We start from the raw sequence: 120389 nt of genomic DNA, 5'->3' as shown, positions 1-120389 counted from the left end.
CGTATCATTTGGAATGTCTGGAAATGCTGTATTATTTTAATAAACTGCAAGGTGCGCTTTCAAAGTTTATTGTGTATACAGGAGTATTGAACATACTTATACTTTGCTGTGTAATATATTGTATACAACTTTAAAGAGCTCTGCTGTGGAGTATCCTGAATAATGATTCATAATTGAATGTTTGCGTCAAACCGCATAAACAAAATGTATGTCATAAACCCTCCTCCATCCAACAGCCAATTAATAAAGTTGTCACGTAAACAAACGTGCCAATTTATGACTGTTTCAGCACACCGACGTGTTGAGCGTATGTCAAGAACATTTAAAGACATTTTTGCTGATAGTTCAAACCAGCATCATCACGAAGTTGCCAGGATTGTGCTGCTTGAATCATAATATTGGTCGTGAAAGTTCTTTAGGTAAAGTCACGTAGGTGAAAGTAATAAAATAAAGAATGAAAACAACTAAAATAAATCACGACGTTTCGGGCGCAACACAAGCGTCCATCAGGTGGGGACTACCACAGCGAAAACAATCGCTGAAGTATGCTAAAGACATGGTTGTAACAAGGGATTATATAGCTGAGTGGGCGGGGTGGGGGCCAGGGTGAGTGTGGGGGCGGGGAGAGCGGCAAGGATGTTCCTAGAGTTCGAACTAAAACTGCTAATACGTTGGGGGGGTGGGGGGGGGCGGTTGGGCCGGCGAAACACTGCACGTCAAATTTCCTATTGATGGTAGTGTGCAAGGCTGGGAGTAAAAGACTGGAGATGTGGGTATGAATATAAACTATAAGGCAGCTAAGGTGCAACTTGGTTAATAACATCCTTCCAATGATTGCTCAATTTGAATCCATCTTCTCGGTTGAAGTTATGTCTGTTTCTATATCTGGATGGCTTCATGGACAAATCTTTGGTGGTATCCAGACGGCTTGCAGAGTACTTTGGTATCAGAGAAAACAATATCATGAGAGCCCACCGCGTTGTAGCAGTGGTCAGCTACGACAGAAGAGTTCATCCTACCGTGTTTCAAATCTGACTTGTGCTCGCGAATGCGTTCAGATACATGTCGTTTCGTTTCCCCAATGTAACAATTGCTTTCACACTCACATCTGCTACATGGATTTTGTTTAAAGCTAGCCTATCACTAATCTCAGAGAGAATAAGATTGCTCCGATTTGAACTCGATAATTTAGACAAGATTTTCTTACAATTACATTTAATGTTAACACAAAAGATGTCGCTTTCCGATTGGGACCGTGTTGACAACATGACAGTCTCCTCTGCTATAGTAGTAGGTTTTTACCCTTTTAAACTGGTACAAAACTGACACCTTTATTCAAGGCATCATGTTTGCAATAACCACAACACAAGTAGTCAAAAAAGCAAACAAAAAGAAGCAACTCTGATAATGATAATGATATGTACTGTCCTTGAAGTTGATTGGTCCACACCCGAGACGGCTTTCTTTAGAGCCTAGTCCCCATTGGTGTTGGACCAGATGACACCAGAAGGCGTACAACCCAAAGACAGTGCAATATCAAGAGTATTGAGAGCTCAGGGTAAGCATTTACACTATGATATCTCTTTTACCAGTGGCAAAATATAGTAGTAGGTTTTTACCCTTTTAAACTGGTACAAAACTGAAACCTTTATTCAAGGCATCATGTTTGCAATAACCACAACACAAGTAGTCAAAAAAGCAAACAAAAAGAAGCAACTCTGATAATGATAATGATATGCACTGTCCTTGAAGTTGATTGGTCCACACCCGAGACGGCTTTCTTTAGAGCCTAGTCCCCATTGGTGTTGGACCAGATGACACCAGAAGGCGTACAACCCAAAGACAGTACAATATCAGAGTATTGAGAGCTCGGGGTAAGCATTTACACTATGAGATCTCTTTTACCAGTGGCAAAATATAGTAGGGTAAAAACCTACTACTATGAGATCTCTTTTACCAGTGGCAAAATATAGTAGTAGGGTAAAAACCTACTACTATATTTTGCCACTGGTAAAAAGAGATCTCATAGTGTAAATGCTTACCCCGAGCTCTCAATACTCTGATATTGCACAAATATAGTAGTAAGGTAAAAACCTACTACTATATTTTGCCACTGGTAAAATAGATCTCATAGTGTAAATGCTTACCCCGAGCTCTCAATACTCTGATATTGCACTGTCTTTGGGTGGTACGCCTTCTGGTGTCATCTGGTCCAACACCAATGGGGACTAGGCTCTAAAGAAAGCCGTCTCGGGTGTGGACCAATCAACTTCAAGGACAGTGCATATCATTATCATTATCAGAGTTGCTTCTTCTTGTTTACTTTTTTGACTACTTGTGTTGTGGTTATTGCAAACATGATGCCTTGAATAAAGGTGTCAGTTTTGTACCAGTTTAAATGGGTAAAAACCTACTACTATATTTTTCCACTGGTAAAAGAGATCTCATAGTGTAAATGCTCTCCTCTGCTAATTCATTGTCAACCAAATGTAAAGCTAACTTGATCGCCAAATTCAACCTCCTGTCAAAGAAGAAGCCAGACTCACATTAAAAAGTTAGATGTCAACAAGATTGTTATCAATCAGATTAACATCCCAATTTCTGACAATCTAAAATCGGTACTAGCTAAAGGGCTGAATTTCGCAGTTACCCCTAAACATATCCCAGTGGAGGTTATAATCTCCCAGGTCGATGTAGCCCTCAAAGGCTTAGGACACATACAAACAGACGTTGCTAGAGCTGAAATTGCCACTATCCTCAAAAATGCTAAGAAACCCATTACCAACATCAGCAAAAACAAGTGCTCTGAACTCGCAAATTTGAAAAAGAGGGATGACATAGTCATCATCTCGGCCGACAAGGGCAATGCCACTCTCATTGATAAAACCACATACAACAACAAAATCCAGGACCTACTCAATGATGGCAGCTACTCCAAGATCAATAGAGATCCTACTAACAGCCTAACTACAAAAACCAACATGATCATTACCAGTTCGACTTCTCTAATCGAACCAGTCAAACGGTTCTCCCTAAAACCTTCGGCTGCTCGACCACCCAGATTCTATGGTATTTCCAAGATCCATAAAGAAGGTACCCCACTGTGGCCCATCGTGTCCACGATCAACTCACCTACCTACAAACTAGCCTGTTTTCTGTCGGATACTTTGCTTCCCTTTACTGGTGTAATGCGAGCAAGGATTGAGGGGGGGCGGAGTCTGGGTCACGTGGGGAGAGGGAGGAGTTAGGGTCACGTGGGAGAGAGGATTTAGGGGGAGAACCGGAAGGGGAAGGGGGAGTTGAGACGGAGTGAAACAGGAGGAGGCCACGCTGGGCAGTACGAGGAGAGTGGCGCGGTCGCCACGCGGTGGGAGACGTCGACACCGTCAGCCATCGGTGTCAGACGCAGAGAGCTAGCGGGCTGTGGGAGGCTAGCTGTATACGGGGCAGCAGTGAAGCTAGAGAGCGGAGCAGCGGTGTGGCTGCAAGGCGGAGCAGCAGGGAGACTGCATATCGGAGCAGCAGGGAGACTGCATATCGGAGCAGCTGGGAGACTGCATATCGGAGCAGCGGAGTGGCTGTGGAGAGATCGTCGGGAGAGACGCGGGCCTGAGCGAGGACGCCGTGGTAACGAGATTCTACGAACCCAATAAAGGACAACGGAGATTGACATATGAGAGAGAGTCCTTTATTACATTGGTGTCAGAAGTGAAACGGCATGTCAAAACAGCTCAGAAGGAAGAACGACCCTGCACCATCTTCAGCAGCATCTTCTGACGACGACCTCCCTCCAGCGGTGGCGCTACCGACGATGGAGGAGGAAAGCGACGCTGGGACGAGCAGGGGTCCGGGCGTGCAGGATGTGGCCGCCTCGGTGGGCCCATCCGCGTGACTGTACGCTGAGGACGGATGGCGACAGATGGCGGCCCAACTGGAGGCGCTGAAGACGGTGTTGGCGCAGTTGTGCGACCTTGTGACGCCGGCGACGACTTCGGGGAGGCCTGGCGGGGAACAGCGGGCCGGGGCCTTGCCGTCGCCATCAGCCCTCTCGACCACGCGGCACGAAGACGCCATCTTGGGCGTGGCCGAGGAGGAACGGCGGGAAGCCGCCATCTTGCGCCCTCCGCCGCGGGAAGCCGCCATCTTGCACACGTTGCGGAGTGACGCCATCTTGTCGCTGCAGCGTGAGTCACCATCGGCGGAGGAAGGCGGAGCAAGGACCCGCAGCAGTCATTTAACAAAGGTCAAAGAATTCTCCATCGGCGGCGATTGGAGCGCATTCACCTGCCGTTTTCAAGTGGCCGTACGCTCCGCCAAATGGACGGACGCAGAGGCCCTGGAAGTCCTACCAACACTTCTCGATGACGAGTCCGTCCGGTTTTTCCGCTCCATCAAGGCCGACAAGAAGAGGACGCTGCAGGGTGTCTTCGAGGAAATGGTGGATGCGTACGAGCCTCCGGACGATGCCCATCGTAGATTTGTTCAGCGGCAACGGGCGCCTGAAGAATCGCCGGTGGCTTTCAGAGGCGCCGTTCTGGAACTGGCGATGGCAGCATACCCCGAGACGGAGCCAGATTTGTTGGAGCCCCTTGTGTTGGGCAAGATGCTGGAATTGTCTAGAGACCTGGGGATCCCCATGCCGGTGTGCAGCCATGATAAGTTGACGTCCCGTGCTGCGGCTAAGTGCTTGGACGCTCAATTTAATCTCCGATGCTGGAAACAGATGTCAGCTTGGACGGGGGGCCCCATCGTTGAAGGCGGTGCTACGGGGTGGGATCCTAAGAAGGCGGTCTACGTTCCTGACGACAAGGGTCCGCAGGAGTTGACGGCCACCTCCGCCCAGTGGCTTGCTCGGGGGGGAACGGGGCCGAGGTCCGGCCCGCCGGCGCGGGAGCGTCGGGACAGAGGGGGTGCCGCGCGCCGAAACAACGTGGAATGTTTCCGCTGCGGCCGTAAGGGCCACTTCGCCAGGGACTGTTGGGCTCGCATCCCCGGGCCGCCCCAGCAGGAGGCCTCGACCACGGACGTCACGCGAAAAGACCAGCCGGGACAGGCAAGTCGGTGCGCATCAGACACCCGGCAAGGCCTGTCACCTCATGCATCACCATCGCCGCGCGGTCCGTGTGTCGTTAACAACGAGGTGCCGCCGATTGACCCGTGTCGCTCGCTGACGCAATGGTGGCGATTGGCACGGAGGGTCGTCCACGGTACCGGGTTCTATTCAGGGGGTCGAGGTGTGTATTTTGGTGGACTCCGGTGCGTCCGCGACCATTATTTGGGATGTCATTTTCCATCTTTTGGGCATTCCGCCAGGGAGAGTGCGAGCGGTTTATGATTCATGCATAGCGGCGAACGGGGGAAGTATGGGCATTGTGGGCCAGGTGGACGCCAACATATCGATTGGGGGGGTGTCGGCTTCAGGGACCGTTTTGATCTCTAGGTCCATCGCGGTACCCTGTTTGTTGGGGACTGATTTCCTGGCAAAAATGCCCATTCAAATAAGGGTTGATCAAAATTGCATTGAATTACCGGGGGGGCAGAAAATTTCGTTCTTACCATCGCCATGGGGCCGGTCTGCCCCTGTTTGCCAGGTACAGGCGCTGTCCGAGGTATCTGTTGACATTCCACCTGGTTCGCAGATGCTTATCCCATTGAGATATTGGAAGCCGCCCGTTATAGCCGTCCACGGCTATAACGGGCGGCTCGACGCTGGTTGGGGCACAAACGATTGTCCAGCCGGGCCAGCCCCCGTTCTTACAGGTGCTGAATGGGAGTACGGAGAATGTCAGTGTCCCAGCCAGAACGGTTTTGGCTCACGCCACGACCGCGTTCACGGCCCATGACAACCGGGCCCGCCAGGACATGGTAGGGGGGGTTTCGGGGCCTACGGGGCAGGATGATCGTTGGGTTGCTGAGTTATGCGGGGAGAATTCATCCCTGACCGGAGAACAACGGTCCGCGCTTCACGCGCTGTTGCTAAGTTATTCTGACGTGTTCAGCTCGGATGATTTTGACTTGGGACGCACCTCCTTGCTTTCCCACCACATTGATACGGGGGATGCCGCTCCGATTCGGTTGAACTCGCATCGGTTGAGCCCGCGAACTATTGGCTATTGTCTATTTTCTCTGCCAATATCGGCCGTATCTATACGCCGTTCGTTTATTGTGCGCACGGACCATGCGGCTCTGCAGTATGCCTTGAGGGTTGACCAACCATCTGGCAAACTTGCACGATGGTTGGAGACCCTGCAGGAATTTTCCTTCGACATTCAATATCGGAAGGGGTCGCGTCACGCGAATGCGGACGCGCTCTCCAGATTACCACAGGGGTCCCCTTGCGCTTGCGCGTCAGGTACGAATAGGTGTATGCCGGTTAAGCTACCCCCTCGGCCTGTCGTGTCAGCTGTCGAGGTGCCTGGGGCTCCGGTGTGCCCCGGACCGGCCGATGGGGTTCTGAGCCTGCCGCGCTCGGTATGGATTCGCGAACAATTGCTTGACGACTCATTGGGGGCTTTACGGAGTCGGGCTGCGAAGGGAGCGGGGGGATTGCTGTCCGGTGGGACGCCGGGGGCCGCTCTCCGGGATGGGTTGCTCATGTGGAGGGAGGGGTTGCATGACCGCTGGTGTCTGGTTGTACCGTCGTCGTTACGGTACGAATTGATTCGGACTCTGCACTGCAACACTTTATTACATCTCGGGGTGCAAAATACTTTGTTAACATTGCAGCGAGACTACTTCTGGCACGGCATGACGACGGATGTCGTCGGACACATTCGGGCGTGTCCCGAGTGTGCCCGGCGGAAGCCGCCTAAAAACCCTTATGTGCCGCCGGTGCAGTCTATACAGGTGTCTCGAATCAACGAGTTGGTGGCGCTGGATATTGTGGGACCTTTCCCGCCATCCGCTAGGGGTAATACATTTTTGCTGGTCGGGGTGGAATATCTTTCCCGTTGGCCGATGGCTTGGCCCTTACCCGACCAGTCGGCGGCGTCTATCACGGACGCCTTCCTGTTTGGATATGTGCTGGACAAAGGGGCGCCGGAGAGGCTACTCACGGATCAGGGGCGAAATTTTTCTTCTAAATTGTTGGCGGAAGTGTGCGCTGCTCTGGGAACCAAGAAAGTTCGTACATCTCCTTACCACCCGCAGACGGATGGCATGGTGGAACGGCTTAATCGGATGCTGTCGGCCATGCTATGTCACACGGTTGACGAGAAACAAGCTGATTGGGACTTGCATATACCTGGCGTACTCTCCGCGTATCGGATGACGTCTCATGCGTCCACAGGGTATTCTTCATTTTTTCTAATGTACGGCCGCGAGAATGTGCCACCGGTGGAAGTACAGCTGGGTACAGGGGCGAAGGGTCCTGTTAAACCTCTCCCCGAGTACATTCAGGACACTGTTCGACGCGTCGCCGAGGCACGGGAGGGGGCCCGATTGGCTACTGCCAAGACTCAGGCGCGAAACGAGCGTTGCGCCCGGCGCTCGACCGGTACATGCCCCTGGCGAGTGGGGGACATGGCATGGCTGCACTGCCCGCAGGTGCGGCCGGGGACCTCCCCTAAGCTTCACAAACCATGGCAGGGGCCGGTTAAGCTTATTGAAGTCCCTAACTCGCAGTCCGGGTGGGTTCGGTTCGGATCGCGGCGCTGGTACGTCCATACGTCTAGGTTGAAGCCCTACGTGGCCCCGCGGACGGATGCGTCATCCCCTGATGTTGCCTTGCCGGTGTCTGTTGCACCCGACGCACCTCTGCCCTTGCCTGTTAACTCTGCAAGCGCGCCTGTCGTGCCTTCTACAGACGAACCAGCCGTGACGCAGGCGGATGTGGCGAATCCTGCTCTGGGTGGGCCTACCATGGCGACGGGGCCACTTGACCCCGCTGCCCCTCCAACCCCACCACAGACACGGTTGCCAGAGACCCCGGACTTGGGTCTCTCTGGGGAACGGGACCTTGGCGTTGACGGGCCTCCAACAGCGGCGGGCGGTTCTACTCCCGTCGATCTTAAAACCCCGTCGCGTTCTCGGTCTGTGGGGGGACCGCTGCCCGTTCGTGACGGGCCGGCGACCCGCACGCGTTCCAAATCCCTTTCCTTTCGTTGATTGTTCTTGTTGTTCTTGTTATCGTTGTTATATTCTCCGTTGTCCAGTGATGCCAGATGGTTAAAATGTTGCTCACATTATTTTATTATATTTATTGCAGCCGGGTTTTCATCGGGGGGGGGGGGGGGGGTCGTGTAATGCGAGCAAGGATTGAGGGGGGGCGGAGTCTGGGTCATGTGGGGAGAGGGAGGAGTTAGGGTCACGTGGGAGAGAGGATTTAGGGGGAGAACCGGAAGGGGAAGGGGGAGTTGAGACCGAGTGAAACAGGAGGAGGCCACGCTGGGCAGTACGGAGAGAGTGGCGCGGTCGCCACGCGGTGGGAGACGTCGACACCGTCAGCCATCGGTGTCAGACGCAGAGAGCTAGCGGGCTGTGGGAGGCTAGCTGTATATGGGGCAGCAGTGAAGCTAGAGAGCGGAGCAGCAGTGTGGCTGCAAGGCGGAGCAGCAGGGAGACTGCATATCGGAGCAGCATGGAGACTGCATATCGGAGCAGCAGGGAGACTGCATATCGGAGCAGCGGAGTGGCTGTGGAGAGATCGTCGGGAGAGACGCGGGCCTGAGCGAGGACGCCGTGGTAACGACATTCTACGGACCCAATAAAGGACAACGGAGATCGACATATGAGAGAGAGTCCTTTATTACACTGGCAAGACCACTTCAGCAGTACTTAATTCAACTCACTTGGTCTCTCTAATCCAGGACATTTCACTGTCCCCTGATGATGTCATCGTCAGCTTTGATGTGGTTTCTCTATTCACCAAGGTTCCTGTGCCTTACACCATAACAATAATTGAAGACTTAGTCCAACATGGACTGAACCCTGATGTCCCTGCGCTGGTTAGGCACTGCCTTACCAACACGTACTTCACCTGGAATGGTACTTTCTACAAACAAAATGAGGGTACCCCCATGGGTTCCCCCTTGTCACCAGTGATAGCCAATGTTTTCATGGAGAAATTTTAAACAGACGCCATCCAGACATCTACCCTGCGTCCTTCCCTGTGGAATAGATATGTGGATGATACTTTCGTCATTTGGCCACATGGCCTACCAGCATTGAACCAACTTCTCGACCACATTAACTCCATACACCCATCCATAAAATTCACCATGGAAGTGGAGAAGGATGGCAAGCTACCATTATTGGATGTTCTGTTTGAGAGGAGGCCCAATGGCTCTTTGGGACATTCTGTCTACAGGAAGTCCCACACAGATTCCTATCTGAAACCTGATTCCCACCACCATCCGGCACAATAATTCCCTCATCAAAACATTACACCATAGGGCCCACTGCATTTCTGACCAACACCACCTGGCAAGTGAATTAGAAGATGTACACCGGACCCTTAATGGGTATTCGGACCGTACTCTCCACAAAGCTGTTTTTCCAACCATGGAGAAACAACCCCTTGAGACTTCGATCAAAATCATCATGTTACCATACATAGCAGGCGTTGCCAAAAATATTTCCAAAATCCTAAACAAACACAAGATCTAGGTCCGATTCAGTACAGTACACAAAAGCCGTGATCAGATCCCATCCGTAAAGGATGTCATTCCTGACTTGCAGTACCCTGGAGTCTACAAACTGAGTTGCATTTGTGGTGATTGTTACATTGGGGAAACGAAACGACATGTATCTGACCGCATTCGTGAGCACAAGTCAGATTTGAAACACGGTAGGATGAACTCTTCTGCCGTAGCTGACCACTGCTACAACGCGGTGGGCTCTCATGATATTGTTTTCTCCGATACCAAAGTGCTCTCCAAGCGGTCTGGATACCACCAAAGATTTGTCCATGAAGCCATCCAGATATACAAACATAGACATAACTTCAACCGAGAAGATGGATTCAAATTGAGCAATCATTGGAAGGATGTTATTAATCAAGTTACACCTTAGCTGCCTTATAGTTTATATTTATACCCACATCTCCTGTCTTTTACTCCCAGCCTTGCACACTACCATCAATAGGAAATTGTACGTGCAGTGTTTTGATCGTGCAGATTTGCCGCCCCAACCCTCTCCCCCCCCACCCAACGTACTAGCACAGCTTTAGTTAGAACTCTCGGAACATCCTTGCCGCTCTCCCCGCCCCCACACTCACCCTGGCTCCCCCCCCCCCCGCCCACTCAGCTATATAATCCCTTGTTACAGCCATCTCTTTGGCATACTTCAGCGATTGTTTTCGCTGTGGTGGTCCCCACCTAATGAAGGACGCTTGTGTTGCGCCCGAAACGTCGTGATTTATTTTTGTTTTCATTTTATATTTTATTTTATTATTTTCACCTACGTGACTTTACCGAAAGAACCAAAGAGTATAGATCATTGCAGTCACGAAAACTTCTAATCAAGAATTGGTTGTGAAAGCCCACGTATTCAATCCTGAATAATGTATTACCTGGCTAATCGATCAATATGTAAAATATTTTATCTGTAGATATGGTAAGGCAAGGGGTAAAGGCTTCCCTACCACGTGTTAGTCACGTGGGTGTGAGCAAGGTTCAAGCTTGTTCAGTGTCGGCTGGTGAATGTGGGGAAACGAGCGTGACAGCTTCAGATATGACTCGTCACCGATGTTAGCCATGGCCGGAAATCAGGCTCGGCTGGTCGGGTTCTTATTGCGGTGAAATAACTGCTTCCCGTATATTGTAATGTGTTTAGCAATATCCAGTACAGTACAAGATGACCGGTTGATAGATACGTCACCAAAATAGAGTGAAAAGTTTCACTTAACAGCCTCAAGAAATCCCCCACCAGTTCCTATACACTTGTTAAAATTGATAAGACTCTTAAGACATGGAAGGTTATTATATTTTTTCCTTTTAAGACAATGTGTTTATTATGAATGTGAGTTTTTATTAAATTGTGTTTATTGCATAAACGCCAACGCAGCATCACCAATAATTGATCTTTGATATGGAGCAATCACTTTCACAATCAGTGGGGGTTATCTGTACATGTGTAATGAGCGACTTCCAGACACGACGTGTAGAGGGCTTATTTATTTCTAACACATGCAGGCACGACAATCACTGACCGACATATATATACATAGGGCTACGCATAGCTGATCCATCCACACAGCCCCATCGTTGGCGTCTAACCACATAGCTGGCTGACGAATATAGCGACGACGACGATGGGAGCCGTACAGCGGATTGGCCATGAAGAAGAGATGACGGCGAAGACAGGACCCGGACCCCACGACAGCCCCAAACCTCTGGTCCTGTCACCCTTATATACTCCTTGGCGTGGCCAGGCCCTGCCTCCGGCCACGCCCCCTTCTAGAACCTTCGAGCAGGTTCCCAGAGCTTCGCGACTGACCCTGTTTTTAAGCTTTAGCCCAGTTACGTTCCCCTTATGGATGATTATTTTGTAAAGCACTCGTACTCGTGATTACCCCTCCTGGTCAACAGATGGCACCCTGTCATTACATATGGATCATCCTGTGCTATACAATCACTTGCACATGATTTATTAATGATCATGATTCGTACTTTTACCAGAAGGAACCATCGCCCTCTTAACACATCTTCAAACGCTTTCGACGTGCATGTTTCTCCTCTCTGTGATGTCTTAGGATTTGTAACTGGGGATATCCCATATGTCGTGTTTCCTATGAAAGCCATGGCATGTACCCAGAGAAACCCCACGCACACAAGGATAACGTTTCCGAGTGCTTCAGAGAGAGAGAGAAATAGCAACAAACGTGTAATGACTGACGACGAAATTAGAGCCACTTTTTATTTGGACACAGCCACAATAAAGGACCCTAGGCTTAGAGCTTGTCTTCCAGCTTGTAACTTCCTCCGAACGTCCCCACTCCTCGTGCTCTCCTCTTTTATATTCCTCAGCCCCCTTTCTCGAACCTTCTTGTCCTTGTTTTTTCTTTAGCCAATCCCTGTCCTCCTCTAGCGGATTCTACGCGATCTAACCCATAAAAAACCTCTTGGATACTATCTGTTTTCCGATTTCTCGTTCAAACCTTATTCCTCCAATCCCTTTAATAGTCTGCCTCCCGACCAATCACCGTCGAGGCCTCTTTCTGCCAATCGGAGACCTTTGTTTATTTTCAAATAGCCGTTCGCCTGCGTATTGGCTTGGGGTTATTTTTCGGTCATTACACATGTATAGCTTACGAAAACGAGGGTCACGTTTATTATGAGTTTGTTATGAAGTTGTAAACATCTGCTTGCTTAACAGGTAGGCTTTCGCGACCAATATCCATAACAGAGGTTTGTAATTACTGGCGAAACGTCGTACTCGGTTTGTAAATGTTGTGGATTGGCTCTCCAACACATCGGTGTGCTGTATGAGTCACGAATTGGCACGTTCTGTTTACGTGACAACCCTTACTAGTTGGCTGTGTCGGGTGGTGGCGGGTTTTAACGACATATTTATGCGATCTAACCCAAAAACCTCTATTATGTATCTGTTTGCTTGTCTTGCCACATTTTCAGATTACCATACTTTCCAACACATTAACGTTACCTTAAGTTGTATTTTACGTGCTGTGAAAAGGGCCATTGCCTGTTTTTTAATGTTTCGGCAGTGTTATTGACAAACACCATGGAGTTTGTATTTATACCTGCCAACTTGTTACAGCATGGCATAACCGTGTAGACTAGTCTGAATTTTGAAAAATGTGGCTCTGTAAGAGTTAACGCATTGTTGAGTTAAAGTTAGCATGTACTTTTTTATATATAGAAAGCATTTGAGATTGCTAAATCCATTCCTCCTGTCTGCCAAGCTGTAACTGTCAAGCTTATCCTTTCAAAGTCAGAAAAACAAAATGGGCACCATAAAAAACAGAACTCATATTTTTACTGGCTAATTTTCACTAAACCTAATATATAGCAATACAGTGCACACTTAATTCTACGTAATTTGAGGTTGCAGAACCGAATTAATTGTCAATGCTCAGGCATATTTATTGGTTTGTGCATCCGAAGTGCTGCAACATTCAAAATGGCTGCAGAAATAGAGCGAGCGTCACCGTTCTCAGCATGTGTTTCTTGTGTTCTGTGTGTTAGTGGTAGCCGCTAATTCATCAACGGGCCGTTTCCAATGTTCCTCCAGGTGTCATCATACATCACCCCTAGCCCAGGCCTCTTTGCCAGGGCATGTCCGCATTGTGTGCGAGCCGTGAGCAGTACCAGGTCGAGCGTCGGGATCCCCTTGAATTAGGAAAGTAAGTTCTATAAAAAAAAGTATGGAAAGCCCTCAGATATGCTTGTAGTTTTTTTTCTCCATAATGTTGAAAACACTGTCACCATTCTTCAAATCATGTAAGCTGTATGAATCTCAAAGCAAAGACCCACTGCAAAAAATAAAAATTCATTTTCTCCCAACAAACCAGGAAGGAAAAACTGTTAAATGGCAGTAAACAAGAGTTTTTGACATTTAAAAAGCTACACATTCCAGGGCAAAACTTAAGAGATCCACAGAGCAGAATTCCAATTGAACGTATTCATACAATCTCCCCCATAGATAAATGGCAACAAGTTGCAATGCATAAGTCCTCGAATGCAGGTTTCACAAGCAAAACATCAAGGCTACAAACAATAACTCAAAGATACCTCAAGCGTGGTGAGCTCAAGAGATAAAGATGCCGGTAAAAGCAGACCTCTGCACTTTCAAGTCGTATGGATGCTGTCAACTGGGATTGCCATGCCACAACTGCATTAGGCAGTCTTTCATCTTTCACTACATTTAAAACGAGTAAGCAGATTTTCGAGGCCTCTAAATATAACCAAGTTGTCAGTATACGCTTCGCAGGTGAGGACAAATATACCAAGGAGAGCTCAGCACAAACATGGAAATCAAAGTATCAGCAGTTATGGTAATTGTACTTCAGCTTTCAGAGGTGTGGAAGACCTGCCAAATTAAATATAAATACCTCCTTTAACATCAACAGGAGATCAACCTTTAAAGAAAAACGTCAGCCATGTATAAGTAATATAGGGGTGGTCCTTGACTTACACAATTTGTGGGATCCATTCGTAAGTCGAACGGTTCGTAAGTCGGGAACATAGTAATCTATATTTAAATGCCCACACACAAACACTCCCAGCGCGAAGCTCCCTCAGCTGTAGAAGATAGTGCCGTTGTTCAATTTGCAAGTGAGAGTTCGCGTTTTAAGTCAATGTAAAAACATATCTTTCATGGAAGCTGTGGGAGGATCAAAACCCTCACTGATGGCCGTGTATCAACGCCCTGAAGAAGGATTTCTGGAGATGGTGCACTTAACTTTGAGACTGGGATCTGACATCCGGGCACAGCCTGTGTACAAAGAGTTTATCAAAGAAAATGAAACGATATTCTGCGTTCCTGACTGCCGGTTTAGGTTCCTCTGACTGATGTTTGGTGGCCACAACCTTTTGTAAGCAGAACGAACAGAAGATGCAAAGGTGCAAGAGAATTAATGAAACACTCAAGCGAGAATACACAGGACTTCGTGTACAATGTTAGTGGTCGCAAGCTCTGGAGCCCTTGCTTCGTTATTTTTTTTAGAATATTCGGACTCTTGGAGGCATGGGTTAAAAAGAAAAACGCGTGGGTCTAGAACAGCAGAACAGCTGATGGCTGGCACTTTTGTGCCATGAGGAATGAGAACACACAAGCTTAGCCTACAGGGCTTGTGGGGAATTGTTATCCCACAGCCGCTCTTGTACGTTGAGAACGCGAACAACTACAACATGAGATCCTGCGGCGGAGTCGTGTACGGATGGAACTCATAACTTCCAACGGGTACCACACGAGGTGTGGGTGCGCACTGCAAGTGTGGGAAGGCCCCGTGCACTGCACAGCAGCTTAGAAATGCAGAGGCACCAGTGACATTGAGAATAATGATAAGGTGTTGCTTGAAATTGTGCAATTCTATCACTGTCTTGTTACCTCCAGTTTACATGTGCACCAAGACCATTTTTTGTCCATATATGGTTAAGAATATTTAGCTCCAATGCAGTTCTTTTATTTAAGAAAACTAGTATATTTTTCTCTTCGTGCAAAACGCTGTTAACATGTGTTTCGTCATGTAGGTTAAATAGTTTTAGGAGAAAGTGTTGCCATTTTTGGTAACGCTTTGTAGCTAACTTTTAACTCTCCATAACACTGACTGAACTTATATGTGTTACATTTTTCTGGACAAGGGTGTGCAACAAAAATAATGTTTTTGTTTTTAGAAGACTTATCGGATTAATGGACGTCACAGTAATTCTGCTACAGGTCAAAGCTCTATACCAAAGTAATTATATATCGTATAATACATAGCCTTTAAATGTATTTTCATAAATAATGTTTTTGTAACAAAACGATAGTTGAAAGTTATGCAATAGAGAAGATGCCAAAACTATACTTTTAACCATATTTCAAGATTCAACGATTAAATAATGTCCTTAAATAAGAGTATTTATTACATTGCAGCACTATGTTGTGGCATTGTAGTTCATTCAGCTTAGAAAAAAATAAAAGTTCTAGTTGAGACTCTATTTAACTGCATCTTCATTGAGGCTTAATCATCAAATTTATAATAAAATATCTCTGAACAAATCACATGGCATCATCGTCTAGGAAGCAATGGTGATGCCCCTTTTTGGTGTCCGTTTTATTTGGGCGAAGTTTGAAGGTCAAACCTCTGCCCTGGGATGTTTCATAGACGCGAGAAACAGATTCAGCAGAGAGAAGAGAAAAATAAATACTCGAAAAAGCGATGACTAAAATCCATGCGCGAAGCCTGACATCAAATTAAACTTGTCGAGTGTAAATTTTGATTTAAAGCTTTTGTGACTGCAGGGATTCATATTCTTGGTTCTTTCGGTAAAGTCACGTAGAAGGGAAATAATAAAATAATACAAATATGATGATGATTGCTTGTATTGCAGTCGAAACGTCGTGAGCATTTTTATTGGTTTATATTTGTATTATTTTATTATTTTTCTTCTACGTGACTTTACCGAAAGAACCAAAAATATTCGAGTGTATTTACTCATTTAATTGCCTTCCTTTTGAGAGTACTTTTAGCTTCGTAAATTAATATTTGGATTATTTCCCTATACTAGCCAGGCATCATCGTCGTCCGTTCAGTGAGCGCGCTCCCTTGAGGATTGCAGCCGCAGCGGAGCCACGTTGGCAGGTGCGTTCAGCTACGCTCAGATGTGTTCAGTCAGGTACTGAACAATGACGAACACACCCTGGCGCCTCCACAGGTCAGTACAGGTGTCGCGGGGAGACATTCCGGGGCCAAAGCAGCCCGCGTCACGATACCTCCCACACTTCTATTGACATCGCTGCCAAGCCTATATCCCTAGCCCGGATAGGCAGCGTATCCAGCCAGCAATCTCGCACGCACACACATGCACTCCACACCCAACACCATCGCACACATCCCAGTCGTGCCGAGCCCACGCACACACACGCGCGTGCGCGCACACTCAGATTATTTCGCTCGCTGGCCGCGTCGTTCACTTTGGTGGGGCCCCAACGTGGCCGCGCCACCGCGTGGGTGACACCCAGCACGGAGCATGAGAGACAGCTGAGAGAGAGAGAGACACACACACAGGGACAGACACCAAGCCACCAAGGATGGGAGTTCACGAGGCCGAGCTCTTGCTACTGCTGATTTTCACCTTCCCAGGTGAGTTGCGAGCAGGGCTTTGACTTCAGCGACCCCCCCGGAAAATGTTTTCCGCACACGGCGCACACTTCTCACGACGACTCTGTGGCTTCAATAGACGCGCGACACCGATTCTCGACTGTAGCCTTACCAGCGAGCCGCGAGTACATTTTCAGCGAGAAGTTAAGTTCTGTTTGTGAGTATTTGTGGTGGTGGTGGTCAGGATCAAGTTACAGCCAAAGGGGGTTCATTCCATCAGCCCCCCACCCCAACTCTAACTTCCTTGCCTGTGTTCATTCTCCGCTGTCTACCTGTGGCCCATGTTGAATCTCGATGATGTTCACGAGAGGAGGATGAGAAGGAGGAGGTTGTTATCGCAGTGAGGATCAGGTCCTGTGGCAGGGAGGTTTGGGGCTTGACCACACTTCAACACGGTGCGGGTTTGGTTAAATAGTTCTCGGCCTTCACCAACCCACATTGTCAGCTGCGGATGTGAGTGTCAAACGAAGTAGCCCTGCAGCAACACCGATGACAGCCCTGTTTGTGCATGGTCCCTCCGCTATGCAGGCTGCCACCTGCTTAGCTTCTGATATCGCGGGAGCATTCAGGGTGATTTTGTAATAGGCAGTGGTGGTTATGGGATGTAGGCATGTTGAACTTGTTTCGCAATTGTCGGCTTACACTACTGGGGGGTGGGGGGGAGCAAGCGCCCATAATTACGAGTGGTGTAAGGATTTGTCGATTGATTCATCACACGTGTAAGGATCCACGTTTTCGAATCGTACTGCATGCAATGGTTCCACGAGTCTCTTGCAAGTCACCAGTGGCTTCGACTTTCTTTTTAATCGATTCTAGGAGTAAAGCATGACTATGAATCTCGATAATTCGTAGAATTGGTGGTGGGGCGATGGAAATTGCGAAACTCCACAAACTCTCTCTCTATTTATAAATCTAGTAATAATGATTCATTTTGCAAAAGCAGATTTTGGGGGGTGGAGGGGGCTGTTTCAATTGTGCAACTGCTTTGGGAACCGACAGATGGAAGGAAGCGATGGCGAGCCGATGTGTCATCAACATTATCATACACGATGACCCCTAACGCGTCTCCAAATGCGTCAGACACTAGCTGTCTGACGCGAGCGATATGTAAGGGACACAACTGCTATTCATGACGGGGACACACTCCCACCCCTTCTCCATGTAATGAATTAACATGGATGATTAACCGTACCCGCAGCACCTGTGTTTCCACGTCTCGCTGAAGAGCACGAGTGTAAATGTTTCACGTACAGTGGGGTCTGATTCACAATGGCCAATGTTGCATTTTTCTCCAATGTTTGGAGAATAAGTGACGATGCTCTCCCGTTACCGACATTGGCGAGGCCATCTCAGTAGGCGGACGTTGCCGTTTGTGTCCGCATTGTCAAGATGTGAATCTGCCCCAGGCTGAAATGTTAAAAAGGTAAAGGTGCAGCACTGCAATTGCCGGCTTACACCAATGCTGGCGGAAGGGCCTCCGCTAGAGGGTGCTCTTGAGATCCCCTCTCCTGGGATATTTTGGCCTAGGCTTGCACGCTGGCCAGAAGTCTTGGTCATCACGGCAGCGACCCTTAGTATGCAACGTAGAGATAGTTTACTGAGTTGAGCACAATCAAACGTATAAAGCTGCTAACCATGCGACCGTCAGGGACTCATGGTCCAAATTCCGCAATATCAAATCTGAGTGATTTAACTCGACCTGGATTGATCACTGTTGGGGGCCAACTGATGACCTTTGCCTTTGTGTCATCATATCTCAATCCCATGTCAAATGAGTCTGCTGCCAGATGTGGCACAATGGTGTCGTGTGATTGGCATGGGCCCACTTCGTAGACTGGCACCTTGGCCCTGTCTGGCGTGTGAACCCCAGCGCAGTTTCACTGCCTACACACTTTATAGCTACGACACTCGGTGTAGTCGACTGTTGATCGCATGCTGTTTTGAGAATCACTCCCTTCGCTTGCGTTTATTAATGCACAAGTGCATTTGGGTCCCTTCGTGATTCACAACCTTTTCCAACAAAGCGAAAATTAAGTACTCTTTGCAATATTCTAACTGCAAAGGAAGCGTTCTGGCAGTAAAACATTACCAACGTTAATGTAATAGTGTACTTGCGTGACCTTTATTTGAAATTTGCATAATGGGAATATACAAATACTTTCACTTCCTTGTCACGAAATCTCTTGAGCAACGCTTAGGTTTCTAACCTAACCTTGTGCTAATATACATCGGCAGCAGGACAATCGACTCACTTGAATTAGTGCCGCACTTAATCTATCAGTCAACTCCAAAATCGATTTGTAAGTCTGCCGATAATTGACGATGTTTTATGAGCAGCATGAATTCCTGGAGTTAACTGCCAATTAAATGTGTGGTACAGTATATTGACATGGCCTCACCCACACAAATACAGATATGCACATCTATATGTGTGTAAAATAATTATTTTCACAATGTCCGTTAACTCTGACCTCAGCAGAAATGTATACAGCTGGCTGATAATTTGCAGAGGGCTCTAATTTGGGCAGTACATTTTTATTAAATGCCTTTTATGTGAAAGTTACATTGGTTAATTAAAAATCATAACAGCTTTTTTACACTGGCGCTTACAGGGAAGGTAACACATTGCAGAAATATTTGTGTACTGTGTACGTATGTGTTATATGAACAATTACAAGGTGTATTCAACATTAAAGTCTGCCATGTGTCCCACCAGGCTGGGCATGGCAATATTACATATCCAGCCTTGCATATATTCCGCACACAGAGCCCAGGGAAGGCCACAGGCGCAATAGAGCCGAAGTAGTTGGCAAAAGGGCACATGTAAACCGGTTTCATCTTCATTGGGACTCGCGTCTATGTGCCTGTAAAAGATTTACTGTGCTTGTAAAACCTGTGCCCACTGAAGGCGAGCCTGTGTTCAGCAAGCGGCCGCCCAGCGGTTTACCGAGTTCGATTCCAGCTCCCCGCCACCACCAACACCAGTGACGATTATGCGAACCAGTCCTTCCCCCCCCCCTAGGTTGACTCAGCCCTCAAATGAGTACCTGGTGTAGTGTGTAGTTAACATCGCCACTCGGGAAACAAAAGTGGCCGGGCGTGGTTGCTGGCAACCCACCCTTTCGTGTCAGTGCCGAATTAAGCTAGTGTGGGGCCTGTAGCATATGCTATAAAAGGGCCCTAAAACACACATAAATATTAAAACACAAACTTTTTACTTGCATAGTAAAGTAATTGGTTATTTTTTTAGTTGCTATAAGCCAGATAATACGACAAATCGCTAACCTTAAACACCCAGTCGTTCACAAAAGTTGAAGGCAGTATAGTACTATAGTAATAGAGCAAGTGCAGAATCACTGAATCGGAATTGATAGCTTGAAAGCGTTTAGCGCGGGGCCCTTCAATGTGCGGGGCCCGTAGCTACTACATATGTAGCTACTGCATATGTAGCTACTACATGTGTAGTAGCTACTTGTGCTACTGGGATAAATCCGGCACTGAGTCGTGTGCCGTACCGGTCTTCATAGGTGCTCCTCGCTAACAGCACTTGCCCCAAAGTTCACTCTCCGCATAGCAGCAAATCACTTGTTACGGTGATGACCTACACAACAGCTCTCAACTGGTCATCAGAGAAGATCTGGGGTTTGGTGCCCAGACAGGAGAGTGTGTGTGTGTGAGAGAGTTTCACGAGTACAGTAATAGGTGAATGAAGAACCCACACTAATTTTACATTTCAGCTGTGGGTGAACAAAAAGCGTACAGTAGACCTAACCCGACATTAAACGCAACACGTACGCATATATAGCGTACGTGTAGGAGCACGCTGCACTGTCATTCAAAATAGAAACCCAACATAACGTGAATACGTTGCATGGCACCGTGCCCGCGGGCAAGCGAGCCCAGTGGGGTGGGTGAGCCCCGAGAGAAGTATGGCGAAGTTTGCCGGCTGGCATGATTACAGCCCACGCAGGAGGCTGGCTCGCTGCCGAGGCTGCGTGTCTTCGTGCTTGTGCTCAGGCGTTACATCCCCGTCGGTTGACACGAAAGCACAGCGCCGTAACCTCCCCCCCCACCCCCTTTCCATTCAACCTCGCGTAGTGCAAAAGTGGGTTGGGCAACAATAGCATTTGTACCCCGCCCGCCCCCAAACAACTTAGTCAACACAAATTGTATCGTGGTAATTCTCCGGTAGTGGGTGCGACTGTGGGTCATCCAGAGCTGACCGTAACAACTTATACCGACGAAGCAATGCCCCGAGCCGCAAATAATAAAATATAAAAAACACGCTTTAATGAAATGTACTGTCCGAGCTGCCCATCCCCCTGCCCCCAACGCCCCTCCCCTCCTTCCACATCCCCCGCCCCTCGGCATGGCTCCCCAAAGCTTGTCGTGACGTACAGCCAACGTCAGTTGAGCGTGGACAATTATACCCGTAAAAAATATTGTTTAAAAATATACATTTTAAATTTTTATTGATAGAATATAGTATTGTCATCAGTATGACATACCTATACCAAGTTTGCAGTCGATACGACATTGGGAAGACGGTTGAAATTGAGTTACAAGATTTGAGTTAAATAAAAAAAGCGTGTAAAATGTTTAAAAATATATATATATTTTAATTTTAATGGTATAATATAGTCGTGCCATCAGTATGACATAAGTATAACAAGTTTTTCAGTCGATAGCACTTTGGGAAGTGGGTAAAAATTAAGTCACAACATTTTTTTTGAGGATACGACAACAGACGGAGTGAGTTAAATAAAAGCGTGTAATTATAAAAAGGGGGGCAATCGCAGCGGCGATGCACTACTTCCCGACGCGGGTTTGCCTGCCGCCTTGAACGCCGTGAACGTGGAAATTGTGATCATCCCTTTGCCTCTTGCATCGGCCGTACGAAAGGGGTGTTGCGTGAACAGCGCTTGCCGCGTTACTTTTAGAATCCCCAATTATAGTCTGCGGACAATGCAATGCACTGCACACTGTAGATTGTTTGAATGTTACGGTGAGGTTGTGGGTATGGAACCGCTGTGTACTGTATCCTGGAATAGCTGCCGCCCTGCACATCATTCGTTATTGTTTGGAGTCGGATCGCGGGAGTCAAAAGTTGTGTCGTGTACCCCCCCTCCTCCACCCGACAGACCCAACTTTCTAAAGTGGTAACGTGAACAAACGCGCCAATGTAATGCTGCTTCAGCACCACCGGTGTGTTGGAGAGCAATCCACAACATTTTACAATTGGGTGGAAATTGGTTACGAATCATAATGTTGGTCGTGAAAGCCCACGTGTTAAATTTAGCTGCTGCTTGTTTGCATAATGAGCTTATTCCAGGGATATTAAAAACCGCCGTGCTCAGAGTCTGCAGGACTTGTATCGGTTCACTTTCGCAAATCAACCAATGAGCGTACTGTGTTCACTTTACAGGTTTGATTTTTGCCAGTCAGAGCTAATTCCCGCCTCAAACCAATCCGATATGGAAGCTCAACTGCTGTTTACAGCGCTGGCAAACTGTGGTGGAAATTCCACCTTTCCAAAGTAAAAAAAACAATTCATCCTTGAATCAAATCACTACTGCAAAATTGTTCACAATTCGTCTAATCCCGTAGGGGGTGGCAGGCAGTGAGTTAATCAGTTCTTGCCTAATTTGTAGGTGATGCAGACGATAGCATGTATACTGGGTATGACTTTATCAATGATTTGCTTATCTTGTCTTAAGTAATACTTTATAACCCTTTGTTAATCAGCTGCTGGATGAAGCATTTTCTATGCAGTGTTAGTCATATCGCTCGTCGCTGATATTAGCCAAGGCCGGGATTCGAACTCAGTTCGAGAAGTTCACAGCGTAGTGTGCTTACCTCTGCACCGCCACTTCTGCCTTGTACTATAACAGTGATTTCACTACTTCCAAATGTAGCGTACAAAGTATGAAAATAAAATGTAAGTAATCTACTCTGGGCAGTTTTTAAATCGGATTTTTATATTGTTCAGTAGGCGTTTTTTATCTCTCGAACTATTATCAAGCGCTGTTAAAGCCAAGTGCATGGCCTTTTATGAATCCGCGAAACATCGCAAAATAATAATCTCTTGTGATGGGCATGCGCGGGTCACGTTGATCATTTATTCAGAACGCGACTGTATAAATATGGAGCCATCTGGTTGGGATGGGGCCATCATGTTCACGTCCAAAATATGGAAATAAATCATGCTCTTAGTTATTTTCTTCATAAATGTCCAATCTTTACTACATCCTGGCCCATGTTAAGAGTGATAAAATTCGCACAGTTCTTTGTCCAACCATTGCTTGAATGAAGGCCTTCCCACACCGTGTCAGTCATGAGGTTTGTTGGATCCGTACTTGGCCACGCTGGTCAGTTGTGGGGACCAGTTCGGATATCGCTCGCCAGTGATGTTAGCCGTGGCCAGAAACTCAGGTCACTGGGTATATAGTGTGGTGTGCTTATCACTGCACCACCGCTCCTTACCACCACCAACCTTTTAAATTATGGAGGCGTGAACGCTTGCTCATCCTCCATAAATCAGATTGACTTCGTCATTCTGCATCACATCGTATGCTGAACCTACACGTCGAGGTCACCATTGTGATTTGTAAGATTGTTTTGGTTTCCTCTCATTCCATAGGGATTCTCATGAAAGGATGAAAGGTAATATCTTTTGCATGATTTTTTTTTATAATACTTAACCTTGTATTTTCACTTGGGGCGGAGTGGAGGCACTGTAGTCATTAGTTCATTGGGATATGAACTCAGCGACCTGATTTATATTCCCGGCAGGGGCGGTTTCTTCATTAGGGCGATTGGGCGACGCACCACCAATGTCATTCAACCACAGAGTCACGCTAGCCATCACTGTGCCTCTGGATATAGTCCAATCAGCGTCATGTCACGTTCTGTGGAGTACCGCCTATTTTTGGGCGATTTCACTCCGGCTGAGAATCGCCCCGAGTGGCCCCATAGACTTACATTCAAAGATGTTTTTTTTCGAACGGGGGGCGCTGCAATGCATTCTCTATGGCTTCCGGGAGGGCTCGCACTAACGTGCTTACGTCATCATACGTAAGCACGTTTCATCCAACAATATAATTTGTCGCCACCTAGTGGAATCTTTAATAAAAGAAACTTGAGTGGATTGTATTAATAGTGAGTATAGAAACAAACAAGATGTATTGTAAGAGTCACTTTATTTTTAATTAATATTAAAGAAGTGAAGTTGGCTTTACATGCTTAAGCTGTTAATTTATCCATTGCATGGGTGGACCTTATCCTTATCAATCATCCAGACATTTGCCCCCCCTGAGAGATTTTGCAGGAGTCGCCATTGATTCCCGGCAACGGTTAACATCAGTGGTGAGTGGCATCTGAACTGGTCATGACCCTCCCCCTCCCCCTGGTTAATTGAATTTAAGGTCATTGACAAATGCATTTCGTCAGATTCCAAAAAGTCAACATAAACGTTATTAAATTGTATGCGTGATCTTGAGATTATATTTGTTTAAGAGTTGCCTCCGCACTATAATTTTCAAAGTGATTGCTATGGGTATAAAACCATAAAAGCAAATGTCATTGTAGTCTCTGAAATTAAATAACGATTGAAGATTTTATGAGTTGATGTCACTCTGTAACTTTTGCTTTAAAGACGTTTGTTGTGGCACGAGAATAGATGTTCTGTTTCAAAGCATTTAAGTGAACCGAGTCTCCCTTGAACCAAGTGGAAAATTCCACGTATGGCGTTCATGCAAATTGTTTGCCGGTCTTAGTGTTATAGCGCAGAGCATGAGGAACTAAACAATAAGCAGATCAAGACATCTCCTTCACATATCTGTCCCTGTGCATATAAAACACAAGCCACCCGGCCTTCTGGGAGGTGTATCATTCCAGCAGCGTTGGTTCAAACTCTGGACCGGTTTTGATGTTCAGTATCTCATCCGCAAAGTCAGGCTCGCCTGAGCAAGGCATTAGCCGTAGTGCTCGCCTAATGCTACATTATCCCGTGCAAGCGAGACAAGTATGCGTCTGTAGTCTGTACATTGCCTGAAGCCTCCCGGTCTCTTTACCGGTCACGCAAAATGGAACGCAACGACAGTTGCCTTCCCACAGAACAGGACCGAACCACATTCAAAATTGCGCAGGAGATACAGTTACACTTTTATCTTGCAATGTAATGTACCAGCCCTTTATGCATCCACGGCTGAATCAAGTTCAGGTGAGTGGGTTCATAATGCCCTCTGTTCATGGGAGTTATTTGGCTCTACTTCTCCATGTTGGTCAGTGTGGGTGGTAAAGCACGTGTGATTAATATCTTCCTTCAATTCAGGCACGCTATCTGCGCCACACCTATCCAGATTATACAAATGTTGAACCTTTTGTTGGCTTCACAGGTGTTTGAAATTGTTTGCCATGTGAATTGTTTGTGACCACGCTTCCGAGAAGTGGTGTAGCACAACCACTCCGTGTCGGCTGCACCTCTTAAGCGCATGTCAATTCAACTGTGTATCACTCATAAAGACAACGATCTCGCTTATAGACTTTAACAGACGGATGGGGCAAATGCTCTTAGCGAGCACTTATGAAGGCCGGCACGGCACACGAGGGGGTGGGTGGCCAGCACCACCTCTGCCCGCCTTTGTCTCCCCAGTGCTGATGTTTTGCACAATGCACCAGGTACTCAAGCAAGGCTGAGTCAACCTCGTGCAGGCCCAGGATCGGTTCGCCACTGTTATTTTGGCGTGAGTGGGAATACAACTTGGGTGGCAGGGTTCGTGGCGCAGTGCGCTAACTATTGCACCGCCGATCTCTACACCGCTCTTTCTCTTTCACTCACCTAGCACTCGACTCCCACGGCGGTGAGGTTTAGCCGGGGTGGCTATCCTGCGCTTGGGGGGCAAGGGTTTGCGGATCACCGACTGAGCTGTGCGGTGGCCAGGGGGTGGCAGTACAACGAGTGTGTTTGTAAACCCATCTGTACAGATTCTTGAGTGTTAGTTCCTTGTATGAATGGGCTTTTCCCCGGTCGATAGTTTTTTTTTCTTTCCCATGTGCAAAACACACCTTAAGACAGAATCGGAAAACATCGAAAAACAGGGACCCCTTGAAAAATTGACTTGAGATTCGTTGAGGCTTCCCTGGGTAAATAAATGAGATTATTAATGTACTATTGATGCTCATCTATTGTGTATGATAGTTTCCACATAATCTAAATATGAATGCATCTGGGTTATGCGTAAAACCTTAAAAATGCCACACTTATTACAATGCATCATTTTAAATTGTGTATGGAAACACAATACACCCCGTATTTATGAATGTTAAATCATGTTCTAATTTTAACCCTTAGCACTCCTAAAACACACGCACACGTAAGCCTAATGATTTAAAACGAAATTGCACGCACGCAGACCTCAGTTTCCTAGTTTTGGTGGCTCGCCATGTCAAGGTGTCTTCCGGCATGTCGTGCCACTGCTGCTGCCGCTTTGTGCCAAAAACGGGCCTTTGAAAAACGGCCAATTGGTGTTGGAAATTCCACAAAACACAACGGAGACATCGGTTGCACGTATATGTTGTCGTATGCACGCCCCTCAACGCCCACACTCGTCTGTGTGCCGTGTCTCTGAGACGAGGGCGTCTCGTCGCACACCGCCGCGTTGCTTCACAGATATAGACGGATTTGGGACATGCTGTGATACTTGGAATTGGGCGTTTAATGTGATGATTTTTTTTCTTTTTTTTCCGTGACCGGCAAACGCGCGTGGGCGTTTGACCGACAGCAAAGCCACAGACGTGTTGAGGAACTAGCAAGTTAAGGACAAAAAAAGAGTCCAATTCCAAAAAACGACCTGCGCTGACTGACCTTCAGCCACTCGAATCGCCACTGTGGTGACATCAGCTGCACGGGGCGTGCTCTGCCCTGAGCCCTAGGCAGCTGCTGCTGTGCATGCACTCAAGACGATGGGGTTCGGCATCTTGTGCAAATTCATTTTGTCGGCTCTCCTGTGCCTCTGCTTTTGCCCTGGAGGTAAGAGAGCTCCCCCTCCCGCTGCCCCCTCGAGGTAAGAGAGGCCCCCCTCCCCGACGGGTCTGACGTGATAATTGTTGGGTTTGCGATGAACTTATCTCTCCTGGAGCGGCCCTGCCCGGCCAGGTAATTGACGCCACTTGCCCGGCCTGTTCTGAGCCACGATAGACATTTAGAGAGGTGGAGTGACTGTATGCCCTCACGGTCTGCAACCAGACAGCATTTGCTGCAGTTTTTTTTAATGTACCCACAAACCTGCCCTTTTTCTTTACTTGACACACCGTATATATATAAACTAAATCGGAAGTAGCACCTTGAGATTCTATTTCGTACTTTTTTTAGTGAGTAGCACAGAGCTGGACTGTCCTTGGGTTATGGTTTCCGTACATTGGAAACTTAACGTTGTCGTTTATGGCGGTAGACAGAAGACTTTGACACTCGTGAACACTTTTGAGTTGGGTGCTTTGTTGCATGGCAACGGGCACGGTGACTGACAGTAATCAGTTGGGCCTCTGATCAAGCAGTTGAACTTTGAAAGCACCCACGGCGATCTCTCTCAGACGCGTTTACGATTTGTGCGGTTGCGTCGTTCGACCTCCACGCGAACAAACAGCGCGCGGAGCGAAACGAACGGACATCTCGTCAGAGGGGGCTGCACGGCACAGCCCCGCGGACCAACCTGTTCTGTGGTTGGGGTCGGTTTCCAAGTAAATTGCTGCAACATTTGGGAGTGCACAACGTAGGGCGGCGATGGTAGAGATTCAGCACGTGTTATGCCCGGTCAGGGCCGCTGAATAAAAAATGGACTGTGTATCAGGCAGAGGGCTTGCGGTAATAATAACAATAATGTAAATTATTGACCCGTGAAAGCGTCACTTCTGCACTTAAAGTCCCGGAGGGTCCTGTTAAATGTTTTGGGCCAATTGAAGTGCTGTAACGAGCATTTGGCTTTGCGTGGGAGGAAACCAGAGTACAGTAAGTAGAGAAATTCCAGCATGCATTCACTTACACACTCCTGCTGTATCAACAGACATGGGCAACTTTGATATTCGGGAAGTGAAAACGCTCACATAGTGAGCACCACACGGCACAGTTGACGACGTGAGCCATTCAAATTGATAACACCCCCACAATATAGTCGTGGCGGGTGCCAAAATTCACTCCGGAGCTGTTTCGCTCGAGCACACGGCTGCGATTGCCTGGGATTTTGTAGACTTGTTAAAAAAAAAATCTGTACTTTCAACTCCAGGTTTTCTGTGTGTGCGGCTCGAGAGCGCTGCTCAGCGTGACTGTGAGCTTCCTCTCGCCCTCTTGACCCGTGAAGGTTCGTCTTGGCGGTGTAGAATATTGCCACGATGCATCTCGGACAGCAAAAAAAGTGTCATTAATTTGCTCAAACTCTGCTGCAACACGGCAACTGTTGCGGACAAACAGAAGAGGATATTATCAGCTGCGCTGGTCAGAACAGTGCCCCGGTAGCAGATGCGCTGTCACTCATCGGCAGCCCATTGTAAAACCTTCCCAGGACTGTGCAATATGATATAGATTCTTAAGCCCACGATGCATGCATTGCATTGCACGAATCAGTGTGTTCAATTCATATATACTCGTATGTAATGAGTTTACGTGACTCCCCCCCCTCCAGCCACTAGATTTTGCTACGTTCACCACGACTAAAAAACTAAAATGTGTACTTGAATCAAATCAGGATCCTGAATCTTGCGAATTCATTGTAAAATTCGAGTTGTTGCTCGACATCTGCATCAGCCTTACAAGGGAGAAGACTTTGGAATTGTACGCACCCACAAGTTGAGTTTTTAATTATCAGGAATAATATTCTTTGGTTCTTTCAGTAAAGTCACGTAGGTGAAAATAAAAATACTAATAATAAAATAAAATAATAATAACTAAATTAAATCACGACGTTTCGGGCGTAACACAAGCGTCCGTCATCAGGTGGGGACAACCACAGCGAAAACAGTTGCTGAGGTATGCCAAAGAGATGGCTCTGACCAAAGAGTATGGATCCTTGCAGTCACGAAAACTTCAAATCTAGAATGATCAGGAAGAACATTGGTAATAACAATAATAAAAACACGTTTTACTGCCTTTATACAATCCACAGAAGGCACACTGCGTAGATCATGGATATTGTTTGACCATACTTCGCCGTGATGGCTCGTATGGGTTGGTGAAGTGGACGAGAGGCCCGAGACCCGTTCAGATTATAATCACTCGCCCACCCATGTTCCCATGCAAGGGCCCAGCCCATTTATTTTTCTTGTTGGTACCACCTGACATGGCAACACTTCAATGAAGAGAAGCCTTCATCCAATACATTTAAACCGCCAATTTGAAGTGAATTACGCAATAACCTTATTCAAATCACATTATCTACTTGTATCACCCAGATAGCAAAAAAATTAGCATGACAAAATATTTGCCACCTCTAACAAACAATTTTCTGCTCTGGCCCATGGCCTCGTAGCCACGTTCGGGAATCGCGCTCGGGTCCTCTAGCTTTCATACGAGCCAATTTCCTGCAACAAAAAGCAAAAGTCAATTCGTCTCCCTGCTCAATTGACCTTTGAGCCGTGCTCATCTTCATCCGAGGTCCTTATCCGCCGTCCCCATTAATTCTGAATTTCTAGCGTACAAGCCGCTAATGAGATCTCGTGTTGTTGGGAGCCTCCTGAGGTCTAATGGGTGAGTCACAACACAGTCAGATCAGCGAGGCTACATTCCCGCTGCAGTGGAAATATTTGGTGTCAGGCTAAAAACCGGCCATTGGCATTCTGTGCGCTCGAGAGCCAATCAGTGGATGCTGTCAGAACACAAGTGGATGCTGTCAGAACACAAGTGGAAGTTTACACGTATGTAGAACTTCTGTTGCACCGTATGTAGCCAACTGTGCTGATAGGACGTGCATCAGCTCTGAGCTGGAAACCAATACCGAATGAAGACTTGTATAATTTTCGCTAACAGGACGAGCCGCCGACGGCATTACAGTTTTTTCGAAAAGTGTATTTTATTTTAATGAAGTAAGGCCCACATGCTATGCAACTCTTTTCGGAAGCGACCTGGCTATCACAAATGATAGCTCAACGAAGTAGCTTATCGTTTGGAAATGTATAGCAGCCGAACCCTCTAAACGCATTTTGATTCTACGGGGAGAGAGACATGCAAACACCAAATATACAGGAGTCTGGGGCGGGATCGAACCCACGACCTCCTGTATACCAGGCGAGGTAGTTAACATCTCACCGCCGTTGCGCAAGCAGTGTGCGGACCTTAAGCGGTTCACCCTTGATCTTTCTGTGTCGTTGTCAAATAAAGCTCAACAAAGGGTGTTTTATGTTTTTTGTACTCAATGCTTACATTGTGCGACCGCAGAGAAACGGCACAACCGCTGACACCTGGAGGTACGCGCTGCAAAGTTTTAATTCCATGATATTGCCAAGCAGAGGCTGCCCCGACCCTGGTCTTTGGAAGGAACGCTTCACAAGACTAGCAGATGAATCGGTGCATTGCATGCAGACATGTTCAGCTCGTACACATGGTTCAATTGTAGGCTGTGTGTAGTGTATTTTATTAAATTATTTTGCATTAATACACACAATGGACAGGAAGGAGCAGATCAAAGGGCTCGCATAATGCGCATGCATAATGTAGGTTGACTCATTAACCCCCCTCCCCCCCCACTTTGCGCAAGAGTGCAGAAGCGTGGTCACCACATCTACACCTCTGTATAAGGAACGAAACAGGTGGACTTCTCCACAAATCTGGCTATCGCCTGATGAAGCTGGTTGTAATTACTGGCGAAACGTCGTACTCCGATTGTAAATGTTGTGGCTTGGCTCTCCAACACACCGGTGGGCTGTACTAGTATACTACACTACACACTACACTATACACAAGTGCTGTACTAGTATACTACACTATACACTACACTATACACTACACTATACACTAGTGCTGTACTAGTGACGAATTGGCATGTTCTGTTTACATAACAACCCTTAGTAGTTGGCTATAGTAATACAGCTATAGTAATAGAGCAAGTGCAGAATCACTGAACCGGAATTGATAGCTTGAAAGCATTTAGCGCGGGGCCCTTTAAAGTGCGGGGCCCGTAGCATGTGCTACTTTTGCTACTCGGATAATCCGGCACTGCATCTTCCGTCCTTTGGCTGCTATTCCTGTCGCCACTCTCATCCATCATCCCCTCTCACCGTGATTTGTCCTTCCCAAGCCCCCCACTTACTTTTCTCAACATTCAGTATTATCTCTAATTTGCATTTGTTCCCAGATCCATGTGTTCCGTTGATTTAAGTACTGATACAATTAACGCTATGTATGTAGAAACATGAAACAATTCATTAAATTACACCTTGGGGCGTAGGGTAGTGGCGCATTGGTTAGGACGCAGCTCTGTGAACCCGACGACTTGAATTTGATTCCCAACCATTGGCTAACATGAGTGGTGAGCGAAATTTGAACCGGTCCTGCCTGCCCACAACTTCACCAACTCGCACTGACCACGCGTGGTGAACTAAAGTCAAACAACCCGCATGGGTTAACACGGCACCAGAAAGCGTTCATCCAGAAGTGCAATGAAAAATGGCTGTATACATTTTTCTACGTTATTTCAACACATATGTGTAAACTTATAGATTACTTAGTTTGAATAAAAAAGTGGAAATTAAAGCGTGCACACACAACTCTACCGTGATATGGAAGAGTTTGTGGCTAAACCGTCCCACAAGGAATTATCTATTTGTTGTCGGAGGAAAGGCGGCCCGTTGAAGAAGGATCGTGTAGAGATTAAAATCGTCTCCGTATTTATTCCCGCTGTACCACCACCACTGGATTTGAGATTGTGAAGATTAAAAAAACCTACGCTTGTCAGCTGTGTCAACACGGTACCTAATTCCCGCCGTGTAGCCACAAGAGATTGTGTTTCGGTCACCGCCGCTGTTATTTGCGCCGATCCATTGCAGTGCCAGACCCTTTAGCTCGCGGTGATGAGGCTGAGTTTGAGTTGTCCACGCAAGACCACCTGAAACCATCACGCGATCCCTGCCGGGTGCTCCGTGGCTACGCAGGCAGTGTATGCGTTGAGTTGCGTGGCAGTCGTTGAATGCGAGGATGTTGGTGTCTCGTTTGTAGCTTTGTTCGCGACCATGTAGAACAAATTCCAACAATAGCAAATACTTTGTATATAAATAAGCACGAGCTGGTATTTGTACCTCGAGTCCAATGATTTGATGGCCATGGATCGGTCGGGTGTTACCAGCCGATGACTGAGTGACACTAAACGCAGAAGTAACGTTTTCCCCCGGGTTTTTGTTGACGCCAAAACAATGATAATAACTTGGCCCAGTTTCTTTAAAGCATTTGTGTGCGTAGAGAAAATGTACTACTTCTTATAAATGATTGTTCAAAGCATTCTTTACATAAGTGTGTGTTTAAAAGCTATATGTGGAGCCCTGAAATTGCTTTGCTTGCGCAACTGCTGGCCCAAGGGCTAGAGGCCCCCTCTCGAGGGTACTTGGCCTCTTCTTCCACGCTTGGCCAGAAGTCTAAACTAAAACTAAACTAAAGATTTTTTATTTAACCAGGTAAGGCCCACTAACATGTATAGCTCTTTTTTCAGAAGCGACATGGCCACAAATGGTAGCTCAACGAAGTGACTTATCATCATGTGGAAATATATATCAGTCAAATGCTCATGGTGTTGATTCTAAATGTGGACGGAAAAACCGGAGGACCCAGAGAAAAATCCAGGAGACCATGGGGAGATAAAATTCAAACTCCAAATATATATGCGTCAGGGTCAGGATCGAACCCACAAGCTCCTGCATACCAGGCGAGATTGTTAACATTATTTTTCATTTTCATATAAAAAATTTTTTTGAAATGAACCTTACTTAAACAAAAATATTGCGTTTAATATAATTAATTGTGTCGAGGGGGGGGGGTCACAAAACATCTGGACCACGCTGTACAGTTGTATTCGTCGCCACATCCCCATGTTCAGCAGTTGCCGAGCACGGAGATTTTCGCAAAGTTTCGGAACGAATCTCCAGCGCCTGGTTCCCATGCCGTCCTCACTCTGCGGGCAGGATCCGTTCTCGTTTACGTCCCCTAAATCATAACCGAAAGGAAATGAAAATCAAAGCAGAGTACATTTCAAGTGGTTGGGGGATGTTGGTGGAAATTTACAGCATCGTTGTGTGCGACATGGTAGTGTAATGATGTTTAAGTTTTAACGCAAACGTTTAAAGAATAACAAAGTTGCTGGAGGGTAATATTTTTCGGATTAGCGGTGTGGACCTCGTCGTCTGGCTTTGCTAATTCCCCCACACCACCAGAGGGCCTGTCTGGCCATACAAGTAAATTAAAAACAAACGTGACGCAAGATAGTTCCGCTTTTCTTTCACCCCCCGAGGGAAGTTAATGTGTCAATGAATTCGCTCCGCATGCGGTTGTCTGGCACAAACAATTAATTAATGCGGCACACATTGAAGTCATTGCTGGACAGGCAGTCTTCCCACCCGTGTCATCCCGAGATAGTATTTCGTTATTTATCTGGTAAAAAAAATGTAATAGCTTCGTTTGTATTTGACTATACTCACCACGCTGGTCTGTCGGGGATGGTGAAGGCTGAAGGGCTCGGAACGGTTCAGATATCTCTCGCATCTCATGTTTTGCCACGGGCGTAAATCGAACCCCGGCGCCACTGGGTTCACAGCGCACACATTTATACTGCATACACAACATATAACAGACCGAAATTTATTTCACTTAATATTACGTATTATTATTATTCTACACATTTGCTTTTAGGACCAAAAAAAAAGATCTCCCACGATAAAGTTGGTCGAGAAGAACAGCTGCTGTACGTGGCAGTGCTTTTTCAATGTCCGTCCCCCTACCTACACATGCCCTGCGTATTATGTCTTGGTTCAGTTGCCTTGGTGCGCTCATCCGTGCCGCAGGCGTGTTCCGCTTAATGCGCGCGCACACACAGAGAGAGAGAGAGAGAGCAGTCGTCGCGATGTAGTTGGTCCGAGTCACACGCGCCGCGCTGCACCGGTTGAGATGTCGCGTAATCCCAAAGGGCGAGCTGCTAGCCAGCGCCTCTGCACCTGGAACCTGATCCGAAACGTCGCGTCGAGGGAGTCTCGTTGGAAGGCATCGCGCCCGCCCTAGTTCTCTGAGGCAACACGTTTCAGGCTAATGCTCTCTCTAAAAGGGGTGCTTAACTGCTTCAATGTGCAGCACTTATGCAATCGATGCGTTGCCGCTTAAATGATATCATGCAAATATGAACTGAACGCAAGCGTTGCACTCGGAGTAACGCGATACAAACGCGACCGTTGAGGCCCTAATGACACATTTACTTTTGCATGCTCAGATGTCCTAATAATAATAATAAAATAATAATAATGAAAAGCACATTTGGTATTCGCGCTGTTCTTATTGCGCGTAGGTGTTGAAGGCACTGCACTTATGATTCATAAGCTTTGCGGAATAATGTTTCCGTCTTGAGGCAATCGTGTGGATAATGCGAGGCAGGTTCGTCCACGGATGTCTACAGTGGAGCATTGTCAAGGCAGCTTTGGTGGCTGCCTCATATCCATCCGATATTAGAAAGCCACTGGGAGCGATGCACTTTTAAATCTGGATTGAAAACGAATTTCTTTAGAACTGCTTCATTAGACCTCCTTTGCCAGTACCAAAATATAATAATAGGGTTTTCCCCCTTTTTTTTTCTGGCAACAAAACTGAAACCTTTTTACAAGGATTCATGTGCGCATTAACCACAATACTTGTGGTCAAAATGCAAACAAAAATACACTCTGATAATATATGCATTGTCCTTGAAACTGATTGGTCCACACCAGAGACGGCTTTCTTTTGAGCCTCATCTCAATTGCTGCTAGACCAGAGGACGCCAAAAGGCGTACAGCTCAAAGACAATGCCACTATTAAAGTAATGAGGGCTCGGGGTAAGCATCTACATCATTAGACCTCCGGTTGGCTACGTACGGTGCGAAAGAGGTTCAACATAATCTTGATTTGAAGCTTTCGTGACTGCAAGAATTCATACTCTTCTCTCTCTCATCTCTCTCGTCCACTTCAGCAATTTGTCTTGCTGTGGTTGTCACACCCGATGAAGATTGCTAGTGTTGCAATCGAAACGTCGTGATTTGTTTTATTTTTATGTTATTTCTAACTACGTGACTTTCCCGAAAGAACCAAAGAGTATACGTTCAACATACAGCACTTATATACAGTCCAGCTGCTGAAGTTTACGTCACTGTTAGACTAACAGTGACATAAACAGTTAGACTAACAGTGACATAGGTGCATCTGTATCCATTTTTGTCGCATTCCACGGTTTCATTTGTTTTCGACCGTCAAATACCTCGTTGGCTACTTGTACAATATTCCTCGATGATCCTGCACTCGTGTATCTCTGCAATATTGACGTTCTGTTAGTGGATGTATGTTGAACTTATTTCGCACCGTACGTAGCCAACCGCGATAATCGGAGATCTGTGGTTCGTGTGAGCCATGCTGTGCTCACACACACCACGGGTCTCGCTTGTGAAATAGGCAGGACACTGCTGAAACGGGATCATCCGCGTAACAAAATAAAAATAAACGTAAAGTGCAGCGAGTTGGTGTTGGTGGAAGGCGGTGAAGCAAGTATAGAAAGTGTGCGCGTTATCTCCTCGTATCATGGTGAAATTTCTCTACGCATTCCACTTTCTTTACCGCACGCAAACACGACCTCAACGTGTGATCTCTAAAGCAAGACATTTCCAAAAATTTGACACTTATTTCAGATCAGATCGTTGCTAAGAGGCCGTCCATAAATGACGTTACGCACCTGGGGGGGGGGGGGGTCAGACATTTGTGACGATGTGTGGCGAGGGGGGGGGGGTTTGAGAAATGTGACGTCACATCAAAATGCGCAATTTTAAATAAATATAGACAAGACGTTATATTTAATTAAATATATTTTTAAATAAATGTTTTCTCCCACAACATCAGAGTGCAGCGCCACATTAAATACGCACTACAATGACAATAGTTTAAAGCTATTTGAAGCATGTTTTTTTTTGGGGGGGGAGGCAGAGCTTTGTGACGTCATATTTGAGGGGGGGGGGGTCTGACTTTTTGTGACGCCGTGTAACCAAGGGGGGGGGGGGCGGTGTAAAAAATCGTCCAAAATCGCGTGAAATCATTTATGGACGGCCCCTAAGTTGCAACGTTGCCCAGGGAGGCAACTTGTTTCTTTTTTTCGTCTGTTCGTTTGTTGTACGAAGTTTTTTGTTGTTGTTGTTGCTAACTTCACCCGATCTCGGGGAGGCTCGCGGAGGGTTCATGAGTGCCGATGCCCCGGGGCGCTCAATAAAAACGCCGCCGAGTTGGGGAGCGAAATGTCGCCGCGGAGTCGCCGCCGCCGCGGTTGTTGTTGCAGCGAGCGAACTCTGATTGACGGAGCCCAAAGTGCGCGATAATGAAAAAGGGCCGACATTGTGCAAAAAAAACCCACGAGCAACGACGTTGAATTCTTTTTTTGAACCGCACGCCCGCTTGGATTGTTTTGCACGCACGTGTGTGTCTGTGTGTGTGTCTGTGTGTGTGATGTGGGGAGCGGTGGTGTAGCGGTGAGCGCGCTGCGCTACGACCGGTTCAGATCATCGGTGATGATGATCTGAACCGGTCCTGGGCCTCCCCTAGGTCGACTCAGCCTCAAATGTGTACCTGGTGCGGGCGGTGTGTAAACATCGCCACGAGGCCGGGCGTGGTGTTGGCCACCCACCCCCTTCTTGAGAATCTGCTTTAATTACGGGCGATGGAAACTTGGATTTGAACTCAATCTCCCAGTTGATGCTGTCTCAATGTCTCTTGACTCCTGGGCCACTTGGCCACGTTATGAATGGCTTTTTTGTGGAATTGCCTGCAGTGGGATTGGACGGCTGTTGTCTCCTCTCCTATAACATCTAAACGAAGATTTTTAAATAAAGGTAAACCCCAGGCATATACGTTTGTACTGGCACAATGTCTAAGGTCAAACAGATTTTATGGAAATCAAATTAACAAAAGCTTATCCTATCACAGTTAAGTTATTTGTCCGTACCTACGGGGAATGCAGCGTCGGCTAGATATTGGATGCGATGTAGAATTCAATACTTTTGAACGAGCAATGTGTTTGCGGTTTGCGGATGTTCCGTACCGTGTTTTTGCTCTCTGGAGTCCTTTTGTACTTGTAACACGACGACTATATATACACGACGTATGAGCAGCGGTCAAAGGGTTTTCGCGCAGTCATCATTTGCCATTATTAAGGCGCCTGATATACGCACACATGCGTGTCACATTTTGAGGCCTCATCACCGATGAAATAGAAACAAAGTAATTGAGTTTCATGAAGACAAGTACAGTGTAGCTAAATTGTAATTTCCAACAATACATAGGAAATGGAATTTGAAAAAAAAGTACTCGTGATTTAATAGATGAATAGTATGATCAAAAGTTAGCCGGATTAGCGAAGGAGCCAATATTCTGTTAAAATGAATTATGTCATCTGTTGAAAAGGGTTATTAAATTAAGACCGTCCTGACATTAATCATTTTTACATTAATCTACATCCACTCACTTTAAATAGCTTTTTCTGAGTTAGCACATTTATCTCTGCTCTCCATATTATCTTTAAATGTGTTGCAATAGTAAAGCTCATTGAATGTGGATATTTATACTGGGATGGACTGTAGTTGACTGAGCTGGCAGAGTTGCCTTTTCTATAGGAATTGATACAGTAATAGCATAAAATAGCCATGCTAAATCCTGCAGTGAATTGAACATGGCGGATGATGATGACAGTACTACATAAACATGTAAAATTAGTTCCCAGAGATTCGTGTGTCACCATTAAACAGACACAGCCCACCAAGGACATCGCTGATGTAAATCATTATATATCCAGAGCTACACATCAACATTTGTATCACAAAGAAAAACAACCCAAACTAACCCATGTTTTTCTAATTATGTGAACATCCTTGAGATAAAGTACTTGAAGATATTTTTGTTTAAATTACGAACGTCATGTCCAGTTGATTGACCATATTTCTCAGATTATTCAGCCCTGGCCAATTACGAAACTGAGCACTTTGGAGTAGACTGGGATACGTCACCCGTGACTCTGGGAAAAGGGACCTGTGACAACACTGCAGGTGCCGTGGTGGATTGTTACATCGAAGGATCGTGAGAGGTGGCGGTAGCTTGGGGAGGCCTTCATCCAGCAGTGGATTGAACATGGCTAATAATGATGATGATAATCATAACAATGATAACATTATGAAACGCAAGTTTTGTTCCTGGGTAGTCTGTTATTTCCTAATTGCTTATACCTAAAAAGTATAGAAAATGGCTATTATTTCCCACAAACTTTGCTTTTGTGATCAGGACAATGATATTTAGAAATTTACCTTTTTTAAATGAGAAAACGGGCGAATTTGTGTCTTTTCGTTCACATAAAGTCAGAAAAAAACAACATATGAATGAAATCTTGATTTGAAGCTTTCGTGACTGCTGCGGTGGTCCACTTTACTCCAGTGACTCGGGTGCTGCTGCGGGCTCCACTTTATGTCCCCCCCCACTTGTCTCTCCCCCACTGCAGCCGATCTCCCAGATCTCTCCAAGTGCTGCCTCGGGGTCCACTTTCTGCCCCGCCCCCTCTCTCCCCCCACCTCCTCTCCCCCCTACTGCCGAGGCCTACTATATAACCTCGTGCCACGGCAGATCTCTCGCCTACTTCAGCAGTTTTTTTCTTGCTGTGGTTGTCCCACCTGATGACGATTGCTTGTGTTGCGATCGAAACGTCGTGATCTATTGTTTTTTTACCTACGGGACTTTACCGAAAGAACCAAAGAGTATATTAATCAAAATTAACATTTATTTATACTAAAGTCATACAAAAATGACTACAACAGATTTATAAGTGAGTTGTTTTTCGAGATTTACGATTATATTGTAAATCACTTTCACGAATCAGCCCCCAAATGTAGTCTCCCATCATGTTCTCGTTATACTCTCCTTGGTAGCGGCGTTCAAAGTCCAGTATATCCTGGTGGAAGCGCTCGCCTTGCTCCTCCGAGTACGCTCCCATGTTCTCCTTGAATTTATCAATATGAGCATCAAGGATATGGACTTTGAGGGACATCCAACAGCCCATTGTGCCATAGTTCTTCACCAGAGTCACAACCTTCTCCACATAGTTTTCGACCTTGTGATTGCCCAGGAAGCCACGAACCACTGCGACAAAGCTGTTCCAAGTCGCTTTCTCCTTACTAGTGAGCTTCTTGGGGAATTCATTGCACTCCAGGATCTTCTTTATCTGTGGTCCGACGAAGCCACTGGCTTTGACCTTTACCTCAGACAGCTTAGGGAAGAAGTTTTGAAGGTACTTGAAGGCTGCCGACTCCTTATCTACAGCTCTGACAAATTGCTTCACAAGTCCCAATTTGATGTGCAGTGGTGGCATCAGCACCTCCCGGGGGTCCACCAGTGGCTCCCACTTGACGTTGTTCCTCCCCACAGAGAGCTCGGTCTGCTGTGGCCAGTCCCACCTGTGGTAGTGCGCCTTGGTGTCCCCGCTGTCCCAAAGGCAAATATAGCAGGGAAACTTGGTAAAACCGCCTTGGAGACCCACCAGAAATGCCACCATTTTGAAGTCTCCGATGACCTCCCAACCGTACTCATCATACTTCAAGGCGTCCAGCAAGATCTTGATGCTGTTGTAATCCTCTTTGAGGTGCACCGAGTGAGCCAGGGGAAGAGACGGGTACTTGTTACCATTATGGAGCAGCATGGCTTTGAGGCTCCTGGATGAGCTGTCAATGAAGACGCGCCACTCATTCTGGTTACAGGCGATTCCGATTGCCTCGAACAGACTGGTAACATTGTGGCAGAAGCAAAGGCCATCTTGACGGGTGAAGAAGCTGCAAAAAGGTTGGTGACGCTTCTTCTGATCTGCGACTTGCACACTTTCATGCAACAAGTTCCACTGCTTGAGCCTAGACGTCAAAAGCTCAACATTGGACTTGGTGAGACCAAGATCTCTGATCCAGTTCGTCAGGTATTTTTGGTTGGTGTAGTATGGGTTTTTCTCCTCAGCTCCACCTCTGAAATTGTTGTCTGGATCTACAACATCTTCCTCGCAATTTGACTTGCTGCTCTCTTCTAAAGATGGCTGCTTTCTCTCCGAAGGAGTGGGTATGGGGAGCTCATGGCAGTGTGGCACCAAGGGCGATGGATGAAGGAAGGTTCGGATACGTGATGGCAGGTGCATTCTTGCCAGTCCGATGTTTGGAACGGTCCACTGTGCAGAAGTAGCAGTTGCTTGAGTGGTCAGTGGGTTCCTGACAAATTCTTGGGATAGCGAACTTCATGGCTCTCTTTTCCCCTCTGTACCATCCTACAAAAATACATTTATTTCACCCATGACTAATGTGGAAGAGATTCTCACAACATTTTTCATATGTGATATATATTTTTTCAATAACATTGAAAATTGTAAAACATTTACAAATGAAAAACTTTTACAATTAAAAAAATTGCAACAAATTTTATAACATAAAATTCCGAGCAACAATTGTCCATCTTACCTTCCAGAGTTGTTTTGCATTGGTCGAAGGTGAAATGAGGTGCCCAGGGTTTGTCTTGATCCCTGACAGGCATGCCGAAATATGCCTTGTAGGCCTCACACATCTTAGCAGATGCTTCCACAGAGTACTTTTTCGCTCTTGTCTTGATAAATTGTCCGCCGACATAGCAAAATGCATCTGCCAGATGCTTGCAGCCTCTTGATGCCATCTCAGAAAAATGCAGATATGTATCCACTTAGGCAGCAGGAACTAAACTGAATTGGTGGGCTTAAGGCTCCTGTTTTTATACTACTATTTATATTACTGGAAAGCTCTAGAATGTTCTAGAAGTTACTCCAAATTTACTCAGCACTGAATCTATCTGGAATGTTCTGGAAAATAGGTACATTTCTAAATATCACTGTCCTGGTCACAAAAGCAAAGTTTGTGGGGAATAATAGCCATTTTCTGTACTTTGAGCCATAAGCAATTAGTAAATAACACTTACTACCCAGGAACAAAAAATATGTGTTACACAGTGTAATCATCATTCTTAGCCGCGCTGACATTTATCATGATAATCATGATGCTCATCATCATCATTATTGTTAGCCATGTTCAATCCACTGCTGGACGAAGGCCTCCCCAAGCTGCTGCCACCACCACCTGGCTTCACATTTATTATTATAGACCCATCCCCAATAAGTAAGTAACCATACCGTTGCATATCAATGACTTTGTCATGGTTTACTTTAATTGGCCAAAGTTGAAAGGCATTGTCTGTCATCAAAACTCCCCTCAAGGCATTTTGTCAGCATATGAGTGGTGATAGAAATGTATGAAATAAAGTTTGTTTTTGAAGTCCCTTTTAGATGTATTTTACTTTTATGCCGACACCCCAAGGTAAGGATATGCCGTGACTTGTAAAAGGCTTGACCCCAAAACTGAATGTAGATGTTTTCAAATCCACAAAGAAGCCTAGAAAAAAAAATAGCCGTCAGGCACGGCAGCGTGGCGCTTCGCTCAGATATGCAAACACAAATTCGTGATTCAATATTTGTCCGAAGTGATAAGACCGTTGAGGCCCAAACATTATCTGTTGCAATTTCAAGATGTTTCGGTTGAACGGCGAGCAGGCATTAAAAGCAAAACGAATGAACAAAGACATTCCACGTTGCCCTTGCGATATTGAGATGAGCTAAACAAAAGCGGCAGTCACACCTTGCACCAGCCGTTCCATAAAACAAATTAAAACAAATAAAAAGCTGAGCCTTAATCCAGCACTTTCCTGTGGCAGAGAGTATCTTTGAAAAAAAATAACCCATGCCTTTAAAATGCCATGTTTTTCACAAGCAATGTATTGACAGAACGACAGTTTTGGTGGGGGGGGGGGGGTGGAAATGAAATTCAGAGAATGCTGGGGCCCTTCAGTGTGGCGTTTACGCTGCACGGGAGGAGCGCCCGAGGTCTCGAGAGTATTGTGGTCACGGGAGGACGGCCTGCGCGAGGGGTGCCACATTTCAAAAACGTGGAAATCGCAGCAACGTAGCACTGCCGTGTGCTTTGCCTCCTCACTCGCTCGCCTATCACATTAGCGCAGGACAGCGTTTTGAATAAAGTTGGCATGGAATTGTATTCAGTGCCGACCCACAAATGACGCTGCGAAAATAATAATAATGATAACGCATCCAGTCGCTCTCATGCACTCGCAAATGTCTGCCCGGTGACCTCTGCACAGGCTCCTGTATCGTCATAAAGTCGCATTTTGTTCAGATTTTCAGCGTAAATTCAACTCAGATTGGTCCGAAAACCAATTCCAGATCAACTTCGAGATTGACGTTACTCTATTCAAGATATTTTTTGGGCTCGCCCCTTGCCTCCGTCTCATCTCACTCTTGCTACCATCCACTCACTTTTTGCTCCAGCGACCATCGCCTTCTGTCAAAAATCCCCCAGTCAACCTTTGCTCAGTTGGAGGCCACTTCTTCTCCTCTGCTGTTCCCATTGTCTAGAACTCTGTTCCTCCAGATGCGCGTGCTGTCGACTCGCTGTGCCTGTTCGTGCGAGTGACAGGTTGTCGACTGGTGCCTTTGTGCCCTAACTGGTTTCTCATCCCGTCGTGCGCGCGAGAGTCGAGATACGCGGAAAAAGGAGCCGAGCATTTACACTGTTTCTCTTGTTTGGAATGCAGTACAGTTCCACTGAGCCTTAAGTATTATTACCTTGTGGGTGTGGCAGAAGTGGTTGAATCACTTGTGTATAGGTGAATGGTAAAGTATGAAGTTTGTTTACTACAGCTGGTATTCTTTGCTGTCATGAAATTATAAAAAGTTACAATTCTTCTCAGGGTGGTTTCACCTGGTTAAATAGGGGACACTGACTGATCGATTGATTCAAACAAGTATTCCATTACATGGTTTGTGTCATGATAACTTAGCTTGTGTATTCTATATTCGAAAGCATTGCCAGCTGAATCCGGTGTCTCTGAACAGCATAGACACGCTACCCTTTAGCTTATGAGGGTAAGAGTACATTTCAGCCCTTCATCAATTCACTGCCCTGTGAAGGTCCCCATGCTGTATTGGTCATGGGAGGTTGGTTACTTCATCACGCTGGTCGGTGTGATACACTGGTCAGACAGCACTCACCCCTGATGTTAGCCGTGGCTGTAAATTCAACTCAGGTTGATTCTAAATCCAAGTCCAGATCAACTTCAAAATTGACGTAATTCTATTCAAGATCTCACTCTTACCCCCCCTCCAGGGACTCTCTCACTGCTCCCACCTCGGCCTTCTCATCTCACTCTTACTACCATCCACTCACTCTTTGCTCCAGCGACTATCGCCTTCTGTCAAAGCTCCCAGTCGCCCTCTGCTCAGTGGGAGGCCACTTATTCTCCTCTGCTGGCCCCATTGTCTCGTGCTCTGTTGCCCCAGATGCCCATGCTGTAGACTTTCTGTCTGTTCAAGTCCAGGCTCAATGCCTACTTTCTCTCCTCTACCTGTGACTGACTCTTCGTTCGTAAACAAAACAACGAATCAGCATCTGTTGCCCATGTCCTGTGTCCTATTGCCTGTGACTTATTCACCTGTACAGTGCCTTGAGATGCAGTTTGAATGGAAATGCTCCACATATTGCATTGCAGTGTGCCACCGCTTCCCTTCCGTGTCAATTCAGTTGTTCCAGCGAGTGCCGATGGACGGCGCTGCCTCTGAGTGATGTCTTCTGTGGCTTTTTGTTTTTGCTCCGTGCGGCAGGAACTCAGTCGGCACTGAGGGTGATCGTCCCTTCTCCGGTGACGGTGGAGTTGGGGAGCGATATCATCATCCCGTGCTCATACGAGGTGACGGACGGCAGCTCTGCCACCTCGTCCTCCTCGCCCGTCACCTTGCAGTGGCTCTACGTGAGTGACACAGCGGGCATGGACACGCAGGCCACACGGGGAAACAGATACGGACTGATGTGCATGTATGTTGAAATTATTTTGCGCCGTACGTAGCTAAACCTGCTAATCCTAGGTGCGGGGGAAGGACAACAAACTAAACAAAAAAAGCAGTTCTAAATAAATTAGTTTTCAATGTAGATTAAAAAGTACAGTGGCTTCCTAATGTCGGAAGGAAGAATATCCAAGACGGACGCAGAAGTGCATCTGAAAGCCCGCTTCAAAGATCCTCCTATAGCAGTGGCCCTAAACCTTCACTGCAGCCTTGCATCCCGTTGGTTCTCAATCGTAAACAAAATGTATAATGGGAATAAATACATAGGGTTTGATGAAACAAAGTAGTTGTACTCAGGTACCCGTGCTTAATTTGTGTTCCGATTATTTACCTTGTAAAAACATCATGGCATGTCTCACACCCCCAGAGAGGGCATCTCGCACCCCCAGAGAGGGCATCTCTCACCCCTAGACAGGGCATCTCACACCTCCAGAGAGGGCATCTCTCACCCCCAGAGAGGGCATCTCGCACCCCCAGAGAGGGCATCTCGCACCCACAGACAGGGCATCTCACACCCCCAGAGAGGGCATCTCACACCCCCAGAGAGGGCATCTTACACCCCCAGACAGGGCATCTCACACCCCCAGAGAGGGCATCTCACACCCCCAGGGAGGGTATCTCACACCCCCAGAGAGGGCATCTCGCACCCACAGACAGGGCATCTCACACCCCCAGAGAGGGCATCTCACACCCCCAGAGAGGGCATCTCTCACCCCCAGGGAGGGCATCTCACACCCCCAGACAGGGTATCTCTCACCCCCAGGGAGGGCATCTCACACCCCCAGAGAGGGCATCTCACACCCCCAGACAGAGCATCTCTCACCCCCAGAGAGGGCATCTCACACCCCCAGAGAGGGCATCTCACACCCCCAGACAGGGCATCTCACACCCCCAGGGAGGGCATCTCACACCCCCAGAGAGGGCATCTCACACCCCCAGAGAGGGCATCTCTCACCCCCAGGGAGGGCATCTCACACCCCCAGACAGGGCATCTCTCAACCCCAGACAGGACATCTCACACCCCCAGAGAGGGCATCTCACACCCCCAGACAGGGCATCTCACACCCCCAGGGAGGGCATCTCACACCCCCAGAGAGGGCATCTCACACCCCCAGAGAGGGCATCTCTCACCCCCAGGGAGGGCATCTCACACCCCCAGACAGGGCATCTCTCACCCCCAGAGAGGGCATCTCAAATCCCCAGACAGGGCATCTCACACCCCCAGAGAGGGCATCTCACATCCCAGAGAGGGCATCTCTCACCCCCAGACAGGGCATCTCTCACCCCCAGAGAGGGCATCTCTCACCCCCAGAGAGGGCATCTCACACCCCCAGAGAGGGCATCTCTCACCCCCAGACAGGGCATCTCTCACCCCCAGAGAGGGCATCTCACACCCCCAGACAGGGCATCTCTCACCCCCAGAGAGGGCATCTCTCACCCCCAGAGAGGACATCTCACACCCCCAGAGAGGGCATCTCACACCCCCAGAGAGGGCATCCCTCACCCCCAGAGAGGGCATCTCACACCCCCAGGGAGGGCATCTCACACCCCCAGAGAGGGCATCTCACACCCCCAGACAGGGCATCTCTCACCCCCAGGGAGGGCATCTCACACCCCCAGACAGGGCATCTCTCACCCCCAGGGAGGGCATCTCTCACCCCCAGACAGGGCATCTCTCACCCCCAGAGAGGGCATCTCTCACCACAGGGCATCTCTCACCCCCAGAGAGGGCATCTCTCACCCCCAGACAGGGAATCTCACACCCCCAGAGAGGGCATCTCACATCCCAAAGAGGGCATCTCTCACCCCCAGACAGGGCATCTCTCACCCCCAGAGAGGGCATCTCACACCCCCAGAGAGGGCATCTCACACCCCCAGACAGGGCATCTCACACTCCCAGACAGGGCATCTCACACCCCCAGACAGGGCATCTCACACCCCCAGAGAGGGCATCTCTCACCCCCAGACAGGGCATCTCTCACCCCCAGAGAGGGCATCTCACACCCCCAGACAGGGCATCTCTCACCCCCAGAGAGGGCATCTCTCACCCCCAGAGAGGACATCTCACACCCCCAGAGAGGGCATCTCACACCCCCAGAGAGGGCATCTCTCACCCCCAGAGAGGGCATCTCACACCCCCAGGGAGGGCATCTCACACCCCCAGAGAGGGCATCTCACACCCCCAGACAGGGCATCTCAAATCCCCAGACAGGGCATCTCACACCCCCAGAGAGGGCATCTCACACCCCCACACAGGGCAACTCTCACCCCCAGAGAGGGCATCTCTCACACCCCAGGGAGGGCATCTCGCACCTCCAGAGAGGGCATCTCGCAACCACAGACAGGACATCTCACACCCCCAGACAGGGCATCTCACACCCCTAGGGAGGGCATCTCACACCCCCAGACAGGGCATCTCACACCCCCAGAGAGGGCATCTCTCACCCCCAGGGAGGGCATCTCTCACCCCCAGACAGGGCATCTTTCACCCCCAGACAGGGCATCTCACACCCCCAGACAGGGCATCTCACACCCCCAGAGAGGGCATCTCTCACCCCCAGGGAGGGAATCTCACATCTCCAGGGGGTGCTTGCACCCCAGGTTAAGAACCACTGCCCTACAGCCTTAACAGACTGTTGGGGCAAGTGCTGTGAGCCACCTGTAAATACCAACAACACACGGGGTGGAGTGTGCAGCCAACATCACTCCTGGCTTGCCTTCGTCTCCCCAGTGCTGATGTTTACGAACTGCAACGGCTACTCATTCAAGGCTGAGTCAACCTAGCAGAGGCCCAGAACCCGTTCAGATATTCGTCACTGTTGGCCGTGAGCGGGCTATCGAACTCGGGTCGCCGTGTTCGTAGTGCAGTGCCTTAAGCACTGCACTAATAATAACTCCATGTATTTAGCGCTTTTCATCAAGGCTGTCAAAGCGCTGAAAAGCACACAGTAGCAGCAGACACTGCTGCAAACCCACGCACACCCACAGACACGCACACACCCACACCTCCACACGCACCCACACACACAACAAGACAAGATCCCCCGTATAGCCTAAACAGACTGTTAGGGCAAGTGCTGTTTGCGACACACGAGGGGGTGGGTGGCTAACACCACGCCCGGCCGCCTTTGTCTGTCTAGTGGCGATGTTAACACATCGCATCAGCTACTCATTTGAGGCTGAATCGACCTAGGGGAGGCCCAGGACCGTTTCTGATAATCGTCACCGGTGTTGGCCGTGAGCGGAAAATGAACCGCTCCCCCACACTACATTACCCTCACACTACACACGCACACATCCACACCTAGGCACGCATGCACACACGCACGCACCGCCTTGCAGGACACGTGAGATGTGTCCAGACATACGCACGGGGGGGGGGGGGACGCGCGGGGTTGAATCACATCAAGGCACATCGAGGCACTGCATTAGCAACTCAATAAGCAATGTGCGTGGAATTGGTCAATGCGACTCGTTGCTAAAAGGCGCGACCCGGTTGGCATTGTTTTCGGCAATGGCAGTTTTGCCAGCTCTTCTGCGGACCATGACATCCGAGTAATTGGTCAGCTGCGATAATTACATTGTTTCGCGGTTAAGTGCGTCTCGGGCTGGGAATCGTTTAATTAGGGCGATGTGTAACGGGCAGATGGTCGTGTTGGAATGCGGAGAGCTTAACACGTAATTCTTTATTTCACTAAAAGCGAATCTGTTAATGATTGAATTGGTGGCCGTAATTCTGATGTGTTTGTGTGGATTTAATCGAAAAAATCGGCTCCGATTTGATACGTTTTTGTGCAAATACATACACTGTACAGGACAAATATTGAATGGTGAATTCAGACGAACAGATGGGGCATTGGGATCTCTATGAACATTGCATTGAATCAAAGCTGACAGAAAACAATGAAAGCGAATTTGTCTCTTGGCTGACAACCCTGACACTGACGCACGCCTAGAATTTAGCGGACATTTCCAAAACTGTAAATTATCAGGGACACGCAGAACAAAGCAATATATATACTGTATACAGTATTTGTGAAAATCTGGAAAGTGAAATGGGATTAAAGTTATGAAATAAAGATATGGACGAGACCAAGGTACAGTGATTTTTATTTACACACCAAAACTTTATTATGAATTGCAACATTAGCAGTGCATGTCACCTGCTATGACAAAATGGGTCAGAGAGATTGACAACAATGAAAATGAAACACGAGCTGACAAGTATACAGAGCAGTTTGGTTTATTTTGTTTAACCAGATGAGAACTCAAGAGGCAGTCTCATTTGCAGGAATAACAAAACCAAGTAAAAAATTCGAAGAAATGCAAAAGCAAAAGAAGCGTGGAAGAGAAACGCGTGCTTGGAATCACACCGAGAGACAGAAAGAGGAGCACGTGGGTCAGAGAACATGCAAGTTGTAGTCGTGGCCCGTTAGAAAAAAATAAAATTCAATGGCATTGGACATGGCCACGTCGCCAGTGAGGTTTGGTGGCGAATGCTCAGTTTCGGTTTCATTTATTTGGCATAGCCCTGTGAGCCATTCGGCTCTTGAATCGGGTGCAACCGCAACAAACAAAAAACAAAAACGTGAACAAGAAAACATCTTAAAGTGACTATGCGCAACCCGAAATATCCAGGAAAAAACTGCAAAGTCTTCCAGAAAAAAGCAGCGTACACCAACGAGGTTGGCAACGACGTCTGTTGCAGTCGAAGGAGAGAACGCGCCTCCTGAATGGGCCATGAACCGCACGCAACCTGGCTCCATACGTGGAGTTGCAGGCCATCCCACGAGCTCATGACGACACGGACTGTGTGTATGTATCAGAGGTCGCAAACGGGTTTTGATTCCTTACCCGTACCCGTACCCGGCCGCACCAGGGTTGCAAACGGGTACCCGTACCCGTACCTGGCCGTACCCGGCGGGTACGGGTAGGGTACGGGTTTTGGGTACCTGATTGCGACCTCTGGGATGAAGCCATGTTGCAGGCGCGGGTGGGTTGATTCTAGGAACTTGAATTGTGAGAAGAGACAAGACGTTGGGAAATGAGTGACAAACAGTTACTCACCAGTGACTCACGGTCTACTCGTACCCGTACCCGGCCGCACCAGGGTCGCAAATGGGTACCCGTACCCGGTACGGGTAGCCAGGTATCGGGTAGGGTACGGGTATCGGGTACCCGGTTGCGACCTCTGGTATGTATGTCGAACTTCTTTCGCACCGTACGAAGCCAACCGTGCTAATCGGAGGTGCGGGAGAAGGACAACAAACTGAACACAAAAAGCAGTTCGAAAGAAATGTGTTTTCAATCTAGATTTAAGAGTGCATAGCTCCAGTGGCTTCCTAATATCGGAAGGAAGAGCGTTCCAGACGGCTGCAGTAGCTCATCTGAAAGCGCGCAATGTGGTGACCGCCTATGATCGATGGCGAGCCACCGGAACAAGCCCGAGACGTTGCCTGAACTGCACGTGTCATATACCGAATATGTAATCAAAATGCCTATAAATGGCCGAGCACATAAAAGAAAGAAAATGAAAATTCCGCAGAACCTCCTTTGGGCTCTTAAAGTAGTCATGCATTGTGTCATGAGCCATAGCTTCATTAATTTTGTGCACAAAGCTAATACTTTACAGTTTAATATGAAATGATTGTGTACGGTTTAATTGCAGGTACCAAGCCAGAAATGGCATTATTGGACGAACCCAAATGTACGCCAAATAATTTTTTTTAAAGCCGTGACTGGGCAGAAGGGGATGGTGAAATTATTGTCTCAGCTGACTATCCTATTAAATGAGATTATTTTTTTCATTTCCAGCTTTCATTTGAAAAACACCTCAAAGCAGACATTCCATTATACAAAAAAAAATATTTCATAAAAAAACAACCTTGCGCCTGTGTTGTGCAAACATGCAATCAAATGGGCCCCCTATACTTGATTAAGCACTGATCGCCGGGTCCCAGTAAAATATATCGCATAAGTAAAGTGAGCAAGCGAAGCATAAAATTGAAACTAAAATGCGATGGCACATAGCTGAAATAAAGAGTCTCTCTGGATCTAAATGGAAAGAAAATGAAAACCCTTAGATATCGTTTCGACTGTAATCACCGTATATACAAGTGTAAATGTTTCTGAAATGAGTGCAGTGTTTTTTTGACGTTCCATATCGCTGGACGTGAAATTTGCCGCCCGTTTTATTTGGCTCCATCTCATCTAACTCCAGCACTCCGGGGATGTGTCCTCCTGCAAATGCCACGACTGAACGTTCTGCGGAAAAGCGTTGTTGCCCGATGCCAGGATGCGAACTCTTCCTCTTGCTCCTTTGCCCCCCCCCCCCCCCCATTGGTTCACTGAACCTCCGTGGTTCTGCACCTTCTCATCCAATCATCACGCAAATTCCGGTCATCTACGCAGCAGCGGCTTTTAGCTAGTCTTCTAACAAGGACGGTCACTGCATCGCGCGCTTTCATATGCGCTTCTGCGGCCGTCTGGAACGCTTTTCCTTCCGATATTAGGAAGCTGCTGGGAGCGATGCACTTTTAAATCATCCAGTTTGAAAAGTAATTTCTTTAAAACTGCTTTTTGTGTTCAGCTTGATGTCCTTCCCCCGCACCTCCGATTAGCACGGTTGGCTACGTACGGTGAAAAAGAAGTTAAACATACATACGTTAAACCACCGCCCAACCGCTTGCCTCATTGGCTTTTCTTTTTAATCAGCGGGAAGACATTGGTCACTGCTGGTGGAATATTTTGACTTCGCTCCCGTGAGCTTCACAGACACCGTCTCCACAAAGCTCCCGTGGTCCGTCAAATTAAGCAAACACGCGGTCGCTCAGGACAATTACTTAGAGTTTGACTCGTACGGTCGAGGTGACCGTCTCCCGGCAACAGAGTCGAGCTTGTTTCTTCCTCTTGCAGCACCTTCGACTGTTCAATATTATCGCAGTTCGCAAGACACTGCGAGTTCATTAAAACAACAATAACAACAACAATGAAATACACTGTTGTTTTGAGTCTAATTTAATACCTGGTTTGAGGTTAATTTCTTCTTCTCAGAATGATAATAAAAAACATATCATCGTCGGACAATCGTTCGAAATAATTATCGCAAGTATACACGGTTTAAAAAAGGAAAACCCCATTGTCCTTTTCCCCATCCAAAAAAAAATTCCGCTCATACTTTTAGCGTCACCAAATCACCCCGAGTGCACCCGATCACGTCGGATCCCGACAGCTAAGTGGCGACGAGCCTGGTTGATCTCTGGATGGGAGACCGACCGTGAATACCGAGTGTTGTCGGGGTGGTGACCACGTGACCCGCCTTGTCCGATCGGCCCTCTGCTGCTGCTGCCGCTCTCTCTCTCTCTCCCGCTGTCAGGAAGAAAAGGGCACGGACGGACGGACCAGCCCTCAACGTATTCTATATAAACATGGCAGCACCATCTACCACGATAACAACGTACACTACTACGGGCGCGTGGACGTGTCCGCCGACCTCACGCTGACCGTTCGCCAGGCGCGCCTGGAGGACGCTCGCACGTTCACGTGCGAGGTCGTGAGCCCGCACGGCACCAACGAGGCCCACACCACGGTCAACGTCTTTGGTGAGTCCGCGCCGCCCCCGCGTTCGCGGGCCTCTCCCCCATCCATGGCATTGAGTCGCGTTTTGCGCGTCTCGCAGCAGTTCCGCGAAGCAGTGCAGCCTGACAGTTAAAATCATCCGAGCGATTTATTTTTCGTATTTCTGTTTGGTTTGATCCAGCAAAGCGCTTACCATGCAGCGACACTTTGTCAGTGCGATTGTGGCCGTGCAAATCTAAACTTTGGTAAACCACTGTGGCCTGTGCTCCATCAATGGAGGCATAACAAAACTACACGAACTCTCTCCCGAAGCTCTCTTTGTGGCGAGCAAATGTCAACATTGATATTTCGTACTCTTTGGTTCTTTCGGTAAAGCCACGTAGGTGAAAAAAATTAAAATAAAAAAATTATAAAAATAAAATGAAAATAGAAGTAAATAAATCACGACGTTTCGATTGCAACACAAGCAATCATCATCAGGTGTGACAACCACAGCAAGACATTTTTTTACTGAAGTGGGAGAGATGCTGGAGTTAAGAGGCTTCATATAAGTCAGAGAGGTGGGACATATTTCGCTCCTGAACAACGTTTCGCTACGATCGCACGCAAGACAAGAATTGGAGGGCTCTGCCAAGTTTTCGCAGTCGTGGGGGCGGCTTTGCTGCCGAACAATCCCAATCGAGCGTGTTTGTTGCAGGTACTGTTATCTCTCCGCCCATGGTTCATCACCAGCGTTTGAGCAAATAGCCAATGCGTGTCGAGGCGTCGCCCGTTTTGACAAGGATGTGCAATCCTTTGATTTAGTGCCACGTATTGTGCCCGCGTAACCACATTAAAGTGGGAGGCTGTTTGATGTTACTGTACACTTTAAGGCCTTTTTCGTGTGATAGTTAATCCCAAATTTGAAAAGAGTAATAGTACAAACTTATTTTAATGATTCATTAATTGCTTATTTAATAGAGAAAATTGGCTTCAAAAAAGTATGAGCGGCCGTGCCAATAAAGTTAAACTTTATTTTGTTTAAAGTGACCTGGGAGGGTGATGATTGCTACGCATTATTCCAAGTTAGCGGATGTGGACCCCGCAGGCCTGAACACAGTGGCCTTCTCTTGCGAATGGCGCCAGGGGATCATTGACGTGCACCGTGAAGCAGACGGCGCGTAGTCGTACCGTTCTGCTTATTACACACCGCGGTAATAATCAGGGCGGCCCGATGGATTCGAACCTCTGTCACAAGCGGCGAGCCACACGCTAGGCCGTGCCACTGCGCTATAGGATATCTTAGAATGTGAGCCATCGCGTACAGCGTGATCCGCCACGACACGGCATGATGGTTAAACCAATATAAATTTTTTTCTAACAGGATAAAGGGGCTCATGACTGTATGCAACATCACGAGAGTCAGATGCTGGAAAATGTTGGCTCGTAGTGAGACCTTGTTTTTGCAAAATTACATTCACTTTAACTTCATGAAATGAATGTTTAACAGGTTTAACGTTGTGTTTCTGTCTCACTACATATGTCGACGAGGGAGTGACGAAAAATATGACGTTATAAAAAATGTAAGAGCAAAAATGTCAAGCGAAACGTACATGATTGATATCGTTACTCTGGGCACAGTGAGAAGAATAAACAGCTCGCCTCATTGTGAAATCGAGGGTAATAATTTTTTGGTCACCAGAAGGATGCGGCAAAACCTGCCGGCTGCGATTTTAAAATCGGTGCCAACTGATTGAGAGGGCCACGACACCCTGCCTCCCCCACACGCCCTCCTCATTTCGGATGTGCCCAGGGCGTGCGCAGGCTTGATCTGTCCCAACGCTGACAGGAGCCCAGGGAAACACGCGCACGAGAGCGCGTGTTTGTCCGTGTGTCCGTGTGTGGCGAATCAGAACCGTGGGCCCGCCACCCGTCGGCAGTAGAATGCCGATGGCGTGCGCCTGCGTACGGACCGACGGGGAGTGGTGGTGGAGCGGTTAGCGCTGCGCTGTGCTGCGAACCTGGCGACCCGGGTTCCAGTCCCGCTCGCGGCCAACACCGGTGGCGATTATTTGAACCGGTCCTGGGCCTCCCTTAGGTCGACTCAGCCTCAAATGAGCACCCGGTGCGGTGTGTAAGCATCGCCACTAGGGGAGACAAAAGCGGCCGGGCGTGGTTCTGGCCACCCCCACCCCCTCGTGTGCCGCGCCGGCCTTTCTAGGTGCTCGCTAACAGCACTTGCCCCTACAGTCTGTTAAGGCTATACGGGGGATCTTTGTATTTGTCTTCGTGTGTGGCGAATCAGAGTCGAATGCCGGCGGTGCGCGCGTTTCGCGAGTCTCGGCGTCGTGCTCGGTCGATACCCGGGGGGCGGGGGGTGGGGCGAGCGCGTTGAGACACGTCCCGTGGCGAGCCGGGCGTTTAGGGTTGGGGTGGCACGGACGGGAGAGGCAGTGCAGGTGACTGTAGATTTGATGATAATAGTGATTGTATAACGGGGGGGGGGGGGGGTTAAGAGGACAGTATGTATGTTGAACTTCTTTTGCACTATACGTAGCCAACTGTGCACAAGATGGGTCTAGAACCGACATGACACCGACCCAGCGCAGGCTTGATCATCGTCGTCGTCATCATCCCTTCATGATTCACATATTTCATGAGACGTGAACCAAATGCCCAAAGATTTCTGAACACACCAACGGCATATTAGTGTATAACTATACATACAAATAAATACAATCTAACAACAACAACAAAAAACATTGAATAGGTGTATGTTTGCACGTGCAATGTACCATGGGACATTGCTTAAAGCCCATAAAAAAAATGTCAGTATCGAGTCTGTCCTTGAATGGATCCAAGCCCGTCGATGCAGCGACGTGTTCGGGCAGATTGCCGCCTTAACGCCGGCACCGTGGTGGCGAGGGCTCAGGGCCCACGGTGGCGACCCCCATGGCACCTGACTGGGACCCCGTCCATGGCCGCCACTGCACCTGAGCGCGCTGGCAGTGGTGTGCAGCTGCGATGGGGGGCACGTGGACGTGCAGTCAGGGCGACCACGTGCAGTGAGTTAGCCACCTGCTTTAAACTCCCGTGCAGGGCAGCAGGCGACCAGGGTACATCTCGGGGCAGAGGAGCCGCACGTGTTCACAATGATTGCTATTTAATACTTTGTTTTAGGAGCCGAATTATCCACTAAACTTGAAGGGGTCTCATCGGTTTTTGTTTAGAGACAGTTTTTGTTACAGACAGCAAATGACATATTGCGGAGGTCTAGCCCAGACGAGGCCAGACAGTGTGAGAGGTGGTGTAATACGGCAGGGGCGATCTGAGTGACTTTGATACTCTAGCATCGTGACACAAATGGAAATAAGCTGACCTAAGAATTGTGCTAATATGAGCTTTAAAAGTAAGGGCAGAGTGCAGCGAGGCTCCAGAGGCTCTTGGACACGCCGCTGACAGTTTATTATGGGAGGGTCAGACCCCCGACAATACCCGACTGGGACCAGAGACGCACAGAGGACAGCTGCTCTCAAACTAACATTTGCGGTCGGCACGTTGGCCAACATTTTGCGCGGCATCACAAATGTGGCAGACCGGCTTCTATAAACGGCCCCTGCCGTCACCGTCCGTCCCGTGCATCGCCCTCCCTTCCCCGTCCGTGCTCCATGCACCCGGGGTGGGATGCATGACGGCCTCCACCCTCCACCCCCCCATGGACACTCAGACGATTCCTCCCCAGGTCGTGCACCGGGCAAGTTTAGAGATTGGCGTGCGGTGCACAAAGCCGCGTGGTCGCCCCTGCTTCATGAATGGCTGCTTCTGTTCGGTGTCTGATGACAGCCGCGCTGGAGCTTGGGAGCGTTGGGCTGGCAACTTCAGAACTCGGGGTTCTCACATTCTGTTAATGTCATCTGTCTTGCCTTTTTTCAAAGCGTGAACAATGATGCTAATGCCAATGCCATTGATGACAATGTTGATGACGATGATTATAATAATGCTGATGAAAGCAACCGCAGGAATGTATCTGTGCAATGCAGCGCACCTGTATGAAGATGATAAATATATGTTGCATGTATGCACATTGAGCATCTTTCGCACCGTACGTAGCCAACCGTGATAATCGAAGGAAGGCACGTACGGAAGTGGGAGCGACGTGCTCCCAGTGGCTTGAGTTAACAGTGGTGCCAATTAAACCCAGGCTGGGTCTGCGTCTCAAACCTTTATATATATTTGTGTTGTTACAGGTAAACCGACACTTCCGAAAATAACAGCAAACAGCCTTCCCATTCCTGCCAACACGCTTGAGCAGGTACTTACCGTAGAAAAACAAAAACATTTTTTATTAAATGGCACCACGTTGTCTTGGATCGGGCCAGTTTCTCACCCCGTACATCATGGCCCCCCCGCTCTTTTGATTTACAGATTGCCACCTGCACATCAAGCAACGCGTTCCCGGAGCCTATCATCGTGTGGTACAAGGATGGAGAGAAGATGGATAAATCTGCAGGTGGGGGTGGTTAGCGTGCTGCACTACGAATCTGGTGCGGTGTGTAAACATCACCGCTGGAGAGACAAAGGCGGCCGGGCGTGGTGTTGGTCACCCACCCCCTCGTGTGTCCTGCCGGCCTTCGTAGGTGCTCACTGAGCACTTACCCTAATGAGTGTGTCAAGGCTACATGGGGGATCTTTGTCTTTGTTTGTCCGTGCGTGGCAGCCAAATGGAGTCGCACATGCAGAATTCGCCAGCCCCCCACCTCCTTCAACCTCCACCAACACTAACAATGACAAAGGATCCACCATATAGTGCTGTTAGTGAGCACATTTTATAGCCAGAATGGCACACGATGGGTGTGTTGGCCAGTACCACGCCCAGTCTCCTTTGTCTCCCCAGTGACGATGTTTACTGCACGCTGCACCAGGTAGGCTGAGTCGCCCCAAGGGGGCCCAGGACTGGTTAAGATGTTCACCACTGTTATTAGTCGTGAGCGGGAATCGAACTTTGTAGTGCAGTGCACCGACCCACTCCCCGCAAAGTGACGCACACCTATGCAGCCACGTCAGTTGTTACGTAAACAAATACATTGTGGTTATTATATTGATTGTCATTATTAAAATATTGAAACATAGGCCTGCTCATGCGGGACCGGTCATGGCAGTTTTTGTTTGACACGTTTATGAAGATGAGATTGGGGTGAGGGCTCGAAGCTGCTCTCATAACACTTGCCACTGAAGTTAGCCATGGCTAAATCTAACTCGGGTCACATGGTCCATCGCGCAGTGTGCTACCCACGCCACTGCTCCGCGCAGTGTTAGTATTTGTGTAGTGACGAACTCGGAGACACTAAGAGTTGGAGGCATTTCTTTATTAATAAGCACCATGGCGGTTAACACTTTTATAATAACTCTTTAGTTCTTTCGGCAAAGTCACGTAGAAAGAAAATGAATTTAATAATAGAGTACGACGTTTCGATTGCAACACAAGCAACCGTCATCAGGTGGAACTAAATTTGAGAGAGAGACAAAACACAGACACGGAGACACACAGACAGACACACAAGCAAAGAGACACAACACAGACACACAGAGAGAGACACACAACATAGACACACAGAGACCCAATGCCTCTGTGTCGAGGCCTTAAATAGAGAGAGGGGGGTGGGTTGGGCAGAGAGAGAGGTGGATCTGCTGGGGCAGCTGCTGGAGCAGAGAAATTAGCATGTCAATGAATCCACCCCGAAGCGACCGAGGGAAAGAAGATCAAATGGCCCTATGAGAGCCTGGTAAATTTTAGAGAGAGAAATAATTTGAGAAAACAAAATGTAGCCAATCTTTTTGAAATGTAATGTAATGCAACACAGAGAGTCGGTTAACACACAGTTAACGCATAGCCTGGTTGATTACGATCTGGTTGATTAGGATCTCCACTTTCATAACAAGTCCGTCTATGGTCAGCGACGTTACTCAGCCAGGACAGTTGGTAGGCCGCCTGGCTGGTGACGCCCCGAGATGGTGAAGACGACGAGAAGAATGGTGAAGACTTCAGTAGCACGGCGGGGATCTCACTCCATACGACAGCCTCGAGGTCCGCTCCAGGGGCCCCTCTTATACTGTCAGCATGGCCTGGCTCCGCCCCCGGCCACGCCCCCTTTCTAGAACCTACCAGCGGTTCTTTGTGTGCCCCTTCTGTGACCTTTCCCCCCGAGATCTCCCTCTGGTGTATCACGTGGCCTGCTGACGTCAGGGCTGTTGTAAGCCACAGACCCCCTTCTCTGCCAGCAGCAAGGGCTATGCTGCTACATTACTATTCTATGCCACTACATTTGTACTAAGTCCAAGTTTAATTGTAATTCGTAAAGTAATGGTCACACGTAATGCGTTATATTTCATTTGTAACCGGAGTCTCCCTTCGTAAAAATGTCTTTTAGCCTCATTGTGGCTCCCACCTGATTTTAAATAAAGCATATCAATCTGTCATCTATCGTAATTTGTATGATTAAATTCCGCGGAGGGCTTAAGTGTCGGCGCTAATTGATGCCTCTGAGTGCACACAGCTGCATGTGACTCGCTGCAGATGTCGCCGACATGTGGAGTGAACAGAACAGAGGATGTCACCGGGGTTTTTTTTTGTCATTCTCCAAGAAACTGACAGCTCGTGTTTAATCCCTGAACACAGCGTAGCTGCGCGCGTACAATGTCAGGCACTTAACATTGACGCGTGCTGCGTCCTTTTTACCAAGCAGAATCGGCCCAAATGACATTTGAGCGCATATATATTCTATTAAAGCCATAATTGGGAGTTTTTTGCCAACAATCTTGCGTGTCATGTTGGGAGTTGTATAAAAACGTCGCACCGTTCAAAGAACTAAACAGGTATCTCTCTTTGGAAGGATTGTCTGCACAGGCAAAGTTTAATCGTTGTTTCATCCCTATTTTTCGGTCAACCGAAGTTTTTTTTACGCTTGACATATAGCAATTAAAAATGGGTAAAAAATATATATATCACCATATGTACATGTTCATGTATAGAACAGAGGGATTTACCATCGAGTAATTCCTTTCACCATAGATACATTTAGAAAAATAACAATTTGTATTTAAGGGGCTACGGTCGAACGCGTGAATACTTTTAGAGCCTCAAAAAGGACAGACACGTAAAGAATACCTGGAAATAAAGTGACATACGTATTAAAATAATGACTGGAATTCTTGCAAAGCCTGCACTTAGGCACCCTCAGCTGGTAGATTAATCTGCCTTCTGCTGTGGGATAATGAAGCACCTGCCACTTCTGCACGGATGGCGTCCAAGCTGGCGCGGATATTAAAATCTGTATGAATGTCTCCGGAAAAAACTTTGCGACCATCGTCACCATGGTGGGATGATAACTACTTCACCTGGTATACAGGAGGTCATGAGTTCGATCTCGACCCTGACCCCTGCTGTATATTCGGAGTTTGCATGTCTCTCTCCCTGTGGTGGTGTGAATTTGTATCCGGATCCTCCAGTTCTCCGCTCCGCGTTTAGAATCAACATCACGAATTTTGAGTATTTGGCTGCTATAAATTTCCACACGATATCCCACTTTGTTCAGCTATCATTTGTGGTAGCCATGTCTCTTCTGAAAAAAGAGCTATACAGCTCAGTTGGCCTTACCTGGTAAAATAAAATATATATTTTAAATAGTTTTTATGTTGACAAAAGTCCTCCTTCTCTCCGACCTTGCGACCTTTCCCGCAGCTGAGACCGAGTCGGCCGTGCAGCTGGACGGCCTCTTCTCCGTCACCTCAAAGTTACGCTCGAGGCCTTCCAGGGCCGACCGTGACTCACTCTACTACTGCGAGCTCCTTCACTGGGCGCCGGGCAAAGGCCCCGGAATGCCCCCGCAGCAAAAGCTTCTCAAGTCCGCCGCCGTCAACGTCACGGTGCACTGTGAGTCCGTTGTCGGTGGTGGGTGTGTTTCTTCGTGGTTGTGTTGGTGGTCGGTGTGTTGGTGGTGGGTGTGTTGGTGGTGGTTGTGTTGGTGGTGGTTGTGTTGGTGGTGGGTGTGTTGTTCGTGGTTGTGTTGGTGGTGAGTGTGTTGTTCGTGGTTGTGTCGGTGGTGAGTGTGTTGGTGGTGGGTGTGTTGGTGGTGAGTGTGTTGTTCGTGGTTGTGTTGGGGGCCGTCCATAAATGACGTCACACACCTAGGGGGGGAGGGGGGTCAGACATTTGTGACGATGTGTGACGAGGGGGGAGGGGGGGGTCAAAAATCGGCCAAAATCGCGTGACGTCATTTATGGACGGCCCCTTGGTTGTGGGTGTGTTGTTTGTGGTTGTGTTGATGGTGGGTGTGTTGTTCGTGGTTGTGTTGGTGGTGAGTCTGTTGGTGGTGGGTGTGTTGGTGGTGGGTGTGTTGTTCGTGGTTGTGTTGGTGGTCGGTGTGTTTTTCATGGTTTTGTTGGTGGTGGGTGTGTTGTTCGTGGTTGAGTTGTTTGTGGTTGTGTTGTCAGTGGTGGGTGTGTTGGCAGTGTTGTGACCAGTCGAGCAGCATACTTTGCGCTTTGTCACTAAACATTTACCGGTATTCATTTTTAACAGCTGGCGGGCAAAATGCTACGGCGAGCCGCCACTGTGTTTTTTTTTTGCAACGTGTACCACGAACGATTAAGTAAGTCGTGCCATACAATTCGACTTTCTCCATTGTTGCTTTCTATTCACTTGCGTTTAAGTTTACTCAGTTCAACGCAACCTTTCGGCAGGCAAAGAACCTTGTCACTATGTTATGAATAAAATCTCCCTTCGCATGTAAATTTTCAGGACACATAATTCAGCGCATACCTTGTTTAACATCGCGCGAATGTTGATCAGCCATTTTCAATTTGCTGTTGGATTTACTACAATCTTATGATTAGCATGGTTGGCTACGTACGGTGCGAAAGAAGTTCAACATACATACACGCTTTGAAACTCTGATGTCCATCTTTAATTTGCATGCACCCCCGATCTCAGTACCATCTCATCTCGTGCCCCCCTTCTCATGTTGCGGTCTGCCTCTTGGCCACTATTATCTTGACTACAAATTGAAAAATCTTTCCATTAAAAAATTTAACCAAAAAAAACAAGGGCCAGCGCATAATATGTTTTGCCATCACATCATGAATTCAGTGAGTACGGCGGGTGGTTTGGTGCCATTCATAATATAAATGTTTAATGTTTTGTTATGGATCGTTTTACACTTTGTTCTCTTGCCCCATAAATATTTCCACCGTGCCACTGTGTTTTCTAACTTTGCAGACCTGTAATGGTAAATGCACGCATTGCTTTTTTGGTATTCTTACTAAATTCAGTTTTTATTTCACGGGCAAATTTTGCGTTTCGTTTAAGCGTTTTTATGTAGTTTGTAATTTTTGCCGCGCGGTTTTATGTCGCCGCGTATTATTGTTGTTCTGTTTTCCACTGAACGTTACAAGTGCCGTGTAAATACGCTTTTTTTTTATGGCTCACGCTGCAGTTTTAGTTTTGTACGTCCTGTTTTTGTACAGGTCGGCTTTCTCGCAAGAGACGTTCTGTGCCAATGGACGCCCACATTTGTTTGAAATGAAACGTTTTGTTCACCGAACTTTCCCTGCCCTGACAGATGTGGAAGACGTTTAACGATGCATTGATGAATCTATTTATAGCAGTTTTTTTTCTTCTTCACGACTCGGCAACGCATTCAGACTCGAACATGCACCACGTGACTGGTTCACGAGCCACTAGTGGCCGCTACTTTCACCTTCATCATTGTCACGACGTAGTAACAGACAATCGATTTGATTTGCATGGTTGGCGAAATAAATTCATACATTTGGCCGTGATAAATGTCTACGTGATAAGCTACTTCTTTGAGCTATCATTTGTGGCCAGGTCGCCTCTGAAAAAGCTATATAGCTCAGTGGGCCTTACCTGCTAAAATAAAAAAAGTTTAATTTATAGTATAATAATAACATGGTGAACTGGAATCTTCACAATTCTTCATATCGTGGAGGGGGAGGTGGGGGGGATGAAGGCAATTTATTTAAGATTTTTCGTGACTTGCTTACCTTCCCTATACCTCTGCACTTCTATCGGGTTTTGTATTTTTGTTGTTGTTGTAACTTTGTGACTCATCCCCTATTGGACATCTGTAAGTAAGAAAAGAGCTTCACAGCTCATCGGATTCCACCAGCCTAAAAAAAAAAGTCAAGATCCCGCTTCTAAATACCGAACCGTCGTTACGCCCCCTAAGTGGTGCCCCCCCCGCCCCCCCCCCCGTGCATCTTTGCGGAGCGTAGATCCCCCACAGAGAGTGACGCTCATCGTGGAGCCGGCCACTGTCAAGGAGGGAGACAGCGTCGTCATGGAGTGCAGCACGGACGGGAACCCGCAGCCCTCTTCCTTCGAGTTCTACAGGGTCTTTGTACGTGATGACTCTTGTGGTGGCGACAAAGGATGATCACGCCTGCGACTCTTTGCTTAGACTCTACTCCCGCCGTGTAGCCCTCTGGCCTATGAAAGATTAATGGAGAAAGGACAAAAGAAAAAAATAAATAACGTGATGGGGACTTGCTTAAAGGAATGGTTACGGTAGGTGCGTTTGAAATTGTTGGGTAAATGCTGTGAGAATGTCGGCTGCAGGGGCAAAGCAGAACCACACGTCGAATTGTCGAGTGAAAATACGACCTCGCTTTTAGCTGTGTTTTGTCAGCGGGACACAAAATAATAGAATAATTTTTTAACGTATTTTCTGGTTTCTTTTTGACACCTAAACTTTTGCAGAGTGCCATACCAATTATTCAATTTAATTTTGATGGAACAAAAAAAATAAAAAAATATGGAGCCGGCTTTGGATAATATTATGTACGGAAGGTTGACTCGAAAAAGCCAAGATAAATGGTGGAAGCTTCAGTCAGTTCTCGATTGAAATTCAAAACAAAACGTTTTACACATTTATAGTCGGTGTGCATCATCAGTCATTCTTGACAGAGGTATGTAAAACACCTAATTCATTCATTTTTCAGCTGGGGAGCCGCTCCCCCCCCCCCGTGCCGCATCACAAAGCCTTTAACCCTTCCCCTGCGCCTAGGAGAAGGAGGAGAGGCGGGAGCGGCTGACCACGGGCGTGCGGGGAGCGCGGCTCACCATGCCCGCGGTGCGGCGCTCCGACTCGGGCGTCTACGCCTGCACGCCGACCGTCACGCCGCCCGGCCAACCGGGACCGGGCCTCACCGCCGATCGCAAGGCCCTCTCCGTGCACTGTGAGAGCGAGTGGGATGCGTGGGGTTGGGGCGAGGGCTTGGCACCTTCCCCCCCCCCATAACCCCCCATCCCCCCGTGGGGTTTCTGAGCAATAATCGTTCGTAAGAGCGCCACTCAGAACCCGCCCAGCGTTTTAACCCTCTTAACAAATTGGTGGTGTCGAGATAAGAAGGCAGCTTCTCATCTCCTTGACTTGCACAAAGCACCGTGAAGAGTATGGACTGAGTCATCTGCTGGACATTCGCGATGCGCCCCCGTGGTTTGACACGCAATGCACGGATCCCGCCCAACGTACCGCTTGGGTCGTTCATCACAGGTGGTGACGAGTGATGCTTCTCTGGAAGTTCTCTTCCCCGACATCTCACCGCCGGCGAAAGCGTTGCATGCACACAACAAGCCTCACGTTTCATCCAGCGCCGCTTTTATTGCTGGAATGGGGGGATGCCACGGGCGTGGGCTCGCGACGCTTCATGAAGGGCTGCCAATCGTTCTCAAAATGGACGAGCCTGAGTTTTCAGAATACAACCCATGGAGCTCACAGGGCCTGTATACATTTCATTCAGAGCTGTCACAAGTTGGACATGATGGTTACTTTTCTACCACTTTTTTGTTGTTGTTCCTGTGAGTTTCCAGCGACAAGCTGACTAATCTAAATGAAAAACCTGACAGCAACATTAATCAACTAACTACATTTGCATCATGTGCATTCGTTGTGAAACTGTTCTCTCTCCCTCTCTCTCCATCCCTCGTGTGTTTTTTTTTACATTTTTTATTTTTTCCGTGTGCCCGGGCCAGTCATGGGCGAGGTGGCGCCCAGCTCGCGGGCACCCGTGGTGGTGCCGCAGGGGGGCACGCTGGCCGTGTGGTGCACCGCCGAGGCGTCCACGACCCTCATGTGCACCTGGGTCAAGGTGAGCCGAGCGGCGGAACCCGCTCCACCTCGTCGTCTCTGTCCCTCTCTCTGTCGACGACGTTTTAACGGTGTGCGTGCGCGTGTTTTTTTTTGTAGGATTAAGAAAAGGTTCACGTTGCAGATTTTTGGTTTCTGTCAAATTCACTTGAAAGGTTTGCGCACGTGTCCCACCATACACCTGATTTAGGTGTGTCCAGGGTGTGTCAATAGACACGTCAGGAACGTAGCAAAGATGAAGATCCCCCTCATAGCCTTTACACACCGTTGGGATACGTGCTGTTAGCGAGCACCCTATCAAGGTCGGCACGGCGCACGAGAGGGTGGGGTGATTAGCAGAATGCCCGGCTGCCTTTGTCTCCTTTGCGGCGATGTTTGCCCATCGCACCAGATTACTCATTTGAGCCGGCCTAGTGGAGGCCCAGGACTGGTTCAGATAATAATCGCCGCTGGTGTCGGCCGAAGTGGGCACGTGATGACACGCACACGAGCAGGTCACGGTTAGCGGCGTTCGCCCGGCGCTCCGCTCATGAGTTTGGTTGAGGAAACGTTGCCAGAGCGAGCGCTCAATCGGGGTTCGGTGTCTGTGGTGCGTGCGGCCCCGCAGAACGACCAGGTGCTGCTCAAGGGCTTCAAGCTGAGGAAGCAGAACGTGGGCTACACGGACATGGGCGTGTACACGTGCGTGTGCACGCTGGAGGAGGTGCCGGACCTGAGCCGCAACAGCTCCGTGCAAGTGCTTGTGGAAGGTCGTTCGCTCCGCTCACTCACTCGCCCGCTCGCTCGCTCGCTCACCTGCTAGCCTCCCCACTCGCCACATCGCTTGCCCGCTCGTCCCCCCACTCACCCCCCCGCTCTCCCACTCGCCCCCCCCGCTCTCCCACTCACTTGCTCGCTCTCCCCCCCCCGCTCGTCAAATCGCACGGCGCTCGCCGTAAACACGGGAACATATTGCGTGACACATTGGTCGTGAGAGGAAAAATGTAATCGTTCATATTTTTGGCGGATCGATCACTTTCAAAGACGGACTGCGAAGGGCGTCTGCTTAAAGATGATTAAGGATCAGATCAGAATCTTTATTTATCCTGGAGAAATACGATGAGCTTCGAAGCTCTTCTTCACAGATGTCCAGTAGACATTCAATAATTCTCGACTTAAAGCTTTCGTGACTGCAGAAATTCATATTCTCTGGGTCTTTCGGTAAAGAGTACATAGATAGGTTCAAATGAATAAAAATAAAATAAATAAAAACCACGACATATTCTTGGTTCTTTCGGTAAAGTCACGTAGAAGGGAAGCAATCATCATCACCTGATGATGATTGCTTGTGTTGCAGTTTAAACGTCGTGAGAATTTGATTGTTTTATATTTTTATTATTTTATTGTTTCCCTTCTACGTGACTTTACTGAAAGAACTAAGAATATGAATCCCTGCAGTCACGAAAGCTTTAAATCAAAATTTAAAGACCACGACGTTCTGACCACATCACAAGCGATCCTTCTGATGACAATCGCTTGCGTTGTAGTCGAAACGTCGTGGTTTTTGTTGATTTTATTTTTTATGAATTTGAACCTATCTACGTGACTTTACCGAAAAACCCGAAGTTCAATAATTGTTTTTTTCACCCACACGCATATATGCAAATGATTAAAAAAAACGGCCAACGTTCTCAAAATGTATTTAAATTTGTTCCGTGACTTTTGTTGTAATTTTTTTGTAATGATCAGCAAGATTGCACGCGTCTTAATTGTCATCTTCGTTAGAGCCTCACGGATTAAAGCGGCACTCTCATTAAGTCTCCCAATGACTCATGCACACCCCCTCGTTTCGGCCTGTGTAACGCAATCCACTTCACAACGTGGAAGTGCTGCCCAAGGCAATCTTCCCTCTCGTTTATTCTCACCGCGTCGCTTCAAGTTACACGGATGTTTGTACGTCGTGTTCACAAGGCCTTCACTTCTTTATTAGTTTTGTTGCTGCTGCTGTTGCTGCATTATCTCCCAATTATATTCCAGCTCTGGATACGGGCGGCGTGTCGTGATATGACGAAATCTCCATTGGGAATTATTACGCAGCTATCAGCGCATCACACTGCGTCAGAGAACTCCCTCCCCCATCTCCAAGATTATGTCATAGAACCTCTGCTTTCCCCTCAATAAGCCTCCTCTTTATGCACACACGCGGGCCACACCTTGTACTGCATTACAACGAGTATTCATCACGTGTCAATCACATCCTTAAGCCTTAGAGTTGGAATTTTGGCAAATTTAATTAAAAGCCAAGTTTATTGTTACGGGGTTTTTTCTTTCCCCTGCAGCCATCTCACGGTAACTTGAGAATCTGCTTCAGTAATGGGCGGTTGTCCAGAATAAAACCCAGTAAATGAGCAGTGATGTGGCTCAATGAGCCCAGCACCACACAGCTACCCCTTAGCTTCTGACACGGCCATCTCAGCCGCCCTCCCCCCGCCGCCCCCACAATTTTCCACTCGCTCCTCCCTGCCAACACAGCTTCTCCCATCATTCAGTGAGTGTGACCAAATCACCCTCAATTCACCCGATCTTGTGGCATATGAACAGCTGAGCAGGACGGAGCCTGGGTGGTCGTGGATTGGATGGGAGAGTGCCAGGGAAGACCGGGCTCGTGTCAGCGTGGGCTGCGAGTTGGCCAGGCGATGGCAATGCAGTCATGGATGTCAGAATCAGAATATTTATTCATACTGCAGGAGGAATCCGATGAGCTATGAAGCACTTATTCACAGATGTCCAGTAGGGGCAGATCAGAACGTTACAACAAAACGATAGCAGTGCAAAGTATAGGAAAGGTAAACGAATCCCTTAAATACCATATAAATAAAAGTAAACACTGAGCTATTAGATTCGTTTTTCAGAAGCGACCTGGCCACAAATGATAGCTCAATGAAGTGGCTTATCATGTGGAGCTTTGAGGATGTATCTCCTTATATGTGTCAGTAGGCTTTCTCCGTGTAATATAATTTCTTTGCACGTTCCAAATTCTCATGAATTGAATTGACCAATCATCCCATTGCAAGACCCTCTTGAAAATAGTGTGATCAAAATAAAGGACATGCCTATTTTAGACCTCGCTCGTGAGATGGGGCATGGTGGCTCAGAGGTCACCGAAGCGTGCTGAGACTCTGGGTTCCAATCCACAATGCAGGCACGTGTGATTCAACCGGGTGATTGTCGAGCGTACTGAGTTGGTGGTCTCAGCCCAGTCACCAATGGCTATACGCACAAAAAGAAAAAACAAATTAAATATATAGTTCCGTACTTTTTTTGGCAAAATTCTGGCTTTAAATTTTTTAAATATTGGTTTGACTCGTAAATGGATTTACTGTCATGTGACGAGCATTGATGACTAATGTTCCGCTTGTTTACAAAGGAAAGTCTCACTAAGTTTCAAGACTCTTTGCAGTAGGGGACGCTGTTGCTATGTGTCATCCCCATTAAGTCATTTGCGATGTCATTTTCAGCCTTGGGATGTTTGGCCAACATGAGTTACATGGGTGGAAACCAGAGAACCCTGAGGAAACCCATGCAGAATAGGGGGAGAACATGCAAACTCCACAGACGAAAGGTGCCCGAATTGGGAATCGAACATAGGACGTTCTTGCTGCGAGGCAGGAGTGTCAACCACTGCGCCACCACCCTGCCGCCCAATTGGTCTCGGTGGCGGGGCTGGTGGTAAAACGCTGCCCCCTGCTGTGTGGAATCGAGCTCACTCGACGGGATCTCAGAGGTGGCTCTGTGATATCCTCTTCTGTGGACCGTTCTCTCTCTAAGCGCTGCTCAGCGACAGAACTGAACGGATACTTTGTGTTGGGGTACGAAAAGGATTATCATCATAATCAACACTACTATTATTCTTATAATTTAATAATATTAACATCTCGCCACAGTGGCAAGATGTTAACTGCCTCGCCTGGTATGCAGGAGTTTGTGGGTTCAATCCCGACCCTGACGCGGGTATACTTGGAGTTTGCGTGTCTCTCTCCCTATAGTCGCGTAGTTTTTTTTCTGGTCCTCCAGTTTTTCCCTCCACATTTAGAATCAACATGCGTTTTGAGTATTTGGCTGATATAAATTTCCACGCGATAAGCCACTTCGTTGAGCTATCGTGGCCAGGTCGCTTCGAAAAAATTAATATATATCCCAGTGGGCCTTACCTGGTAAAATAAAAAATAGTTTAGTTTTTGTATATTAATGTTATTATTTGTAAAAACGCTGTCCCTGTTCATGGGATCCTATTTTGCCAGTATCAAGATGACGAGGGTCCCATAGATATAGCAGCTCGACTCGAGCTCTTAATGCTTTGATATTTGCATTGACTCTGTGTGTTCTCTGGTCTAACACTGGTGGTGAGACAAGGCCACAGAGGAGGCCGTCTCTGGTGTAGGCCAATCATTTTCAAGGACAATACACATATATATCATCAAAGCACTTTTCCCTGCATGTTTTACCACAAGCGTGTGTGGTTAATGCAGACTTGATGAGAGGTGTTCTATTTGGTGTTCGAACACCTGTATCCTTGCCGGAAAGGGTAAAGCCTATTCCTTTTTTGTTGTTGTTCATCAACTGTCCCTGCCTGTTGGTCCATGCTCCTCCGCAGGTCCCCCAGCGCTGCAGGGACAGCCGAGCACGTGCGTTGATTTGAACGAGAGCCTGGAGCTCGCCTGCACCATGCAGGGCTTTCCCAGGCCCCACGTCATGTGGAGCATCACCGGGAGCCAGGTGGGTGCCTCCGTCTCCCCGTGGAGCCGCGCAAACCACGTCGTTGTTCGCGTCGTCGGTTGGCTGCGTGCGGTGCGAACGGAGTTCAACGTGCATACATGCGTCGTGCAGAAGTATGGAAGTGACAAAATAACTGAGGGCATCATTGCGTCTCCTCCTTCATATATATTATTGAACAGAAACACACGTTTTTTTTTTTACATCCCATCAGCTACGTGGCCCCTTTGAAACGCAATATGTTCTTGCCGTTGTTAATTTGGAATACGGTATTCATTTTAAGTGTCTGACCGAACCATCCAGAATGTGCCCGACCTTATCAGATTTCAGAAGCTAACCAGGGGTGAGCCTGGATAGTGCTCGGATAGGCGATCACCACGGACAATGAAGTTGTAATGGGTTGCTGCGGGGCTACATTGCGGGCAGCAGAGAGCAGTGCAGCAAAGTATCTTCTGTTCTGTACTGAACCTTTGATGAGCGCGGTTGGCCACGTACGTTGCGAAAAAAGTTCAACATACATAGTACATACAGGAAAGTTCCGGACGATGGGGGAAGCAAACAAAATGGGCGACCTTCCACTGAGTGAAGGTTGACTGGAGGCTTCCACGGCCAGCGCTTTGATTGCTTGACCGAACCATCCAGAATGTGCGTATGGAGGGAATAGAGTGAGATGAGAGGCACGGGGTGGGCAGGAGCAAATCCGCGGAGGATTCTTGAAGACAGCGAATGCAATCTTGAAAGTTAATCCGGGATCGCACACGGGAGCCGCTGATCCCATATGAGCAGCAACTCGCGCTTGAATTTATTCCGGCCGCTGGATGTGATGACCGCAATGGATTGTTTCCCAGATTCAAAGTGGCTGACACGAACGCACTTAAAACGGTTTGGAACGTATCAGATATGTGCGCAATCATCTCACCTCCGCGCTCCGGGGAGCGCTTGCCTCGTGCGCGCACCCAAGGAGGAGGGTGCGGCGTTTATGGGAACGGGGAGGTGGGGGGAAGTTAACGTTTGGCTGCGTTTTATCCGATGTAGACTCACGTTCAAAAGATTACGATGAAAGCACCAGCCGCTCACTTCATCAACCGCCCTCCGCCGAGGTCCATTTTAATACGAGCACGAGCAACGGGCGCTGATGAGAATTCATTTTTGCGAGGTGCCACGTGAAAATTAAACGCCTAAAAATAACTGCACCGATCGGCGTTTAGGGCTTGTCTGAGGCCCCGTGTTAAATATACTAATTCATTATCAAGGATAACGTAAATTTTTTGTTAATCCACTGCTAGATGAAGGACACGTGTCGGTCATGGAGGTTGTTGGACAATACTTCACCACATTGGTGAGTGTTTGAGAGTGGTGGCGCAGTGGTTAGCGCGCTACATCACGAACCGAGTCTGATTCCTGCTCGTTAACAGCACCTGTTCAGTTTATACGGTGGATCTTTGTCACACTGGTCAGTGCATGTTGGATATCGCTCGCCAGAGGCGTAGCTAGGGGGGGGCAGGGGGGTACACGTGTCCCCGGGCGCCAAGGTAAAGGGGCGCCAAAATGAGGTTTACAACGTCACATTAGAACTTATTGCGGCGGGCGCGGCAGCCTGAAACGACTGCACAAATCTACACCTCAACCTAAAAGTTTATATATCCCGCCACACACAGCCTACATGTCATGTAATTACATTTTGGTACGCGCGTCTATTAAGAACTTACATGGAAGAACGTCCCAAGCAACAGACAGGCGCAGTCTTTCAGCCTTAGTCACTGGCCTGTTTTTTGGTGGCGGAAACTACAACGGCCTATTTTTAGTTCTTATTAGTGACAACACCACGCTCCAGGCGGCTGCAGCAGCCGCAGCAGCCCAAGCACGTTCAATTACATCATCATGGTTTAAACGCCGACTAGCGAACGGAGAGGAAGTGACTCGTTCGTTATTCACCAATCAATAAAGCTGTTTACTGTTTCTGTTGTCTATTATTTACATAATCGAGTTCAAACTCACGAGCTTCGTTTGAGTTAACAAACGGTTTCAACAAGTAGAGGAAGCCAGAAAAACTAAATTCTCATGAAAACAATCCTAGCCACCGCACACAGCTTTTACTACATGGAAGGAAGCCGAACGAAGGATGATTGATGGTGCTGGAATTGATGCAGTGGTTCAAGCTCAGATTCATTTGGAAAAACAACGTTGGCGAGATATATTGCAAAGAATATTCACCTGTATTAAGTTTCTGGTTTCACAAAATTTGGCACTACATGGCCATGAGGAAAATTTGAATGCGGATGAAAAAAAATGTTGGAAACTTTCTCGCGCTGATCAAACTCGTTGCGCAGTATGACCCATTGTTAGCAAAACACGTACAGCACGCAGGAGAAAATCCGGGATCAGTTTCTTATTTGTCACCGGAAATCCAGAATAAATTTATCCACATACTTGCGTCGACTGTAAAGAACCAATTGTTGAGTGATATCAGGAAAAACAAGTACTACGGTATCTTACTTGACTCAACTCCTGATCTAGGACATAGGGAACAGCTTTCTCAGGTCATAAGATTTGTGGATGTGAATTTTCAAACTAAAAAAGTAACTATCAAAGAATCATTTTTAGGTTATATCGAGATACATGCAAAAGATGCAGCAAGCCTAGAAAGAGTCATCGTCGAGAGACTGAAATCTGACAACATACCTCTAGCCGACTGTCGGGCACAATGTTATGACAATGCTGCTGTGATGACTGGGCTTATATCCGGCCTTCAACAACGAATATGTGACAAAAATCACAGAGCATTGTTTGCCAACTGTGACAACCACAGCTTAAACTTAGCAGGAGTACACTCAGCTAAACAGGATCCACTTGTCACATTTTTGGAACAGTTGAAAGTATATATTTGTTTTTCTCTCGTTCAACAATTCGTTGGGAAGAGTTAAAAAAAGCTGTGCCCATCACAGTAAAGCTGGAGCCTGAAACACGCTGGAGTGCACGATCAGAAGCTGTTGAAGCTATCTTGAAGGACTGGATGAACTAGTAGGGCTGCTAGACAAATTATCGGAGGACGTAACTATGACGCCTGAAACCAGAAGTGGTGCAGAACAGTTACAGGCATGCGTATTTCATTTTAACTTCATAGTTTTATTACATTTCTGGAATGTCATTCTTGGAAAAATGTATCGTGTTCAGAAGCGCTTACAGGATCCTACTATGAATTTCAAGGAAGCAGCAACTGATCTTGAATCATTGGAGCATGAATTTGTCAAGCTTCGTGATGATTTGAGCCAAGTTGCTGTAGAAAACGCCAAAACAAGATGCACAGCCTGGGGGATCGATGTGGACAGAAGAATTAGGCGACGTCGGAAGATGCCAGGAGAACTGGCAAGAGATGCAGGACTTTCAGTAGAAGAAGAAATTGTGCGCGTTATGAAGAGCGTATTTTATCGACTTCAACAGGAGATGTCAACACGGTTTTTACGACTAAAAGACCTGAACACAAAATTTTGATTTCTGCTGGACGTCAAAACTCTTTTATCCAACACAGATGTCGATGCAATTCGTCGAAATTGCAAAGATTTTGGAAATTTCTATGACACCGACATCAATGGCCACGAACTTTTCACAGAAATTGGAGATTGCAAAATGCTGCTCAGTAACCGGAATGAAGTTCTACCAGAAGCTCCTTTGGATCTTCTTGGTTTTATTGTGTTTTATGGAGACGACATATTTCCGAATTTGCGAATTTCACTGCAAATTGTATTAACAATAGCAGTTTCAATTGCAAGCTGTCAGCGGTCGTTCAGCAAATTGAAACTTATTTAGTCGTATTTGCGTGCTTCAATGGGACAAGATCGTCTCAGCGATCTTGCTCTTCTTAGCGTTGAAAGAGAAACATTGGAAAAAAACAGATGTTGATTACGTGATGGACCAGTTTGCGACAGTGACTGAGTGAGCCATGTAATATAATTTCTATAAATTTGCTTCTTTAAATACAATGTTTCATAAAAATTTAAATTATTCCTTATTCGATGTAATAGGAAAATGTGATTTAACGGGGGGGGCGCCAATTTTATAGTTCGTCCCCGGGCGCAAAATATCCTAGCTACGCCTCTGTCGCTCGCCACTGATGTTAACCGTGGGCAGGAATTTAACTTGGGTCGCCAGGTTCACCACTGTGTAACTGGTTCCTCCCAATTGTTTAAGGTTATTTGATCGTACAGGTTACATTTACAACTGTAAATAAAGTACGTTTTTGCATATTTGTAAAAAAATAATAATATTCTACTTCTCATGTGCATGTTTACGAGGCAGTGCTAATGGTGTATTTACCACAGTGGTGGAGGTTTCCAGTATAAATACACATTTCACAGGGACAAGAAAAAAAATCATCATATCCTTAGCGTGCTATGGAGCGCGGGTGAACGGTATCGTGGTTACAATTAAAATAGTTTGATTTGCGGCTACGGCTAACATCAGTGGCGAGTGATGTATTAGAGTGGCCAGTGTGATAAAGTGCGGTCAAACAAACCCCATGCTGACATTAAATGTGGAGGGCCTTGATCCAGAAGCAGATTCACAGTGGCTGATTTTGATGAGATAATCTTGTTATCATAACAAGGTGATCGTCAGCATTTGCAGGGATTTTTGGAGGCCTTGACCTTGGGAAGTGCTATACATAAACTGCTGTCATATGTCTTCTTAGGTTTTTTCGGTAAAGTCACGTAGGTAACGTGACTTTACCAAAAAAACCTAAGAAGATGAATCCTTGCAGTCACGAAAGCTTCAAATCTAGAATTGCTGTCATATGGCATTTTACATTTAAAAAAATAGTTGAAGGAGCATTGATTAAACACCAAGTTTCGCAGTTGCGGATTACATTAGTTGTCAATCTTTACACAAAGTTTTCAGTTTATCAATATATTTGTCAGTGGATCTTGCTCCCAAGGATGCGATCTGATGATAACTTACCTGTGCAGTGAAATATGACGTCACTACTATGTCGGGACTGTACGAGCGTAGGGACATATGACGTCACTACCGTGTCGGCTCGGTATGGGGGCTGTAGGCGGGTGTCACTGGGGTCGTGTCAGGCCGTGGCACTCCGCGTGAACCCAACAGGACACGTGACCGAATAAAGGGGGTCCAGGGGCCCCAGGGGGAAGTATATTCTTAGGTTTTTTTCGGTAAAGTCACGTAGGTAAAAAAAATTAAAATTAATAAAAGTAAAATAAAATAAAAATCACGACGTTTCGGAGGCAAGACAAGCTTCCAGGGGGAAGCTTTGGGGTCACGTGGAACGAGAAGGGGGCGTGGCCTGGAGCGGAGCCGGCCACGCCGGAGCGGTTATAAGCGGGGTGTGAACGGGCAGCTGGGCTGTTCTACTCCTGGTTGAAGACGCCATGAGAAGTCCTTAAGTCTCTGATCGTCGTTCGTGACCAGGCAGCCGTCACCTGCCCTGGTCACTCTGTGCAGTGTTCCCCGAGATTAGGAACGGTGGTCACCACCTTATATATAGTGTTCACGTTGGTGTTATGTGTTAATAAATAGTGTTGTCTCCAAGTTGAGTGCGTGCCTCAATCGAACCCATTACACCTGCAGTAAGCCTTGAGCAGGAAGGAAACACCATCACAATTTAAGGTACTCATTCTAGATGTGAAGTTCTTAACCGTGACAATTATTAGAACCAAATATTTACATGCATTACGTGACATTCGTATGGCAGGTCATCCACAACGAACTCTTAAGCAACCTCTGCATATGCATGCTTTTAGAATAAATAGTGATAATGTAACAGCCCCTTGTGAACCCACTGCAGGATGAAAGCCCTCACATGCCATGTCCACTCGATATGCTGGCGCGAAAGTAATAATGTAAAATGATGAAGACCAGCACCGGCTAATATACTGCACCAGAGTGTATAATGGTTGTCAACATAAACACCACGACCGATGTACTTTGAGGCGTCGCGGCCATAACGCCATTCAGCTTTCTTTAGTGCGATGCTCACGGGCGCAGTCAACAGTTGCGCGGTGGGTCCTCTAATTAAGCTGAGCAGGGTTGAGTGAAGACACCCCAGAAGTGAGCCTGGGTAGGGCAGGGGCAAGCGGCAGGGTGCATTTGTATTGCGAGAAGATCGAAGTGGCTCACGCTAATAAGGGCGCACGCGGGCACCCATTGGGCACAAACGCCGAACAAACAGGGACAGCCGCGGGGACCGGCTCGCCACGGCCGTTGTCGATCTCTGCCTCTCTAAGAATTCGCGAAAAGGTTTGCCTTCGTTTGGCACCGCGAGTCTGGGGACATTACCACTTGGAATATTATTATATTTTCTTAATGTGGCTCAGTCTGGCTTATGCACATCATGGATCTTGAACACGCTTTTCGCGAGTGCATTTCTTACGATTCATTTTACGGACATGGTCAATTATCGCCATTTGCGCGCTTTGCGTTCCAAGCCTGCGCGGCGCATCTGCTGCACGGTGCAAGGGACTGTGTGGTCACATGTTTCTCAAGGCCAGATTGGTGTTGCTCTTTTTTCTGGGTTAATTTTTACATGGAGAATTCTAAATGGATATTTCTTACAAGCTATTAGTGCCAGCAATTTTATTTCCTCTGAGGCGCAACTTCAAGTTATGAGCTGCTGTTTGGTATGAAAATTATAGCATTAGCCTTTATGGTTTAAGCTGACTGCTTATGCGGCGTACATATAAATGGAACCGAAAGTACAACTATCTATCCCATAGGAGAAAAAATATATTAAACATTGCGCTCAATATTCTCATTAAATCACAAATATATTTTGTTGTAAATTACAAGTACTCAAAATGCACTTCAAGATTATAACCGTCAGCTACGAATGCTATGAATGCATATTTTCGCATTGTGTTCAGGCCTTAATGAAAATGCACAACATATTTTAACCATAAGCAACAAACACAATTTAAATTGTAATTTTTCCAAGAAGTCAATGAATAACAAATTGAACTGTGGAGGGCGATATAAGTGGCTGGATGAGAGTCATTTTTAATGTACAACAGCGGGTGTTTTTTTGCTAATTCTCATCATGTACGTGATTAATCAGCGCGTTTATCTATTTATCATACATTGCCCTTTTCTTTATACTTTTTTAAATAGGTATCCAATTAAAACGGGCATATGTGCAGCGCTTGGGCAATGGAGAATGTTTCATCCAATCGCCGAATCGGCTTTCGCACAAATACAATACGCGAAGCGCTGCAGTCCAGCGCCTCCTGCAGCGTACTTCTTTTGGCACCCTCGTCGAGCTAATGATAATATAATTACAAGCGACCCCCGATCTTGAACTTGGATCATATCCCCAGGCCTTTGGCCCTTCTTCGCCGTGGTCCCGCCGTCGCCTGCAAACGCCTCTCCCCCTTATCGCTTGTGCCGTGCGCTTGTGCGTGCGCGCAACGTCGTGTGTTCCGTTCGTCTGTCGTTTCAGTCCGAGGAGTGGGAGGAGCAGAATGCTCTGCTCATAAGTCGGCTGGCGGTGTCTGGCTTGGAGCCAGCGCAGCAGGAGGTGACATGCAACGCCAGCAACCGGCTGGGCACGGAGGGGCGACGCTTCACCCTGAGCCGCAGCTGTCAGTACCAAATCCTCCCAAGCAACAATTTGCCTCACGCTGAGTGTAGCAGTAAGATCCATAACATTTCTGCCATTTGAATTTCTAAATACAAAAGTGTTTACTTTGAAAAAAAAAGTACACTAGAACCCCCCCCCCCCCCGCCTTCCAAAGTCGGCACAAAACCGGCGATCTGAAATTTTAAAATAGTATGCGTTTTGTTGCCTAAATTTTTGACAGAATTGTGAAGTATTGTAAATGGGTGTTTGGATTAACAACCCTGCCAATTAATTATTATGGCTAAATCAAATCGGTTCTACTGTATTTGCTGTGTGTGTTTGTTAAATGGGGTGCACTGCGTTAAAGGAGATGCCATTTCTCGTCGCGTTATTTCCTTGTCAGATATTGCCTTGTCAGATATTGCCACCAAAACGAAGCTTCATAGGTAAAAATGCAGCGCTAGGGCGCGACACCGTGCATGCCGCACGCTCGCTCGCAACAACAGAGCCCCGTTCTATTCAGACATGGAGACACTTTTAACCCCATATAATATGCAAAGATTAATTTTACTTTGCAAAACTATTTCCTCACCCCTACCGCCCCCCCCCTTACATCGGCAATGACAGCTAAATAACCAATTTACGGACAAACCAGAAGAGATGGCAGCAATATAATTTCGACAAAGGAATGTAATTGCACTTGAAATGGAAAATTAAACATTATTTTTCGAAAACGTCAAAACTTAATTGCACGCTCACATCGGAACAATCCCTACGATGCAAGGGAAGATCGCTTCGATTAAAAAAAACGTGCGGTTGCTCCTCGTTTGCTGCGCCAAAAACGGCATCGGTCGCTGTTGCTTTTGTGTCCAATTGTGTTCTGTTGTGTTCTGCTCCCTGGTGTCTACTTGGCAGGGAGAGCCTGTGTTGACATTGTGCATATTATTATTATTATGGATAGCCGGTAAAGCTGGCGATAATATTACTGTTGGCTGCCTGAATCTGTCGAAGGTGTGAAGAGGATTCATGCTGACTTGTTGTGTGGGGGGATTTGGGTCACAGATTTAATGGAGTGCCGCTGGGTGTATATATTCTGCTATATGTGATGTACTATGTAAATACTAATAAGGTGGGATCATGCGATCGGTAGGTACAGGTAGGTGCATGCCTGGGATTGCTTGCTTACGCTACTGCTGGCAGAAGGAACTTCACTAGAGGGAGCTCCGGAGGGTCCCTTGAGAAGCTATTTTGGCCTACTCGAGATGCCTGGGATGCGGTGGAAATTCCCACGCTTTATCCCACCACGTACAGGCTGCCGATGGACTAAATGTTGCTGTTTTATGCTGTTTGATCTGGGGTCGTTAACCAAATAAAAAGAAGAGCTGTTTTTTCGAAGTAAGTAAAGATAAAACCTCAATAGTTCAAGAGCTGCAATGCACGTGGTGAATACGAGATGGTGGTCCTTAATAAATAATGTCACAAAGCAGTCCTTAATGAGCCACATTCGCCTCTGGGGCTGCAGGTTTGCCGATTCCCTGCCCACGGTGAACTGAACTTCCGCGGTGAATTGGACTTCCATTTTTTTGTTCGAATTTCAAGAGCCACCACTGCAGTCCTTAAAGAGCCACTGCATGCGGCTCCGGATCTGCAGGTTACCGACCCCTGGTGTTAGATGGACAGAGGCAGTGGGAGATGGGGGGGGAGGGGGATTTCAGAAATTCGCCACCATTGCTTTGACTGTCGAGCCAGGCGATTGGATGGAACCAGCGATCTCTGAATTTGCAAGTCCGATGGACTAATCGTTACACCACTGTGGCAGCGTTCTAAAAATGATCAAGACGGGACAGAGGAATGGATAAGCAGGATATTTTCCGGAGCAACCATCTGGCTGCAAAATCAATACAATGGTGTACGTTTGATTAATTCACGTACAAATAGCTAGCTACAAGAAAATAGGGATGTATTTCCACATATACATAGACTAATTTTAGCACAGTTCTAAGCAAAATAACATTGCAATACGGGCTTTACACAGTCTTGTAAAATAATGCAGGTGTGGAGGAGGTTTGTTGGCAGAAAAATGTTAATTTTATCCATTTGCACACAACAATAATATAGTTAGTCACCGAGGCCACGGCGAGGCTGTAGATAGCGAGGCTGCTTTTTATTCTCTCTGCATGTTACTTTTTTATGTTTGCATTCATGGGATTGTAGAGAATCTTGACAGGGTGTGTTTGGATTGGAATTGCATTTATATCCTCCGATGTTCTGGCTGGTTTGACAATGATCAATGATAATTGGGTTTCACTCGAAGCGGGAGGTACAGTGGTGGCTCTGCAATCTGGAGAGAGAGTTGCATTTGTTTAGAGTATCTCGGTGTGCGGATCAGGAGTCTGGCACCGGAAGACGATATTGATAGTGGCAGTGGGAGGCACATCCTGACCAACACACACCTCCCCAGCCACCACCTCTTCAATCCACAGAAACAGGTCCCCCTTATAGCCTCATCAGACTTTTGTGGCAAGTGCTGTTCGCAAGCACCTACGAAGGCCGGCATGGCACACGAGGGGGTGGGTGGACAGCACCACGCCCGACCGCCGTTGTCTCCCCAGTGGCGATGTTTACACACCGCACCACGTACTCACTTCAGGCTGAGTTGACCTAGGGGAGGCCCAGGACCAGTTTAGATAATCGTCACTGGTGTGGATGCGAGTAGGAATCGAACTCGGGCCGCCGGGTTCATAGTGCAGCGTGCTAACTGCTGTACTCTGCAAGCGCACTCGCCTGCAATTTATGTAACATCCCCTTCAGATTTCTCTTCCAACACGCATGTGGCCGTGCTGTTCGAGCCTCTGCCTTTGGCCTTAGATGCTGCAATATTGGCTCGGCGTGATTTAAAGCTTTCGCGGCTGCAGGAATTCACATTCTTTGGGTCTTTTGGTAAAGTCACGTGGATAGGTTCAAAGAAAATAACAAAAAACTACGACGTTTCGATCGCAACACAAGCGGTCGTCATCCTGATGTTATTTTCTTTGAACCTATCAACGTGACTTTACCGAAAGACCCAAAGAATTTGGTTCGGCGTGCTAATACTACATCGATTGAAATAGAATCTTAATGACGTCACACTCCCCGAAATGTGTGCGTAAGAATCGCTTGTTCGTAATGTGTGGCAATGTACACGCTCCTGTTACATCTAGGTTAAAGGAGCGAACACATTTTTTTTATAAATTGTATGGACAAAAAACCGCAACAACAAAATTCAAATGAGATGGAAAGTGAGACAATTTTTTTAAAATCAATCATTGATACGAATTGGAACCTCACAGCGTTATAATTCTTTAATTCTTGGGGGAGGTAAAGCAGGTGGATTGCTTCACTATTCTGGCAAATCTCCCGATGATTCTGGATGTAATTACCAGCGAAACATCATATTCAAATTGTAAATGTTGTGGCTTGACTCTCCAACACACTGGTGGGCTGAAGTAGTAACTAATTGGCGCGTTATTTACGTTACAAACCTTACTGGCTGTGTATGGTGGTGAAGGGTTATGACACATTTATACTTACACGATGTAACCCAAAAACCTTTATTATGAATCATATTGGTCGCGAAAGTCTACGTGTTAAACGCTTGCTGTTGGCCCTCCACATGTGGTCCAGGATAAGGCAATGTGCCTCTACGAACCCATGTATTTAATCAATGCCGTATTATTTTAATAATAATGAAATGATAATAATGCCCATTATTTAGCTAGGGAAATCTTTGCCGAGTCTCAAGACTCACTTTAGGAGAGTCAAAAGAGTTTGTGACTTCACGTGGAAGGAGACCAGAATCCCTGGAGAAACCTATTGGATATCTGTAAAAAGAGCTTCACAGCTCATCAGATTTCTCCGGGATAAATACAAAATTGTGATTAAATAGTCTGAACCCCACAGTTCGCATAGCGGTGGGCGCAACGCTCGGCGCTGCCATTTCCCAGCAACACCACGCAAGGCCCCCTGACACGACGCTTGGCCAACCGTGGCCATCACCAATCCCGAGCGCGGAGAAGGCCGCGGTCCAGCTTGCGAATGTTGCGATGGGACGTATGAATATGTACGTATGTCGAACTCCTTTCGCACCGTACGTAGCCAATCGTGCTCTAGCGGAGGTGCCGGGGGGAAGGACGAGATGGAGGACGCGGTTTTCAGGGAGGTTTGTTTGCTGCCGCGGGGATGTTGGCGTTGCGTGACAGAGGGTCGTCGTGGCCCCGCGTGTCTCCTGTCGCCCGCCAGGCTGGCTGCAGAACGCCCTCGTCCTGGCCCTGGCGGTGGGCGGCGCGCTGCTGCTGGCGCTCGTCGTCGTGGTCGTGGTCCTGGTGGTGAAGCTGAAGCGCAGGAGGGGCTGCACGCCGCCCGACAAGACGCCCAGGCAAGTGGCGCGTTCCACCGGAGCATTGCCGCCGCCGGCGTTAGCTGCCGCGTCGTTTCGCCGGCGACGTCTGACGTTTCGCTGCGCGCGCCCCGAGGACTTCTTGAAGAAGTGGTGCACAGCCCTGGGCTCGTCAGCACTGCCGCGAGAAATCGGACGCACGAGCGGAGTTTTATCTGCCCCCCACTACGTCCCTCTGCCCCCTAAATACATGACAGTAATGGAATTGTCACCACTTATTATCCCTTTGTTTATTGCATTATTGTTTTTTCATATGAATTGTATTTCTTATGTCGCGACAACATTGCTAACTACTTGCCGACTGATTTAATTCCAAACGGATTAAATTCGTAATGCGTTATGCTTGACAAAGTCTGTTTAAATCAATTGCGGCCATTGATTGTTAAATTGATTTAACAAAAAAAATCAGCATGCAAAATAAGGCAACACATTAGCAAGGCCCTTTGGTCTCGCGCTTTGTGTACATATAGATTGTACTTTGGATAGAAAAGAGACTTTGTTTAGCGAAATACTCAATTATAATTAATAAATTACAGACCTTTGTCAATCCACTGCTGCAGGAAGGCCTTCCCACTCCTTTTGTTTGGCCACACTTTGCCGCGCCGTCGTTCCCCTTGGGTTCGTGAAGGCAAAGAGCCAAGACCATTTATTTATGTGAGCCGTGACCAGGAATACAACTCGGGGTTGATGGGTTTTGTAGTGCAGTCTGCTAACCGCTCCACTTCCGTTTCACTTCCAGATAAACATATCAGAGTATATATGTGTGTATGTTTGTGTGTTAGGGAGCAGTAGTGTTACGGTTAGTGCACTGCACTACGAACTCGGTGTCCCGAGTCGGTGACCCGAGTCGGTGACCCGAGTTCGATTCTCGTTCATGGCCAACACCAAGTGACGATTATCTGAACAGGTCCTGGGCATCGCCTAGGTCGACTCAGCCCCAAATGAGTACCTGGTGCGGTGTGTACACATCGCCACTGGGAAGACAAAGGCCGCTAGGCGTGGTTGCTGGCCACTCACCCCCCTCGCGTGCCATTCCGGCCTTCATAGGTGCTACTCGCTAACAGCACTTGCCCCAACAGTTTGTTAAGACTATACGGGGGACATTCGTTTGTTTGTTTGTTTGTGTTACACTCTACCTCTCTGCAATCTCGATGTGCTGTGAAGAAGGGTCATCAATGCTTGTGTTGTTGTAATAATGAAGAATGTGCCTTGTTTCTTGTAGAACTTCAAACAATGAAAAGCCTGAACAAGAGCCGCTCAAGAAGGGTTCACTGGTGGACACCACCAAGGTGTGAAGAGGCTGGGAACCAGCCACAGGATTACTCTCCTTCACAAGCTGCCTTGACACGACAGACGCCTCCACCCACAATCAGAATCTTTATTTATCCCGGAGGAATCCAATGAGCTGTAAAGCTCTTTTTCCACACATGTCCCATAGGGGCGGGCAGGCAGGATGGGGTGGGTTCAGCGAGTAACATCTACAAGCAACACGCTAGGCAAGATTGGAGAAAAGGGTTTCAACTCGCTAAAAATAAATATGTAAATACATATAAATACACGTAATACCCAACGGGGAGGAGTGCGCGCAGATGTTTACGGGATCTTATGAGAGGTAGAATTATGGGATGAGTCTCCGAGTTGCATTCTGGCAAAATAATAATAATTCCTCGTGACTTCCACTTGTGGTTTTTATTGAATATCCAAAAATGCTGCGGACTTGGATAATACACCTGATGGATTTAGTCCCCATTTAATTTGTACAGTGTAAAATAGTACCGTTAGGTTTGTAAATATTTTTGTAAATTATTGTACAGGTTGACTTGGAAATGAGATAGTGTTTTTTGTAATATTTAAATAATTTGTCATTTACGAAATAAATAAGTAATATATCACGTTTATTGTTTTTCAGGTTTTTGTTAAAGTAACATATGAAATGTATGCCTTTTGTATATACTGTGCTTTAAATAGCTGTTTAAAACGTACTGGCTTATAGTTTTCTCTTTCACAAGGGGAAAAGATTCACATTCCATGCCGTGATGCATGTGTTATTCTAAGAGAGAGAATGGAATATCTAACGGTTGCCTGTCATGCTGCAGTAATTATGCACTTCCGTATCGACGACTTCCATTGATCAGCCACACGTCCAATTAACATTGCAAAAAACAACCACAATACATTTGTCAAGAACACCGCCTTAAAAAAAGATAAATTATATAATAGTTTACGCTTTGGGCAATGGGCCTTCCTCACGGCACACGGAGAGGCCAGTGAGGTCAGCTACGTACCGTGCGAAAGAAGTTCAACATACATATACTTACGGTGTGTGCGTTAGCAAGCGCCTATAAGGCCACCATGGCACGCGAAGGAGGTGGGGCTACGAGCAGCACCAGGTGGGTCCGTTAATGCTCTCCCTGCTATGATGATCTCCAGCACCGCACCGCCGGCAAGCGGTGAGGTCCTCAGGAAATGTGCCTAAAACCCATACGTAGACCAACGTATGGGTTATCGTCTTCCCTGGCCGGTGAATCTTCACGTACATTGGTAATGTACGCATAAATACACAATTTTTGACTCGTTATTGCATTATACAGGGTGTTTAAAAGAGATGGACCCAATTTCAAAGCAGTATATTTCACGATGGCAACATTTTACAATTACACAAAACGTTACAAACGGTTTAATGAGTTATCACGTTTTACTAACCATTTTATAAATGCTCTATGTGCCTTCCACCTGCTGTACGGACAACATTGAGACAATAGTTGAATTCGTCCCGAACGCCTCTCAAAGTGTCTTCTTCACCGCTGCCGTGATTCTGTTTTTGAGGTCATCCAGATTAGTCGCTAATGGTGGCACAAAAATACGGTCTTTGTGCCACCATGCTCTTTGACATTGGCGGATCAATGCCAAAACGCCGTTGAAACGCACGCTGCACAGCAATTACGGATTCAGTCTTTCTGAACTGCAGAACGCAAAACGCCTTGTGTTACGGGGTCACCGTCTTGCGAATGATTGAGGCTAGGGGCTGTTTGTACGCTGGGAGAGGCATCTAGCGGTGATCATTTGAAACTCTATGCCCCGCCCTCTATGCCCCGCCCTTTCAAGTGGTAAGAGTTTCATTCATGGGCGGTTCGTGGTTGCAGAGATATAGCGATTTCAAATCGGGTCCATCTCTTTAAAACACCCTGTATTTGCTGACGGTACTGAGTCTGTACCTCGGCGATTGTTTAGTTTTCGGAGGCTTTGCTGGTTGCTATACTGAGGAAGACCTCGGAAAAGCCAAGTCCAGATCGAGATACAGCTTTCACTTAATGATCGTTGGACAGTGTCGTACCAACCATTACCGCAGCACTCAAAATTAATTTTAAAAGCATTAATATGATGCTTGATAATGGCACTTGCCTCTGCAGCCTGTAAGGTAAAATGGGGGAACTGTTGTGTTTGTGGCTTTTAAAACGGAGACATTGACTACTTTTGACAAGGGTGTTTTGCTGATATGCACTTATATAACTTCTATGATTGCATCTCACACGTGAATCCAGGTGAAGGCGGGCTACTCTGGGTATGCGCGAATTGCTTCCGTGTGGATATATGCAACTTGGTGGCAAGCTGCCGCGCAACTGCTTGCCAACCGTCGAGTAAGGGACTCGACTCTCAAGCGTCGATCTGCTCGGGCGAATTTTTAGCGACGTATTTCAAGGCTTGAACGTCTGTGGCAACTATCGATTGCCCGTTACAATTCTGGCGTGGGTGGCGGGGTGGGAAGGGCGAAGCTTCGCCAGACACAGCATGAGCCACACCCAGACACATCGTGTCGCTCGGATGTAAACTAAAACTAAACATTTTTTATTCTACAGTAACCAGGTAAAGGCCACTGAGCTATGAAGCTCTTTTTTGAGAAAGCGACCTGGTGATAGCCCAATGGAAGTGGCTTATAATGTACGACATTTTTATAGCAGCCAAATCGTCTAAACGCGTGATGTTGATTCTAAATGTGGAGGGGAAAAAACCTGGAGGACCCGGAGAAGAATCCACGCGACCACGGGGAAAGAGACACGCAAACTCAAAATTTACAGGCATCTTCAGGGTCGGGATTGAACCCTTGAACCCACGACCTTCTGTATACCAGGCGAGGGAGTTGACATTTCCTAGCCACCGTGGATGTGGATAAAGCGGTTGCGGGCAGCGATGGCGTTTCGCGATTTAGAGGGAAATTTCTATCGCTCAAGTTGTGGGCCCCAAGCCTTGTTTAGACCTTTTACTTTAGGATGTTCATGCGGCAGGTCGGTTCACTCGCGCTGTGTAAGGATATATACACTTCTCTTATTTACGCGTGCCTTTACACTGTGAGCCTTTACACTGTGAGCGATAGCGTGCTGGTGCTCATGCAATAAAACGTGTTTCCATCCTATGCAACAACAACAAACATTTCAAAATGATCGTTAAATATGTTTGAAATTATGTAAATGTAACGGAGTAATAATGATGGATACTAATTTAAAACAAAATTGTCAGTGTAACAGTATTATTACATACTCTTAATACTTTTGTTGTTTTAGATGTTCAACTTTCATGCTTTAACGTGTAGATAAAAAATACACGCGTTGTGCTTAATGATTAATTCTGGTCTTATGGGCTGGTAGTTAATTCCGAATATTTAATGTACATTTTTGGGGGGAAGTGGACGTTGTTATTTAAAAATAATCGATGTCTTTAATTTGAGTCCATCAGCCAGTTGCTTTCGAAATGTAAATATTTAGGATAAGTGTTTGCTTTTTCATAACACTGTTCTCAGATACACCAATATGTTAAATTAACATGATAATGTGAATTAAACGTACACCCCCCTTTGGTAGATGGCAACTCTGTATACGGAATGTCACTACAACGCAGGCGTAGGAATCGGGGAACGAATTTGATATAAGTTACGTTGAATCGCACGTTTCAGAATGTTGAATCCCGAACTTAAAATTGGTTTTGGAGGGAGGGGATGGGGGGGAGAAAAAAAATGCACGGCCATCTGTCATTTGTTCAAGCCTGCGTTTCATTCTTACCCAGGTCGTTCGCATGCCGCACTTTTCATACTCGGTTGGTTTACCGCAACTTATTTGGCTTATTGTTTTATTTAGAAAAAAAAAAATCGATTTTCCCATTACAAAAAGTGCGCCGAACAAAATTGTTAGCTGCATCCTTAAGTGTTATTCTATTATGTCTTGGGGCCAATGTTTTTTTCTCTCCCTAGGAATGCATCTCCGATTATGTAATAAACGTAAATGGGAACGTAGGGTTCGATAAACGGCATTTTGCTCTGTGGGCAACTTTTCCGGACCGTGTCTGTTCCACGTATCGAGGGATGCCTCTGCACGTTCAGCTGGCAATTCTTCATGAACTGATTTTTTCTCCCAAATGTCGCTGCAAATAACTTTGGGCACAAGGTTGTTTTCTGCTATAATTTACCGTCCGATTTGTAATTTTCTATTTCCGTCATGCAATCTGAGTGGCGCAGTTCCATTTTTCTAAATGATTTCCACTTTTACTAAATTATTTGTTTTAAATTGTAGTTATGTTTTCACGAGAGCTTTGATGACTGCATCAATTTTCACCGAGTGAAATTCCTTTTCATAGTCTCCAAATGCCACGCATAATGGAATTGGATATTCATTATTATTTTTCTCCCAACGTCTGATTGATAGTATGTATGTACGGTCATTTGTATATAAAAAAAGCTTTTCTAAACCCAGACTGCTCAAATGGTTACTTAGCCTCTGCTTTCCTTTCTTTTCCCAGTGAGCTTCGTGAACAATTACATACATGCAAGATACAAGTGTAATGAGATTGTAAGTCAAGTCAATTTTCTCACCCCTTTTGGCAATAACTTAATGGTTGAAGCATCATTCTACGGTTCAGGTATTTCACTTTCTGTACAAACATTTTGTGAAATAGGTCCACTAACTCTGTTCCAACAAATGGTTCCGCTTATTTGAAAATAAGCATAAATGGGGAGAGTATTAACCATCTCCGGTTTGCCGATGACACGGTTGTAATCGCAAAGGGAAGTGAGCTGCAGGATATGACTGGAGACATGAATGCACAACGCTGCAAAGTTGGGCTCAAGATGAATCTGGGCAAAACCTGGATATCAAAGTTTCCTCAACAATGGTCGCTATCTGTTAGAGGAAGAGACTCGAGTGGAAAATACTGTGTGGGTCAATTGAGACTAGTAATTGAAATCAAGAGCAGGTTGCAATGCCCACCGAAAACTGAAATGAATTATAAATAGCAACACGCATACGTTGATGAAAGCAACGTTTCTAATCAGTATATGGACATGGATCACAAACATGGATATTGACAAAGAATATTAAATAAATGCTGGAAAAAAATACATAAAAGCACAGAGAAACGCATGCTTGGAATTACACTGATATACAAGGGGACACGGAATGGAGTCTACCCAATTTAGAGGCATCATATTGATGGTCAGGAAAAGTAGGTGGCCTTGGGCAGGACACTTTTTCAAAATTGGCAATGTCTGGTAGTTGAGTCTAATGATGGAGTGGCAGTCAAAGGTGGAACTACAGTTCAGCGGATGTCTATTGTGGAGATGGAGCGATGGAATTAGCTCGTTTGCAGTAGTTGGATGGATTGGTGCATCGCGTGACTGTGACAGATGACAACGGTTTGGGGTGGCCTACACCCAGCAGTGGATACATTGTGGCTGATGATGTATGTTGAACTTCTGTCGCATCGTACGTAGCCAATCGTGCTTATGGGAGGTGTTTGGGAAGGACAACAAACTAAACACAAAAAGCAGTTCTAAAGACATTAGTTTCCAATCTAGATTTAAACAAATCTATTATTATTATTACGATGATAATGATGGTGAGGGAACTGCAGTCTTTATAAGAACAAATTACTACCTTCAGTTTCAACTGGGTGAATTACGCATCTGGAATTGTGACAACATAAATGATGGCGGCGGCCGGTTAATCAATTGATATGCTTGAGGCCACGGTTCGAATTTACCAAAGAGAGCGCACGCTCTGATGGCTCTGCAGCCACCGCTGTTGACATGTTCCGTCACACACTCAAAACCAGCCGCAAATTGAATGTTGGATGCGGAGCTTCTAACGCCGAGGTCGCAGCTCAGAGGGGGTCGCTCTCGACACGGAGGTCACTGACGTCCTCCCGAAATAACAAGAGGCACGTGGCGATCGATGCTCATGCTCGAATACGATATTGATATCAAACAATTACAGCGACCTGAACTTTGCCTCGTTATCGCTCACATCGACTGCTCGGCCTTTCCTTCGCAAGGGGCCTCGCTTTGACTGCCGACCCCGGCGCGCGCGGCGAGGTGGCCGCTGCACGGGACGACCGGCACCGACCTCGGGGTCAGACGCAGCGCAGAGTCGCGAGGGGGTCTCAGGGCGCGCATAAAGTCACACCGACGCGCAAAAAAGTGGAGTCGTGCATTCGTGCTTTGGCTGAGCTTTTTGCTGATAAAAGTGGCTTGGGATGTCGTCCTGCACAGCGATGGCAGATGATGACTCGGCAAACAGACTGCTGAATAAAAACAGGGCAGGTTAATAATGAAGGAAACCTCCTTTCTCCTCCTCCGTCCTCCTCCTCCACCTCCTTCTCCTCCACGCATTGTCAGCTGAGGAAATTCATCTGGCAACGTATTATCTCATAAATATAGTGACGTGGATCGCGCTGATCATCTCATTAAGCCATTGCACTTGTTAATACCGCTAATTACGGTTCGTGTCGTATGAAGCGTTTTTTTCACGGTGAACTTGAACACGATTTGAACACGATTTGAAAAAGAGCCGTCTTTCATTTTTCAATTAAAACATAGGCGATCGTGTTACTCCTAAAGTTGAGCTGTCAGAAGGGAATCGTCACAGGCAGACGTTGTCTCAGTAAAGTCACCGGGGATCTCAGATATTTGACACTGCAAAATGCGTTGTTTGTTAATTAGGCGGTGGGCAGGGGAGAGGAACACGTGCCCGAGAAGATGTCCAGCAGCGGTGGAGCGAGGACGTCAGCCCGCGTGCAGGAGGCTTGATGGATTGTTGTGTTGGTGAGAATCGAAAACTCATTTCTTTCAGAACTGCATTTTTTGTGTTCAGTTCGTTGTGCTCCCCCTGCCCACCCGCACCTCGGTTTTGCACGGTTGGCTTCGTTCGGTGCGACAGAAGTTCAACGTACGTACAAAATATGGACAGAGGTCGGGGAACCGCTCATCCAGCAATTGATGAAAGCTGGGATAAAAAATAAATGCATATAACGTTTTGCTCTGTTTCGCAAAAAATATTTTAGTTGTCAAAAACCTGAGCTCTCTTTCTCTCTCGCTGATCAGACGACCGAGAGAGCATCTACTTGTGACAGTGACACGTTGGGAAACACATTCCTGCGGAGGGAGCTGGTAGGAACGTTGGGTTGCTCGGTCAATGGCCAGGGTCAACGGCGGCGTAGTGTATTCCGCAAACATGCCCGACTGTGAGGGCGGGCACAAGCCGGCGTGAGTAGTTTAAACGTTGAGTTTTATAAGGGCACCACGGGGTGACCAGCCCCTCCCCACCCAGCCCCACCCCTCCCACCCCGCACCCAGCCCCACCCTCCCTACCCAGCCCCTCCCCACCCTCCCCTCCCTACCCAGCCCATCCCTCCCCACCCAGCCCCTTCCTGCACGACAGACGGACGGACACAATAATCCCCTGTGGGCTGGTGGAACCAGTGGGTTCCTACCAGTATAACAGCACAGCCTCTATTGTGATTGGAAAAGCAGAGACGGCTTATTTGAAATCGAGTTCACGTTGTAATTGCACCGTAAAAAGCGCATCATACGGCACGAGCCGTAATGAGCGATATCAACGAGTTAAACGGCTTAATGAGATGATCAGCGGTATCCACATTAATATATTTGTAGTGACTGTGAATGTCACTGTGTGGTGCCGGGCTTACGAAGCCACGGTGGATAATGTGTTGGCATTATGTGTAGCCGCTTACTGGGCGTAGTACCAGCCCTAGCGGGGCTTGGGTGAGCGCTGGTCAATGCAGAGGCACCACGTACAGTGTGCGGTGCGGGCTCCCGGTGAAGGAGCAAGAGGGAGCGTCAGCCAGCCAGGGTTACGTTGGGGCATGATTCGCTGGTTGACCTGCCGACACGTGATGATATTGGAGGGGGGCACCGGTGGACGAGGGCCGCTGGGCGGTCACGTGGTTTAAAATAACTCTCGGGAGCCTTCGAGAAAGAGCTCGAGAGAGATCTAGAAGGTGGGCGGGGCGAGGGGCGGAGCCAGCCCCGGCCCAGGGGGATATAACGGGGCCCCGTGAGGAGCTCGGGGTTCTTCGTGTGCTGGTGTGAAGAAAATCCACGTCGGGGAACAGAAGCATCTCGCCACGCGTTCGGGGACCTAGCAGCTTGTGGTCCGGGCCGGGATAGCGAACCGTGCCTAGTTCTACTGTAGCGTGGTTAGATGGGCATTCGATACCCGAGTGTAGATTGTGTGATGTTGTGTTGAAGTTGCTTAATAAATAGTGTTGCTCCCAAGACAACGTCTGCGACTCCGTTGGACTCACTACATAATTACGAGATAATACGCTGCCAGATGAATCTCCTCAGCTGGAAATGCGTGCTGGATGAGGTGTTTCCCTTATTATGAACCTGTCCTGTTTACGTTCAGCAGTCTGTTTGCCAAGGCATCATCTGCCATCGCCGTGCAAGACGACATCTCAAGCCACTTTTATCAGCAAAAAGTTCAGCCAAAGCACGAATACACGACTCCACTTTTTGCGCGTCGGTGTGACTTCATGCGCTCGATGCGCGCCCTGAGACCCCCTTGCGACTCTGCACTGCGTCTGACCCCGGGGTCGGTGCCGGTCGTCCCGTGCAGCGGCCACCTCGCCTCGCCGCGCGCGCCGGGGTCGGCAGCCAAAGCGAGGCCCCTGTGAGCGAAAGCCCGAGCAGTCGATGTGAGCGATAAGGTGGCAAAGTTCAGGTCGCTGTAATTGTTTGATGTCAATATCGTATCGAGCATGAGCATTGATCGCCGCGTGGGTCTTGTTAATTTGGGGAACATCGGTGACCTCCCTGTCGAGAGCATTGCGACCGCCTCTGAGCTGCGACCTCGGCGTTAAAATCTCAGCATCAAACATTCAATTTGCGGCTGGTTTTGAGTGTGTGATGGAACATGTCAACAGCGGTGGCTGTAGAGCCATCGGAACGCGCGCTCTCTTCTGCAAATTCGATCCGTGGCCTCGAGCATATCAATTGATTAACCGGCCGCTGCCATCATTTATCTAGTCACTATTGCAGGTGCATAATTCACCCAATTATACTGAAGACAATCGTTAGATATTTCTTCGGGCTGCAAGTTTACTGCCGTGACCCAATAACGGGCGCAGACTTATTGGCACGTTAGACGTTGACATTTCGGTATGCAAGTTGTAGAGTGCAAGTGTTTGTAAATGACCGCAGTGGGGATAAGCATGTTCACAAATTGCTCTGAGGCTCAGCGCGGGAGAGCTGTAAGGAACGTGCAATCGTGAACCACGTGTCTACCCCGGTTGACGGGCCCGTAATTATAGCCGCCAAATTTCGAGCATTATCAGGGCATATGTATGTTTGTTGCATTAGTGAGGACGTGTGATAAATAACTAAGTGAAAATATAGTGTCAAATAGGTTCGCGCGGATTAAGCTTCTGCTTACATTTGCTTAACCATCAATTGGTTTCAACTTCTAGCAGCGCACACAAATTTCAACGCAGCATATCTGGCCATGCGATTTACTTAAAATTAATAAGGGACAAACTTTCCAAGAAATAACCCCCTCCCCAACTATGCTCAGTAGCTAAACAATGCCCATCTCACCATCTCATGCTGGCTGATTTCTCCGGTAACATTTTATTTAAGACTCGTGCGAGTATTCACAAGGAACCGGTCCGTTTTGCTTCAAATGTGCATGTTTTTTTTGTCTGTTTAGCTGTAAAAAATATATATATGTCAATGACAATAATTATTATATTGTCCTTTTGGTTATCCAGGAAAAGCCTCACCGTGTCTCAAGACATCTTGCTCAGGAGGTTTTGTCCCCGCATTGTTTGGCACGTTTGGCCAAATTCCACTTTAACCAGTGTCCGGCTCCACGTGGGGGGGGGGGGGGGGGGAAACTGGACCACTCGGTAACAAAGACAAAGATCACCCGTGTAGCCTTAACAGACTGTTGGGGCAAGTGCTGTTAGCGAGTACCTATGAAGGCCGGCACGGCACACAAGAGGGCGGAGGAAGGTCATCACCACGCCCGGCCGTCTTTGTCTTCCTAGCGGCGATGGTTACTACACACCGCACCAGATATTCAACCGAGGCGGAAATTGAGGCTGAGTTGACCTCGGTGAAAGCACATGCGCACGAGCGGATAGATTCAATAATCTATCCGTAATCTATCCTCCGGGCACAACATTACGCCCCCTTAACCCCAACAACGTTAGGATGAATACAGTCATTGGTGTCGGCGTTCATTTCACGAGCGTTCAAGCGTGGCTGGGAGAGCGCTCGATTCGACGCATCTGCGAATGCGTACGCGAGTTCCGGCAGCTTGCGAGTGACGACCCCGATTTGCGTCTCGGTATGCACTTTGATTAGTGGCGACATCGCCGGCAGCGGCATTCACGCGCGTGCTAATATTTGTCTCTCCGTCGTCGCGGGTGTCACGTTAAACCGCATCCTGTGATGTCCCGCAAGAGGAAAAAACAATGTTTTTTATTATTATGTTGAAGCCACGAAGCAGCGGCGGTGCGGGGCATCAGGTTCCAAAGGCAAACAAAAAGTTCGCATCTGTTTTCCAGCCTGAGGTGACGATGTGTGCAGGTGGATTTATCGATAACCTGAAGCGGGCTGGCAGGTGGCTTCTTCATTGTCAGCGCTTTTTCACACAGAGGCCCACAGACTCACACAGAGACCCACAGACTCACACAGAGGCCCACAGACTCACACAGAGACCCATAGACTCACACAGAGACCCACAGACTCACACAGAGACCCATATACTCACACAGAGGCCCACAGACTCACACAGAGACCCACAGACTCACACAGAGGCCCACAGACTCACACAGAGACCCACAGACACACAGACCCACAGACTCACATAGAGACCCACAGACTCACACAGAGACCAACAGACTCACACAGAGACCCATAGACTCACACAGAGACCCACAGACTCACACAGAGGCCCACAGACGCACACAGAGACCCATAGACTCACACAGAGACCCACAGACTCACACAAAGACCCATATACTCACACAGAGGCCCACATACTCACACAGAGGCCCACAGACTCACACAGAGACCCACAGACACACAGAGACCCACAGACTCACACAGAGGCCCACAGACTCACACAAGGACCCACAGACTCACACAGAGACTCATAGACTCACATAGAGGCCCATAGGCTCACAGAGAGCGCCACAAACTCACACAGAGACCCACAGACTCACACAGAGACCCATAGACTCACATAGAGAACCACAGACTCACACAGAGGCCCATAGGCTCACATAGAGACCCACAGACTCACACAGAGACACACAGACTCACATAGAGATCCATAGACTCACACAGAGACCCACAGACTCACACAGAGACCCATAGACTCACATAGAGACCCACAGACTCACACAGAGGCCCATAGGCTCACATAGAGACCCACAGACTCACACAGAGACCCATAGACTCACATAGAGACCCACAGACTCACACAGAGACCCATAGACTTGCACAGAGGCCCACAGACTCACACAGAGGCCCACAGACTCACACAGAGACCCACAGACACACAGAGACCCACAGACTCACATAGAGACCCACAGACTCACACAGAGGCCCACAGACTCACACAGAGACCCATAGACTCACACAGAGACCCACAGACTCACACAGAGACCCATAGACTCACACAGAGGCCCACAGACTCACACAGAGGCCCACAGACTCACACAGAGACCCACAGACACACAGACCCACAGACTCACATAGAGACCCACAGACTCACACAGAGACCAACAGACTCACACAGAGACCCATAGACTCACACAGAGACCCACAGACTCACACAGAGGCCCACAGACGCACACAGAGACCCATAGACTCACACAGAGACCCACAGACTCACACAAAGACCCATATACTCACACAGAGGCCCACAGACGCACACAGAGACCCATAGACTCACACAGAGACCCACAGACTCACACAAAGACCCATATACTCACACAGAGGCCCACAGACTCACACAGAGGCCCACAGACTCACACAGAGACCCACAGACACACAGAGACCCACAGACTCACACAGAGGCCCACAGACTCACACAAGGATCCACAGACTCACACAGAGACTCATAGACTCACATAGAGGCCCATAGGCTCACAGAGAGCGCCACAAACTCACACAGAGACCCACAGACTCACACAGAGACCCATAGACTCACATAGAGAACCACAGACTCACACAGAGGCCCATAGGCTCAAATAGAGACCCACAGACTCACACAGAGACACACAGACTCACATAGAGATCCATAGACTCACACAGAGACCCACAGACTCACACAGAGACCCATAGACTCACATAGAGACCCACAGACTCACACAGAGGCCCATAGGCTCACATAGAGACCCACAGACTCACACAGAGACCCATAGACTCACATAGAGACCCACAGACTCACACAGAGACCCACAGACTCACACATAGACCCACAGACTCACACAGAGACCCATAGACTTACATAGAGACCCACAGACACACACAGAGACCCATAGACTCACACAAGGACCCACAGACTCACACAGAGACCCATATACTCACATAGAGACCCACAGACTCATACAGAGACCCACAGACTCACACAGAGACCCACAGACTCACATAGAGGCCAATAGGCTCACATAGAGACCCACAAACTCACACAGAGACCCACAGACTCACACAGAGACCCACATACTAACATAGAGACCTACAGACTCACACAGAGACCCACAGACTCACACATAAACCCACATACTCACACAGATACGCATAGAGTCACATAGGGACCCACTGCGACACTGGAATGCGCTAGTAGTGGATGCATCATCATCATCGGCGTTCTCCAGCAGACGGACACACGCAGCTCACGCAGCTTCCCAGGGGGAACCGGTCTGGTGGGAGCGCAGCACGGATGGAGCAGTGGCATAATCATCATCTAATACCAATACCCGCTAATCGCCACTCAGTGACGGTGACGTCACCACGCCGCCTGTGCCGGGCCAGGTGCACTTGGAGGCCACGTGAAGTGTCGAAGGTTCGCTGACAGGAGGTCTCGGGACAGACCCAGGTGCCATGGATTTGGCTGACTGAGATGGCTGGTAGATGCACTCCATGTACCCCCTACTGTGCCAACTTGCTGCATTTTATACGCCTAGCGCTCCGCTCATTGTTGTGAGCCTGTTGTTGCTGGAGGGCGACTGCGTCATCATCACCAGTACCACCACCACCACACGCTGTCTTTGTGTTCCAATTATCAATAAGTCCACGCTATAATGTGGGACTGGGAAACGTGAAGTGGACTTTTGTTGCCTCCTCCACCTGGGGCTACAAACAGTCGCGACTGCAGTGGAGGAAGGCGAGGGAGGGGAAGCCACCTCGACTCTGCTTCCAAAGCCACGTAGATCGTGGGACCCTGGCATGGAGTGTGGTGTTTTTGTAGGTGATGCCCTTTGTCAATTCGCCGCTGGATGAAAGTTTCCGCGCGCCGTGTCGGTCATAGGGGTTCGTTTGACCACACTTCACCATAAGCTGGTGAGTGCGGATTGGTGAGTCGTGACCGGGAGTAGGAACTCAGAGGTTCATAATAGTGGCAGCACGCTAACCACTGCGCCACCGCTCCCTTCATATAACATCAAGGTTAAACCCACCAACAAAAGCTGCTCGCTGCTGTACGGCAACACGCGTATCGTGTTCTCCGGATTTATAAGACACACTTGTATCCGCTGTATATTAAAGAAAAAAGTCGGGGGTGCGTCTTGTAAACCGGTGTGCCCGTGACCGAATTTGTACGACTGTGTGATGCCGCTGCCATGAAGCCGCTAGAGAGGGGACCACCGGGGGATGAAATCGACGTAGCCCCGACCCAAACAAGCTGTAAGGATAATGGCGAGCGAGTGATCTCCACGCAGATTCCAGCAACGACACCAAGGAACGCGGCGACTCCTGGTGACTGGCTGCGGGAGCTGGTGGCGGGAATCACGGGGGCCACGTCGCTGGTGGAGGGGCAGGTCAAGGGACGCCGTACCCAGATCCTGCTGGACATGGGGGCGGTGGCCTCACTCGTGAGCGCTGCGCACTGCAGCATGATCGGGGTCGATGTGAGCCGCCTGCAGGCCCCGGACCGCGCGCTGCACACGGCGAGCGGAGCCGGAATGGGGCTACTGGGGAGAGCCACCCTAGAGGTCCGCATAGGCAGCCAGGTGTGCACCCAGGAGTTCTACGTATCGAGTGTGTTGTGTCACGAGTGTATTGCAAGTACCGACCTCCTAGAAAAGCTGGGACTCAACGTGCAACCCCGCCAGCGATGCGCCACCATGGAGAGCAGCGGCGAGCGGATTCCGTTCCTGGGACGAGAGCCGACGCGCCCCCGCTTCGCACCTGTGGCCGCTATCCTGGCGACGGCAGTCACCATCGGGCCGCTCACCGAGATGCTGGTGCCGGTGGCAACACCCCCCATCGACCCCGCGCTCCGACCATCGGGTGAGGTAATGCTAACTCCTCACCCGGAGTTGGCAAAACGATATGGGGTCGTGGGATCCGCCACGTTGGTAAACGCAGATGGGGACCGTTTGTTTATGCGGATGTTTAACCCTCACAGTACCCCAGCGATACTGCGACGGCGCACCCCGATAGCCACCGTACACCCCCTGCACGCACGCCACTCTGACGACTTGGTGTTCGCACTCTGGGCTGAGGACCCCGGTCGTCCTGAGGGTGACCAGGACCTGGCCTGGCGAGTCGGCCCGACTCCCCGAGCCGAGGTCGTTCCCCTGCTCGACGCCTTACATGTACCATGGGCAGATTTACCTAAGGGAGGGGCCGATCGGCTGCGCGAGTTACTGCAGGAGTATGCCGACGTGTTCAGTGAACACGACGCGGACGTGGGTCGGACCGACCTTGTTAAGCACCAAATTGACACCGGTGCAGCCCGACCCATCAAACTCCCTGCGTACCGAGTGGGCGCACCCGAACGCGCCCAGATCAAAGAGGCGGTTGGGGAAATGCTTTGCGATAACATAATTCAGCCCTCGGCGAGCCCCTGGTCAGCCCCAGTGGTACTAGTAACGAAAAAGGATGGGTCAACCCGGTTCTGCGTCGATTACCGTAAATTGAACGCAGTAACGCTCGGCGACACCTTCCCCATACCCCGCATCGACGACAGTTTTGACAGCCTCGCCGGAGCGCGATATTTTTCCACCCTCGATCTCGCGTCCGGGTACTGGCAGGTGGAGATGGCGGAGGAGGATCGGCCGAAAACCGCATTCACCACCCTGATGGGACTATTCGAGTTTCGAGTACTCCCGTTCGGACTCACCAATGCGCCCGCGACGTTCCAGCGGCTGATGGAGTTGGTGATGCGGGGCCTGCAATGGGAACAGTGCCTGATTTACTTGGATGATGTGATAGTGTTCAGTAGATCTTTGTCTGAGCACTGGTCCAGGTTACGAGAGGTGTTCCAGCGACTGCGAGTGGCTCATCTCAAGCTCAAGCCACGTAAGTGTTACATCGCACAACGCGAGGTGGGGTACCTCGGGCATCGCGTCAGCGAGGCAGGCGTGCGCACCGATCCGGAGAAGGTACGCGCCGTAGTGGAGTGGCCACGGCCAAGGAATCTGACGGAGATCAGATCATTTTTGGGGCTCGCCACCTATTATCGTCGATTTGTAAAGGGATTCAGCGAGATTGCACGCCCCCTCACCCAACTCACTTCCCCTAAGCACCCCTATCAGTGGACGGGGGCCTGCCAGACGGCCTTCACCACTCTCAAAAACCACCTCACCCACGCCCCCACCCTCGCTTTCCCCGATTTTACCACCGATTTTATTTTGGACACCGACGCCTGCAGCAGCGGGCTGGGCGCGGTGTTGTCACAGGTGCAGGATGGGACGGAACGAGTCATCGCGTACACCAGCCGGACCTTGAGTGGGGCCGAGCTGAACTATTGCGTGACCCGCCAAGAGTTGTACGCCGTGATTTTCGCATATAAGCAGTTCCGGCCGTATTTGTACGGCAGGAGGTGTCGCGTACGCACTGACCATTATGCTCTGCAGTTTCTTCTTACATTCAAGGAGCCGCGGGGGCAGATGGCCCGGTGGCTGGCGCAGTTGCAGGAGTACAACCTGCAAATCGAGTATCGGGCTGGCTGGACGCATGCAAACGCGGACGCCTTGTCGAGGCAGCCCACGGTGTACGCCGAGACAAGGCCGGAGGAGGCCTGCCCGTATTTCACGGGGGGACGCTGCCGGCAGGCAACGGACCCCCGAGAGGCCGCGGCCACTGATCCCCCCCCAGCGAGAGAGAGTGCAGTGTGCGCCACAGAGACCCTCACAGGTGGCACAGAGGATCCCGTCGACCACCCGGCAAGCGCGGGACCCACGGCTCGGGGCCCGGCGGACCACCCCGCCCCGATCGGACGGATCCAGGAGGACGTCGGCTGCGCCTTCCCGGGCCTGAACGACGAGCAGCTGAGACAGACCCAACAGCGGGATCCGGATCTGGCGGCGGTGGAGGCGGCACTGCGGGAGGGAAAGAGCGCCCTACTAGGACCCTGGAGCGGTTTGTATGCCCGGTTGTGTGTGCAGAACGGAGTGGTACGGGAGTTAACCGAGGCCGGCCAGCCGGGGTGCATCTGTGTTCCTGCCCAGGTGCGACCCCAGCTGCTACGGCTGGTGCATGACCACCCGCTCGGGGGCCATGATGGGGAACGACGCACTCGAGAGACCCTGCGTCGCCAGTATCTCTGGCCCAAATTGGCACAAGACGTGGCCGCCTGGGTACAGGGCTGCCGCGCCTGTCAGCAGTGCGGGCCGAAGCCGGCACGATATCAGGTACCCCTAAGGCCGTTCCGCGTCAGCCGCACGAACCAGCTGGTCGGGATCGACCTACAGGGGCCATTCCCACGGTCCCATCAAGGCAACCGGTATATCCTAGTCGCAGTAGAGTATTTCACCCGCTACCCCGTGGCAGTGGCCATCCCTGATAAAACGGCCCTGGTGGTGGCCCGAGCATTACGTACTCAAGCACGGGATCCCAGAACGAGTCCTCACCGACCAGGGTAGCGAGTTCGAGGCCGAGCTGTTCCAGGCACTGTGCCGAGAATTCAGAATCCAGAAGGACCGAACCACAGCGTACCACCCCCAAGCGAACGGTATGGTGGAGCGCATGAATCAGACCTTAGCGGGGAAACTCAAACGTATGGCGGCCGCAAATCAACGGGATTGGGACGAACACCTCCCCTACGCCCTTTTTGCCTACGCCACCACCGTACACACGTCGATGGGACAAACCCCGTTTTTAATGATGTTCGGCCGTGAGTCTCGTTTACCCGCAGACCTGCTGTTCGGCGTTCCTTCCCCCCAGCCGGAGGAGGGAAGCCGCCCTGTGGAACACCTGATGGAGACCCTGCGAGAAGCCCGAGCATACCCGCAAGGGGAAGCCGCGCATCGGCGGCAAGAACAGGGCGCCCGACCCCGCATGGAACCCCCCTTATTCCTGACCGGTGCTAAGGTATGGCTACACAACCCTCGCGTCGGGGCCGGGCAGGTGGGGAAACTGACAACCTACTGGCGGGGACCCTGGACCGTGGTGCGGCAGATCTCCCCCTGGACGGTACTAATCTATGGCGGGGAGAGGGGTCGAGAGACAGTGGTCAACGTCCGCCGCTTAAAACCATGGAAAGCGGCCCCGGCGAGAGAGAACCCCGTCACCCGAAGGCCCGGGAATCCCGGGGTACCCGCACCCCCCGTGTTTGGGGGCCTCGCACGCTACATGGGCCCCGCCGGGCCCCCGATCCCGAGACGCCCCGATCCAGTCAGGAGACGGCGCGGACGACGGCCCCTAAACCCTTCCGCTGCTGAGTTTGTGCCCCAGCCCACAGGTGCCGGAGGATGGGGAGAGCCGCTGGAGTGGAGGAGGAGGCCGCCGCAGGAGCTACAGAGGACGGAGCCACCTGCCCCAAGACCAGCCACAAGGTCCGGACGGATCCCCCGGACCCCGCAGCGTTTCCTCGTGGGCGCGGCCCAAGCAAGGTGCTCCAGTCAACCCGGGACGGGGACTGGCACCTCGGGGGGCTATGTGATGCCGCCGCCATGAAGCCGCTCGGCGGGCGCCCTATCCCCGACCACGCCACCACCAAGTGACGGAGCCGACCCCCGCGTCCCCCCACCTCACCTCACATGAACACACCCGCACGCATTTCCCCCCCCCGTAGAGCTCCGAGGGGAAGTCACCTGGCCGACCGGTTTTAATCCGAGAAGCCCTTATCGGGATAACTTTCACGGTTTCTGGTGACCAGGGAATTGTACGACCTCCCCCGATGCTACTTCGCGGCGCTGCGACCGGCATTAAGATTGCAAGGTCGCAGCGAGGGGCCACTCGGCCACTGCGGTTGAAGCGCACCCCCCACACCCACACACGTATCGACAAGGCAGGCAGGGGAGGGACGGGACGGCATGGTTAGCATGACCGCAGGGGTTCTTGCGCTTAGTCGCTGATGGTTGGGATGGTTACGCTTGAGCACGTGGGCACCAAGATTAGGGAAATTAGGGAAGTTAAAGGGTAAAAGCTAGAATTACAAATAAGCGGAGGTACGCGGAGGCTCCGCGCATAACTTCCCACGGCAGGCCATTGTGATGGACGCCGCTGCATAATGTGCATAACCAAGGCACCATGCATGAGAAAGGGATTAATTAGAATAAACGCGCAACACGCAGCGCATCTTATTAGCATAGCAAAGGCGCCCGGAACCGCCGCACGCGCCCTGACTGGCGCGCGCCCATTGTTAAAGAAAAACTGGGAGAGCACCACAACAGGCGGAGCAGCATCTCTTTGATGTAGGGACGATAAAAGGGGGGGGGCGAAAACGGGTAGAGCTCTCTCTTGCTCCAGCATCAGGCCACGAGACGCTCTCCAGCCCAGCGACCCGGACGTCCGTGCGACGCATCGAGGTACGCTGCGAGGACGGGATCAACGGACCGCCGTGGGCACCTAACCGTGAGTAAGAAGGTGAAATAGTGTCGTAAGGAGATACATCGGGAATAGGCATAGAGGTATCAGCGTAGGCCAGCCTCGTCGATTCATACTGACTTAACAGTAAAGTGCAGTCGCCGAGAATAAATCATTAATAGCTGATCGTGGCCTCGTGTGATCTCGCTGAGAAGGGTGCACGCGTGTGGTGCTGGGTACACAGTGGTTCGCCACGTGGGAGCGCTGCGCGGAGCGGCGCAAGAGAAGGTGTCGCGTGTGGAGCTGTGTGTGGGTGTGGGCGTACGTTCGCTACGTGTAGGATACAGGTGCGCGATTGGTAACGTGGTTATTCGGCGTGGAGGCGAGTACTGCTCAGGGCTGTAGACGGGCATACGTATACTCGTAGCGAGTGAGTGCTGCGCGAAGCTGCGTGAGGGGGAGTATGGGGTTTGATTGATGATGCTGTGCGTACGTATGCTCGCAGCGTGGGAGCGTTGCGTGAGGCTGTAACAGTAGGGGCGTCGCGTTCGAATGCCGGCGAAACCCTAGCGGGTATTAGGGCGGTGCGGTAACGCAACCGGAATAGGGGATGCAGGCGGGGGCGACCCCGGGGGCCAACGGCCCCCACAACTGCATTGGGGGGTGTGCGTCTTTACTTCCCGCAGCGTCTTATAATCCGGCACGTGTGTCGTGTGTTTATGTTGAACTTCTTTCGCGCCGTACGTAGCCTAATGTGCTCACCGGAGGTTGCGGGGACAAGCGAATAAGTGGACAATGCGGGCAAAAGTGCGACCGAAAGAACGAGGCGACTTTCGGATTACGGACACGGGGGGGGGGGGGCGGGGGGGATTCTGTATTCGCTGTGAGCCGCGATTTGGCACAACTCGAGGGGGGTGGTGCGGTGTTGACTTAGGGCGACTGCGTGTGTGCGTATGGCGACGCGGCGGGTCTCGCTTTAATTAAGAATTTAAAGCCTCCGTTTTCATTTCGCAAAGTTACGGGCATAAATTATGCAAGCCTATTAAGCGAGTTAGGCGCTATTATTTATTATTTTGAATATAAATAAAATATTTTACGATCGGCCCCCTCCGAGTCACTTTGCCACGGTAGGTGACGCTGTCCGCGCATGCACGCGTGGCGATTCGACGGGGGGAGCGGTGGCGCAGCGGTTAGCGCTGCATTGCGCGCTACGACCCCCCCCATCCCCCCCACTCCCGGCCACCCCAGTTCGATTCCCCGCTCACGGTCGACGACGACGACAACAACAACAACAGATGCGAATATTTGAACCGGTCCTGCGCATCCACCGTAGGGCGACTGAGCCTCGAATGAGTACCTGGTACGGTGCGTCAAACATCAGCACAGCAGAAAGAGACAAAGGCGGCCGGGCGTAGTTGTTGGCCCACCCCACCCCCTCGCGTGTCGTACATCGCCTTCAGAGGCGCTAACTCGTTGACAGCACTGCTCCGACAGTCTGGCAAAGGCTATACGGGGAATATTTGTCTTTGTTAGGGAGAAGCCCAAGCAAGTTTGGCGAGCAAACCCTGGCGATCCGAGTTCGATTGCCACTCACGACTCACATGTGAACCGTCCTGACGTCTTCCCTTGTAGTTGGACGAAGCCTCAAAATGAGTACAGTACGTTTTTCGGGGAGACAAAGCCACCCAGCAGCACCAGGAGAGTAATCCGCGGTCGACCAGCAGCAGTATTCATACATATTCTGATTCTGTTAACACCACTTGGCACAACTTTCCTGGAGGCGACCACACTGAGTCTCTTTGTCTCAGTGCACAGCAAACACGTTACGTACCAACGTGGGGTCGCCACGGTGACTAAGAGATGTTAACGACCTCGCCTGGTATACAAGAGTGCGTGGGTTCGATCTCGATAGCGACGCCTGCTGCATATTTGGAATTTGCACGTTCTCTCCGTGCTCGCGTGGATTTTTCTCCGGGTCCTCCGGTTTTTTTCCCTCCACGTGTAGACACATGCTTTTAGTGTGTTTGGCCGCTGCTATAAATTTCCCCAGCATGATTGGCCACTTGGTTGTGTTGCCAGGTCGCTTCTAAAAAAAGAGCTATATAGTTCAGCGAGCCTTACCTGGTTAAATAAAAATATTTAAAAAGTTGTTTTTATACTTTATAGAACGGCGTTCTTCTCTCTTCTCCGTTGTGTAAACGTTACCCGTTGATGTTTCGATTATTGATACGAATCTTGTCAATCAGAAGCGATTGAACTCCAGAGGGGAGAGGGGGCGAAGGGGGAGGGGGCCTCAACTCACACGAGCTCCGGTCTGGAATGAATCCCATCCACTATCTTGCCGCGTTTTCGCTGCCTCGGCTTTTATTGTTTTTAACAAGCCAGTTGGGTCGCTAATTAAATACATTTCCCTGTCGTTTGCGGCGACGCGCACAAATGAAGAAAAGTGACGCGATAAAATATGTAAAAAAAAACCCCAAAGCATTTTGTAAATGAAGTGTAAACATGTTTCCGCGTAATACGCTTGCGTGTGTACACCTGCCGTTCGTCCGTCGACCACACATCGACTTGCCATTATCTATCCACTGCTGGATGAAGGTAGTGGATATCTTCTATGTAATATCGGTGGAGTTGCGGATAAAGCAATCGCACAGTCATCGTGTATTGTTGTTTGTTGTAACTCGCTGGCCCATCCCGACTGGATATCTGTGATAAAGAGCTTCATTGCACATCGGATTTTTCCGCCAGACTAAATAAAGATTCCGATTCTGTATACATGATGATCTAGAAGGGCCACAGAGCTGAATTTTTACGCAAATTAAGCTGAGTCCACAATCATAACGAGACCCAACTCGACTTTGGGCCCTCAACAAGTATTGGCCTCACTCAGAGCAGCGTCAGCCCAGAGGTCAATGAGGCTCCAAGTCTCGTGTTGAGCCTTTGGTGGTGTAATGATGGCTGATGCATCGGTTAAGTAACACGGCAGGCACGTTTATGAATCAGTCTATCCGCATTACGCATATACGTTGTATACATTGGGCTCGCGTGACGCCTGAAGCCGCAAGAGGCCGCTATAATCGTTACAAGGTTGACAAAAAAAATGTAATCGATTTTTAAATCCGTTTAATAATTGCGATCCCCATCCGGACTGAACTAATTACCACGTCACTCAACTGCTGTGAAGCGTGACGCTAAAGATGATGGGAAATAAAACCCCGTTATCAGTTACTACCAAGTAAAAACACGCCGAACGTTTGGCCAACGTTAGTGGCATGTTGACTGGGTAGTCCTAACTCAAGGATTCATTTCTTGCTTGATATGCTCCGGCGTAAGGCACTACCACTAGAGTGAAAATTACATATATTCGGATTATTAATCCCATCGTATCGCTGCACCCTATATCCCGATAAATCCGTGAAAGGGTGAGATAGATGTGGGATGCCAAACTAGCATCCTGAGCAGCGTCCCGGGCCGGCTCTGGCTGGGGTTGAGCACTGCTGCTGCAGGTTGATGATATAACGCGTCGAATCACGATCACGGTGCTGGCGCGCAATTAATCGACGTTAAACAACACGTGACGCGCTCACGCGCACACGCAGCTCGTGTTTAAAAATGTTTTTTTTACTTGCAATGATATATGGGCCCTCGTAAACCTGAACCCGGCCTCTAATCCCCTAATCCCTCATTGCCAAAGGCAGATTGTCTTCGAGGAGCGTTATTTTACACTTCCCACGCCATGAAAATAGCCCACAGTCACCGCGGTTCTTAAACGCATCCTCCACGCGCACGGCTCCATCGCAGGGTTGCTGCTGCTGCTTTATTGCTTTATTAGAGTAATTGCTGCCCTGGGTGCGGCGTTACAGGGGGAGGGTCCAGCGAGATGAATCTGGGGTCCCGCCACGTAATGTGGTGGTGGGGAGCGGTGGTGCCAGTGGTTAGCGCACTGCGCGACTGACCTGGTGACCCGAGGTCGACATCAGTGGCGCGTGATATCCGAACCGGTCCTCCCTGGCAACCCGTTACAGCCTCACGAGCCTGCAGCTATCAGCGTGGTTATACTGGTAGGAACCTCCTGGTTACACCAACCCACAGGGGATTATTGTGTCCGTCGTGCAGGGAGGGGCTGGGTGGGGAGGGAGGGGCTGGGTGGGGAGGGTGGGGCTGGGTGGGGGGTGGGAGGGGTGGAGCTGGGTGGGGAGGGGTTGGTCACCCCGTGGTGCCCTTATAAAACTCAACGTTTAACCTACTCACGCCGGCTTGTGCTCGCCCTCACAGTCAGGCATATTTGCGAAATACACCACGCCGCCGTTGACACTGGCCATTGACGAGCAACCTAACGTTCCTACCAGCTCCCTCCGCAGGAATGTGTTGCATGAATGTGTATTAATGTGTAATGCCGGTACATCCCGTCATTCGGGTAATCAAGGGAGCGAGCGTGCAGCGGAGTGCCAGAAGGAGGGGGTAGCCAGAGGGCGGGGGGAAGGCCCCGCTAGGGGGATACAAGGGCAGCGTGGATACGGTGAAGGGTCGTCATTGTGGGTAAAACTCGGTGGGTCGGGTCACGTCGTCGGCTTGGGATCTTCAATAGCAAGTTTTAAGTTTAATTTATTAGGTGTAGCCCTGTGAGCCATGCGGCTCTTGAGTCGGGTGCAACCGCAACAAACAAAACATGAACAGAGAATATCTTAAAGCGACGACGCGCGACAGAAACATCCTGGATAAACCGGCAAATCTTCCAAAAAAAAAAACGTATTACAACGCTGTGTGCAATAATCCCAGTGTGATGCAAGTCAAACAATAACAACCATAAGACGTTTTAGATTAAATATATGTTTTCGAAATCACCAAAATAAAGCTATACAAACAATGTAACGACAGTAATCATAGGAACTGTGATTCAAATGTAACAATAAACGATATACATAACATGTACGACCAAACTTGCAGCCATAGCTGGAAGTATGACACTTCCAGTGTATGATGTGTGAGTGAGTCAGTGGTAGTGTGAGTGAGTGTATGATGTGTGAGTGAGTCAGTGGTAGTGTGAGTGAGTGTATGATGTGTGAGTGAGTCAGTGGTAGTGTGAGTGAGTGTATGATTTGTGAGTGAGTGGTAGTGTGAGTGAGTGTATGATGTGTGAGTGAGTCAGTGGTAGTGTGAGTGTATGATGTGTGAGTGAGTCAGTGGTAGTGTGAGTGAGTGTATGATGTGTGAGTGAGTCAGTGGTAGTGTGAGTGTATGATGTGTGAGTGAGTCAGCGTATGATGAGTGAGTGTATGATGAGTGAATTAGTGTATGACAGAGGTGGGACAAAGTCATTGTTATGCAAGTCCAAGTCGAGTCGCAAGTCATCAAATTCATGACTCGAGTCTGACTCGAGTCCAAGTCACATGACTCGAGTCCACATCTCATAGGTGGGACAAAGTCATTGTTATGCAAGTCCAAGTCGAGTCGCAAGTCATCAAATTCATGACTCGAGTCTGACTCGAGTCCAAGTCACATGACTCGAGTCCACACCTCTGGTGTATGATGAGTCAATGGCTCAGTGGTTGTGTGAGTGTATGATGTGTGAGTGAGCCTCGTGTGTAAGGGGGTTACATATTGTTACAGAGTGTTACATAGGGGTAGTTACGTTTACACCAATTATAGAATCCGTCCGGTTAGGGAAATGTTAATAGACTCGCCTCAACTCACGTAGTGTGGTATGTCTTTATTAAAGCGCTACAACTGGTGTCAGGAGTTACAATAATTGGTGAGAGCGTAGTACAAATGTAAAAATACGATATGAGGCAATTAATATGTTTGTAATGTTTTGGCTGAGTCGACCTAGAGGAGTCTTGGTTCAGATGTAAACTCGCCATTGAATCTGTGTGCACAGTTCGCGAACCACGGTGCCCCCACACACGATCATATCTGAATCGTGGCTCTGTGTGTCACGTGGAACGTGTTTACCAATCAGGAGGCGCGTGAAGAGTGTGTGCCGATTTGTATTTGAATGGAGCAGACGGGGGGTGGGGGGGACACGTGGAGAGGCGGTTCGTCTTGGTGCGTCTTGGTGGGCTGCGTGGACTGGAGTGCTGTGGAATCCCCTCCATGTCACACATCACGGGTACCGTGTGTGTCCGCAGTGTGAAGAAGATAATTGTAGAGAATGCAGATAAATGTTGACAAAAATACGGAGCTGGAGTGATGCCAGCAAAGAGAGATAGGGATGAGACCGAGTTCTGGTGGAATGAGAGAAATGTAGGCAGGAGACGAGAAGAGAGATTCCAGACCAGATATGAATGCGACAGATTAATTTGTCTTTTTTTGTATAATATTGATTAGGATATTAATTGTCGATGATATTTGGTTCAGTCGATGTGTTCCGGGGATCCCCTTGACTCGCGTTTTTGGGGCCCTCAGCATTTACGCCGCCACTTTCCTCCGAGATGCAGGTTAGAGGCTGCCAGGCTGCCAGGCTATTGAGCGCTTTGCTGGCGCATGAACGGACATTTAACAACATCGGCCCTGTTCGTGCATTATTAATCATCCCTGAGCGAGCCCAGCTGCTCGCCTCTCGCCATTCCTCTGCAATATTTCATCAACGCTGACCGAGTTGACTTTGTTCAATACGTGCGCAGAGTGAAACCAAAGTAATCCCGGCCCAACGTAACTCTGCTTTCTGACGTATTTATTTTGTATTAAATTATCACGAGACTTGGTCTATCCACTGCTGAATGAACCCCCCCGCCCCCCGCTCGCCTCCATCGTAGATTTGCGATTCCACATTCTAATTCCTGCACCCTACATTGTCTCATCGCTACATCCCACATGCATGCATACTTACCCATCAATATACACATGTACACTCGCTTCAACTGACAAAATACAAAGATCCCCCGTATGAGCCTTAACAGACTGTTGGGGCAAGTGCTGTTATCGAGTAGCACCTACGAAGGCCGGCACGGCACACGCGTGGGTGGTGTGGACAGCATCACGCCTAGTCGACTTTTAATGATTACACAGCGCACCAGGTACTCATTTGTGGCTGAGTCGACCCAGACGAGTCCCAGAGCACTGATGTGAAATCGTTGCTGGGAAGACCTCGGGTAATCAGGTTCACAGAGCAATGTGTGTGTCTATACTCTCTGGCTCTTTCGGTAAAGTCACGTAGATAGAAAAACAATAAAATAAAAGAGAACACGACGTTTCGGTCGCAACACAAGGGGGCGTCCGTCTTCAGGTGAGAAAAAAATGATCTGCTGTTGTGGCTTTTTATAGGCACGGGAGGGGGGAGGGAAGGGGGGAAAGGAGTTTGGCTGTGGGAGTTCACAGGGGAGAGATGGGGAGGGTTTGTGGCGTGCATGGACGGGTGTGGCTAGAGAAATTAGCAAGTAAATGAACTTGTAGTACATGTAGCAATCGGACGACGGAAACTGGGTGGGTGAGTGAAAATCATAGCAGTTAAAACTTGACGCGGTTTATCACATCCTTCCAATGCTTGCTCAATCTGAATCCATCTTTTCGATTGAAGTTGTGTCTGTGTGTTTGTATATCTGGATGGCCTCGTGAACAAATCTCTGATGGTGGCCCGAGGGTTTGCAGAGCACCTTGGTCTTGGAGAAAACAATGTCATGTGTGCCCACAGCGTTGAAACAATGATCGGCCACCGAGGAGTTGGTCCTGCCCGGTTGTCGCCGTGCCTATATAAAGCCACAACAGCAGATAATGTTTTTCTCACCTGAAGACGGATGTTTGTGTTGCGACCGAAACATCGTGTTTTTTCTTTTCTTATTTTTTTTTACCCACGTGACTTTACCGAAATAACTAGAGAGTATGGATTGCTGCAGCCACGAAAGCTTGAAATCAAGATCGATGTGTTTGTCCACTGCGCGCGCCACGCACACAGACAAAGATCCACCGTATAGCCTGCACAGACTGTTGGGGCAAGTGCTGTTATACGAGCACCTATGCACGCGTGCACACACCCGTACACGCGTGAGCATCCCGTACAGTGCCAGGTGGTCACTTCGTTTCATCTCCACGGAGGTCGTCCTTCGGCGCCTTCTCGACTTACCCTTGGGCTGGCATTCCACCACCACTCACCCAATAGCCATCATCATCATCGCCATCCATTCTATAGCCGCAACGTGACCTTGCCAATGCGATGTCTCCGATGTGCGTTGGTCCTTCTCAGCCCCCACATGCTCCTCCTGCTGCTGCCTCTCTCAGTGTCGATCCGAGCGTTACTCGCCGCTTCACTTCTTCTAAAAATGGAAAGCATCGAGATGTTAACTACCTCGCCTGGTATATAGGAGATCGTGGGTTCAACTTTGACCCTGACGCCTGCTGTATATTTAGAGTTGGCTTATCTCTATCTCAGTGGTCGCGTGGATGTTTATCCTCGTCCTCCGGTTTTTCCCCACCAAATTTAGAATGAACATGCGTTTAGGGTATTTGTCTGCTATACATTTCCACATGATGATTAGCCACTTCGTTGAGCTATCATTTGTGATAGCCAGGTCGCTTATGCAAAAATATCTATACAGCTCAGCGGGCCTTACCTGGAAGAATATATATTTAATTGTTCATAGTTGCGCACAGTGCCAACGCCGCGCCCAATCACGTCTGCGAGTTACGGAAAACAATCGATCTCTGTTGATCTCCCCACCGCGGACTTTTCTCACACAACGGGCGCATTAGAAAAAAGTCACCAAGTTGAGCCAGAAGGACGCGCCTCGTGCAGCACGTGCGGTCACTGTTGCACGGCTCGAGCCAATCCAATCGCCGGCTGCCCCATGCCTCCTCCTCCTCTGCCTTGTCCGTTGGGAGCTTTTTCGTCTCTCCCCCCCCTCCTCCCACAGCCAGAGTCGTTAGATATATTTAAGTCTGTCTGGAAAACTGACCTCTTAAAATTGGCCTTAACCCCCCCCCCCCTGCTCCCTCGAGTTCTGGCCGTTTACCCTCGAGGTTCTGTTTATTTTTGCTTTCCACACACGAGACGCATTGGGAACTGCGCATGAAATGCGCCTTATAAATGTAAAATATTATTATTGTAGTATGCACACGTACTGCAGCCCCTGTTCATCCTTCCACTGCTGGGAGAACGGCTCCCCCTTCCGCGGAGTGCGGGTCATGGGTCGGGGGGCAGGGAGCGGCGGGGGGTATTGACCATACTTCAGCACGCTGGCCATTGTGCGTTGGTGAAGGTTGAAAAGCAATGGACGTTGGAGCGATGGTCGAGTAGAAACAACCGAATTCTCCACTGCCCTCTTCTGACAACAAGGCTACCACGCAGCAGCCTCACAGCCACCTGTTGTTGTTGTTATGTGTGGCGGTCGCCCATCCAAGCTCCCCGCGCTCACGCCTGCTCATCTCCTGAGATCTGATGAGATTGGGCACGTTCCGGGTGATTTGGTCACATGCCCTCTGAGGAAAGTGGACGCTAAAATACCATTTGGCGCAGTGCAGGAGTAGATCATCGCGTGAAGATGTGCCAAATTCACAGCCCCAGTCGTAAGGAACCTTGAAATTGCCTATGGCGAAATGTCTATGAATGGATATCAGGGCCCGGAAAGCAAAGCAGGCTTGAACTTGACGAGTGCTGTACTTGATGGGTGGCCATTGGGGCTTGTCAAGTTTTGTAGATGAGGGGCTGTGAATAATGGCTGTGAGATGGCAGTACTGAGTGTCACCACCCGCCCCCGCCCCCCGTGTGCATTGCCTCCTGGTTTTCCAGCTTTTTCCATCCATGAATTTGGATAAACATCCCAAAGCTGCGTTTTCCTGAAACGTCTGGAGGCTTTCCTGGGTAAATAATTGCCATCATTATTATTGTTTCGGCTTTATTTGCAAGCGCATCACGATAAAAGCAACTGGCCCTTTGCAGCCAACTTTCTGAGTTTCTAACTGGCTTTCTCCTTTCAGCAATAATCACAATAGGATGGCACCGGCTTAAGGTCTGACTCTTGTTGGCATTGAATCTATAACTTACACACACGCGCACGCATCGTCCTTGCGGATATGTGTACGGGGGGGAATAATCTTGAATTGTTGAAAATATCTTTTCCTGTTTGACTTAAGTCAAAAGTAACCTTGAATAGTGCTTCGTTCCAACAATGTTACCCTTTGTCCCCTCCCGCCACTCTCCACTGCCAAATACAATTTGTCCTGCTATCTCTCACTGCCCGCAATCACGCCCCCTCGCCCACTCCGAGATTTTAATAATCATCATGATCCAGGGCGATACGTTTTGGCCTTGTTCGTACTGCTTCGTTTTAGCCATTGCTTGTTATTTGCCCTATGTTATTTGTGCCATTATCCTAAAGGAAATAAATGGCATATAGCATGAATAGATACAACAGCTGTGAGATAGGTCAATGCATGTATAGCAAGAATAAGAATCGATTTTAAGCACCGGATTATATTATTACATGCTGGGTAGTAATAGATCGCTGGCCATCAGAAAGTTACGTAAGCATACACGTACACGAACTAAAAATCAGCTACATGGTCAATGCTTTTGATTTTACCACAGAGAAATTTAGATAGTCAACAAATATTCACACAGAGCTGGACGCACACGTTCATGCAGGTTCAATTAAATGCACTCTTGTAAAATTAACTCAAGTGGTGCTATGGATAAACTCAGCCCTGCCATAGGAATGACGAATTTCCACCGCCGGTTCCATAGGGCTATAAACAGCATATGAGCACTGTCCACTGTGCAAGAAATCACCTTGAAAACGATAAAGACGCAATACAGGGACTCCTCTACTTACGAACATTCAATGTTAGAACTTTCAGAGATACGAACAAACCTGTGCGTATGTCCAGTTAGCTCTTCAGACCGAGAGTTCAACCGCCGTGAAATAGATGGCGGTGGCTGCATCTACATCTGCAGAACATGAAGAACCAGTGGCATCTACATTTACAGGAGATTATACAACTTTTGAAGCAATTTCCCTTGTTTAGTGTACATGGCGTACAACATGTTTGGAATCGACAGGAGTAAATTTAGACGAACGAACAAATCGACTTACGAACAGACCTTTGAAACCTAACTCGTTCGTAAGTAGAGGAGTCCCTGTATAGCTGTACTGAGACGTGGCCATGATTAGGGAATGCCTATTGATGTCAGCATTACACATTGACGAGACTTGTGAATTATCACTCCATGCTAATTATTAATTTAAGTCTGGAGTCAACCTAAGGGAGGCCCAGACCCACTGCAGATTTCATGTTCTGTCGTTGGTGATGTCTCGGATACAGGGCCAAAATCACAACACAGATAATCTGTTCATTATCTCAATTTAATTACAACATGATGGATCATACAGTGACTGTCCACTCTAGGTGTATATACGGTAATCCAATTCTAAATTTCAGACTGGAGATGGCTACTATCCCCTTGCTGGAGTGCAGACGTCTCGCTTGTTAAAGATAAAAGGCTGCTGTGCCCCAGCCTCGTCGTCACGAGGGCACATACTCCCAGACACTGCGTGCATTCATCATGCCGGTGACTGACACCACTTAGGTGGTGTCAATGGACTACCCCTGGGACGATGGCTTGCGAGGGGTTTTGGCAGCTATAATTTCACCTTTTGCACTTCAACGAAATCATTAATGGAATTTAAGGTGAGTTCCCCCTCCACATGCAAAAATAAAACTCCAATTAAAAGATAATCGGCGAAGACATTCCAATACAGTAACCCTTCGGTTTCCTGAACAAAGCACGCGTTAGTAAAGGCCTCTTATATAATGGACCTAAAGATCCTCTGACATGGCCGAGGGAAGGCAGTCTTGCATCAGAGATGTGGCCCAAATTTGCAAAGTCTGAATGTGGCCTGCAATTACCCAACGGCAAAATGTTAATGAGCGCCCCTCGACAAGTCGGAGGTTGTTTTTGTTGGCAGGGACCTATGCGAAGCCATGCCCTGTTCATTAGGCGTAGTAAATATGCACAGTTTGCGTGTCCACAGCTGCGCGCGTTAAACAGCCAGATACTTATTTACGAGCGAGGACACTGGGAAGAGCGAGAAGGGAAGCTCGCAGTGGCCATGCGGTGTCAATTATGGACCTCGGCTTAATGTGAAGTTTCGCCGTCTACGCTGACCCCTTTTTCTCAACCTTGTTACAATAACGTCTTGAATAATTAATTGCATGTACTTGCTGATTATATATATAAAAAATGTGGCCGCACGCAGTTCGATATTATATATTTTTTTCTTCGTGAATTCGCCGGCAAGCCACAGCTTTGCACGAAGCGATCGTTTATTGGCGTGGGTCATTTGGGAAGGAGCGGAGGGAAGAGGGAAACCCTCGTTTGTCCACCTTTATGCGATCTTGAAGAGAACCACCTCCTCCGCGATGCTTAAAAGTTTCACCGCGAGCGCTCGAGGTGTAAAGATGATCGTAAAAAAGAAAAAACCGTCTCGAGTTTAAGCTCCCGACTTATACGCACGGCAGAGCGAGCACGAGACGCCGGATGCTCCCGCGCTGCTCTGCATAATAAAGCTGTTTAACCGAGAGGGAAAGGGGGGCCTCATGCCGAGAGGGCTGGACGAACGCGCAATATTTTACAGCTGTCGGCACGCTGAATAGGGGATGGCGCGGATGGCTGTCTCTGACCATTACATTGATTTATCATACCATAACCTGTCTAATTGCCGCGGCAGCACAGCAAGCGCGAACGCGAGCACCGGCTTTAATGAGATACGCAGGGTCTCTTCCGAAACGACGCCTCCAAATCCATCCATATAAAGCGGGCTGACATTTGCACCGCGGTGGAAGAGTTTTCACTGGCAAGGGTTATTTTCCGTCTCTTTTGCAGAGCAAAAAAAAGGTAATTAAATAAGCAATGCAAAGGAGTAAACCCGCAGGTAGTGCTGCTAATGGAAACCACCCACATTGATTATTATGTTCCATGTGTGCAAGGGTACGCAAAAAAAAACAAACCACGAGACGATTCGTGGTGCGGGAAGTTATCCGGCAATGCGGCACCAGTCAACTGTTTTTTGCAAGGACGTTACAGATGGTACGTTGTTGTTATTCGCAAGCTCGCCCTGCACGGCTGGTGATTACCGATTATTAGCGGTGAGCTTTTGCCCCGGGGCCGGGGGGCTGGGGGGCCCGTGGTCCCTTTTGTCAATGGGAGGGAGCAAACCCCTCGACCCCGCATGAACGTGACCGAGGAGGGACCCCTACCCACCCCCACCACCCGCCCTCCCACCCTGTGCTAGCTGGGCTTAATTTCACCTCCGACGGGCGAGTACGCGCCGGCCTGCTCTGCCTCGTCGCGACTTGGGCGAGAGCCCCGTGGGGCCGCGGCCGCGCGAGACGTCGGCACCGCAACTTGCCCGCAGCGTTCGCTCCCTGGCTCGATGAGTCGTGCCGAATAACGACGGAGCCGGATACGAGCCCCAGGCTTGTCGCTTGCACTTTGGAGGTGTTTCTGTCCGTGTACTCTATGTGCCGTGTGGTTTTTTGGGTTTGGTTTTATGTGTGTGTGTATCAGTGGCGGCTCCTGCAAAATCTCTCAGGGGGGGCAAATGTCTGGATGATTGATAAGGATAAGGTCCACCCATGCAATGGATAAATTAACAGCTTAAGCATGTAAAGGCAACTTCACTTCTTTAATATTAATGAAAAATAAAGTGACTCTTACAATACATCTTGTTTGTTTCTATACTCACTATTAAAACAAACCACTCAAGTTTCTTTTATTAAAGATTCCACTAGGTGGCGACAAATTATATTGTTGGATGAAACGTGCTTACGTATGATGACGTAAGCACGTATGATGACGTAAGCACGTTAGGGCGAGCCCTCCCGGAAGCCATAGAGAATGCATTGCAGCGCCCCCGTTCGAAAAAAAACATCTTTGAATGTAAGTCTATGGGACCACTCGGGGCGATTCTCAGCTGGAGGGAAATCGCCCAAAAAGAACATAGCATGACGCTGATTGGACTATATCCAGAGGCACAGTGACGGCTAGCGTGACTCTGTGGTTGAATGACATTGGTGGTGCGTCGCCCAATCGCCCTAATGAAGAAACCGCCCCTGGTGTGTATGTATATATATATTTAAAGTGTAGATTTGAAGCTTTCGTGACTGCAAGGATTCATACTCTTAGTTCTTTCGGTAAAGTCACGTAGGTAAAAAATGAAATTAAAATTAATAAAAGTAAAAACAATAAAATCACGACGTTTCGGAGGCAACACAGACGGAAGCTTGTGTTGCCTCCGAAACGTCGTGATTTTATTGTTTTTACTTTTATTAATTTTTATTTATTTTTTTACCTACGTGACTTTACAGAAAGAACTAAAAGTATATTTAAAGTGATTTATTTACCCTTCCTGTCGTGTGTTTGTGTTGTTTGTCGTTGTGACGTTTTGAAGTGCCCCAAATGGACATCTGTGAAAAAGAGCTTCATAGCTCATCGGGTTCCTCCAGTCTCCATACATATTCTGATGATTATTTTATTTGTTTTACGCTTGATTGCCAAGGGACGCCTCACCGAGTCTCAATATTGTTTTGCGAGGAGGGTGCTGCACATTTTTCGCAGTAGTGGGCGATGTCACGACGTGTGATCCAAATGAGGTAAGATGCAGTGTCATTATTTCATCATTTGGATGTTTTGCAACGACAGCTACATTGGATGGCAATTTTTTTTTTCATAGCTGTGTAAGGAATCCAGAGAACTCAGAGGGAACCCACTGCAGGACAGGGGGAGAACACACAAACCCCACACAGAGAAGGTGCCCGTCTCGGGTATCGAACCCAGGCACTTATTTGCTGTGATGCGCGATAGTTAGCACTGGGCCATGTGTCTAGAGTTGATGTCAAAATTCAATGACTCTGTCACGGTGATGTCTATTCTGCTTTCTACCCTGGCAACCTTTCTTACGAATTAAGGAGTGTACGGTGATTACGCTCAGGATGGTCTGGTAGTGATGAATACATAATTAAGGGTAACAACGAGTCGCTATTAAACAACAGTAACCATTGCAACTGTCCCCTCTCGACTTACTGCGACTGCCTCAGTGGGCGCCAGCTTTGATCCACTGCCTGGTGACGTCACGCGCCAGTCTATCTGCAATGGTCATGGAAGTGACACTTTTCGTGGTACTTTAAGGGGGATTCTTCCCCAACTCAGAAAACGCGGATTTATTTTGGATTTCAATGCCGATGCGAATTGGTTGACGAACTATACCCGATAAAAAATAATATATAAATTTCCCATATCTTAAACATTTCCAAAATCGTTGAAATACCCTTATAATAACCCTGTACATATATAAGTGCACATAATGTGATTCCTATACTTCAAATAAGCCAATCTTAGCAGCTAATGGGTTCACTGCTCACGACAGCTGATATTTAGCTGATGTACGCTATAGCTGTGGGTTTTAAAACAATTGTGCAAACTGGCCAAAATGTGGAAGGAAACACCGCATCTCTAGGGTGTACGAGTGTTGGTGTTACACGTGTGTGTGTGTAACGTGTGGCCACCCGGGTTTGATTCCTGTTCACGGCCAACACCAGTGACGATTATTAGAACCGGTCCCGGGCCTCCCATAGGTCGATTCGCCCTCAAATGAGTACCTGGTGCGGTGTGTAAACATTGCCACTGGGGAGACAAAGGCGGTCGGGCGTGGTGTTGACCACCCACCGCATTGTGAGCCGTGCCGACCTTCATAGGTGCTCGCTAACGGCACTTGCTCCTACAGTCTGTTAAGGCTACACGGGGGATCTTTGTCTTTGTAACATGTGGCAAGGCGCTGACTGGAATGAGTAAATTAATCAAGTAACGGAGAGACTGATGCTCGCGAGCAAATGGCAAAATTATTATATGATCAATAAAAAAACAACACACTTGATGTGCGTGAGAATCGATCATTTCCACGATTTCCTAATGTTGGAGGGAGCAGTGGCACAGTGGCTAGCGCACTGCGCTATAAAAGCCCGGCGACCGGAGTTCAATTGTCGGCTACAAACTAACATCAGCGGTGATTTGATATCTGAACCCGTCTGTGGGCTCCCCCCTTCAACAACCCACACGAACCAGTATGGTGACGTACGGTCACAAAAACACAACTCATGAATTACGTGACATTGGGATGCCCTTATCCAGCAATGCATTGATAATACATTATTATTTATCTTACCTTTATATATTCTTTCATTCGCTTATCAATCCGTTTGTTCTGGTGATGGTCTTGGCAGAAGCATGTTGAGCAGGGCGGTCCAGACCTCCTTTTCCCTGGCGACGGACTCCAGCACTACATTACTATACACTACTATACACTATACACTACTATACACTATACACTACTATACACTACACTATACACAACACTACTATACACTACACTATACACTACTGTACACTACTATACACTACACTACTATACACTACACTATACACTACTACACTATACACAACACTACTATACACTACACTATACACTACTGTACACTACTATACACTACACTACTATACACTACACTATACACAACACTACTATACACTACACTATACACTACTGTACACTACTATACACTACACTACTATACACTACACTATACACTACACACTACTATGCACTACACTATACACTACACTACTATACACTACACCATACACTACTGTACACTACTATACACTCTACTATACACTACTATACACTACTATACACTACACTACTATACACTACACTACTATACACTACTATACAATACTATACACTATTATACACTCCACTACTATACACTACACACTACTATACACTACACTATACACAACACTACTATACACTACACTATATACCACTGTACACTACTATACACTACACTATACACTACTTTACACTACACTATACACTACACTACTATACACTACACTACTATACACTATCCACTACTATCCACGACACTATACACTCCACTATACACTACTATACATGACACTATACACGACACTACTAAACACTACGCTACTATACACTATTATCTGGAAACAAAACTGACACCTTTTTTTACAAGGAGTCATGTTTGCATTGACCACAATACCTGAATGCAAACAAAAAACAAAACTCTGATAATGTGTGCACTGTCCTTGAAATTGATTGGTCCACACCCGAGACAGCTTTTCTTAGAGCCTCGTCTCACATGGTGTTGGACCAGATGACGCCAAAAAGCGCACAACTCAAAGGCAATGCACCATGAGAGTAAGAGAGCTCGGGGTAAGCATTTACACCATTGGAACCTCATTTGCCAGTAGTAAAATATGATAATTGGTTTTTTACCCTTTTATCTGACAACAAAACTGACACCTTTTTTTACAAGGAGTCATGTTTGCATTGGCCACAAAAGGTGTCAGTTTTGTTGCAAGATAAAAGGGTAAAAAAACAATTATCATATTTTGCTACTGGAAAAGGAGGTTCCAATGGCACTATACACTACATTATACACTACTATACAATAGTATACACTACACTACACACTACTATACACTACTATAAACTACACTATACACTACTATACACTACACGATACACTACACACTACTATACACTACACACTACTATACAATACACTATACACTACTATACAATACACTATCCACTACACTATACACTAATATACACTATACACGAATATACACTATTATACACTACACTATAAACTACACACTACTATACACTACACTATACACTACACTACTATACAGGACATTATACACGACAATGCACTACACTACTATACAATACACTATACACTACTATACACTACACTACTATACAATACACTATACACTACACTACTATCCACTACACTATACACTATTATACACGACACACTACTATACACATTATACACTACTATACACTACACTATACACTAATATACACTATTATACACTACACTATAAACTACACACTACTATACACGACATTATACACGACAATGCACTACACTACTATACACTACACACTACTATACACTACTATACACTATTATACACGACACTACTATAAACTACACGATACACTACACTACTATACACTATTATACACGACACTACTATAAACTACACGATACACTACACTACTATACACTACACACTACTATACACTACACAACTATACACTATTATACACGACACTACTATAAACTACACGATACACTACACTACTATACACTACACACTACTATACACTACACTACTATACACTATTATACACGACACTACTATAAACTACACGATACACTACACTACACTATTATACACGACACTACTATACACTACACTACTATAAACTACACGATACACGACACTACTATACACTACACTACTATACACTACACTACTATCCACTACACTATACACTATTATACACGACACTACTATAAACTACACTATACTCTACACTACTATACACTACACGGTACACTACTCTACACTACTATACACTACACTACTATACACTACACTACTATCCACTACACTATACACTATTATACACGACACTACTATAAACTACACGATACACTACTATACACATTATACACTACTATACACTACACACTACTATACACTACACTACTATACAGGACATTATACACGACAATGCACTACACTACTATACAATACACTATACACTAATATACACTACACTACTATACAATACACTATACACTACACTACTATCCACTACACTATACACTATTATACACGACACACTACTATACACATTATACACTACTATACACTACACTATACACTAATATACACTATTATACACTACACTATAAACTACACACTACTATACACGACATTATACACGACAATGCACTACACTACTATACACTACACACTACTATACACTACTATACACTATTATACACGACACTACTATAAACTACACGATACACTACACTACTATACACTATTATACACGACACTACTATAAACTACACGATACACTACACTACTATACACTACACACTACTATACACTACACTACTATACACTATTATACACGACACTACTATAAACTACACGATATACTACACTACTATACACTACACACTACTATACACTACACTACTATACACTATTATACACGACACTACTATAAACTACACGATACACTACACTACACTATTATACACGACACTACTATACACTACACTACTATAAACTACACGATACACGACACTACTATACACTACACTACTATCCACTATTATACACGACACTACTATAAACTACACTATACTCTACACTACTATACACTACACGGTACACTACTCTACACTACTATACACTACACTACTATACACTACACTACTATCCACTACACTATACACTATTATACACGACACTACTATAAACTACACGATACACTACTATACACATTATACACTACTATACACTACACACTACTATACACTACACTACTATACACTATTATACACGACACTACTATAAACTATACGATACACTACACTACTCTAGCTCTTCCTGGGGGATTCCCAGGTGTTCCCAGGCCAGCCGAGCGACAAAGTCCCGCCAGCGTGTCCTGGGCCGGCTCCTGGGCCTTCGCCCAGTGGGACGTGCTGCCCGGTAGAGTTCCAGGGTGAGTCTACCAGGGGGCATCCTTTACCAGGCGAGTTATATATTTATATTATTAT

General features: G+C 47.9%; 1 protein-coding gene and 1 long non-coding RNA gene across 2 annotated transcripts; one reads left to right on the top strand and one right to left on the bottom strand.

Annotated features, from left to right (window-relative positions):
- Window positions 1-26728: 26728 nt before the first annotated feature.
- On the top strand, window positions 26729-81890 carry LOC144932292 (CD166 antigen-like). The gene is made up of 14 exons (XM_078856234.1): window positions 26729-26795; window positions 43720-43865; window positions 51335-51560; window positions 55764-55828; window positions 55942-56026; window positions 59255-59446; window positions 61810-61934; window positions 62601-62772; window positions 63569-63684; window positions 64291-64432; window positions 68317-68438; window positions 75883-76075; window positions 80281-80416; window positions 81660-81890. The coding sequence occupies exons 1-14, from the start codon at window positions 26729-26731 to the stop codon at window positions 81730-81732; spliced, it is 1860 nt and encodes a 619-aa protein (XP_078712360.1). The 3' UTR covers window positions 81733-81890.
- Window positions 80540-102317, bottom strand: LOC144932293 (uncharacterized). The gene is made up of 3 exons (XR_013636890.1): window positions 102308-102317; window positions 91695-91780; window positions 80540-80555 (listed from the first exon to the last, which is right to left on the bottom strand). It is a non-coding gene; the product is annotated as an uncharacterized LOC144932293 (long non-coding RNA).
- Window positions 102318-120389: the final 18072 nt, after the last annotated feature.

The sequence above is a fragment of the Lampetra fluviatilis genome, chromosome 5, assembly GCF_964198595.1.
Source record: "Lampetra fluviatilis chromosome 5, kcLamFluv1.1, whole genome shotgun sequence".
Taxonomy (NCBI): domain Eukaryota; kingdom Metazoa; phylum Chordata; class Hyperoartia; order Petromyzontiformes; family Petromyzontidae; genus Lampetra; species Lampetra fluviatilis.
The sequence above is the reverse complement of the archived record's forward strand: the minus strand, read 5'-3'. Positions and strand labels throughout refer to the sequence as shown.

What these genes read in the sequence shown, in the direction of transcription:
- LOC144932292 (XM_078856234.1), top strand. Translation starts at nt 26,729, where the DNA reads ATGGGGTTCGGCATCTTGTGCAAATTCATTTTGTCGGCTCTCCTGTGC. An exon ending in CCTCTGCTTTTGCCCTGGAG is followed by an intron (nt 26,796 to 43,719) that starts GTAAGAGAGCTC and finishes TCCGTGCGGCAG; the next exon opens with GAACTCAGTCGGCACTGAGG. An exon ending in TCACCTTGCAGTGGCTCTAC is followed by an intron (nt 43,866 to 51,334) that starts GTGAGTGACACA and finishes TCCCGCTGTCAG; the next exon opens with GAAGAAAAGGGCACGGACGG.